The 144,179-nt window shown below is 32.5% G+C and overlaps 3 protein-coding genes and 2 long non-coding RNA genes across 6 annotated transcripts; 2 read left to right on the top strand and 3 right to left on the bottom strand.

The window, feature by feature from the left end:
* Nucleotides 1-70,324: 70,324 nt before the first annotated feature.
* On the bottom strand, nt 70,325-91,232 carry LOC146993802 (uncharacterized). 2 transcript variants are annotated; one of them, XM_085826545.1, is made up of 3 exons: nt 86,893-91,232; nt 72,089-72,234; nt 70,325-70,511 (listed from the first exon to the last, which is right to left on the bottom strand). In XM_085826545.1, the coding sequence occupies exon 1, from the start codon at nt 89,660-89,662 to the stop codon at nt 88,145-88,147; it is 1,518 nt and encodes a 505-aa protein (XP_085682671.1). In that variant the 5' UTR covers nt 89,663-91,232; the 3' UTR covers nt 70,325-70,511; nt 72,089-72,234; nt 86,893-88,144. The 2 variants fall into 2 exon arrangements, with proteins under 2 accessions (XP_085682671.1, XP_085682670.1); XM_085826544.1 differs by lacking the exon at nt 72,089-72,234.
* Nucleotides 91,233-106,066: 14,834 nt separating this feature from the next.
* LOC146993801 (zinc finger BED domain-containing protein 5-like) lies at nt 106,067-107,831 on the top strand. The gene is made up of 3 exons (XM_085826243.1): nt 106,067-106,735; nt 106,788-107,487; nt 107,551-107,831. Exons 1-3 carry the CDS (start codon nt 106,067-106,069, stop codon nt 107,829-107,831), a joined length of 1,650 nt encoding a protein of 549 aa, XP_085682369.1.
* Nucleotides 107,832-111,272: 3,441 nt separating this feature from the next.
* Nucleotides 111,273-112,112, top strand: LOC146993800 (SCAN domain-containing protein 3-like). Its single transcript, XM_085826242.1, has one exon. The coding sequence runs from the start codon at nt 111,273-111,275 to the stop codon at nt 112,110-112,112; it is 840 nt and encodes a 279-aa protein (XP_085682368.1).
* A 5,159-nt stretch (nt 112,113-117,271) lies between these two features.
* Nucleotides 117,272-121,106, bottom strand: LOC146993799 (uncharacterized). Its single transcript, XR_015043809.1, has 2 exons — nt 120,989-121,106; nt 117,272-117,492 (listed from the first exon to the last, which is right to left on the bottom strand). It is a non-coding gene; the product is annotated as an uncharacterized LOC146993799 (long non-coding RNA).
* Nucleotides 121,107-125,603: 4,497 nt separating this feature from the next.
* Nucleotides 125,604-129,440, bottom strand: LOC146993798 (uncharacterized). The gene is made up of 2 exons (XR_015043808.1): nt 129,323-129,440; nt 125,604-125,824 (listed from the first exon to the last, which is right to left on the bottom strand). It is a non-coding gene; the product is annotated as an uncharacterized LOC146993798 (long non-coding RNA).
* Between the last annotated feature and the right edge of the window lie 14,739 nt (nt 129,441-144,179).

The following is a 144,179-nucleotide window of genomic DNA, read 5'->3' as shown; positions in this document are numbered from 1 at the left end:
AAGTGGAAATATGGAAGGTCGTCATCGCCTGAGATCTGCTTTGGTCTTTTGTCTCCAGTTTGGACCTCCTTCTCTTATCTTCAGTGGAACTTCGAAAACGGGAAGTTGATTGAGTGAAAGTGCTGCTTAACGGAGAAATTTGAAAACTTTAAACTGGAACTATGAAAAGGCTCCGGTTCCGGAAAACAACGATGAAGATTTGGCAGTTATTGTTTCGGGATTTGTAATTTAGATCGGGGCAGCCCCCTGAGTCTCTCAAAGGTGGTACGCCGATTTCGTGAGTGACTTTTTAATTTTCATTGGTGTTTTATTTTGATGCATAATCCTTTTAAATTTGGAAATGTTTAATACTAAAGCAAGAGTTGACATGTTAAGTAGATAAAAATTGAATATTTTTACCAAATTTCTAGCTGAGAAAGTAATTTTTTATTTAATGTTTAATAGTCAGAAGTCAATTGAACTAATTGGAGGAAGTGAATCTTTGTTTTAATGTTTAAGTGCTATGTTCAATATGATTTATTCTAAATTAGTCTTTTTAAATAAATTTAATCTTCTGGGTTTCCTGCTTAAAATTATTAAGACCTGTGACGTGTTTCACGATGATTTTTGTATTAATGGAATAATGTTAAATATGAGATTGATATGAAAAAAAAACTATGAGTAACTTTAAAAGATTTTGTAAAGGTAGTCTGGCCAGCTATCTTAAGTTATAATGTGTGGGAATTTTCAATAAATGTGTTTATTATCTTTAATATTGTATGTTTTTTTTTTTTTGTGTGTGTATTAATTGGGGTCTACTGTAGGTCACCCATGTGATCCTAACGGAAACATGGTTTTTCAACCGAACCTGGGTAATTATATTGCGGTAGTAGAAAAATCAGTTTTGTGTTGGTGACTATACGATCCGTTTACTGATTTTAATTTGATTTATTGTGTAGACTTCTTAATTGGGAGATTGTATCTTTCCCCGGTGTTTTGGAGAGTTCTGTGTGGTATTTGAAATGTTAAAGGTTGACGCTATCTCTAGATTTAGTATGTTTTTTTTTTTTTATGTCACGGTACCAAGAGAAAAGATAGTTAAATGTAAAGAGATAAAAGTTAAGCGTAGAAATTTTATTTTTTTTTCTACGGAACACCAACAATAACAGGAGCTATTTAAAAAACTAGCAATAACAGTAACTAAGCAACTGAACTCGGATGCTCTCTCTCCGGCATTTATAGCTTTCAAGCGGGAGATATTTTTAGCGAAATTTAAATGTGTTATTGAAATTATTCAGTGATGTAGGAAATTCCCTCTACACTGCAATGAGAGACATATCAAAACGAATTATATGACATTTCCTGTTGCCACGTTGTCTTGTAAACTTGGCATTGGGCCTCTGAATAGGAATAGAAAGTATACAGTCTAGACATGATTGACAGAAACCTGGACAGATGCCACGGCTGACAGAACCAATTCAGATTCATTAATATAGAAAAAAAATCTGATGCTAACATTTAAAATTTCAAATTCATTTACGCAAGCCTTTCATTATCCTGATTATTTCAACTACTCTAACTCGACGTAAATAAAATATTACATTAAATGTTTAAGAAGTATTTCTACATCGATTTGCGTGTGCAGTCAACAGTATGTAAGAATTAAAGTTTGGAGGTATTAAAATATTTTCTTAATAGGAATAAACTAGTTTTATTTACTAATGTTTGCTCTTCGATCAGAAAAACGAAAACCGATTTCATATACCTTGATAGCGTCATACCTTGAGAAAAGAAAATCAGTTATTTATGAATGAACAAATCTTCTTCATCCGCTTTCTGCGAATGATTCCTCATTCTGTAATTAGGATTTTGTTAGGCTATGGTTTAGTAGCTTATTGTGATGAATTAATCGTGGACACCAATTAGATTTGATCAATTAAATAAAACTTGTTTCTGTCTGCGCGTATTATCCGTAAGTCTCCTCCAACTGGTGAATATGATTTCGTTAAAACGTTTTATATTTATGAATATTCCTCTCGTTTAATTCATACAATTATTACAGCCATTTGTTTGCAACGGTTTCAAAATATTGAACTTCTTAAAATTTTAACAATTTCATTACAGTTTTCTTTCATCGATTGCACTGTATTGTTCTCTACTGTTCATCGATTACCCTAAAATCGTGATTTTTGCACCTCCCACCACGTTCAATTCCTGACGAAAGGTTTCACTGAATTAAGGTACTTGTGAAATTTTACTTTGGTATAACACCAACAACAGCCAATTTCCAAACCCACATACACAAAAAAATTGTTCTCTTGAAGACATTAACGGCCTCCTCTTTGCCAAGCAAATCCGTACGTTGCTTCAGAAAGAGGACATATAAATGTTCGTTGTTCTTGAGTTCAACAAACCCTTACGCAAATACGTATATTTAGTTTTAAGTACAAAACAGTGACTATTAATAACTTATTAGAGACATGATTATAGATGGAAATAACTAATTATTCAACGCATTCCTTGAAGTTTAGTAAACCTGAGTGACTATATTATTCTGAGTCACCTCACCAGTATTAGATTGCGTAAAACCGTGTAACACTGGCAATTCGAACTGGGTTTTAATTTCGGCAAAGAGTGTGGCTGCATGCGTAGTTTCCTGGATTGTTTCCATGTTTATCGCGTTTGTGAGCCAGTTTCCATTAAACAAATCTTCCATAAAAGTATTCTTTCGCAAATACAGGTAATCCTCGTGTGCTTACCATATTAAAATAACCATACTTATTTTAAATTGAATAAGATAACGACTTTTCATTCTTCTAAATCATTTACTCATAGAATTCAAATTTTAAATTAAATTTAAGCTAAAAAGATGAGTCATTCGGAACAATTAATTATAAACTTTCCACTATTCTTTTAGATGTTAAAAAATAAACCAAATAAATTCTCAAATTTCAGTTATATCTCTCGTTATTTACTTTAATTTTGTATCACAAAAATTGTGCTAAATTGTTAAATGAACTCCATAGTTTTATACATACTTCGACATTTGTCAAAGTCCATATTGTGCGACCCATTATTTTCTCGAAGTAACGCAGTTTAAGCAGAACGATTATTTCGGTTGCCTGCGAGTGAAGTCTGCTAGAAGCGGTATCTATTCATTTGTTGACGAATTTAGCAAATTAAATATGTAACTCTTGGCATTTGGATAAAAGTTTTTAAGCTTATTTTGAATAATTTAAGTCCTTGATGTTTTAAATAACAAAACATTCGTTTTTTTTCTGCAACATCTGCAACCTCGGATTCAAAAATTGAAACGAATTCTGTGTTTCTGACGAGCATAAAATCATTCCGCGTTTAGGAAGTTTGTGACAACTATTCGTAAGTTTCACTAACTCTTACATTTTGATGTGTGCAATCTTTTATTCCTTATGCCGCAATTTTTGATCGGGTCAGAAAGTAACACAAATTTAAGCTCAGACTGACAGAGCTGAAAAGTAGGAATATGGCTCCTATAGTGGAATGCTCCCCACTATCTCAGTAAAAGATAGTTCCTGTTAAATCAAATTTTAGGGTCAACATTAGACAGTGGGATGTGCTACTGGAAAGCTACGCAGAAATTAACAATAGTATAAATCTATAATAATTCTAACTCTAAATTAAATTTGCTTTTATAAATATTTGAAATTTAAATACAAGAGAAAACAACCTCATTCTTGTGATACTACTTTTATTACAACAAGTCATCATTTTAGATTTGTGTTATATTTTCGGTCAAAAATCACAAAAAATGATTTGATAATTTTTTATTCAGATTTTCACCAAACTTACTTTGTGATTAGAGTCAAATAGTTGTTAACTTTACTAATTTTAAAAAAGGTTGAGATAATTTTGAATTTTAACACTTTAGCTTATGTATTCGCAGATTCACAGGTAATTTTGCGCTGTAATAAAGTTAACCCAACTCAAGCGACTACAGTTAGCAAATTAAGCTCCCTTACGGTTTACGCTATTCGAGGATAACAAAAACAAAAGCAGATGATATATCATATTAGACCAAAACTTTGTTAAGAATTACCTTTTCATACGACGCAAAAACACGATATCTAAAAGAAGCCCCTAGGGAAATTTTACACGACCAGTGATGACATTTTCCATTCAGTTAATTAGCATTATTATGACATTAAATTTTATTGCAAGAATTTTGACATATTTTAAGATGCAAATTGTTTTGAGTCCACTTTCACATTAGTTTGATTACCATTAAAACGAATAAGAGTAACGCCTCTGTAAATTTGAAGACTATGATATAAATGATATTTAAATATTTGAGCTACAGATTTAATTATTTATATGACTTATCACTATAATCATTGTTAGAATATTCAATTTTCATAATTATATTTTACTTTTACATATTTAACTTGTATAATGATGAGTGAAATTTCTAAGTTTATCAAGCATTAAATCGGTGCGCACATTGATGACAATCATGTTTAAAAAAATAAAATTGAGGGGCGGGGAGAAAATCTAGTATTAAAAATGCATATCAATTTTTTTCACAGTGTTAATCAATTTTCCATACCTATGTGAGTCAAGTATATTATGTCAGACATGTAAAGACAAATATTAAAATAATAATACTGAGACTTGGTCGTGCAGAAAATCTTACAAATACTTCGTCTCTCTTTCCAAAAAATTGTATGATATTCTCGTTCATCATTGATCAATATCTGCATCATTGATCAATATCTGCATTGATGAATATCATCATTGATCAATATCTGCATCTCTGACGACTTTTTAAGAATATCTTTGATAGCACTTTACTAGCATTTAACAAATGAATGAAGGTTATGCACGTTGGGCTGTCTAATTCTTCGGAAATTGTGTTCTGAAATTTTAAAAACATATCATATTTCTTAATGAAATACGTCTGGCATGAAAGCAAGTTTCCATTCCATTATGCCATCGATATTCAAAATTTTATTGATTCACGGTTTGAGATTATAATTATTACATGATAAAATTATAACGAGTTTGCTATTCACTAGTTTTTTCGTATAATCTTGCGCTTTATGTATTTCAAGCTTGCAAGTTGCTGTAATATTTATATGATATTTTTTTTTATGAAACTGCTTTGTGTATTTCAGGCAGAGCGGTGGTAATTTAGTAGTATGAACGTAGTGCTTTGAAGCGGGGTTTTTATTATTGATTTCGTTTATGGTGTTATGAATTATGTGAGTTATTTAGTCATATTAAGTAATTTTTAAATTTTGTCTAATGTTAGTTCCTCCTTGAAAACGTGCTACGTTTCGCAGAATTGGTTGTTTGTTTATAATAAAGCTTGATAAAATTAAAAAGAAAGTACAGGCAACTTTAGAGCACATACACTTCCTAATTCTATTGATGGAAGTTTGTTTTAAATGAATTTTTCATTTATTGAATTAATATTTAAAATGGTATCAGAAATCTACAGAATTTTCCATCTTTTCTTTCTGGTAAATGAAAGCTGGACCAAAAAACAAAATTGTTATCCTTAATATTTGATGGATTATCAGTTTGTCGACTTTTCGGAATAATTAAATCCTCTGACTAATAAATTATTAAATATTTCAGTACGTTATTAATCTTCTTTCTACTGTTATATGCAAGATAAATCTTCAAAAATATCTATTTTAGTTATCATTTTTTGGTATAAATTTCGAGTTGTACGTAATTATTATGCATGTTATTATTTATGGAAATTTATAACAAACTTGGAATTTTTTAATTCAAGGTGTCCACTTTTATTTATTAACTAAAAATAATCCTGTGTGTAAACTGGTACAAACCTATACCTGGCTACTGCATTTTTCTTAACCGAATCATAAATGATCTAGTTTGAATCACAACCAATCATGCACAAGAATTCGAAAATTCAATTGCTTATAACGACAAGCGCCCCATATAAATTACGGACAAAACATGAACCTCTTCTACCAGTACTAGTAGTGAGGTATCGCGGACAGGACTAGTGATACCAAATCGCACTATACCCCATTAAAGGTTCTGCTATGAAATGCACAGAATATAACAACAAAAATTCCGGAGGTTCATCACTTTGTAATCCAGAACTTTGTAATCATGCTAACCCCACTCATCGGCTTAAGGTTGCGAATTTCTCTCTCTATCGCTGCGACCGGCTCCATCACCGCGGGGGTGAAGCACTAATATATGTGAAACGAACTTTTGAACAATATTTCAAAAGTTCCAGTGATTCCTATGGAATTGAGGCCGTCAAAGCAGTTGTCAAGCTGCCCAAACTCGGTTCAGTGATATTTTGTGTCGCTTATAACAAACCCAATAACCGCCTAACTGCTAATAATTTTGATTATTTACTGTATATAGACGTTCCCACTATTTTAGGAGGCGGTCTCAATGCGCAGCACTACGATTGGGGTTGCAATAATACTAACTTAAATGGACAGACTATGCACGATTATATTAATAATCATCATCAGGTATATATGTATGCACCAGAAGAATCTACTTATCGGCCTAAATTTATACTTAATATGTTGAATGAAACTACTTAATATGCTGAATAGGAAGCCGAACATCCTGGACATCTTCATCTCTATGACCAGTGTACCTATGGCATTATCCATAATCAATGATATGACATGTGATCACGTGCCAGTTCTGGCTTATGTTGGAGTTAACAAATCCAAGGACCTTGCCCCCAGGAAATTTAATGGAATGGGATCTTTTTCATAATCTGCTTATGACTTACACTCTCAGTTTCTGTGCGCTTAAGGAAAATGCGAATATAGACTGTGCCATTAAGAAATTCACAAGTTTTCTCAAAATTGCAAAGACCTAAGCTTGAAAAACAGCGGACCGAAATTAGTTTGAACACCAACTCCCTATGCATATTAAGGAAAGCATCACTTTCCGCAATCGTTTACGAAAAGATTTTAATCGCACATGGGATCCTGCGATTAAGATAGAGATAAATAGACTTAATAGACTCATCAAACACCTGATTCAGACTTATAGGGCCAGTACGTGAAACGCTAAAATTTAAAAAAATTAACCTGGACGGTAACTCTATTTGGAAATACGCTAAGTCCATGAAATATACTAGTCATTTAATGTACCAGTCCCAATTAAAAGTGCTAGTGGCTCTGACCACGGAAAGTCTGAAATCTTTGCTGAGCATCTGACAACTAAATTCATCCTAAAAACCTCTCCAGCTGATATCGATTCGGACCAAGAGGTTGCGGAATATATCACCGAATATTTAAACTCGGCCAGTGTAATGAAAATTGCAGATATGGCTTCTCCGCACGAGGTGAATTCTATCATTAGATCGCTTAAACCTAGAAAGGCCACCGGTAAAGATGTCGTTAATAACCGGATGCTTAAAAACATGTCATTTAAAATTATTTGTAAACTCACAGGCATTCTTAATGCCTGCTTGCACAATAATTACTTTCCGAAGGCTTGGAGGCATGCAACTGTTTTTCTGATTCCCATGCCTGGGAAATCACATGAAAATACTGCTATTTAGAGGCGGATAAGCCTGTTGTCATCACCCAACAGGATTCTAGAACGTTTGATTTACAATCGCATGAAGTGCTTCACTTATCATCAGCACGGATTTAGAAAAGGACTTTCTACGTGTACGCAGCTCGTTCGGCTTACTGAGTTCATTGGTTCAGCCCTCCATAACAAGATGTGTGTTGCAATCTGGACGTGGCCAAGGCTTCTGACCGCGTCTGGCATCCAGGTCTCCTATATAAACTGATCAAGTTGGAAATGCCTCGCAGCCTAGTTCTGCTGATTAAATCTCTCTTGTAAAGTCGCATCTTCGATGTTAAACATGAAAATGAGATCTCCAGCGTTAAAAGCATACATGCGGGCGTTCCGCAAGGCTCTAACGTGGCGCCGATACTTTACATTTTGCATGTCAATGACTTCCCCAGTTTCAGAGACGACCACAACACGCTCCTGACTTGAATACTATTAAGATTTTTTTTGAAAATTTTCCAAAGTTTTAGCAGGCACCGTGTAGCGAGGGGGGGGGGGATTTCAGCCCTCACATCTCGGGAATATAACATGTGATTTATCAATACCAATCATGTGATATATACGCTTCTCCGCAAAAGCGTTCTATAGTACAAACACAAAAATGCACACCAAAATAATAACAACAATATTAATATTTATCTCGGTATGGTAAATTTGGAAAAATGTGTTCCTGATAGCTCTTTGATATTTTAAGAAACAAATTAGAGTGCAAAAGAGTAGGCATTAAAATATTAGCTGGCTATATTGTTTAAGATTATTTGCCAGTTTACTTATACGTTTCAGTTGTAAACATTCACAAACGTTTATATACTTCATTTGATAAATTTGTCAGAAATATTTCTGGAAATATTTTAATCGAAGAAACACAATAAAGTGAATAATATTTTTTTCAGTTGACTTAATTTAATTCGACATTATGTATTCCAGTTTATCATTTGGCAAAACGAGTAATAAACTTTTATTTTTAAAGAGAAACCAAACACTTATGTTATTACAGGGTGATCAGCGAATAAGCCCTGATTTCAAAATTAAATATCTCTACAACAAAGATCGATAGAATTATGCGGTAAACTGTACGTTTGTTAGAAAAACTGTAAAAATGGTGTATAAAAGTTTAGAATATTTAGTTACGAAAATCGTTAACAGATGGCCCTCTAATCGTAATGACCAATCAATAGCCTTTAAAAATGTGCTTTGAATCAGTAGGACTGTTGGCTAGTGAAAAAAGGCTAGCGTAGAAAGTGAAATAATATATTCAATTGAACAACGTTTTTTTTTTTGGTTCTAGAATTTCACCGATTAGAACACAACCCTACGGCAACAGGTCGCAGTTTCAAACCGATTCAATGTTCCAGTTGGACGCATCCTCTTCGCGAAATTGGAACGGACTGGCAGCGTGGCTGATGATCGAAAGAGAAAAGTTGAGCCTAGGCAACCTGCAGTCACTCCTGAAAATGCAGTCAAAGTTTCTGGAACTGTTCAGCAAAATCCTAGGAAAAGCATCCACGGATGGCATCAGAGACAGGTTTGAAATACACGAGCACGCAAAAAATATTAAAAAATAGTCTACGGCTGTTTCCATACAAAATTAAAAGTCATCAGGCCATACCCATGAAAGCTGTGCAACAAAGGGTTGATTTTGCGAATTAGATTCTAACAATGGTCGACAACGAGAGATTTGATGTGAGCTGCATCTGGTTCCCAGATGAGGCACATTTTCATTTGAATGGAATCGTTAATAAAAAAACTGGAGATTTTGGGGTTCCGAAAATCCTCATTCGTGTGAAGAAAAAGCACTACATTCGCCTAAAGTTATTGTATGGGCTGCGGTATGCGCCAGCGGCATTATCAGACCATTTTTCGTAGGAGAAACGATAACTACTGAACGTTACGTTACAATTTTGGAACAATTTGTCAGCACTCAACTAGGGTTGGAGGATCGACCAGGTATCGACTGGTTCATGCAAAATGAGGCTCGACCACATCGAACAGATAAAGTTTTTCGCTTTCTTCATTAATACTTGGGAAATAAAGTAATTGCGTTAGATTATCCGCAACTTACTGACACAGGAATAGCTTGGCCTCCATATTCTCCCGATCTGAGTCCTTGTGACTTCTTTCTGTGGGGCGCAATGAAAGACACTGTCTATCGAAACAATCCCGCTACTCTAGATGAGCTTGAATCGTTGATTGATGTTGCATGTGATTCCATTTCCGTTGAGACACTGCAAGACCTCATGTCAAATTTCATTGTTCGTTGACGCCACCTCATTGTTTCGAACGGTGAACATTTTCAAAAAATTGTATTTTGATTGCAAAGGCTGCTTCACTTTATTTTTTTTTTTATTTTTTTTTTTTACTTCTTTCAGAGAGTTTTCAGCGCAGAGCGCCATCTGTTAACGATTTTCGTAACTAAATTTTCTAAACATTTGTGCAACATTTTTACAGTTTTGCTAATGAACGTACAGTTTACCGCATAATTTTATCGATCTTTGTTGTAGATATATTTAATTTTGACATCAGGGTTATTCGCTGATTACCCTGTATTTGCATAACTCTACACTTCGTTTGATCACTTCGTTATCCTGCGAGTAAAGTCTTATACAAGGGAGATCTTTCCTCTTACTAGCAAATAAAAATTAAGCGTTCTTTTTGCAAATTAAAGGTGTAACTCTTGTCACGTAGATAAAAATTCTTTCTATGCATATCATGTTAATTCAAGTATTTCAGCTTTTTAAATAACAAAGAACATTTCTTTATTTCCAGCTGAAAGCTTGAGTTAAAATATTAAAACGAATTCTGAGTTCTTGACGAGAAAAAAGAATTTCACTTTTAGGAAATTTGTCACAACTATTCACAAGTTTTACAAACTTCGACATTTTCAGGTGCGTAAAACTTTTCTCGTGCCATAAGTTTTACTCAGATCAGAAACAAACTTAAACACAGTGCAGTAGGGATCAAACGTTGGAATTCGGCTCGGTTAGTGGAAGTCTTCGCCACTACCTCAGTAAAAGATAGGTAGATCCTGCAAAACCATATGAGGGTAAACGTTAGATATTACCTGGGCTAATGGCAAGCTGCATAAGATTAGTTTAACTGTAGTGTAGACCTATTAGATATTCAACTTTGAATTAATATTTTTGTTTTTCAGTATTTGAAATACAATTGGAAGAGGAAACAGACACGTTTTTATCATAATGGTTTTATTACAACAGGTCATTGTTTATGATTTATGCTGTATTTTCTGTTATGAACCACAAGATTGATTTAATCAGCTTCTTTTTTGTATTTGCACCAAACATGCTGTTTGATTGCATTTAAATAGTGGGTAAGGAAAATAATTCTTCAACAGGTTAAGCAGGTTCAACAGGTTACTAGGATATCTGCATATCCTGGTTTAACAAGCCGTCGCTTCCCTAATCGTCTGTAATCGTACTTTACATAAGAATATCTAAAATTTGTTCTTGAAAGTTTTAGTGTCATTCAGTAAACTCCTGCAATAAAACTCGTATGGTATTCCGTAATTAATGTGAAATGACATGTATGCTTTGAAAAAGATTAGGATATATTCTAAGAATCTACGAAATAGGTGAAATGTTTGGTATGAAACGATAAAAATCTTAGAAAACATAGAAAGTTCTTATAAGGCAAACGTATGCGTACAATTATAAGAAAATGTAACAATTATTTGGGTGTAATGTTGTAATGAAAATGGGTTATTCCTCATTAAATGTGTATTAGTAAGGAGTATTTAACTGATATGGTGAGTATTTTATGAAGAAATTTCTGTATTCGGGATGAAGAAAGTTAAAATGTTTAAACATATAGCGGAGATTTGGGTAAAGTGTCTCTTACTGTTTCTTTCTTTGGTTCCTTCTGTAAATATGTGTATATTGGTAATGATATATGTTGTGTAAATGTATGGCCGTGTTTCACAAAATTTCGTTAATAAGAAGATAAACTGGTAAATAAATTAATGAAAACTGACATTCAAGAGAGAACAAACATCCTAGTATAAGAAATTATAAAATAGACTAGGTATAAAATTCAGTTGTTAATTTGGAACTGAACTAAGTTCGAAACATGTTTTAATATTATGCGCTAGAAAAAAAAGTATATCAATAAAACACAATTTCAAGAGATGAAGTGACAACTAATGGGTAAAATCGATGGTAATTCATTTCCGATTCGATACTGGAAATGTTTATTTGTGGAATTTCTTTTGTACATGTAACAAAAATAATCGTTAATTCCACATGTAAGTTTTTCATGAAGGCAGAAATATCCGTATTTAGAGCAGGAAAAGGTAATAAAGTAAAAATTTACCTAGTCGGGACATTTAAAGTGATGTAGGATGTAGTCAATCAACAAAAAATATTGAATTAAAAAGTTTGAAACGTTCAAAATAATAAGAAATATTTCTGTATGTGTACATGAAACAGTGAATGTGGCTCTAAAATTATGGATGAAAGTGGTGAATTCATTCTAAAAATTCGGAATCTTTAAGTTAGCTTAATGAGAATCGATGTTCTAAACTGAACATTGGTAACACTGAAGAGCTTAAAATCATATATTCTGATATAAAGGATATCAAGAATTAAAACGAAATACCAGAACATGCTAGAAATATTAAAGTTTGAAAATTAAAATGAGGTTAATAATGACGTAAAATAGTAGAATCAGTCATGGTAAGAATTTTGCAGAATGATAAATTGCAGAATTGGCAAACTAAAATAGTACTATAAAATAGAGACTAAGTAAGGGCTATTCAACGAATTGCATAAGAATAATAGTTTTCGGTTGTAAAATAAAAATGCTTAATTTTAAATGATCTCTATCTTTAAGACATTTAAACATGTAAATTTAACTGCAATAGTAAAATCAAAAGCTTGATTACAATCGGAAATTATGCAAATGTGTTAAAATTTAGAGTATGTTGGTAACTAGAAAGAAATAAAGTGTCAGAAAAGTATCAAAATTACATATGGAATTAATTAAAATTCATGTGTATGGTAGGAAAATGTAATAAACAAGTTCAAAATTAGAGTACTTTTAAAATTACGAAGGTTTGAAATGTACAAAGCAAGTTAGAAGTAACATCGAAAGTTAAATAATATATGGTAAGAAAATAGAGAAATTAAGCTAAAATTAAAAGTATGCTTGAAATTACGAAGGTTAAAACGTATGAAAGTAGTTAAAAATTAAATAATGAAAGTCGTGTACATAGTGTTAAAATATAGCAAATTAGTTAAAATTCAGAGTATGTTGGAAACTAAAAACGTTAAAAAGTAGAAAAAAGTTAAAATTTACATCTAAAATTAAATAAAAGTTAGGTATATAGTAGGAAACTGTAATAAACAAGTTTGAAATAAAAGCACTTTAAAAATTAGAAAGATTTAAAATGGTGGTGTGTGTTGGTGTATTTAATTATGGTAAAGCTCACTAGGGCTATCTGCCTAAAAGGAGGGATGCCTTCGTGGAGGACTTTCTAAGGGAAACTGGCTCGTATACACGTTACACATGGGGAAAACCACGAAAACACCCATGCAGCCAGCCCGTTCGCGGGATTCGAACCTCGGACCGAACTACCAGTGTTCAGCGACTTTACCGCTCGGCCGCTGGTGGGCAAGATTTAAAATGTACGAAACATGTTAAAAATTCCATCTCAAATTAAGTTCAGAAAATATAGGAATTAAGCTAAAATTTAAAGTATGCTTGAAATTAGGATAGTCAAAATATATAAAAGTAGCTATAAATAAAATGAAAGTCATGTATATAGTGTTAAAATACAGCAAATTAGTTAAAATCCAGAGTATGTTGGAAAGTAAAAACGTTAAGATGTAGAAAAGAGGTTAAAATTTACATCTGAAAATAAATAAAAGTCAGGCATATGATCTGAAAATATTCAAATTATGTTAAAAATAGGACTATATTGGAAATGATCAAGGTTAAAACGTGTGAAAGAAATCAAATAAAAGTCATGTATATAGTGTGAAATTAGTTAAACATTAGAGTATATTGAATATTATGAAGGTTCTTACATCTAAAATATTACATCTAAACCAGCATCAGTAGTGAAAATATTACATCTAAACTTAAGTAAAAGTCATCTATATGATCAGAAAATACATGAAATAAGTTAAAATACAGAATATGTTGAAGATCACTAAAACCACAAAAAAAGTAAAAAATTACATCTAACCTTGAATAATATAATACACAAAAACGCGTAATTTAGGAATTGCACTCGTAAAATATAACAAATAAGTTAAAAGTATTGGTAAAAGGCATGAAAGAATTCTGAGTAGAATGAAATAAATAATAAAAAAATGAGTAATGTAATTCAGATTACGGAAAATAAATGTGGTACTATGAACAGAAGATTTAAGAAACAAAGTAAAATTCTGAGTATATAGGCACAAATATTCTGAGTATTCTGAATATAAGGCTTAAAATATATACGGAACCATAAAAACATTTACATCTAAAATTAAAGTCTCCTGAATCAGTCATTAAATTCAAAAATAAGAGCCGTTAAGGTTACCTAGAAAGTACCCATCATATACGTCGTAAAATAGCTGGAATACGAAGAAAAAATACAAAGGCTAAAAATTCATTAACAAAAATTTCGGAAAATCAAGAAAGGATCATATCTTATGTGTGACATCATCTTATCAACTAAATAAAGATTCCCGAAACACTCCTTCTTATCTGCTGCGCCTCCGCTTGCACCGCACACCGCCTGCGAGTTTGAGATCCTGGCGCTGAATTCGCATTTTCACACTACTATTGGCCATTACCAAGTTTTGCCACAGATTTGAATTATTCTCCAGTACTGCTGGTCGACACCAATTATATTTTTATTTTATTGGGCTATAGGTTGCCTAATTTAGGATTTTTCTTTCAAACCTTTTCAATAGCTTGAAGCTTGGGTTAGAGTTTATATGTAATCAAAATTTTTTCTCTTGTTACACACTTGCTATCCTTTCATTAACTACAGTTATTTTATCCCTTTCGTCGAAACAATATTCACGATTTTTCTTTTCTAATATCCTATCAGGCATTAAAGGGCTAGAAGCAGCTCTGTTGTTTCTAATTTTGCCCGTGGCTCTGAATGTGTTTTTAATTCAACCAGCATATAATACGAATTTAAAAAATTGTCAAAAAATATGATGAGGCCATTGAGACCAATTACTAGTTTTAGCACTTTTCTTCACCACTTGTGTTCCAAACGGTTGTTTCGAAGTTTTAGGAGTATTGTCAAATACTCCTAAAATAATTTAGAAATTAGATAAATAGAATTTTAGCTTTGCCTCAAAGGTGGCAAATCAAGGTAGAAGAATGTTGCGTAATGCCGTCAATAAACATCGGGACATATCCACAAGACTTTGTTTTATGAATAACTTTGTTGAATGAACGCGAGACTTTTAATGTATTAATGTTTTAATAACACGTGTTTTATGAATCCTTTTGTGTGGATGGCATCAGGTTTCGTCGTTGCCATGCACGTTCTGATCCGTCTTTGCTTAGTGATATAAGCCTTCTATGAATTTAATGTTGATTTGAATTGAACTGAGTTATGTATCGTATTTTTATCCTGTTTATTGAATAATATCCTAATAGAGAATTCCTGCTTTAATTCAAGGAAACTGTAAAACAGCTGATGTCAAGTGTTAATAAAACTGTTATTCGTCAAGAAGCATATGCAGAATCCAAGCAGATAAAATTTATTTCTTTTTCTATAAATATTGAAATTGTAAACAGATATTCTAATAGCAGACTCACTGTGTCTAATTATTATTAAGGTTTGTATACGTATATTAAGAGCCTGTGCAGAATAACCGTTGACGGGTAGTCTCGGCGTATTTCTGATATTTTTGGTATTTTGATATTTTCGTTACCGACGTGTTAGCGACTTGGTCTACACGACTTGGTCTACTAAAATCTAAGAATTTTTAATGTTAAGAATGAAAACTTTGCCAAGGCAGGAGTGGCTTCGCCACACCGAAGACTGGCATCCATCAAGTCTTATGCACATTTGCGAAATAGATGTCGAGCAGGTGATGAAATATAGATCGCGCAAGTCAAATTTCTGCCATCGAATCTATTCCATCGCGAGCTATTTTTTCCATCGAATCGACGTAAATTAAATCACATAATTTTTTTGAAGGAAAAGAGTACTTTATTCTGTCCTTACGTACAGATATCACGCGAAAACATCGTTAAATTGCATTCGATAGCGGTCAAAATGGATATTTTCGTTGAAATATGCTGCCTGAAACTTTTCGCGATTACAATACTTTACTTCGTAAAAAGGAAGTAAAAAGGAATTAGGTGTATTTTAATTGCCGAAGAAAAAATGAAAGAAGAGAAACCTGTTTGCCATTTTCTTTCTTTTTGTTTGCAATTTCATTTTTTCATTAACATAGATAGTCGGTATACAGCCTTTTATGTATAATTCAATATCTATCCTTATATAATTAGATATAAACAGTAATTGGATTTTATTGTTGCATTATTATGAAAACACGTAGGAAGAATTTCAAAGTTATTTTATTATTCCTCTATATGTATGGGGATATATACGTCAGAAATGAAAGTAAAGTAAAAGAAAATTTTTATTTATTTTTGTTTCTATAAAAAATTTAAAATAAATAATATTAGTAAATATTATTTAAAAATAAATAATATTTATTTATATTATTTATTTTTGTTTCTCTTGTTTCCTGTATTATACGTTTCGAAATTGTTTCAATAATTTTTAAACGGTTATGTTGAAAAATAAAAAATTTGATACATGCATTTAATATGTTTGTAAGAATATAATTAACGTATTTATAATCATTACTACGTAATGATCGATTACGTATCGATTGATTACGTATAAATCCGTTACGTATAAGTTAATTATATATAATATTATAAAATTATATTACATAATTTTATTATTATTTTTATTAAAATACATGATGTAATATTATTGGGCTAAACTTAATATATTCGTCAATAATTATTACCTATACACTTGAAAGTCCTGTAATAGGCAGACGATATAAACCTAACAACAGTAACGGGTGTCTCTGCTCCATATTCGGAGCTAGGTACACCCATCCTAAACAATTAACATAAACCAGAAAAAGTCAATGGCTTAAATTCATTATATCACTTAATGTAGTATGCGCATAATTCCAAAAATCGCACCAATTAATGCAATAATTCCACGAAAGTTTGCGGAAGACTGTGCAGTAAGTAACGCTTTCCGTCTGCTCAATAGACTTCGCCGTATAACATGTCATTAACTAACATGAATGAAACTATAGGATGTAAATCTCCAAAATTGAGAGATTCTTTTACATTTGTGAAACAAGAAGATGAAAACTATCGTGTTCTGACAAGAAATGTTATAATATAAATTAGGAACATGCCCAGGAGTGGGAACCGTGATCTGAACTTTACATAGACTTAGAAAACTAAGTAATAAATTACATTTAACGCTATAAACACTCTGCATCATAACACAAAAGGAAAAAGAACATCTTTAAACGTCAAGTGAGTGCTTCCCGAAAGTTCTTTAAGAAAATGCAGAACGATTTATCACATCAGAATTAACTATTCGGAACATTCGTATAATTTGCGGGTCAGAAATTTAGAGACATTAAAACTGAATTACGCAAGAACAGCAGAGAGAGTCTTTTAAAGATATTAAAACTGAATATATCAGCCTGCTAATTAATAAATGTTACAAATGTCGCGTTTCCTTTCCATAATTAATTTCCTTACGTAAGTGATACATAATACGTATTTCGATGATTAACGTTTATGAAATTAAGCATTTAGCTCTCATAAATTTAAAATACGTCTGTGATAATCTATAACAAACTTCTCAAGGATGTTCTAAAGCTTACACTCCAACAACTGACAAATTTATAGTGTTATTTGAAATCAAATTTTGCATTTCTGCTTGGGTTCACTATTTTGTGTAACAGGCATCAAATTAATGGCTACTGTTATCTTTAAAAAAAAAGATCCATTATTATGTTGAATTGTCTACCAGTTTCTTCTTGCAAAATTGTCATAAAAATTTTTAAGAAGGCTTTATACATAAAAATTATAATAACGCATTTTACTGTTTTTAATAAAACTATTCTGCCCGTTTCAGGCAAAGTGGTGGCTTTGAAATATACTGTAAATCCCTTTAGTGTTAAGGTTGCAACACGTCTCTGCGTTGTGAAATATCTGTAATCAATATTTAGAACATCTGATGCTCATATATATATTATGCTTCCTCCGTCCCAAATTAGTTGCTACACTCAGGTTGATAATTTTATCTCAAATTAGTTGTTACATTTCAAGTAGGTGGTGTCATAAATAACTTTCCATTCAGTTAGTAGATCAACAGCAGTAAAAATATACAATATGCTATAATGAATATAATACTGTAACTAAGTTTTCATTCTCGGTTTTTACTTTCCACAAATTCAGCACTTATCTTGGGACAATTTTTTCGAAGCAAATTCACAGGGTTCGCATGCTCTTAAAAGCCACGCCCAGTTTGTAAGAATCTACCGCCATGATTTCCGAAAGATCATGTTTATGTGATTAAGATAAAACTTGGGGGGCTTTCTAAGGCAAGTGGCTCGTATAGACCAGACAGATCATTGAATTCTCAATTCATTAGACAGAAGATAATTTTACGCAATTAATGATAGAAGAGTCCTTACAAAATGAGGCGTGCCTTAAGGGTAAGAGAACCCTGGATTTTATAAACTGATTTGGTACTGATTTAAAGAGGGAATACTTGGCAGGTAAATATTGTTAATTGATAACGTGGCGCTCTGAAATTTCTGAAAACTATTCAAACGAAATCATAAAATCTTTGGTAACAATAATCAGTACAAAAGTATTCAAATGTAGGAACTAATTTGGAACAAAGGGGAGTATGTGTATTTTCCTATATTATACTCGATAGAAATGCTTATTGACCGACTATGCTCATGGCACATAAAATGAGACTCTTTAGTCACCTTCACTTGTTTCGCAAAACTGTTATCATGGAATGCTTTTTTTACATCGGTCTACAACATCGCACATTGCACAAATAAAATATAATGCTTAGAAATAATTTTAAAATTGATAAACGCTGAAAATTTTAGTTCTTACTTCTTCTCTTTCATAGATACTCTTTCTGATGAAACGCTCTATCGCTGATATTGCCTGAACAATATTTCCCAATTTGCACAATAATAACATTAATTTAAGGCAATTTAATTTATTGGCATTTTTTATTTCACAAGTATCGTAACCCTCATTTTTTTATAACTGTCGTCTTCTAACCGATTCTTTAATTCCATTGAGTCTAACTATCTCTGCCTAAAATTGAGAGCTCTGTTTTTAGAACACTGTTTAGATATTTTTGTAACATTAGATACTTTTGTAACTCGCTGCCCGGCTGTTAACGCGATCGACTCCGCAGGGATTGACTCGCTAGACGAGACACCAACTCGATACTGACTATCTTGCACTCCAGACGAGACACACACACTGACTTGCGGACCAGCTGGGTTTATATAGCTTTCGGCTTGTATTCGAGGACATTCTGGGCTAAACCGGTAAGAATTCTTTCCAGAAGGTTCTCCATTCGTCCATGGCATATCGCTAATTTTGTCGCGAAATGTCGCCAAATGGACGATTTCTTGCCAAATGTGGCAACCCAGCCTTCCCTTGCCATCTTATGGCAACCCTAAACTGCTTTCTGGGGAAGCCACCTTGCCGCGCCTCTACATTTCGTAACACTGCTCCCTCCCAAGTACTGCATGTTCCGGGCAGTACAGCCCTTGGTCAGAAGCCAAATTTGATACAATCAAATCGCTTTAAAACATACAGATAACATAACTAAAGAAAAAAATATTTACACTATGTTCAAGTTATATACACAAATTAAACATAACAATTTTAAATCTTACAAATTAAAATTCATAATGAAATCAATTTCAGTCTTTACATTAATTTATACCCGGGTCAAATACTTTTTCACTGAAGTTCGCAGATGTATTTCTGTTTTGCATATCACAGTCTGGAGATGTAGTTCTTTCAGACTTTTCATCCACAGGAGAATCTAAAACAGTTTGTTCACAACTCTATAGATCGTTCACAGCATGCGTATAGCTCACCTCGGTATCTTTAGCACCAGAATCCCCTGTTTGCACCAGAATGGCGAAAAGAATCCGATCCTTTACTAGCCTAAGTATCCAGGTTTAGAATCAAGTCCTTGCCGAGTGGAATTTCTTCCAGTACTGGAGCACACTGCTTAAGCTGTACTTCAGCTTAAGCTACTGCATCACAATCACTTTCAGATGGTAGAACACTTGCTGACTGCGTTTTCATAACTTCACTATCAGTTTCTACAAACTTGACAGTCGCATTTTCACTTTTTTCTATCTCTACTTCAAGTACGTGAGAATCAAAAGCTTCTTTCCTGTCTTTTATTTCTTCATATTTTCGATCTCCGTCATAAATCTCGTTAGATATTTCGTCCTTCATTTCTGGATCTTTCTCAGATAGTTCATTAGCTATTTCCTCCTTTTCATCATTCTTTGATTCTTCAGATGCCGCTTCTGTCATTTCCACATGGTCTTTTATAGCTCCAGTTTCTTCTGCAAGCTCCACTTTCACCTGTCGGAGTTGCCCTCGCACCTTTTTCTTGGCCGACATTTATTTTTTCTCATCGGGCTTTCTTCTCTTCCAGCCCGGCATATCTCAGCATATCCGGATTTTATCTCAGCACATCCAGCTTTTATATCAGCATATCCGGCTTTTATCTCAGCACACCCAGCATTTATCTCAGCATATCCGGCTTTTATCTCGGCTAAGAAGTCCATCAAGGTCTTCGTTTCCTCCGCCATGGCTTTCCTCTGCAGGCGGGTCACTGGCATTCACTAGCAAATCCCACTTCTGACACCAGTTGTTACCTTTTTCTCATCTGACACAAGTTACTACGTTATTTCCTTCCTTCACGTTCGTACGGGGTTCGTACATTTGGAGTGAATAACTACGACACTTGATGAAGTATCGAAACTCACTTTATTTGCCAGTATTGTCAGGACAGCTCTAAAACATGTTTTACAGTCGTCGTCGGACCACTATAAAACACCTGGAATAATCAGTGACACAGCCTTCAGGTTATCAGGCTATCACGGTGGAGACAGCTTCACCAGAAAGCACCAGAGTAAAGCTTTCGACTCTCCTTGGTCGTTCTCGGAACTCCACGTACTATCGAGACTCTCTACGCTCCAACTCGCGATGCACTCGACGACACACAGAGCACGGCTCTCGACTCCTCAGTTCAGTCGTTCCCGGAGGTCAACACGCTCTCTCGACGATGCACTAATCGCGATACACTAAGAGACTCCTTCGGTGAACTCGACGACCCACTCGGCACTCACTGCCCAGCTGTCAACTCGATCGACTCCGCGGAGATTGACGCGCTAGACGAGACACCAACTCGATACTGACTATATCGCACTGCAGACGAGGCACACACACTAACTGACTGCGGATTAGCTGGGTTTATATAGCTTTCGGCTTGTGTTGGAGAACATTCTGGGCTAAGCCGGTAAGAATTCTTTCCAGAAAGTTCTCCATCCGTCCATGGCATATCGCCAATTTTGTCGCCAAATGTCGCCAAATGGATAATTTTTCGCCAAATGTGGCAATTTTGCCTTTCCTTGCCATTTTATGGCAACCCTAATCTGCTTTGCGGGTAAGCGATCTTACCCTGCCTGTACATTTCATAACAATATGCATTTTAAATATAAAAGAAAAATTTCAAACTGAATTTTTTCAATAATCTTTGATTCGAAGAAGTAACGGATTTTAATAGCAAATGTAATCCAGTCTGTACTTGATATGAATTATTGCCAAATTGGTATCCACCATTTTCTTTCGTCCCCTTCGTGGTGTAATATTGCGAATATTTGCTTTCGAAACACTATTTAGAACGAAACAAAATACAAGTTGAAACGTTAAAACACGTTAATATTTTTCACAAATATTTTAAACTAAAAAAAAATAAATAATTTTAAACTAATAAACACTAAATGAAAATGGAAATTAATTATTCATTTTCAATGCTTCAAATCGAAGTAAAGGGTTAATAATTAAAAACATTAAAATTCCAACTAAAAAAGAGTACTCTTTCACGTTGCGTTAAATTTGACGTTTTCAGCACGAACAAATTTAAAAATAAAAATTAATAAAATTGCGTCATATTGCAAAAGTATGGCAAATATAAACTTTAGAAAAATGAAAATGCAGGATAAATAAATACAAAAAATCTGAACGCTTTCAGATTTTAAATTACTCCCGAAGAGGCACTTTTTTTAACGTTTTGTGTGTTACTTTAATTATTAAATATCATGTTCTTCGAATTTCAACCATAAAATTCAATTTAACAGAAACATCACAAAATATTTAAAATTCTAAAGAGCATATCTTTAGAATTTCCGATATAGAGTCTCGCGAGGTTGAGATAAAAATTAATTCTCTTACCGTACAATGCTGCCATTGCTCGCTTGAAAACCGTTAACTTTTTAATGACAAACTCATTAATGCTTTACAAAATATTAAATAAATTTTTAAAAAAATTCAAAATTTGGGCTTTCAGATGCCGATATTAGGGTGGAGACGTACGTTATTTGAAATTTGATGGCTCTATGTACCGTTGTTTTATCAAAATGCGAGAAACACGCAGATTGCAGATAATTCAATATTTAATTTGTTTAAATATAATACAGGACTCTAATATTGGTGGCAAGTATTTAAAAAGTGATTCGCCGTTTATAGTTAATCAACGTAAAATGTCAAAACGAAATTAATAGCCCTTATGGGAAAAATTAAACCTTTGGGCTAATATCGAAATGAAATTAATGATATTAGTAATAAATTATAAAAATACACGCATATAGATAGATAGATACACAGACGACAATGCAGGCGTTAACCTAGTATGCATGCAAGAGTAGTTACAAGTGCAAATATTATGTACATGGAAGCTGAGTATTTTTTAAGATGGTGTGTGTGATGATGGCAAAGCCTCGAGGGCTATCTGCCTAAGAGGAGGGATGCCTTCGTGGAAGACTTTCTAAGGGAAACTGGCTCGTATACACGTTACACATGGGGAAAACCACGAAAACGCCCATGCAGCCAGCCCGTTCGCGGGATTCGAACCTCGGACCGAACTACCAGTGTTCAGCGACTTTACCGCTCGGCCGCTGGTGGGCCCGTATTTTTTAAGATTAAAATTCTGAATATCCGGAATTCAATTAAGAGACTAACTACGTCAAACACAAGGAAAATTTTACAATTTTAAAACATCTCCTTTTAAACATTTCTCTTGGAAATGTAAGCAAATAAAAAACTTATAAGTTTTCGTTAAGCTTGTTTCACACAAACAATTTTTGTCCTAGTAAATAAATTTTAAAACTCACTAAATTTAAATTTTTCTCCTCGCTTTTCTTAACAGATATATATGTAAGATGGTATCGTCCACAACATTTGGTGGTTCTGCAAGTTGTGTGAAATAAATCTCTTCTTCCGACGAGAGAAGACAGACGATTCGGCTATTACGACGATTCGGCGTGAAGATGTAAGACGATGTTCGTTCTATAAGACATTCATTCTATAAGACACTATATCTGTAAATAATCTCACGTACTTCCACCTGTCGCGTGTAATCATTTCCTAGTTTGTAATAACTAGTCAAGCTTCGATTAAATATTAGAGTTTTTTATAAATTGGACTAGTTTAATACTGGACAGCCATCTCTGTAGTAGATTCGCAGACATCATACCTCTGGATGGTGAGTAACGATATCATATAATAATAATAATAATAATATTAGGTTTCCTAGACGGTATAGTGGTTTGCGTAGCTAACTTCGGCACCAAATGGCTCAAGATCGAATGCCGCAGGAGTGTTATTGTAACTATCCGTTTCTTCGTAGGAGGCAACTATGGCCTCCTATATTAGGTGCATCCACAGTAAAATGGCCAGCATTTCTGGCATTGCATGTGGCCAATACTGAATAGGCAAAGGTCCGCCATTACATAAGAAAATATATTGTTTTTAAATATTATTATGTTTTTATTTCATATTTGGTGGTGCTTAAAAATTCCCATGGAACGAAACGTGAAGTATGTACTCCTTATTTGTTCGAATTACGGTGTTTTAAATTGTCACCACTTGGCTAGTCGATTATAAGCATAACAATATGAATAAATAATGTGCGTTTTAGTAGTTTTAATTTAAAATATTACTAAAAAATTTGAATATATTTTTATTTTAATTTAGATTTCACCTCGTTCTTCACTGTACAGTATTACTTTTTCCCACAGGCTTAAGATTTTTGTTTACACATTTGCGGTATCTGTTGAGGTTTACTATGTCACGGTTTCACGTGTCGGGGCTCATCTGAGGAGCTGGTATAAGAATCATAATGTTCATACAGAACCAGCCTAATGATCAGTATCCAAAGAATCAAAGCCGTTCTCTTAATCCTCGCATTTATTTGACCAGTCTCTTCATCAGGCCTCTCGGTCCTCTCGACGTCTATTTTTGCGAATTTCACCCACAAATGTAGTTTGTGACCCGACATTTTATGGTAATGTTTCATTCTTCTGATGCGTACTATCATCCGTTTGAATTTATGGGTCGAATTAGGAAACTCTCACTATATTTCTTTAGACAGTAAAGCGAAGTAATTTAAGATTTCCTAATAGAAATATATTCACTTTCAATATTTTTATTTTAATCATTACGAGTCAGACATAATTCATATATTCCAACTAGGTATGGCTAATTAATTCTGATGGGAAACATAAATCGGAACATTTTGAATCACTACGATAAGCGTTTGCGTGATATTTTACGACGTTCCTTTTGTGTTATGAGGCAAAATGATAATACCATGAAATATAATTTACACCCTTTGTTTCGGTAGGATATGCGATGGTTTCAATTCACATATGATTACACGTAAATCGTGAACTACATATTAGATAAAAAGTGTAGAGGAAATCTAGGTGGTGCTCCTGATAGATGGAAGAGCTAAACGCTGAAAAGTTACATAGTTTTTCTATGCCATGTCAAATCAGTTTTTTATAATATTCAGTGCGATGTAAAAGTATCTCTTCGCTCTTATTCTTACAAATTTAGGCTTAAAACCATTCATTAGCAGTAAACATGTGTCTGTACAAAATAGTAAAAACCAACAAAATTTGGCATAGATTAAAATTTAGATATTTTGGTCGTACAACCAGATGAGAATTAAAATTTACATTGTGACAAAACTGTTTATCTAATATGCTATTTAATGGCTACTCTTTATGAAGATTTCTTATACAGGAACATAATAATTGTTAATAACTCAGAAGCCTAGTTCTAATATAAGCAAGTACATTTCCGAATATTAATGTTACGGAATTTGTATTTAGTTTGCTACTTTTAGTGAATTAATTAAAATTATTTAATATCCCCGTGCAATGCAAGACGAGAGTTATTTGAAAAGAAAGCTACGCCGGAAGAGTTAAAATACAGGAGCACGCACATTCAAAGCGATGCTATCTTCACAAAAGTTTACCCGTGTACTCTTTCAGGACGGATCAGACTGCCTAACGTTTTCCTTTTTTTTTTTTTTTTTTTTTTTTTTGTCCATATTCCACCTTTAAAAGGTAGCGTACCGTAGAGGATTAATCATTTTCCTTATAACCAGTGCTAATCTATCTGTGTTAAAGTCCGATAGAATGTTACGAGTGGTTAAAAGGGTTAAAAGGTGTTACGAGTGGTTAAAAGGGTTAAAAGGTGTTACGAGTGGTTAAAAGGGTTAAAAGGGTTAAAGGTTAACACTGAAGTGTAATTTCTTAAATGAGGAAAGCCGCACCTGAAACTAAATTTACTCATTGCTTCATTCATCGTGAAGCCTTAATAGCCGAAACAACCCTAGGAAACCCTTTTGATTAAAGCTGTGAAAATTGTTAATTTTATAAAAAGCCCAGCTTTATATTGAAACATATTTGCCATTTTTATGCCAAGAGATGGGCAGTGAACATGAAACGGTTTTGTTTCATTCCGAAGTAAGGTGGTTCTCCAGAGGCAAAGTTTTAAAATCGTCTTTTTGAACTTCGATCAGAAATTCAAATTTTCCTCCGTGATCGAAAATTTGAATTGAAAAACTGTTTATTTAGTGAATTATAATTGGCGGGTTTAGCATATTTAGCTGATATTATTGTAAAATTAAATGAATTAAATTTAGGATTACAATGACAAAACGTTAATTTGTTTAACGTTAGAGATTAAATAAATGTAATGATAAATATACCGAGTTAATATTCAAAGAATTGGATAATAATATTTTAAGCTCTTTACCACTTTTACAAAGTTCATTAAACCGAAAATAATTTGAAAATAAAAGAAAAATTATCATACGACATAAAAATCTTTGTTTTTAATTGCTAAATAATTACAACATGTATTTTTTCGAGGATTAGGAAAACGAATATTCAATCCATTTTGTTCAAATATACCTGAAATTTTATCTCGTGACAGAAAAGAATAATTTATAGAAGTTTCCTGGGATCGAATTCTAACTGAAGATTTCGAAATAACACTTTTGTTGACCTTTGTCTGAAATGAAAAACAACTGAAAGGCATTTCAAATAAAGGTATTAAGTATTTATTTCCTTTTCTCACAACCTATTTGTGTGAACAAGGATTTTCTTCCATGTCATTTTTAAAAAATATATACAGAACAAAACTAAAAGTGTATCCTAATTTACGGTTAAAACTTAGTGAAGTGACACCAGACGGAAGGGAATTGATGTCTCTTAAACAGGCCAATTTCGCAATAAGTTCTAGAAGTAAAGTATTATAAATTAGATTTTGATAATTAAAATGGTAACCAATTTGTTATCTAATACTTTTTCATGTTTGCCTATTTAATCTTTCTTAAACAGGCCAATTTCGAAATAAGTTTTAGAAAAAGTATTATAAATTAAATTTTGATAATTAAAATGGTAACCAATTTGTTATCTATTATTTTTTCATTTTTGCCTATTTAATTCAAATAGCCAATGGGTTGTGCGAATGGCAAACATATATATATATTTAATATTTCTATTGAGAAATTTGAAAATAATCATTGTAAAATATGTTAGTGGTACTAAAGTTTTTTAACTTTTTTAGGTGGTAAGCGTTAGTCAAAAGGTTCAGAACCGATGATAACATAGTGAACAAGTGATGAAACTTTCAATTCAAATATTGAACTTTACTGAATGCTTCAACTGAAGAACCTATTTTAAATATGATAATGCCCATATTATGGGTATTAAAAAACAAGTATTATTATGTAAAATATTATATATATATATTATTATAATATTAATATTATATAAATATTTTGAGCAGATGCGGCAACACAGTAGAATTGGCTAAAAACTGTTTAGAGGTTTCGATGCATCTTTCGTTTTATCATCCCGTGTAATTTCTGATTTGTCCTTCTTAACGTTTGCTTTTTAACAAACCTTAGGGACAGCTTCGGTCTGTTCTTTATGTCTGGTAGAAGTTAAGCATTGCGAGAAATTGTTTTATACTCTCTACAGTCTTAGGTAGTCGGTATTCGGTTAGATATTTAACCTTTCCTGGTAATGGAAACATACCATCCCATGAAACTAGCAAATCTAGAAATCGGTTATCTTTTTCACAAAGAACATATTTAGCTAAATTAACATTTAAGTGTATAGCTCTTAATCTGCGGTTTAGGTCGCTTTCGAAAACTTCTATAGCTTGAAGCAATAACTTCTATTGCTTGAAGTTTCATATGAATTTTTCCCTGGTTTTAAGATCGTAATTATTATAAAATGCTTTCACTGTTGTGAATAATAGCAGCCTCTTATGCAGGCACTGAATTTGTTAGCTAACAGAACAAGATATCTTGGGGGAGAGCCTTTAGCGCTTGATTATTAATTCGTCGTAACAAGGGAGCTTTCTTAACTTTAAGTTTCTTGATGATTTTCCGAATTTCTCCGAGGAAGATGCAAGGAATAAAATTTGAAGTTTTTTTTATTTATTTATATATATATATATTTTTCTTTTTATTTTATAATATTTGCAGTATTTGTAACTTCTCCTTCGTGCTCTAAGTCATTCGGCGGATTGGTTTAAAAGTTTCTTCAAGCTGATTATGAGGATATTAATAATATAGCTTCCGAGTAGTAAGTCGTTTTCATGGAACATATTGGTGAAATGTGATGGGTCCTTTCTTTTCGGGATGATGTTCGCGATTCGCCGTACTGTATCAGTGTCTGTATCCATATTTTCCAATTAATTTTCCCAGCCTTCTGATCTATGATTATATATGTCCGTAGAAGTTCTCCTGTTTAGATAGGCTATTTTTCTTCTTACGGAGGGATCTTGGGTGCGATGATATCTTTTTCTTATCTGTTCCTTTTTTTGACAATATTTTTAATTGAGTCCGGCAGCTTGGACCCATTGAACTTCTTACAAACATATGAAGAAATTTTAACGGCTTTTGAATTCTTAGAGTAAGAGTGCAAATTGCATTTTCGATATTTATGTAATGTGGGAGAGTGGGGATTACAGGGTAAATTCCTTAATTTGCCAGTGAAACTATTCCAGTTTACTTTTGTATTGATTTTACGCGGTGACGGGTAAAACCCGTAAATGTCAAAATTTAAGGGGAAGTCATATTCAGAAGCTATTTCTTCATTTACATCCAGATAGGGAGACTGCGAGAGATTTTTTAGGAGTACTATGTCCAGAATATCACCCTGTTTTTGCTGATAAGTGTGTACAGGAATCAAGAGCTATGAGTCGAATGTTATTTGCTTGTACATGCTATTTGCTTGTCTGTTGTTTTTCTGGCATTCTAGGAGATATCTTTTGCATTTAAGTCGCCTGCTGATAATAGTGGTGTGATTTGTAGATGAGAGTAAGTCCAGTCTTATAAGTTCATATCATTCGGTGGTTATAAGAAGCGATTATAAAAAAATAGTTTCCATTAGTTACACAGTTTGCAAGAATAGCAGTATATACCATATTTGATGGTATAATAATGTTTTATATGATTTTTGATTAGGATCGCAGTGCCGCCTCCTCTATTTTGAAGGCTACCATAAGAGATTCTGAGAAAGCATTGATTTGCTGGAATCAGATTTGGAGTATTCGTATACGCGTTAAAAGGCATAGTTTAAATTAGAGAAATATTCCAAGGCTTCCATGTACACCTCAATTTTTGTCATTATTGATTTTGTCGCTTTGAAATTTTTAAAAAGTTTTTTAGCTTTTACTAGTTCTTTCTTTAACCAGTCAAAGAAATTTATTTCTGGGGGTTCTTCTTTTCTGCTATTTTCCCAATTTAGATTAATTTTCGGATTTCCTTCTGTTTCCGCACCGGGTAGTGCCTAAAATTCTTCCTGGGTAAGTTTAAAATTTTGATTTTGCTCATTCCCAGGGGACCGTAGTTCAATTTTTTTTATTTTTTTATTTTGGGGTATATTGAGTAACCTTTATAAGAGGAAACGTGATTTTCGTCGTGAACGGCGTGCTGGTAAATCTTCTTCTGTTTCCAATAGCGCTGGCACTGTGGTATTGGACGGGATCAAGGTTTCCCTATAATTTTTAACAATTGTGTAAAGACCTCTTAAGGGATAGATTCTTCTAAGCGATAGATTTTCTTTTCTTATAGATTTCTTTTAGTTTATAGTAAAAAGAGGGGTAGGTTTACCATCTGTCCAATTCGGTAACTAGTGATTTGACATACTTCAAGTACTGGGATTCCTAATTCTGCGATTTATGTTGTATAGATTCAATTTTTGTGGTAGAAGGAAGTCTTTTAATGACTACTTTTATCGGTTTATCCGAATTTACTAAATAAATATGGAATGACACTCCTTCTAACTAGAATATTTTTGTTATCGTGAGATAGTCATCGATCCCGTAAGCACGTATATTTAATGTATCACTTTTAATATTGGTTTTATATTTTTGATGCCTAATTGCTTTTTGAGTTTGTCTTTGAGCCGGTCCCAAACGCCGCTGAAATGAGCGAGAAAAATCGAGGTATATGTCCGACGGTTTTTCTTGGGTCTGATGTATTCTTCCATTTCATCATCGTCAGTCAGTTATGCGAATCTATTTCTTTTTTGCGAAGGTTCTGCAATATCAATATTAGAGCGTGTGTGCTTTAATGTATTTCTGAGTGTAACAAAACCAACTTCATCAGTGGCGACTTTCCTTTTCTTGGTTTTTGTTTTAGAGCTTCGTTTAATTTTTTGGTTATCCTGATTTTGTAACTGTAGCTAAATTGCGCTTAGTTGGTAAGTTAATTCGTGAATTCTCGCAGTTACTACTATAGATTTTAATCCTGAAGTCGTTAAATTTTTGCGTTCCTTAACTAGACTAGCGATAGTATCAAGACCAGTCTTTGATATTTGACTAAGGTCATAATCACCTAATTCAATCACCTGTTTCGTAATTTCCGCTTCATCCATCTTAATAGATCCCTCCTTGAATTTACAACTCAGCAGGTGCTGGCATCTCGGTATAAGAAAAAGCATACATTACCAAAAACTGAAACAAAAGCTTAAGGTCATGAAAACAGCTTCCAGTGAACCGCAGCTCCGAGAGCGCAACATCACCTTCACAGCCCGCAAATCCAAGTGATGATGGGCAATTATGACGAATGAATAAATGCTGTAAACACAGCCAGATCCTTACAGCTTTAGCTTAAAAACATAAAATGTTTCCGCATAAAATGTTTCGCTTAAATATATGACAATCAACTGATGCCAATTGACTCTCGTTTTGGCATTTTGCGTCGGGTCACTGTAAATGTCGGTTGACGATTGAAATTGTTGTTACCAAATATAAGAGCCCTGAAATATATTTAAAGAAATTAAATAAAGAAGCATTTGCATAAATGTATGTATGTTTCTCGCACTGTGAAAAACCAACAGTACCCAGAAACATCAAATTTTTAATAACGTAATCCTCTATTCGAATATGGGCATCTAGAAGCCCAAATTTGGAATTTTTTTATAACCTATTTCATATTTTGTCTAACATTAAATAATTTTTGATTAACAAACTCAACGACTTCACAGCGCGCAACTGTAGCACTGTTAAGAAAAAACTATGCTCCTGCACGCGAGATTGTGTACCGAAGACTCTAAAGATATGCTCTTTTAAATACTTTTTTATGCTGTAGTTCAACTGAATTTTATGGTGCAAAGTACATGATATTTAATAAGGTAACACATAAAACTTTAAAAAAACGCCACCTTGGACATAATATAAAATCGGAAGGCTTTCAGATACTTTTTTAACTTTTCATTATTTTTTTAAAAAATTCTTTTGATAGAATTTGTTTAAATTGCTTTGTTTTTTAAGGCAAACAGATTTTTTTTAACTTTATATACAGACATGACTTCTCTTTCATTTGCAAAATTCTGTTGTAAAGTCCAAAAGCGTCGTTTCTGGAATTCCCACTAACCTAGTAATCGAACTCTTTATTTTCAACAACCTCTTTTTCAATCTCTTTACTACCAATAGCGATAATTCCTGAATATAAAATTATAGATGAACTGCCAATTACTTAAATGATTTGTGGGTTTTTGGTCACTGAAGCAGAAATCTTCTCATATGTCATCTTCACTTATTATCACATTTCAACATTTCTTCAATTCAATTTAATTAGACCATTTTTGGAAAGGTCGCCAAATAGTGACTTTTATTGCTAGTAATGGTATTTTGACTTTTATTGCTAATAACTATTGCTAGTAAAAGTGTCGTCAGAATACACTCCTGCTTCCTCTTAAGTGGTTACAGGCCACCAGATACGGGTTTGGGACAGCGGATCCTATCCGAAGAACACAGTCATAAGAACTAAAGGTTCTACTAGAGCAGAAGCGGTGCTTTCCGCTATTTCTAAGCTTATAATCCGCATAATTACGCTAATTTTTACATTCCTTACAAGTTTCAGTATATGCTCTATCGAATTCCTCTAAATATTCAAATCGTGGTGCTCACAGCAAAGTACAATTCGGGCTGTAGAAGAATTTCGAAATAAAAGTAGATGTAGAAATAATTAGATATTTTAGTTCCTTTTCACAACAAAAAACATGCAAATTTAGTCTTTGCAAAAAATCAAGTACTGTTCGTGATATAAATTTTGCTAATGTGAAGTATTCTGACCAGTTATAGAAAGAGTAATACTGAATAATGTCTTCTCTATGTTCGTCCACATAGTTTAATGGAGAAGAAGAATCTTCAACCGTCGTTTTTCCAAGAAGTATTAATCCACTCTTTGTGAATGCGATTATAGAGTTAACGGTGCTGATTTGTCACGTAATCATTCTAACATCGGGGAAGCTAAATTCATTTTCGATTGTTGAGCAGCTATATGGAAGTGTTTGGCACGGCGATATAAAACCATTTATTTGTCTATAGTGAACAAGAACTAAAGCTTCGAATTCAAACAATAAACCTTGTTGAAAGCTAAATGAAAGACCTATTCCAATAATGCAAATATCCATGCCATGAGTTTTTAGCAACGTTATATCATGTCCTAAAGGTCTGTAATTAGTAATAACTTAAAATATTCGTTGAAAAGTGTTAACTTCTTTCAACGGCTCCCAAACGCAAGAAATTGATTGTTTATGTAAAATTATAGATCACAGAACCTAAGTTAGCAATTAGATGTAACAAATTAGTGTTACTTCGGCCATTCTTTATGGGATCGGAAAAATTCATAAATTTTCTTTGTGTTGGTTCTAGTATTTTTACAGTTATCTTTATTTCTAATCGTTACTAAACGTATTAAATTATTGACATTACATTATTGTCACTATTAAGTAAACTGAAACACATTGGTTTAATTAAGTTTTTATGCACATCATTAAAAAAACAGAACAGTGTCTTTCTTCAGTAAATGAAATGCTGAAGAAATATGCCCTTCATATTGATGATTCATGGCATTATTAATCATCAATCAAACAGCAACTGGTAGTGCTTAATTAAAATACCAAAATTTGCAGGCAAGGTAAATATAGAAAATTCTATTAGAAATCAAAATTTACATTTGGTAAAAGTGAATAACAATACCTACCTTTATTTAACAGGGTCGATTGATAAATCATTCCGTTAGCGTTTAGCTTTATAGAAATTCCTGCATGTAACGTAACTGGGTTTTATGTCTAGCCTAACTTTATTTTCCGCAAAAGTTATCAAAACTTTCAAATTGAAAAACCATGCTGGTTTAAGCATATGTTTTGAAAATGTGTGGGTGAGGATTTTTTAATTTGATTACAAATTCCGCCAGTTTTAAATTACCCGAATTGCCTTCACTCGCATTATAAATCAAAGTTCCGAAAAACATCGCGACCACAATTGGTAGACATCAGCGACAACCAAAATACTGAACAAACAATGATTTAACACAACCTTATAACCACCACTCCGCCCCAAAGAGATGCAATAATAAAATAAATTTTAAATTAAAAAAATGCGCATTTGGATTGCATTACAGTGCCCGTAAAACAATCTTTAATTACTTATACCAGGGAAGAGGACGACAAAACTGGTGGTCAGCAATTTCGCTATAATTCATGTTTATCGTAGATTGAATTATATGTATTTGAATTTAAATCGATTACTTCTTTGGAGCAAAGCTTGGTTAAAAAAATGGAAATGCGCATCTCGACTTAAAACTGAAAGAATAAATATTCCCAGTTTTGCGTTCACTAAACAGTGCGATATACTTTTTCTTTCATTAAATATTAACAAATCCTACGTCTTATAAGGTAAAATTTAAAATAAGAAAATGAAAAATATGGTATCCTAGAAAACGTGTTTAAAGGGAATACAAAAGTAAAACATTACGACTACTAAATTTCAGGAAGATGCAAAATGTAATCTGAAATGCATTTATTTAAAAATATTTGAAACTAAAACTAAGAAAGTTCCGATTAATTATTCATATTTTAATGCATCAAATCAACTCGTTAAGGGGTAATAATTTTAAAGAATAAAATTCAAACAAATAAGCAGAACTACCTAACGTTTCGTTCCACTTAACATTTTGAATGCCAACACATTAAAACAAAAATAAAAGATAGATTAAAAAAATCTGAAAGAATGCAGGTTTTATACTACGCTAAATAAGCGTTTTCTTCATTTACATACACATACAATTTACAAGCACATACCTTTGTGAAAAAGAAAACAAAAAAAAAAAAAAAAAAAAAAAAAAAAAAAAAAAAAACAGAATATTTTCAGAAATTCCAACAAACACTGTCGCGCAGTGGAGATAAGAATATTTCTTCCTTTTAGTGTTGCCATTGCTCGCTCTGAAATCTTTCAGTTTGTTAAACAAAATTTCGTTAAATGATACTTTTGTAAAAGAAAAAAAGGCTGAAAATTCGGGCTACGTACAAGAATGACACAAATACAACAAATTCACATATAACTGCATGAAAATCGTCTATCTAAGTACAAAATTCGTAACACTACCCTCAAATGAATGCAATACTTAAATTATTATTTATTTATAATTATATAATACTTAAATTATTATTTACTTATAATTATATAATACTTAAATTATTATTTATTTATAATTTAAGTATAATTATTATTACCATAAAATAAGTCAAATACTAAATCAATGAATGAGTGCAAAAGTTTAAAATTTTAGAACCAAAGGGTTTTACTACAATATTTACACTATGTACACTATGCGCACTACGTACCATGACCCCAGTAAGGGAATAGCCAATCGTAATCAACGACTTTAGGTTAGAATTCGATGCCTTACAGATTCGTACCCAGCATCATTCAACCTGTTTAGGAATGTATAAGGACCATCCTAAGGTGGCTGTATTTGACGGTATCTTAAAATAAGGACATACGCAGATAAATAAAAGACAAAATTCTAAAAAAAAAAAAAAAAATAACATGGAAAGTTATGGAAACTATATCAGATAAAATGTTTGCAGGCCTTTTCCTATTTTTGAAAACTGCAAAGCGTGAACTCCCACCCATGGGAAATAATTCAAAGACCATAGGAATATTTATAGCTGCGTTAAGCCGGCAGCAAACAACATCTGAAGCAATTCGTACATATTTTCTCGGATGGTAAATGTAGATGAGAAACTGAAATGGAACGAAAGCATCCAGTTAAAATCCTAGATTTAAACACGTATATATACCAATTCTTAACATATAATTCAAATCTATATGAGATATTTTAGTTTCTCTCTTATTTTGAGTTTTATTTTAGTATTTTAAGTGACCTTTTCACTTCCTACTGAAACTTTACAGTTCTCTAAATTAATTTAATATTACTTATAATTTTATATTTTCTTCCATCATTTACATTTTATTTTAAAAACTGTAAACAATGAATATTTTTCTAGGCAGGAAAAAAGAAACGCATGCGAAAGTGCAAGAAAGCTTCATGGGAAATTTGGAAGACTTTAACATACAATCAAGTACAGTTATTTATAATATATTCTAATAATCTAACTATCGTGCAAATTGCCATTACATGCGGGCGAAAAAATATTCAAACGTGTTTAATGTATGATATCTGTTGAAAATGATGTCCATCGCAAAAACCAGGGTGATGATGATCATTCAAAAATTTTAAGTAATCGTTTTCCATCACACGCAGTACTTCGATATCGAGGAGAAATGGACAACAAGACTTAAATACCAGAGAACATCTAAATCCAATGCACTAAATGGTATGCAAAGTGTCATTTCAAAGACCAATTTCTTCTGCATTTACTCGTAATTTCGCTTAGGACGTAGTTCTGTTTGAAGAATATTCTGCGTAAATTATATCACTGGAATTGTAAATTCAGTTTAATAACTGTTAATCCATTGCCTTCACGCTTTTCTCGAAACTTTTTTAAAACATGACGCGTTATGTTTAGCAATGCAAGGGATGAAAGGAAACTTCTTAATATATTATACGACAGGAAAATGTTAAATAATGAAAAAAAAAAACCTTCAGGTCATAAGAAATGCAATAATATGTTATAAAAAATGCTGACAATTGCATTTTAAAATTATTTTAAAACTTTTAGAATCTTAGAATTCTTTTGGACTCAAGTACCAGGATATAAAAAGAATGTTGTACAGACATTCCAGGACAGAACAATATCGGCATTTTCTTGCGATTTCGATAACTGGAAAGAAGTCGTCATTTTTCTCGAATCTTGCCAGTGGTATTCTGCAAAGATCTTTATTTTGAGTAAAATTCTCAGAAATGGTGGTAAAGGCATATCATTAACAACAGAAACTTGTTAGTGATCATAAACTACAGCACAGTTCTCGAGCTAAATTCTTTCCATTAATTATTATGGAAATCAGAGACAATTATTGAGTTTCTACACGTTCGGCTGCATTACTTCCATATTATTACTCATCAGATTTACTGTTTACCAGACACATGTATTCTTTTTTGATATTTTTTATTTTTTCCTTCTCTTTCGATGGTTTACTTTCTACCGGAAAATGCAGTGTCATGTGGTGTCTTTTCCCACAAACGGAACACGAAAACATTGATTTGCAGTTTTTGAAGGAATGGTTTAATGCTAGGCAATTAAAGCATAATTTATGACTTTTGATGATTTCAACCCGATCATTCACCGGTTGTTTCAAGAAATTTGGGCATTTTGCCAAAAAATGATTTTCCTCACAAAGAACACACTTTAAACCTTTTGCATCGGCAAGGAATACCTTTGAAACATTTTTCGACGTTTTGCAATTGCTGCGAGATTTTTGAAAACTGTGCACACTTGCGGCAAGGGACTTTCCGCGAGATGTGAAAAATAAATCTGCTTCCTTTGCCATTTGTTGAGGCGGAAACCAACTTTCAGCTTGCCTTATAGAAATACGGGCTGACGTTTCTCGATCTAATGTTTCAAACAATTTGTCTGATATTATTAACTGCTTCAGAGTTTCAAAATCAGACACTTTCCTCAATTTTAAGTAATATTCGAAATTTGTGGTTAATCGCGACACGAACTGCACATGGGACTCATTTAGGCGTTGAGCCTTTTTAAAATTTTCTAAAACAATTTGTGGTGTAGGTTCGAATTCTTTTAGAATAATAGCTTTTACTTTTTCATAGTCACTTAGCTCCTCATCTCTAATATACACGATAATGTTCGAAGCCCGTTCCCCTAACAAGTTTAAAACAATATTTCCGCTTTAGATTTCTCAGGCACATTTTTTGCGGCGAAAGCTCTTTCTAAAGACGAGAAAAAATAACTCCAGTTTTCAGGTTTACTCGGAACCTTCAATGTTAGTGTTCTTATACTTTTAATAAGAGAATCTAAGGAATCGGAACTCTCTCCTTTAGTTTCGTTTTGATCATTATTAACACTTTTGGTTTCAGCTCGCAATCGAGCAATTTCCAGTTCTGTTTTACATCTCTCTAATTTAATTTGTTCTAACTGTAATACTTTAGCTTCTTCAGATTTACGATGCTCTACTATGGAATTACCCAACTCTATTACCGAATTTGGATCCGATTTAAAAGCTTCACTACTTTTAATCGCTAAATTTAAATCTGTAACAGTTATCTTTTCACTTAATTCTATATTCAGTTCTAAAGCCAATAGCTTTAAATCCTCTTTAAGCGCACCTTTTATCAACATTGTACTTTTAATGAAATAACACAAGATAATAAGTAATCTTCTCAATTACTTAAACACAGTAACACAGTATATAAATTTTCTCAAAACTCTTACACAGTATCTCAAAATAACAAATGGCACTTTTTTTCTTAAATCGAAACTGCTGACTTGTTACTTGTATATAACTCATAATCCATAGATCTCTGGCCCATGACGGACCACGATGTTTTGCTCAGGCACTACACTGATTCAATAAACTCAGGAACAATGGACTGCATTATATCTCACTTTAATTCTCATTAATTTACATCGTTCATGGCCACTCGAAGCCATGAATTCTCTCACACGCTCTTAGCTCACAATCTCATGTCACAAACTCCAAGAGCTCAAGGCGCATGCGCCGACGCTAGTAATGAAATGCGCGCGCAGGCGCAACGCGCATAATGTAGTAATAAGTACTGTTAAATTTCTTGGTACCTCTTTGATAGCCCTGTTGGTAATTTCACAAAACCCTTAGATTTTTTAACATTTCATTTTTTGATACTTCAAGCAATTTCTTGAGGAGTCGTATGTGGGGTTATTGTATCTGTTTGTGTATATGAAATAAACTCGTTATGAGTCATATAATTGGGACAATTTTTGTTTTAAACCTAACGATAAAAGTATTCCACCCAAGAAGTTATATCCAGTAAAAATATTGATTCTACATTTGATCACCTAACCTGTACCTCAAACTAAACTACGAGGAATTTGACATGCAGAGTAAATTTTAAAATTCAATGTCTTATTTTCCAGAATGAGATCAAAACATCATGTGATCAGTTCTTGCAATCACAATATTCAGAACATATAAAGTCTCTAACGACGTCTTTGGCGTAACTCTGCCGGACCTTGCAAACAGAAAGTATTGATTGCGTTCTTTGCTATCGATAGAGTGGTAGCTCAGACAGACACGGAGAAAGTAGAGTTTATTGCTAACAGTCTCGAAACCAGATTCAGTAACTTCACTTTTTGAATTTAGCACTGTATATTGCTAAATATAAGCCTAAAAGTGTACGTGGACTGCACGCTTCCTCCGGTTGTATGATCAAAAACGTACCCTCTAAATTTGTTTTTCCCCTCCATAATAATGATAATTGCTAATTAACTTTATGTACATATTAGAAATTAGTATTATTTTTTTCCATAAAAATTTTAATTGCTTATTAAGTACATTGCTATTTTCCAGAAAGGCAGAAACGTAAATTAATTAAGCCTATTCCAAACCTGTCCAGTGCCATTCGAACACTCAAAATTACAGATCTAACAATCTCCTATCTTCGTTATCAAAGGTATATTAATTTATATTGCTTAAACACTTGAATGTTTTCCTCCAGAATCAAAATATCAATACTGGTGAAATGTTTGGGTTCCGAATTAAGAACCACTGGCTTCTACGAACTGTAGAGTATATTCATGGAAGCTTCCGCATATATATATAAATGATGTAAGGAATATAATTTATTTATTAATATATAACGAAAGAGAAGTCTGCTTATATTATTTGGTGAATAGAAAACTGGGCAAAAGTATTTTTTAAGTCAAGTTATGCGGTTTTACTTTGAGTGAAGAATGTAAAATTGAATTCTTCGACACAAGTTTTTATTCAAAAAAGACAATAATTTTACAATCAAATATAATCCAAGAAATTGCTGATCACCAGTTGTTTCGTAACCTCTTGTAATATAAGAAATAGAAAATTACTTTCGCTGCCGCCCGCTCTCTTTTCTTCAACATTTTTTTAAATGAAACCGCTTTGTTTTTTCGAAGCAAAGTGGTGGTCATGGAATGTAGATTTGCTCAATAATTGATTTGCACAATATTGCACGCCAGAGGATATTATCGCTGAACTCAGCAGCGCAGCAAACGTCTCACACAATGCGATTAGAGCACTCTTTAAGCTCAAGGAGAGAAGGTCTAACAGACTTAAGTGGATCTTTGAATGTGAGCCTTCCAGTTTTGCAGCCATCATTAGAGTCAAAAAGGTGTTCACGGGGTGGAATGTGCACACCATCTCAGAATACCTCGGAATACGACGCTGTTTCAAATGTCAACAGCTGGGACATACCCAAGATGTCTGTAAAAGCAAAAGTAGCTACTGCTCCTTCTGCGGAGACAACCATAGTGTACGAGAATGTCACTCACAGCACCCTATCTGCATCAACTGCAGTGACTCAGATCACAGACACAGCTCCAAATATGATTTCAGGCATCCTGCCTACTCACCGCAATGTCCGGAATACCAACGAGCTGCTAGTTACATCCGTAACATCACGGCATACTAATGGGCCAGGCCGAGTACCCACTCCTGATGAAGAAACCGTTTTACCTCAATCAAGTTATGATACGCTCCAAAACTCCCACCCTGCTGCACTGAGCAACGGGAACCTGAATGAGCTGATCACGGATATTGCTGGTGTCAAATTTGTGCAAATAAACTTGCAAAGAGCACGAGCAGCAACGGCCCAACTCACACAATTCGTAATGGAGCATGAAATTGACTGGTGTCCGCCGATAACATCGCTGCAAATACATCGCGGACGAAAACGTCGCGGAGAAAACAACGCAAGGCAAAAACGTCGTGCTGCAAAACATCGTGGGAGAAAACATCGCAAAGAGAAAACATCGCAGTTCTAAAACATCGTGGTACAAATATCGTCGTCGAAAATAAAGCTGTTCAAAAACTTCGCAGTTTAAAAACATCGTCGTCGAAAATATCGTGGTAAAAAATAAAGTATCTACAAATCATCGCATGACGATAACATCGCAGACATGCTTTTTTCAGGCTTTAATAACTGTAAATGGATATTCCCGTAATGATTTATGAGCGCAAGATGGAAAGAAGGATAATTTTTCTTTCATATTTTTTATTAACTAATAAATTTTTGCTCAAAAAGTAAGAAGGAGACTTAAGCATAGAAAATTAATGCAACTTACAGCACTTAATAGAATTTTAACTAACAAACTAACTAAACTAAGTAATATATATAGTAGTAACAAAGTAATATATATAGTAACAAAGTAATATTAATAGTTAACTATCAAAGGTCATTAATAAATCATTTTTATAAAGTTTTTACTGGTAATTTTTCATGAAAAGTATTATCTAAAAAAGATTAGAAAAAGGATGTTAAGTAACTGCATAACCTTATTTTTAAAAAAATTGCTAAGTTAATTTTGAGATTATTTTTTTCAATTTTGATAATCTAATACACTTATAGAGAAAATTATTTCTTGTTTTGTTTCAGTTTATTCTTAAAATGACATTAAAATTTTCATGCACAGCGTGCAGTCAGTTACTTGAATGCTGATTTTTTAGTTATGAAGAAAGTCAGCTATATAATATTTCAGTAAGTTTTATATTTATTAGATTATGCCAAAGCACACTACGGCTATCTGCTTAAGGGGTGGGATTCCTTTGTGGAGTACATTCTCAGGAACTGTTTCACATGCACATTATACTTCCCGAAAATCTTCTTGCAGCTTTTTTTTTTTTTTTTTTTTTTTTTTTTTTTTTTTTTTTTTCTTTTCTTTTTTTTGAAATAATGTATACTTGCAGTGAACCTTCTTGGTGACTATCTCCCTCTAAGATGAACAGTGTTTTTGAGAACAATAAACATTGGTTTTAATCATTACGCAAGTTCACCACATTCACTCAAGATTAAAAAGAATGGAATTTTGAGTAGTCGCTTTAAATAGGATTGCTTACATTTACATTTATATTTAGACCGCCTAGACGGTATAGCGGTTTGAGTCGCCGGGCTGCGATACCAAAGGTCCCGGGTTCGAACCTCGGAGAAGGCAGGATTGTAACTGTCCTTCAATAGGAGGCAAATGTGGCCCACCTATAATTAGGTGCCGCCGTAATAAAGTGACCATCACTTAGTAGTGATTAAACCAAAGTCCGCTGAGGGCCGCCATTAGTAGAAGAAAACTTTCATATTAAGACATTTCTTATAACTTAAGAGTATTTTATTTAAATTTTCATATACATTTTACTCGAGAATTTTGTAATTACTTATTGAACTTACAGTGACAAACTTCCTAAGACAATTTTAATGATTTTCTTTTGTGTTTCTTAATTTTCAGAATATCTAAATTTATGCACTCCAGAAATCTGTAGCGAAATTAAAATTAATATTTCTGAGAGAGAGTCTACTTTGTGGCGATTCTTTGTCCTAAGAATTCTTTACCTTTGAAGTATAGTATTTTTTAGTGTGCTGTAGTTTAGTACAACTTTTAGTGTGTTGATTGTGATTCATACTATGTATTAATACTTGTATATACTCAAAACATATGCCTTTTTTGGAGTAATGGATTGCACAAACTCTCTCTTTTTTGTTCATTTTATTGTTGCAACATGTTTAATTCTTATGTAGTGGTGATGATGTGGGAGTGTGAGGAGCTGTATATAGTCCTTATTTATTTTAAATATTGTCCTCATTCATTTCTGTAGTCTTTATTATGTTGCACATTATCCTTATTTATTTTGGTAATGACCATGGTTTCTTACTGATCCTGTGACTCAATTATTTTAATGCATGTTATATATTAGTGCACATTTCCCACTAAACATATATTATAAAACTCTATTAATATACGTTTTCAACGTATTAAACATGTTTTGGATATAAGAAACACAATTAATTCAAATAGACGCATGAATCTGTGAGTTTTTATGAGCAAAAATTTATAATTTTGCGTGTGGTATAGTGCAGAATATCAAAAGTAAGGATGTGCAAGTTGTCAAAATGTAAAATCTTTAATTGAAAGGAAAAATACTTTTTTTGAGGACTTAAATACATTTAACAAATGGCATTTGAAGAAGATGATTTTACTGGTTGAAATCTGAATAACTAAATACTGAAAATATATAAAACATCTTAAATTGCTTAACCCTTTCAATCCCAATTTATCTGTTTCAACTGACTTGATTTTTTTTATGCCTTCTTGGTAATTATCACAAATGACACAAATCACACTAACAGAAATTGACAGTCTGTCACTAAGCCTCTATAAGAAGATGCGCGCAACAATTTTGTAATGGGGATGTTAAAAATGATGCCTGCTACCAGTGGAACATCAACTATGTAGTAAATTAATGCGTTTAATTCTGTCTAGGTTTCTTTAAACATCTACTGGGACTTAACCCATTGGGACTGAAAGGGTTAAGGGAGAGACTTAAATGCTGTATTCCACCGCACTTAAAATTTTCAGAATATTGATTTATGAGTTTTTTACAAAAGTTCATTTTTTAATAAATGATTACATCTCATATTCAGTTATTCATAAAATGAAATTTTTTCTTTCATTAATAGTGGTAGTATATATTTGTTTCGAAAGAGAAGTGTGAATTAGGATTTGCCTGGGAATTGTAGCAATCTGTATGCAAGATGAAAGCAATTAAGAACTTTTCGGGAAACTAACGCTTGAAGGTCTTTAGTTTTGAGTATTGAGTTTAAAAACAAGCTAAGTGGCTGAACTCAGGGAAGGGCGGATGAATTACAGCTATTTATACTATTGGGGAAAGTAACCATTAGTTAACATCTGTGAGAACGGGTGTTTCGTTCAAGCCTTATTACTCCAGGGTCCTGTCCCCTCTGGCCGCTGAAGGCTATTTGGTTAATAAAAGACAGCTGAAAATTTCGGTCATTACTGATGATGGTCCATGTAGAGACAGAAATAGCATTTCTTAACTTAGTATTTGTGTGTTTTACATCTATCATGCAGTTTAAAAAGAGAACCCAGAAAAGTTTAGAGTTCAAAGTTGTTTAAATCGCCCTTCCTTGTTTGTTTTTGAAAAAAGGTCATTTGCCTCTTTTGCATATAAGTATTCATACATACAGATTTATTTAATTACTATATAATTTCATCAATGAATTATATTAAAAATATAGATTTAATTAACATTTTTCCTTCCTTTTTTGGCCAAAGTTCAACGATACGAATAATGAATAATCCAAAATTTTAAACTTTTTCCAATAAAATTACATATCTACGTAGTTCGATTAAGGAGGCGAAACTCTACGATTATACGTATGATGAAAACATCATAAATTCAAACTTTGTCGCTGAGAATGGAAAATATTTAAAATCTGAGGAACAAGATTTTCCAAAATTAAATAATTTTTTAATTATATATATTTTAAGCAGTGTCTTTTCAGAACTGTGCATTATGCATTTATTTATTTTTTTTTAATTTCTTTATTATTAAAAAGTTCTTCAGACCAATAAGAGAAATATACAAATTTTCCCGAAATATGTTTTAATCTGTCAAAACAACTTTAAAAATTTGGTGTCCGGTCTTTAAACACAAAAATTATAAAATTTCCTTTTACAATTTAATGTATTTAAGGAATAAAACTTTAGTTTATGTAAATAATGAGAACAATATAAATACGAAGAAATGAAAAAATATAAGTGCTTTACAAGTAAATGAAATTGGTATAATGCTTTTAAAAGTACTGTGGTTTTTTTCCAGTTCCGCTTTCCGAAATGTTTCATTAATTCCCCTTTGCTTCCGATCGCTCAACAAACGCACACACGACTGTCTTTCTTTATGTCTCGTGATCACAACGTCTGTTCCTGTACGATTAAATCTACATAATAACAGGACCGAGTAATTCTAAATTAAAATGTAATCTTAATTATCTAATTAATCTTAAATCTAAATTAAAATGTAACCTTTAAAAAAATTTATACAAAATGAAATTTAGAATTGTACACAGCCCCTTAAAGAATAAAATATCATATATTTCACATCTACGGCCTAGAAACAGCATCACAGCTTTACTGACTGGGAATATCATTTTACGGATTATTATTAACTAGGAGTATGATATACGACTTTAAGAATTGGGAATATGATTTGGCCTTTACGAGAGCTGTTAAAATAATAATCGACGTAACCTCTACATTGATAAGCATAATGCACAATGTTCCAAAGACCTAGTTTAAATTTATATGTGATTATCCACATAACACAATCGTATAATTAATTCTATTCACTTTAAGTATCTTTTATAGAATATTTCACATTTAGTACATTTGTATAACATATTTCATTGCCTTACGTTTAGTAAGGCAATTTTCTTATGTAAAAGCTAAATAATTTCATTAATTTTAAAAGTTATATAAACTTGTGGTGATATTTATAATATGACACTAAATAGTTTGCTATAAGATTTGGAAAAATAAGAAAATAGCCATACATTTTCTAGAAACATTTAATTTTTTCTGGAAACATGTTTACTGGAACATTTTTTCCAGGAAAAATTTTCAGGGACATTTTTTTAACACCGTGCGTAATAACAGTACCGTGTGCAATAAATTTTCGTAATGATAATTTTTTATGAAATAATACAGTTGTCCATTTATCCGCACTTCCTGTTATGTTCACTTCAAGTATACATTATTTCTAAAAAACAAACAAACAAAAAAAAAAAAAAAAAAAGGCTGCATGAAGATTTTCGTGATTTTTCTAAAGTATAATGTGCATATGAACCAGTTCCTGAGAATGTACTCCACAAAGGAATCCCACCCCCTTAAGCAGATAGCCGTAGTGTGCGTTGGTGGTGTGTGTTGGTGTATTTAATTATGGCAAAGCACACTAGGGCTATCTGCCTAAGGGGACAGATAGCCTTCGTGGAGGACTTTCTAATAGTGTACTTTGGTATAATCTAATCAATCCAAATCCTACTGAAATATTATGCATAGCTGACTTTCTTCATAACTAACAAATCGTCATTCAAGTAACTGACTGCACACTGTGCATGGAAATTTTAATGACATTTTAAGAATAAACTGAAACAAAACAAGAAATAATTTTCGCTATAAGAGTATAGGACTAACAAAAGTGAAGAAAATAATCTCAAAATTAACTTAGCAATTTTTTTTTTTATAAATAAGGTCATGCAGTTACTTACCTTCCTTTTTCTAATCTTTTTTTAGATAATACTTTTCATAAAAAGTTACCAGTAAAAACTTTATAAAAATGATTTATTAATGACCATTGTTAGTTAACTATGTCGGTTTAAAATTCTATTAAGTGCTATAAGTTTCGTTAATTTTCTATGCTTAAGTCTTCTTCTTACTTTCTCAGCTAAAATTTATTAGTTAATAAAAAAATATGAAAGTAAAAATTATCCTTCTTTCCATCTTGCGCTCATAAATCATTACGGGAATATCCATTTATAGTTATTAAAGCCTGAAGAAAGCATGTCTGCGATGTTATCGTCATGCGATGATTTGTATATACTTTATTTTTTACCACGATATTTTCGAAGACGATGTTTTTAAACTGCGAATTTTTTGAACCGCTTTATTTTCGACGACGATATTTTGTACGACGATGTTTTAGGACTGCGATGTTTTCTCTTTGCGATGTTTTCTCCCACGATGTTTTGTAGCACGACGTTTTCGCCTTGCGTTGTTTTCTCCGCGACGTTTTCGTCCGCGATGTTTTTGCCGCGATGTTTTCGGCTGTAACCAATTGACTTCATACTCATTCAGGAACCTTATCAGCATGGCAATAGAATCATCAACTTCCCACTTTCATGGACAGTAGTCAATGCTACTGACAAACCCAGAGTCGCCACCATTTGCTGCCGCCAAAGATGGTCTCCCAATGTAATCAGATGTTCAAGAGACATAATCGCTATAGCAATTGAAACAATAGGACTGAACCTACTAATTACTAACTTTTATATTCCTCCTACAGCAGACGTGCAAGCCTCACTTGATCAGCAAAAAGAAATCCTGAAAGCGTATCCAAAAGCACACCATCTACTAGCGGGCGATTTCAACGCCCACTCGGAACTGCAGGGTTACTCAGATACTGATGCTCGAGGGCGACAGGTAGAAGACTTCATTGCGTGTAACGATCTCGTCCTGCATAATGTTCCAGGCAGTCAACCCACATATGAAACAATTCACGGACAGGGTTGGCCAGATTTAACCTTAACAACAGCGGCCTTTGCATCAAAATTGCATTCCTGGATGGTTGATGATACCCCGTCTAACTCGGACCATAAATACATTACGTACAGCATAGGATACCATAATAAAAAATTCTCAATCAAGAGGTACAAACTCAAGCGAAGGACGCTAAAGCTCTTCAGCCAAAAGGCCCGCAGTACACTCACACGTGCAGAACGAGATTTAGAACACTGTCACAATACAGATGATGTTGATAACTTCACTAGTATCTTAATTACAGAGCTTCAGGCCATTTGTGATTCTACTTTCCAGATAAAATCTCCAAAGGTACACTATGTTGCCAACTGGTGGACTAAAAGCCTCAGGATACAAAGGAGTAAGACCCGAGCTCTTCGCAGAAAGATGAAGTCGGAGCATAAATCAGAACGCCGAGAAGAACTAAGTATTATCTACAAAAAAGCACAAGCCCAGTATAAAAAGGCCATTCCAGAAGCCAAGTTGTACAGCTGGAGGGCGTTTAGCACAAACAATAAAAATCCCTATGGGGTATTGCATAAAATCGCAACGAATAAGGTCTTTGCCCCTCCAATTCACAAGGTCTACATAGACGGCACCAATAATCCGCAACCGACAGAGGAACACAGGAGCACTATCGCGGCCACACTCACCAAGATTCTTGATGCAGTCTTTCAAGACGACAATACATTGGATGCTTCCAATCCAGAACATCCAGCTTATCTTCTACACTCCACAACAGAAGATGACGTGTCATTCACGCAGCCTGAAGTCTGCGCTGTTTTGCGAAATCTACTGAGAAACAAAGCCCCAGGGCCCGATTCGTTAGACTACAACATTGTCAAGGCGATGCATCAGGCAAAACCAACGTTTCTTAAAAATTTTTACAATAAATTGCTCCAACTGCGTTATTTTTCCCAAGCCCTTTAAGACAGGGCAAGTTATTCTTTTCCAAAAGAAGGAAACGGACCCGAACGATCCAGCCTCATTCCGGCCCATCTGTCTCCTGCCCGCCATAGGGAAAATTTATGAGAAACTTTTAGTTCAGAGAATAAAGCACTACTTGGAGATTAAGGGTGAGATCACGGACTCTCAGTATGGTTTTCGAGAGCAGCGCTCAACTATCCAAGCTCTTAGTGCCATACAAAAGGGAATCTATGACGCGTATGACTCTAACAACCATGTAGCCGTACTCAGTCTGGATCTGAAAAGTGCGTTCGATTCCCTGTGGTGGCTAGCAATCCTGGAAGCACTTCACGACGCTCAGATCCCTGATAATCTACTGCAGGTGTGCAAAAGTTATCTCTCTGATCGCACTCTTGTAGCAGTGCATGACGGAGGAGTTGTTGAGAGAAAGCAGACCAGGGGTTGCCCTCAGGGTTCATGTGCAGGTCCTGACCTATGGAATGCAACTTTTAATTCCATTCTCAAAGCACTGTGGCCAACCCACACAAAGATGATTGCTTTTGCTGATGATGCGACATTTATCATCAGAGGCAAATCGAGAGACAGCTGGAAAGTAACAGTAATGAGACCATAGCAAAATTTGTACGGCTCTGTGAAGGCAAGAAACTCACCATCTCGGAGCAAAAGTCAAAGTATTTGATCGTACACAAACCAGGTCAAACTCTTGCAAGAAATCCAGTTTTGAAACTAAAGGGCCGTACAATCAAACGAACTCGGGAACTAAAACTGCTGGGGCTTATAATCGATGAAAAGCTCTCCTGGCTGCCTCATCTCAGAGCAGTCCGCGCGAGGACACACGCAATTGCAAATACCTTAAAGAGGCTTCAAGGCTCAGACTGGGGTCTTAGACCACATATCCTAAAAATCCTCTATTAGTCCGTCGTGGAAAAAATGGCCCTCTATGGAGCGGCAATCTGGGCAACTCCAATGAACGAAAGGAAAAGGAAATTGCTTAGTAGTATACAACGCCCCTTGGCTCTGGCTATTACAAAAGGATACCGTACAACATCGACAGCGGCAGCCACAATACTGGCGGGACTTTTGCCATTACATATTAGAGCAGCACAAGAAGCAGCAGTAACGACTGTTCTCCAATTACATCTCTGCACTACTTTTGGACCGCTATGCTATGACCCAGAGGAGTATGAAACAAAACGTCTCATAAATGCAACCCATCCTTCACACCATAGAAAAGGGGTTGTAGCACACACCACCTCTCAGCACAGCCTCCATGAGAAAATAAGGCCAGTAAATGTCATCCATTCGTCTAACTACGGAAAAGGAGTCTCGGCCCACACATCATGGAAAGATGACTCTGACATAAAGGATCATTATTACGTTTATACGGATGGTTCAAAAGTTGACGGACAAGTAGGCTGTGGCCTTATAGTAACTAAGAACAAGGAAACGCTGATAACATGGAAAGGTCATATGGGACAGAATAATTCAGTTTTCCAGGCTGAAGCAATTGCGATTCGTAAAGCTATCGAGTTAACAAGCCCCCCCCAGTAGGATCCACTGTTAATATTCTTACAGACAGCCTCTCGGTCATATATGCCTTACGAAATCCCAGACATCCTTCTCCTATCATAGCGGAGATTCAGGACACGCTGAAGGAGCGTTCGTCGACAATGAATATCCTCATATCTTGGATAAAGGCACATGCCGGCATTAAAGGTAATGAGGAAGCCGACAGGCTACCAAAAGAAGCAGCTCACAATATAGATGCACAATGCGTAATTACCAAACTCCCGTGGTCTCACCTTAAAAAAGTGACAAGGACAGCAGCTCAGCACCAGTGGCAATGGGAATGGGACTCTACCGAACAAAGCAGGAAGACCTATGAATATTACCACAAAGTTTCGCTCGATCGTCTCGAGTCATCCCCACAAATAACGAGATTTGTGACGGGGCACGGGCCTTTCCCCTCCTATTACTAAGAGAGAAATTGCAAATAGAGGAAGTTGTGACTGTGGAGGCATTGGTAAACCAGACCATGCCCTCTAACCTCACAGTGGCATGTGCAGCTTCCGGAACAGGCAACTTCTCATAAGCGTTATCTGATCAAACAGCCAGCATTTCGCATCAAAATATGCAAGATAATGCAGAAACTGGAGGAACTGGGAACAGATTTGTGCAGTGTGGAGTAGTTCCCTGTCAATCTCTCTTCTCTCTCTCTCTTCTATCTTTTTATTTATTTATTTATTATTATTATTTTTATTTTTATTGTATATGTTATGAAACATGTATGTATTACGGCCCACTGTATATATTCTGAAACATGTATGTACTATGACCAATGAAAATTATTATGAACTACTATGTATGGATTATGTAACAGGCTCAATATATTATGAAACATGTATGTACTACGGCCAATGAAAATTATTATGAACTATATGTATGTATTATGTAACAGGCTCAATATATTATGAAACATGTATGTACTACGGCCAATGAAAATTATTATGAACTATATGTATGTATTATGTAACAGGCTCAATATATTATGTACTATGTAAGTATGTATATGTATGAACTACGTATGTAAGCATGTATATGTATGAACTATGTAAGCATGTATACAGGACCAATGTATGCCCTTATAGGCCCCATGAGGTGTTGCCCCGGATAGTTGCGGAACCTGGACTAGACCCGAATAGTCTCAGTAAGCCGCACGGGTGTCCAGATTCTGCTCTCAACTCAACTCAACTCAATAATTGCTGTTTAGTTAGATGGTCCTTATAGAGTGCTTTTAGCTTTCAAATGCATTTTTGCTACATTTCGGATTTTTGAATTAGAACGTGAGCGACGACAGTTCAACTAATTTAAAATTGAAGGATATTTTAACAAAAACAAATAACCTAGACATTTTCCCAAAGACGTATGCTTAAAGCAGCACGGTTTTTCATGTGACAAACAATAAGCAATTTGAGATTTTGGAAGCTTTAACGAAAAATGAAGTTAAGCCAGACACCGAGTTATGTTTTATTCTGGAATTTATAAAACGCTAAATGGAACGATTTATCATTCAACAGTCAAATAACAGTAGAGATTATTACTTATTTTCTGAAAATATAAATTGAAATTTCTAATAGTATTTGCTGTATTTAACTTGTAGGCTATGTTCGGCTTTTAATTAGGAAATACCGGTTATTATTGAAATGATGATTAATAATGCTAAGAATCATCAACAGGATTCAAACGCTCTAGAACAGCATTGCAAATAAAGCTATAATCGTCCATAAATAATTACACAAACTTTACTTGTCAACATCACTTTCAACACCAGTATTTTTTAAACCTTTATCCAATTAAGGTAACATACCATCCGTCGGCGCGTAAATCTGGTTTTAAATTTAGTATGTGTAAAATATTAAAAGGTTCACGAAACAGACTTACATTCTAAAATTCTTGAAATAACTTAAAGAGATAAACTAGCTGGTAAAAATTCAGAATGTCAAAGAATCCAAAATTTTCGAAAACTCGCAAATTTTTTATTTTGAATACACCCAACTCTTTTTTTTTCCACGGTCGTTTTTACACGATTTTCAAATAACGAGGTTCGCCAATAGGACTAAACACACTTTTTTATTCTAGACGAATCCCTTCCAAAATATTTCTTTAATTCTAATTTTGTCAGTGTGATCAGCAGTTAGTCGGTTTATGCCCACACATGTGTTAGCGACTTCGTCAACTAAATCAAGGGATTTATGATGTTAAGAATGAAACCTTCGCCTCACCGAAGAGGGGCATCTATCCAGTCTTAAGCGCATGCACGAAATAGCTGTCGAGCAGGTGACGAAGGTCGAAGGTAACGACAAACTTCGGTTCAGACGCGATGTCGACGCTCTCTTGGGTTCCCGCGATTTTCGCTATCCCAGTAGAACAAAAAATAAAAGATTTTCGAACATGTGTGAGTTTATAATAAACTAAGTAGTCGGTGAAGTTCAAAAACAGATAAAAACATGGAATAAGGGAAGAGTAGGAAATCAGAGTAATAATGAAGAGTACAACGTCATGATTCATCAAGCGATGTTTGCGAACACGAAGGAAACTTTGCTCTAGGCAACGAGTGCTGCAGGCTAAAGTTGACTGTAAAAATGCGTTTCTCCTCTCTGTCACGTGACTATTTACCTTCCTCGGCGAATTCTATGAGCTGCTGAGCAGCTGCAAAACCTGCTTTGAGTTTCTCCGCTGGAGTTTTCGCCTTCTGTATTTTCTCGAGTAAGTCGACAGTAGTTTCTAAGCGTTTCTGAATACTTTTATCCAAAATGCAGGTCATAAGGGTTTCAAAAATACTGGTGTTGAAAGTGATGTTGAGAAGTAAAGTTTGTGTAATTATTTACGGACGATTCTAGCTTTATTTGCAATGCTGTTCTAGAGCGTTTGAATCCTGTTGATGATTTTTAGCATTATTAATCATCATTTCAATAATAACCGGTATTTCCTAATTAAAAGCCGAACATAGCCTACAAGTTAAATACAGCAAATCCTGTTAGAAATCTCAATTTATATTTTCAGAAAATAAGTAATAATCTCTACTGTTATTTGACTGTGAGGTTGACTCAGGAGACGTCCTGGGAAGCACTGGTTAGGATCTGTACCTAGGCAGTCTCAACCACGGGGGGTACATAAACACTCTTCACAGGACTAGAACCCGAGTATTATACTCAGGTAGGTTCGGGTTTGGCAGGGACCGTACTGGTACTGTCGTGTCCGTTTCCTCGGTTGTTGTGGAGCTAATATGTAGATGGTAAGTGGGTCTCTTCGATGGGGGTTTGGCCCTCATAGTGACTGTGGCGGGGACTGACAAAATAAAGCAAGGCACCGATTCTGAATAACCCGTAGCCAAGGGAGTGGTGCCCCGAGGCGAAGGTGACTTCGTATCTTTTTGAATTCGTTTCTAGATTTTCACCTTGTTGAGGCTGTGTATAAAGCCGGGCCGGGACTGTGGGGTCTGCGCCGCCACTGATGAGTCCCGTACAGAGCCCGTTCAGCAACATTTCGTACGGAATATCCAGGTAGAAGGAGCGTCCTCTGGTGTGTGTGTGTGTGTATGTTATTTGACTGTTGAATGATAAATCGTTCCATTTAGCGTTTGATAAATTCCAGAATAAAACATAACTCGGTATCTGGCTTAACTTCATTTTTCGTTAAAGCTTCCAAAATCTCAAATTGCTTATTGTTTGTCACATGAAAAACCGTGCTGCTTTAAGCATACGTCTTTGGGAGAATGTCTAGGTTATTTGTTTTTGTTAAAATATCCTTCAATTTTAAATTAGTTGAACTGTCGTCACTCATGTTCCAATTCAAAAATTCGAAATATAGCAAAAATACATTTGAAAGCTAAAAGCACTCCATAAGGACCATCTAACTAAACAGCAATTATTGAGCAAATTTACATTCCATGACCACCACTTTGCTTCGAAAAAACAAAGCGGTTTCATTTAAAAAAAAAGTTGAAGAAAAGAGAGCGGGCGGCAGCGAAAGTAATCTTCTATCTTTTATATCACAAGAGGTTACGAAACAACTGGTGATCGGCAATTTCTTGGATTATATTTGATTGTAAAATTATTGTCTTTTTTGAATAAAAACTTATGTCGAAGAATTCAATTTTACATTCTTCACTCAAAGTAAAACCGCACAACTTGACTTAAAAAATACTTTTGCCCAGTTTTCTATTCACCAAATAATATAAGCAGACTTCTCTTTCGTTATATATTAATAAATAAATTATATTCCTTACATCATTTATATATATGCGGAAGCTTCCATGAATATACTCTACAGTTCGTAGAAGCCAGTGGTTCTTAATTCGGAACCCAAACATTTCACCAGTATTGATATTTTGATTCTGGAGGAAAACATTCAAGTGTTTAAGCAATATAAATTAATATACCTTTGATAAAGAAGATAGGAGATTATTAGATCTGTAATTTTGAGTGTTCGAATGGCACTGGAGCGTATTTCCGAACCCTACCCCACTTTTCAAATTTTTGACGTCACGGAAATATCGACTAGTTTCACCTGGCAAGACGCCTACCCCACTTTTGACTACTACGGCGCGCTTTCGAAAGAATTGTGCTGCTGAATAGTGTGTTTGGGTGCTAATTGTGAGATTTTCGCAATTTAAATTATTATGAGTGGGAATTTACGCAAAATATTTAGTGAATGGTTATTGTTTAACGGCGTAGTGTATTTGAAGAAAGAGGATAATAATTCACTGCTGATGTATACATTAACAGTATGAAAAATCTGGAAGGTGATTTTCGGCAACAAATGTGCTGCATTTCATCGCAAAATTCAGCGACGCCAGTAAAATAAACGAAAGTGTTCGAAAAACTTATCCACATCTGACCACATCCACACTATACAAAAATTGTATGTGTGTCAATACGACAATTTAAATAAAAAAAAAAATTGCAGAAAACTTCAGATCAAGGAATAAGAATTGCATTGCCTCTATGTGCTTAAAAACTACGAAGCATTCTGCAGACTTTCGAGCCAAAATCAAGTTTGACAAATAAATTAATGCATTTTATTGTTTCTTTTAGTGTATATATTTCAAAATTATTAAAATAACTTGAACAGTTGTTTAATTGCTTAAAACAGCAATAAAGTTCATTTATACAGATATACAAGGAACTTCATAATTCATTGCTTTGTTGAACAACTGAAATTTACTAAATTACCTAACTTTATAATATTAAATATCTTTGTAACTGTGTTATTATGCTCTGTTTTATAAAAGCTTAACTACTTCTAAAAGCTAACTACTAACTAAAAGTTTAGCTACTTACTATTCATTTGTTATACATTAAAATATTTTCTGATTTATTTACTAAATGCGTAATCAATTATCAGGATTACTAAATGTATTAAGAATTTCCATACATGCTTGTGCAGTGTGAATGCATGTTTGTGTAATGAACTTTGATTTTCATGAACGAAAAAGAAATACAATCTCCGAATAAGTACTTCTTTGTTTTCCAGTTCCTGTGTTTAGCTGTAAAAGTAAATTCACTTCAAGTATGTGTTTGTGCAATTTTGACGATGTAAATACTGAAATGTATGTATAGTAAAAACTCAACAAAAAAAATATCCGGAAAGCTCTTGAAATTTTGGATAGCCGAGCATATAAAAAAATGAAATATTGTAATAAGTGAATGGAAGAATAAACTACTAGTCTAAAATCATAAAAACAGTTCATCTTATTTGTATCAACTTGACTATCGAAAGCCAATACTTAATATTATGCACGATTTTGAAAAAAAAAATGTATGCTGCTGATCTTTGGAATATGATAATGGGTGATTTTTACAATGGTTGTTATGTGGATTAAGACTGCAAGTTGAGACTTTAAATATGAACAATAGTAATCTGAAAATTTGAAGTAGTAATTTTATATCCAAGAATCTCTGCCAAATAACTTCCATGTTTTAAGTAATTAAAAAATATATTTTTAACCACTTATTATTAATTTTATAAAGTACATTCAATAATTTAAATTTTATTTACTTTCATCTATTTTTAATGTTTGCCATTATAAATTTCATACTATGTACTTTTTTAAGATTTCACAGTTGCTAATTAAACTTCCTTTACAATTTATTTAGTTATTCTATACATACATTTATATTTTATGTAAGAAAGGGATTTATGTGCAACAGATATACAGTGAAAATCATTTAACACAAAACTGAGGGGACTGAAATATTTTTTCGTGTTAAAGAATATTGAAAAGAAAAAAAAAAGCATATATTCAACAAAATTAAGCTTATTAGAGTACATTTTATTTACATAGATATGTATATATGCATGTATTTAATAAAAACCAATGAAACAAAAGCATCCACAAGAACTTAATGGAATTTAATACAAAATTTTCAAGTTTTTGAAAAACAAAAGATTTATTGAGTTTTGGGAAAATAATCTGATATTTTTCTTTGCATTGTCTTTTTTAGCATCAAATTGTTCAATGTCAAACATTTTGTTATTCATTTTACCATTGGAATGTGCGTCTAAATAACTGTCCATACTTTTTATGATATTCTTCATTTCGGATGACATGGGAACAGGAACTGCATTCATTTTATTTTCGTCTCTGCATCAATGATATCTTTTTAGCTTTGAACAAACTCCAAAATAACTTTGTCTGCCATAATTGGGGCTGTACACGCATTATCATAAACTACTGCAACGAATTCTTCCGATAGTACAGTAGGACAGTTCATTAATACAGAAACTTTCTCAAACATTTCATTAAGTGTCAGCTCAGTTTCAATATCCTACTTCTCCATTTCTTTCGGAGCCAAAGAATCTGATACTTTTGAGAATCGTGTGTAATGAAAATAATTTTCATTCAACCTTGGAGTCGCTGAATTCTATGCAGTGCAACATATGAGCCAAACTCACTAAATTTTACTCACACTGCCATGTACTCGTCACTGAATTCCAAAGCTAACTGATGAGAGATGAGGCGTTTGTAGACGTGGAAGGCGAAAGTCCGTGGATAAACAAAACTGGCTCGTGTCACAGACTATTCCGAGAGTATTTCAAAGTCAAATTAGCCTCTTTTCTACGAAACGTGTGAAACCACCTCTCTTTCATTTCACACCCCACTTAAATCTCGCCAGCGATGCCAGAGTTTTCTGTATTTTGTTCATTTCCAGAAAGGATATCTTTTCGTGTTAAGAGAAACAAAATGCATGAAATTACATAGTACAGTCAAAAGTCGTTAATTCGGACACCCATAATCCGGAATGATCTATAATCCGAACTTCAAAGCTAAAAACTTTCTGCGCATGTGCCGCGTTGACACATTAGACGTTTACGCATGCGCGTAAGACCTTTTACGACTGCGCAAGCGCAGAATACGTTTTCGCGTGTGCGTTTTACATATAGCGGACGGTATAAGCTAAAACTATCTAATAATCTATTTCAGTTAATGGTGATGATTGCATTGTTCCTTAATCTTCGAATTGGATCTGGCTTATTATTTTTTGCAGACTGTAAGAGCAATTTTATAAAAGTAAACTTGAACTTTCGATTATGTCAAATAGAATTTCCGATTCTGGAGCTCCCAAAGGATCGTACAAAACGAAAGTATGTTTCGATGTCCATCAAACAAAATGTGGAATTGCTGCAAAAAATGGATAAAGACATGAAGAAGGTGACAGAGAGGTTAGTGAAAACGAAAAAAATTTCGATTGACAAATTAGTCGGTATTCTCGGCACAGCAATTATAGGACTTGGAATTTTGTAACTGAACAAGAAATTATGTCTGTTTATAGAATTAAAGAGAAAGTATTATCACATAAAACGAAGCAACTTAAACAACTTACAGTGAAAGAAATGTTTAATAAAGTAAACAAATAAATATTAACCTTTTTTTTTTGTAAATTTTGATACCCTTTAGATCATAATTGTTCTTTATTTCATAAATTACCGTTTCATATTTTTAATTTTAGAATTTCTGCATGCCATCTTACGAGATTTAAACTGTTGATCTATAATCCGAAATCGCCGAAGTCCCGACGAGTCCGGATTAACGACTTTTGACTGCAGTTTGTCGGGACCGTTGCATTATTTCGTGTTAACCGATATTTCGCGTTAAACGTATTCCACTGTATACAGATGTGTTTGGACTATGTATATACAAATAATTTTTTAAAAGGAAAATTTATAATCCTTCCAAAAATTTTTGTGCATTAAGGCTGCTAAAATTGATTAGTAAATATATAAAGAAAGAAATTTAGAACCAATTTTTCAGTAAGAATAAAAATTGAAATTGAAATTAACTTGATAAAATCCTGTTTAGACTTGTAAAATCTTTTTAATTTTGGAAGATATTTTTAATGATTTTACTTCCCTCCCCCCCCCATTTTCCTTTGCTACTGCTGTTTGATAAGAGGTTCTAGTAAAGTTTTGTGTTAAAATTATTTTGAACTTTCAAAGACTGCAGGATTTTTAATTTCTTTTTTTAGATTAGAAAAATATTTTTAAATCGGAAGATATTTTCAATGATTTTCCTTCGCTCTGAGGAGGACTAGAATTTTTTGGTGAACTATTAAGATAAAAAATATATTGAAATGGTTCATCAGCTGATTCTGGATACAGAGAAGCAAGGATTTTGTTTTAGAAGGGGAAATGTAATTAAATTCGACATACCTCCTCTTGACGATATTATGTTAAATTTGGTTGGATTCCTCATCTTTCTTGTTCTTTTATACTACTTTTTTGGTTTTTCTTGTGATGGTTTATTTTAACATGTTGACTGCCGTGGGGGTCACCGGTGACCTGCACTCGACTTGGCTACAGCGCCGTGGGTGCCACTGGCAACGCGACCAATAGTAAAATACATAATTAGAATAAATATTGATACTGATAAATATTTAAATAGTACCATTGTTACTATAATGGTTTGAAGAAGAATAAATCGTAAGAATTTAAAGTATAAATCACAAAAATGGTCTACAGATGTTTGGAGGTCGCTGGTGACCCCCAGCATGAAGCACGATTATATAACATTATGTTCTGTAGATAATATTTCGACATAATATATATCGCACAATAAAAATTTCAAGTTGGCGTCATGCGCAAATCACGTAAAATGCTCGCGGCAGTCAACGTGTTAATTTTTACATTTTAAATTATCCTTGTTCCACATTTATAGGATTTTATGATGATCATTTGAACTTCAATTTTTTAGTCTTTGTGAAAAGTTGTTTCTAAATTTCTTTATATACTATGTATAAGAACTCCTACACTCCTAGAAAAAACTGATTTATATATTTATTTATCCCAAATTTTCATTTTGAAACATTTTAGTACATGCTTTTCCTCAATATTTTAAAAGTTGATTTTTTGTTGAACTGAAATATGTAATATGGAAAAATTCTATCAAAAAACATAACTCAGAATCAAAACAGGAGATAAATAAAGATAATAATAATGTGGAATATTCGATTCTCTTCCCCTAATAGTCATTTGAAACATTTTAGCGTGTTTTCCCATTCAGCTGAAACAGTAAAAATATAGAAAAATTCCGACAGAAACATAATTCGGCTTAGAAACATAACAGGCAAAAAAATGGGTTGGTTTCAGGAAACTGATTGCTCTAAAACAGGGCTTCTTAAACTTTTTTTCAGTTGTGACCCTTTCTTATCATAGATTTTTTTCATGACCCCAAAATATTTATGAAAATTTTGTGGGACCTCATAAGCATTGCGAAAATCTGACACACGCGCGAGTGAAACTGTCAATTTTTTCACTTGTATTGTAAGAAAGTATTGCAGTTTTAGGTCATACCTTTAATTTCTCATTTTAAGACATAGAACAAAATTAAATTAATTAATTAACAGAAAATTTTAATTAATTAACAGACGAAATGAGACCGTCACGTGCAAAGCAAGTAAAGTGAACATTTATATTATAAACAGAATGCGTTGAAACATTTTTGTTTTTCTCTTTGTCTGTATTGTCTTATCTTTATCTATTTTCAGATACATTGTGTAAAAATATTGGGTAATTGTAAAATTATTATATTAAGTTTAAGAAATACCAAAACTACTAAAATTTTTTGTGACCCTCTGCTGTAGATGGGGGTTACGATCTACAGTTTAAGAAAGTCTGGTCTAAAATAACGTTACAATATTTGATTTTGTTGGAACATTGGATAACTGAGGCCACAGCCAGTGCAGTTATGGCAGGTGTGCAAATTTAATCTATTAATATCAAGTAGCAAAATTTTTGGAATTTAGGAGTAGAAAAGTTTTTAGAATTTAGGACCCACAGAGATTGCATAGCATAACAAAATGTACCTGCTGTAGCTAGGACTCCAGTGCATGGTTATATTCTTATAAAGAGTGTATGTCTGAATGCAAAGATGCATTTTGAGTCATCATCGCTAGGTCACTAGCCTACACAGCATTGTGTGATACATCATTCATGTAAATAAGAAATAAAATGACTGCATTTTAGTTAAAGAACCTAACTCATTCCTTGTAAGTATTATACAAGAGTATTGTAATTGTTTTTTTCGAAAACAACCTCATTTTCGAAACAAGTCGCAGCCATTTCTTATTAGATTGTTTCTTTCAATACTGGCATACAACTACATAGAATTTTTACAAGATAATTAAAATTTATGCCCCAAGACCATTCGCGGTAATTAAGACAATTAAACTGCAATCACACCACCCACCCGAAGGCAAAATCAAGGGTTAAATTCATCAATTCTAATGAGAATGCAGTAGCGAAGTAAAGCACTGCGGTTTTACATAATTTCTGAGTAAGCTATTTGTACGAATTGAAATAATTCTTGCATTTAAACTTGTATTCCAAATTAAGATTTAACTTGAAATTAATGTAGATAATTACTGAGAGAATTAGATTTTTGTAGCGTAGTTTACGTGAGATGAGATCACGTGGTGTTACGTGATACGAACTGGCGAATCAGGATGTTGAACCATGAAAACATAGTAAATTCTTAATGTCTTTTAACAAATTTATTATCTCTATTTATTGGCTTTTTACAAAATTTTAAAAGATATTAAAATGTTTGTGCCTTCAAAATAAAAAATTCTTAGAACTAACGTCTGTTAACATTTTTTTATTTGTATATTGTATGTTGTCGTCAACAAAGTCTGCTTGGCGAGATTTGCGCCAGTGAAACTGAAAAGTACCTCAGAAACTAAGCATAAAGATTAAGTAAATAAATCTGAAGAATTTTTTTAAAGAATGAGCTGAGAGCATTTAAAATTAAAATGTGTTTTTGAAAAAATATACAACAGTTCCTGAGAAGGATTCACAGGCATCCTTAAAAGTTTCATATTTAATTGCAAAAAATTTAAAACCTCATACAATTGGAGAATCGCCCATTCTTCCTTCAGCAATTAAAATGACATCATTTATGCATGCAGAAAAATATAGTAACGATTTAAAAACAATAGCATTAAAAAAAGATACTGTTTCTCACCACATTTTTATTATATCAGACACTATAGAATACAAAATCCAGTCTTTACTATAAAACTTGATGAAACTACCGACAGTACTAAAATGTTTCAATTTATCGTTTATGTGAGATATGTTTTTGAAAACGACGCAATAGAATATTTTTTATGTTGTAATATTTGGGAAGGAAAAGCAACTGGAGAGAAAATATTTGAAATTATTATCAGACATTTTGAAACATGAAACAATCTTACCTAGACACACTGTGTCACAGTTTGTACTAATGTAAGCTTTTAAAACTAAGCCAATACTTTGGCAAGAAGAATTGAACCAAAAAAAAAAAAAAAAAAAAAAAAAAAAAAACAGAAACATGATTTTCCACAATTTACTAAAGAAAATAATACAGATTTTTTGTTTAAAACGACATATGATAAAATTGACAGAAATTTTTTTGAAAAATTTCCAAATAAGGAATTAGATTGGATCTGTGACTCATTTTGCCATTGGTATTTTCAATTCCAATGTATCTCTAAATGAAAAAGACCAATTAATTGATATTTTAAATGACGGAATACTGTGTGTTAAGTCTCTAACTTGCCAAAAATTTTAGTTGATTGGAAACTAATATGCCGATTTAAAAGGAATGAAAGTAAATTATTACGTTTCTTACATAAAATTGCACAATAAACCTTTAGCTACTATTTAAAACTTCTAAAATGCTTATGTTACATTTTTCTGTTATGTAAGCATTGAAAGTGGATATCTCACTGAAATAGAAATAATTTTGCTATTGAATTAACATGGAGAACTTTTTTATTGAAATATTTTTTCTCTGTGACATTTGTTGCATCTACTACAAAATAAAGATTAAAGAACTGTTTTAAAACATTTTGAATTCATTGTCATATTGATCTATGAAGCACTAGATTAGTGAGTTTTTATTACATTATTGACAAATATAGTTTTTAAACAATCAAAAAATTTTCAGCGGAGATAATTATTTGTCAAATATGAATGTGTTTTCAAAGAGGAAATAAATAATAAGTGATAAAAAGAAAATTCAGTTAGAACATTCACATCTCTAACAAAGTAATTTGCTTTGATTTAATCTTTATAATACAATATATTTTAAAATGATAAGGCAAAATCCAATGTGAAAGGTTATGCGAAGATTACGATAGTACCTAGAGTATTCAGCATTTCGTATAATCCTATAACCAGATAATAATAATAATATTAAAATAAATTTTATCTGAATGAAGTTTCCTTATTACAGAAACAGTAAAATTATGCAATTATATAAACGAATACACTTTCAGACAATATATTTAATACTGTTTACAAGTGCAAGCCAAAGTTGTGTTTATGTTACTTCTCGCCCTTCAGCGCATGCTCAAGAATTACCATCCAGGCGAAACTAGTCGATTTGTCCATGACGTCAAAAATTCGAAAAGTGGGGTAGGGTTTGGAAATACGCCGCCGAGTTCCTGCCTCATCGAGAAATGGCGAATAATTAATCTGTTAGACGACATCTGGATGCTTTTACCCGAGGTCGAATTATTGGGAAGTTGGAGGAAGGCCGCAGCAGAAAAAGTGTGGCTGCAGAGTTCGGAATTGCTCACAGCATCGTTTCACGACTTTGGAGACAATTTCAAACTACAGGAACAGCTATCCGGGGGTTTAGTAGTGGTCGTCCACGAGGAACCACACCCGCAGATGACCGGTACATTGCCTTACAGGCCAGAAGAAACAGGCGGGAGAAATACGATACAGGCGACTGGACGACCGATATCGCGTTTTACCGTGGCCAGAAGACTGCACGGTGGTGGTCTGTTTGCACGACGCCCTGTACGGTGTGTACCTCTAACGCCTGCCCATCGGAGAAGGCGTTCTCTGTGGTGCCGGGAACACCCGAATTGGAGAGACAATAAATGGGGACGAGTACTCTTTACAGATGAGAGCAGATTCAGTCTGAGTAGCGATTGTCATCGCATACTCATCTGGAGAGAGCGGGAAAGCCGCAATCATCCCTCGAACAGCATTGAAAGGGACAGGTATGGAGGTGGCGGTGTTCTCGTTTGGGGAGGCATCTTGCTTGGTAGTCGTACAGACCTTCACATCTTCGACGCAGGTTCAGTCAACGGGACCTGTTATTGTAACGAGATTCTTCTTCCATATGTGCGTCTTTTTAGAGGCACTATGGGTCCGCAGTTCCTTTTCATAGACGACAATGCACCATGTCATCGCACAGTAGCTGCCGAACAGCTCTTAGAGAGTGAGGATATTAAACGTATGGATTGGCCGGTACGATCTGCGGATCTCAATCCCATCGAGCATGTATGGGATTTTCTAGGCAGACGCTTGGCAGCTCGTACCTTACCACCAGTAACGATTCCGGAGCTTCGATTGGCGCTGCAAGACGAATGGGCAGCAATGCCTCAACAACTCATTGACACCCTCATTCTCAGCATGGGCAGACGCTGTGAAACCTGCCTAGCAGTCAGGGGAGATCCTATCCGCTATTAAAGACCGGATGTTTCTTGCTGGACACCCATCACAGGGATGTTTCGGCCTTCAGTCGCATTGCGCTCCATGCTACTTTTTCAATAAAGCTTCTTTTTATCCCTTTGATTTCTCTTTTAGTAAGTGTTGCTTACATTACTCATGTCCTTACGTATTGGGAATCTTACGGTATTAAATGTGTTGATTTGGAAAGCTTTTGTACAAAGTTATATTGAAAAAACCGTCTCGTCCTTAATTTTTACACACCAGTGTATATAATATATATATAAACAGTGCATATACATATGTATATACAGTACAAATTCCGAGATCCAGACATCCAATATCTGGAATAATCTAAAATCCGGACCTCAAAGCCACCACGAACCAATTTTTTAGAGCTTTTTTGGAGGGAAGGGGTATGCTTTACGCATGCGCATTAGATTTTTTTCCTCATCATAAAAAAACATGCCGGAAATCCCGATTCTTAATCTCAGTCTGTCGCTAAATAAAATATCTCATTATTGAAGAAATAATTATTTTAGGATAAATTTGTGTGATTAGTAACTTGACTCCATAGCTTCGTATCTGCTTGGCATAATCTCAAACCGAAACATTTGTTAATTTTACAGCAACTAATATTTTATATCCTTGATGCCGAAATCGCGAATCATTATTTATTGTATTTTGCTTTCATCACCGCATGTTTATCAACGGATGACAACTTGAGTGATGACTCATGCAGCGACGCCAAATAACAGATTATTATCCGATTACAGATTTAAGTTTAATGCGCTAAAATGTTGACAAGGGGAGATTTAACAGAAATTTCTTTCCTTATGCTAAAAATAGATTTTGTTAATAATACTCATAGGACAAACGATTATATTTAGTGCTATTTGAATTAAGAATAACTGATTTGTTATTCACATAAACCAGAACCAGCGCCAGAGCTCGCATGGCCGCACCAGGCGGCAGAATTTAGGGAAGTTAAACAGAAGTTTTTCATTGCGATGACAATGCCCCAATCATCAATCAATTAACGGAGGGCGAAATCTGTAGTATGGTTCTAAATCCAGAAAATACAGCTACCGATAGTGAAGAAAGTAACAGAGAGGTTACTAAACGAGAAAAAATTTTGATTGACAAGTTATTCGGAATTCTGGACACAGCAATTACAGAACTTGAACAATGGAACTTAATAACTCAACAAGAAATTATACATTTATATTATTAGTCTAAAGTATTAGCAGAGAAAACAAATCAAACAACTCCCATTGAAAGAAATGTTTAATAAAGTAAACATATAAATATTAAGCTCTTTTCTTTTGTAAATTTTGATAGCCTTTAAATCATAAATGCTTCATTATTTCATAAATCACGATTTCATATTTTCAATTTTATAATTTCTACGTGCCATCTTAGTAGATTTAAAATGATCTGATACCCGGAAAAATCTCAAATCTGGGATCGCCGAAGTCCCGACCTCGGACTTTGTACTGTATAAATATATATATATATAATACGGAATGTATATTTTCAGTTAAACTTCTACGCAATAACTTTAGTAATTCATGAAAGTTAATTTTGCGTCTAGTTAATTCAGAAAAATTAGTTTCAATTAGTTGTTTTCAGCTTTAAAAATATTAAAAATTTTTTAATTAGTTAGTTGTTTTCAGCTTTAAAATTTTTTTAATTAGTTGTTTTCAACTAATAATTGTATCGCCATTAGCAAAAATAATGCATTACTATCAACAGCATAGGATTAAACCAAATACTTAATTGTCTATTGAAGCTTCAAAACGTATTTCCGAACTTCACTTTTTCTCGGCTAGCGTCACCGAATTTGCCCTTGGCAACCTAAAATCGAAATGGAGCCATCAGATTTCCCGCGAAATCGATAACAGACCCTCTGCAGAAATAAACTCATAATCCCGATATCCCATACATATAGTATGTGCAAAAGAGAATGAACTCTGTAGAAGGTGATAAAAAATTAATTTATGGCTTAATTGAAACAAAAACAGAAATTAAGCTAAGCAAAACCGTGTAAAAACAAATTGAAATGATAAAACGAAACTTCCATTTTCATGTGAATTTTCATCGCTGACTCTCCCATTATAGAAATTTCAATTTGTTTCAGACAAAGACCACATTTAGCTTTATAAGGATTGTCATCCATCAATATCCAGTCTTTGTAGTCAGCTTGATGAAGCCACAGTTTATTGAAAATGCACTTTCCAGGCATCTCGTTCCTATTGGCGTCGGAAGGGTTGTGGCCTTCCAGGTTGGGATTGCTCTAATTTTGGCAAATATTTTCAGAATCCCCTCCCCTTTTTTTTTTTTTTTTTTCTCGAGCACCTTTATCATCACTTTCGCCTCATAAAGAACTTCCGGCTTCACGCTTTCGTCACAATCTGCCTAAATTTATGGATAACACCTGTTTCGAAAGATTGGGTGAATAGCCAATCAGACACCGATACTTTCGTTCGGGTAGCTAATTGTTTTTTTTATCGTTTGCAACACAAATCCGCCAACAGATTGGTTAAGAGCCGTGCAATTTTAATTCCATATTCATGAGAAATCGCAATTCACACATAGAATGGCAATCATTAGAAATGATAAGAAATGTCAAATGAGCAAAATTAAGGACCGTTTATTCATTTTGGCCAAAATTAAGGACTTTTAAGGACCGTACGAACCCTGTAAATATATTTAAACCTGAAAATGAAAATATATAAGTTATTCCAACCATAAATGCCATAAGTTTGTTTATATCTTCATTATTTTATGAGCTATTAAACATAAAAATGGGTCCGGGACTTTATAAACAACCTGTAGAACAAAAGCTTTACGACTTGAAAGTGTCCTTTAACCTTCGAAGTATTTTCTCGCCACTTATTAGCTGAGGAAAGATTATTTTTCCTGATCGTATTTCTAAATGGAAAATCGTAGACTTTCCGCTCATTTTTTGTTAATCACATGAATATTTTGGGAAGCTGGAAAGCAATATTTTAAAAACCTAAGTCTTATCTATTGAAAATTAATTAGCGCTCTTTTTAATATAGGTAGTGGTGACGTGGGAGGGTGCTCGGGCACCCCACCCCTGGCTCCGTGCCTGAAATAGTAGATGTTAGAACATTTTTTATTGAGAAAAAGTAATCGATTTGCTAATTTCGATAAAAGTATGAAAGATGCTGCTTTAATCGAGACTTTGACAGTATTGCTATATATTTGCATTATTTCCATTCCATTACAATTTCTGTGATACATGGGCAAGTGACTCAATTGCAATAAATTGCCCTGCAGGAATTAAACAATCCTTTTCCATTGTTTTTTAACTAAAATTTTAATTTATAGATGAATTATTTCTTGTATATTTAAGTGTCATAGAATAAAATGAGAAATTTTAGCATTTTTACTATCAAAATGCTTCAATTTTTTTATTATTAATTTAAATATCACTACTACGTGTAACGCTAATTATACATCATTTGCTCTGATAAAAGCAAAAGAAAGTCCTGCATCAAAGTCTTAAAAATACAATCCTTATAACATCCAGGTAAAACGTATTTTGAGTCTTCTTAAATAAGATGGTTGCAATGGATGCGAAACCAGTTTCGGAATAAGCAATAGTGCATGGAAAGTTAAAGTATTTTATTTTTGGCCGCTTCTTGTGGAGAATATTAGAAAGGGTTCTAACGCCCTCCGGCGAAGTGTAAAAGAGCTTGGTGAGAACACTTCGTCAATAACTAGGGATATAATCGATGAATAGTGTTACCGTATGTTGTCAGCAATCGCAAGAACGCATGGAATATCTATTTATCCATGACGGACTGCATATAGAACATGTTATTGTGCAGTAAACATAAATACACTAATGGTAGTAGATTTCGATTAAAATTTTTAGCCATCTTATATTTCAGTAATACGAATATCAGAAATATGTATATTCTTATACAGTAAGCAAATACTTTTTATCAGGTGCTCCAACTGCATTTACTTATCAGATGTAGAATTTCTAATTGCAATTTCGAATAATGTCTACATCTGAAAAATATATTTTGCGGCCACATATGTATTGCAGGTGTCCTTGTCTATATTCTTTTTAATTTGTTTCAAATGGTCAGTTATTATGTTTTTCTAATATTTTCACATTTTTCAGTCGAGACACTTTTGCGAACAAAAAATAAAGAAACACTCAAAAATTAACATTTTAAACGCTTTTTGAATTAATTTTTAATTTTATTCACAAGAATTATTATTTTATTTTATGAACTGGCGCTACTTTCTTGTTATCATAACCATCTTAGTAGAAGATTTCTGAAGACTGATTCCCTGAAGATGGTTATGCCAAACACTGGCATAACCAGTCTTCAGGGAATCAGTTTTATGAGAACCCTTAAGTGATGCAACTGCGCAATTTTCGTATGGGATTCACTGTGAATTTCCAGAATCCACTTTTCTTTTACAAAGTGATGATTTGCAAGGAAATGAAACTGTTTTGCTCTAATACCAGTGTATTCTAAAAACGTTCCCCCCCCCTTTTATTTTTGCATTCCATCAGAGTTAGAGCGCCATACACAAGAAACTGCTAACTTTAACAGCATTGCAAATTAAATATTCAAGTCCAACCTACTCTTCAAAATCTTCCAGAATGGCTACACCGATGGCACTCTCTCTAACAGCTTTAACAGTGCCTAATAAAAAAATTGGTGAGCATAAGAAAAATTTCACAAGCAAGTTAAAAACAGAATATTAATCTTTGTGTATATAAAATTATGCAAAAGCTTTTGTAATAGAAACTGACATTTGTCTCATCGAAAAATACCCTTATGGCTCCTCTACTGCACAGCTTAAATTTGAATTCCCAGGAGAATCTAGTATACATTTTTATGCAAATTGCTGGTTTTCCAGCAAAATGTATACTATATTCTCTAGACAAACTTTTAAAATTTTCCCGCCTAAATTTAATCACAATATGAAGAATATTCATTTTCACAAAAACTGACTAATTTAATTAGTTTAAGAAATCAAGAAGTCAATAGAGATTAGTGTGATTTCAAATAATTTCTGTAATCTTTATATTAATTAATCTATGTGAAGATGCATAGTACACTATATCACTTATATTTAATTTATGAAAAATGTGAAAAAGCATGATCTTTATTTAATGAGTTCATATTTAATTCTGTGTGTGCATGTGAGTAATAAAATTTACTGTCATTCATACATTCATGCTCAATTTGCAATGCATAGACACATTTATGTTAACATGTAAAAAATAAAACATGAAGTTACTCGATCTTTTGATTATTATTATTTTTTTTTAAACTGAAATGTTTTAATAATTTATGACTGTTCTCTTTTTTGAATCTACAAAATAGCGATTTACATGCTTTTAAATAATGCCTATTTTTCTCAACTATGCATTAATATTTACATGTTTTTAAACTAAGCATGTGAAGCAAGAAGTAGCTGTATATATTTTATGTATTAAAAGCATTTATATTAAGAACGTATTAGATTTCTTTTAATGTATAGTATATCTTGGAAATAATTGTTTCCAATTAACAGAAATAATGAAATATAAATGCTAATTTTCACACTGCAGGCTAATACATAATAATTATTTATTAGAGATAAGATCAGTCAGGTTCAGATAAGTCAATCACATTCTTCAAAGAGACGTTGTTTTAACCCATCACACTGAACAATGCAATGACATTTTCGAATAAATGACATTTGATGATTCTCATATTTTGCCAAATTAGCAGACATTCTAAGAAGAACTAATCCCAAAACAGGCTGCCAGAGAGCTTCCTCATACCTTAGCCCAATATGGTGAAACCATTGTTTACTTCCTGTTTGATAATAAAGTTTTCTCCCACAAAACATCAAAATTTGTTTGTATGAAATGGTTCTCATGAAATTTAGCTGCGAAAGGGATAATAAATCATAACTTAGATCCAAAAACCTCATTCTGTAGTTCATGTAACCTTAAATTATGCACAGTTTTAGTTCAAAAGCATTCACGGTCTCTTTTTTTCATCTTTTGTAAACCTTTTAGATGATCAATAGAAAAATGTGCTAAATATAATGGTAAAAATCTTTATTTTTTGTTCTACAAATATTAAAATTTAATTCAAATGAAAATGTTCATGCGTTTTATGCTTTTGTGACCATTATATATGAGAAATAACACAAATAGTTCAACTGTACATGTTACATATTTTAGACTTGTAAAAATAAACACTTAACATATATACCATTTTTACAAAATTAGACCCATGAATGTATGCAAAGCAAATGATTAAAAAGTAAGGCAAGTTAGACAATTAAACTGCAATGAGGACATATAAAAATCCTAGAAAGAAAAAATATATATAACAATGAAAGTCCAAAACAGCCATTACAAATAATTTTTAAGACATAATTATCAGGAATTGCTTAAGTAAATATGATTATCATATGGATCAGTGCAACACACTTATGTGGAGTCCTGAAATACTAGAAACAGGAAATCAGGTAGTAATTAAAAGTGCAAGTTACAGGTATTGTTTTTTAGAACTAGCTCCAGCATTTTTGGTGCCGTACATTTGGCAACAAATTTGGCACTGCTCACAATTTATATACATTTATAATTCAACCTGAAATAACCTGTATACTAACATATTTCCCCTCTTCTCTTACAAATTTTACCACTCGAAAATTCAGAAAGGAAAATTATGCAATGTATACTATTTGTAAAGAGAAAAGGAAACTGATACACACACAGCACATTAAAAAGCACAACTGAAGGCATATTAATATAATACTCCTGCTCAAAAAATCAGCATAAAACACAGACTAAAACAAATATTATTTAATTGGATATATAAATGAAACTGATCCAAGAGGTTCATGTGGCACTACATAGAAAACATGTCGAACCTCGTTCATGTGGCACAACATAGAAAACAATAAAGCAAAGACATTGAAAAGCAAATGTATTACGACCATCGCATCGTGAAAGATCAAATGGCTTGAAAGAATGTGTAATATAAATATCGTGCTAATTATGAGTATGATATCCTCTAGCTGAAATGCATGCTTAACAACAGAGAGACAAGCTGGCAATAGTATCGTTGATCGCTTGTTGTGGCAGTAGCGCCCATTCCTGTAGTAATGCATGTCGAACCTTGTAGAGCGTACCTGGTGGCATGCTGGGACCTGCTATCTGTTATACTCAAAAATCACATAAAAACACACATCTTAATCATACTAAACAGACACCACATGAACAAGTTATATGTGATGGATCAGTTGCATGCCTGCATCATTTAAATAAACATGTCTACATACACTGGAAACAATCTATATGAATGCAATATTTGTAAATCATCTGCATTAAAAATAAAATTCTTACCCATTACAATGAGAAATGGCACGAATGTGAGACCTGTAACTAGTTATTCATAGTTAAATGAGTGTTTAAAACAAACATATTTTTATTCACACCAGTGAGAATCACAAACAGGTACTAAATATAGCAGTTCATTTGAATTCAAGGGTCATTTAGCAATACATATGCCTATTTAATCTCATACGAAATCACATTAAAATGTTATATGCAGTAAATTATGTGCATGAAGGAGTGACTTAGCTAAGGATTTTATTTTAAAATGTTGCCTTTGAAATAGGAGTTTTCAGATTTAATCATCAAATGTATCGAGTTACATGAGTTCAATATTTTATGTTACTTAGGCATCTGTTCTTGAGAAACTTCAGCTGATTTCCACAACACTTCATTATACTAATCATCGTGATGCCATTTCTTGCAAACTGTAAATACAAAAAAGAAAATATCCAGAATTACCAAATAACTTTACTTTTTAGAAAATTGATTAAAAATAAGATTTCTTAATATTCAAAATCGTAAAAACAACCTTGTATTTAGCGTAAGTATATTCAATATACTTACGCTAAATAGAAGGTTGTTTTTACGATTTTGATTGTCATATTAGCGTGTTTCTCTTCTTGTCTATTTCTTAATATGTTAAAAATAAGTAGAAAAGATGAATTAGAACATTTCAGAAAGACTGCTGAATAACATTTTGAATTATGCTCATTTAATAAATTAAATGAAATTTTTGAAGTAATATTTTTCAACATTTTCATTTGAAATCAAATTATACTGAATTATCTAAACTTATATATCCCATCCTATTATTTATTTAAATGTGATTTATAATGTAAAATGAAGTATCTCTTGGCCGCTGAATGCACATCAGTTATGTCAAAGTTAGTTGCCATAGTTACTATGGAATTATCATTCCATCAAACTACTGCAAATGCCATGTTTGTTATCAAATACACTGTCATATGTTCCACATTCTCTTCTTTTATGATTTGTTTACAAGTACGTTGAAATAATTTTTTAACTTGTTCTCGTGAGTTATTTGCATAGCATGAAATCATAGCTCTTTCAATTTTGAAAATGCAACAGTGAAAATTACTTATGCAATGCTACATAATTGTTGAAGTATATGTAATGATTTGGAAAAACTTCCACGACACTTAAAAGATGCATTACAGCATCTCCATCTAGTCTAAGATCAGTGAGTTTCATTGCAAATTTTCCTCAGTGCATATTAAAATGACACACATACCCTTCAGAAGAATACCAATTTTATACCTGAATGAACAGGTTTCAATTTGAAAAAACGTTTTCCACAAATACCCACAAAATAAGGTATTATTTGCTCATCGATAGAAAGATGTGTTAAAAAAGAGACCGAATGGTTGAGAAAATCTCTTACTGGATGAAATTGACATTCAAAATATACAATTAGACACGAATATTAGAAAAGCTTTTCTGTTTTATCTAATGTATCATTTTCAGATAAACGCAAATTCTGCTTGATATTAGTATATGTAGAATTTGCTATTGCTGCGCATACTAATGGACAATTGATATCTCAGCCAGAGACCGAATGGTTCATTCTTGAGGAAAGCCTTTATAACCATTGTAAAGCAGAAAGCCAGTACAGCACTTTGACATGGATACAGAAAGACAAAAATTTTGTCGATTTTTTTTATTATTATATTTTTATTTTCTTGGGTCATATTTTCCAAAAGATTCTGATTATTAATTGTAAAAACACATCTAAGAGCTCTAGATCATGTATTTTTTCCAAAATTACTACCTACTTTTCCTTTTTTATTGATTCTCTGTTGACAAACATCACAAAGTGTATAGGAGAACAACTTTTCCACGCAAATTTTTTAGATGACTCAGAATTTCTCTAAAAAATATTCTGATGATTTCGATACATTTTAATATTTGTTAGATAACAAAATCTCAATTTCACTTGATACATCTTTTGGCATTGTCAAATTAAAACTTAAAATGTCATTACCAAAGCATTCCTCATGGGTCACAATGACGAGGTTTTGGAGAATCATTGCTAAATCTGTTTCACCTTGAGCATTTTATTATCTAATGTTTCTAGAAGATTGGCATGTCTTCATAATATCATTTGATTGGTTGCAGCCTCTATGAGATCTGAAAATTTAAAAATGAACTTTGCAAAAAAAAAATAATACTACAGTACAAAGTCTCTAATCCGGACGTCCATTATCCAAAATGATCTATAATACAGACCTCAAAGCCACAAACTTACACATGCACATAAAGCCAGTAAAGCGTTTACCCATGCGCGCTTCCGATAGTGAAGAAAGTAACAGAGAACATTATTGATCACGAAAAAATTTCGATTTCGACACAGCAATTACAGGACTTGTACAGTGGAACTTTGTAACTGGATAAGAAACTATGTCTGTTTATAGAATTAAAAAGAAAGTATTAGCACAAAAAACGATGAAATTTAAATAACTTACATTTATAGAAATGTTTACTAAAGTAAACAAATAAATATTAAGCTTTTTTTTTTTTTTTTTTTTTGTAAATTTTGATACCCTTTAGATCATAATTGCTCTTTATTTCATAAATTATGGTTTCATATTTTTAATTGTATAATTTCTGCATGCCATCTTACCGGATTTAAATTGTGATCTATAATCCAGAAAAACCCCTAATCCGGAGTCGCCGAATTCCCGACGAGTCCAGATTACGGACTTTGTACTGTATATGTTTGTATATTTCTATGAAAATTTTTAATGTGAGAGAAACAATTTTTTCTTCCTCAGAAACACTGAAGCTTTAGTTAGAATTTACAAATATGTTTAAGCAAAAAATAACAGAAGATTAAAAAATATGTTTTGAAAAATAATGCAAGTCATTTATGGGTTAAAAAATAAAAAAATTTCATTTCTTGAGGTTTACACCAGCTCATTCGAGGGTTGAAATCATTCAGATTACATTAGCAGAGCCATCAATTTTATGCATGTTTCTGGAGTTCAGATTTTTGGTAATGTAAACCAGCATTTTGAGTAAGTTAATTGCTGTAGAAAAAGTTAAACACTGCTGTTGAATAAATGGTGAAAAAATTCCTCCCAATCATCTATATACATAATATCTTAGATGAATAAAAATTTAGCTATTATTTAAACTAGTAATTTTTCACAGTATAAATATTGATAAATAATTTTCATGATTAGGTTTTATAATTGTTATACTGAGTATATAATTTAAATTACAATAAAATGAATATGTTTACAGATAAGGCAAACCAAAATAAATGCGAGTTTTGAAATCAGTTTGATCATTTTTCTTGTCAGTCTTGTTAATTAGACAGTATCCATTTCCTAGACAATATGTATTCAAAGTAACCAAATTTCATTCATACTTGGAAAATGATGGCAATATTCATTAAACAACTTTTACAATAAATTAATGCAGAAATTTATAATTTTTTCTAAAATTCTGGATTCTAAAATTCATATGAACAATGACAGAAATTTTAATTACTCAAACCAGTGTTAACTTGCTTAGTTCAGTTGTAGGTTTCCCCCTTCAAATGTCCAAATAAATTAATGTAGTTTTAGTGATGGTAGTTTAATATTTAGATTTGCTTTGAATGAGCATACTCTTGTTTGAATATATAATTAAAAAGTCATGTACATATTCAAGCATATTCTTGTTTGAATATGCACACAAGTTCTTAATTATATTAAAGAAGCAACTTTAAAAATAAGCCATTTTTTGTATAACTCTAATCTATTTGAACAGAGGCCGGTATCTTGTGATATAATGCCAATACTACCACCCATGATTTTGCTTTTCTGAGAGTTCTTAAACCTTGGGTCGTACTCCCCAATTGAATCAGAAAATCATACTCCCCAGTTGAATCAGAAAGTAAAACCTTGAGGCTTTGAAAATTTATTTCAGATATATGCAATTAAAGTAACATTAACTGTATTCCCTTCATTTTAAAAGAAATGAAATATATTGCATTTTTTCTGCAGTACTATAACATTATTTTTTATTATTCTAAGATGAGTTGTAAATTAAATTTACATATTGAAAAATACCACCAAGAGCATCATAATAGTGATATCACATTACAGGTTTAGAAGTAATTCCAGAAACAAAATATGCCACAAACATACAGTACATAACATTTTGTGCCATACCGGCATTCCAAGGTGGGCAGTAGGAAATCATCAAAATTTAAATCTCGAATCTAAGCATCATATGTACCTCAAGAAACAAAAGCCTACATTAGGCTATATTTTAGGGTGCCTCTTGGATTATCAGCAAGTTGTTTCATTTATGGTAACCTGAGTAGTTGAATGTTATCGAAACCCGATTATATGATATGATTGGTTGCGTGACTGCAGTCAATTTTACTGATGGGGAAATATTGAGGGCTTATTGCTGCATTGCATATTGTGTGCTTTGCATCGTAAAATGTCTGCCAGTGATAAACTAAGTGTTTGGTGGTATAGAATGAGAGATGCGAAGGTGTATTTTTTGTTGTTGTTGTTGTTTTTTGAAGTGGTTGAGGGCAGAAGAAAACAAACATTGTTGGATGTAATTCAACAGAACTATATGTTCTGTTTGTATGAAGAAAATGCGTATGCTCGACGCCAAAGGTCATTGAGATGGCTTTATGGGTTTGTCGCAAGAAAGGTTCAAATGCTCAACATATAAAGCATTCAGTTACAAAGGTAATATGGTTTGAGGAAAGTTTTTGGAGGCTGTTAAGGAATTTTGTGTGCCAAAGACTGAAGTCGCAGAAATTTCTAAATAAGTGGATATTTCCTTTGTGTAGTGAGTAGATGCAATAGTAGTGTGTAGTGCTTTATTATGTTATTTTGTTGTTTGATTTAAAATGCAGTTTATTGAGATTATATGCATGCTTTTTTTTTTACTCTAGTGTAGAGTTGGGTGCTCCTTCGCCTTTTAAGCGAAAATAGATTGATGCGTATGTGGGCAAAGTCAATGCTCAATGCCGAGTTTGTGCAATGCTCTGATTAAGTGAAAATAGATCAATGTGTACATAGTCTCTGCAATCCTTTAACTTGTTATTTTGGTTTTGTGTAGCGGCTATCTTAAAATTGTGCTTTGCTGCCCAATCATAACTTAGCAAGGCCACAATAGCTATGTCTAAGAGGTGGTATACTTTAGTGGAGGACTTGTTACAGAGAACTGGTCCATATTCATGTTAACATGGAAAAAAACCACAAAGCATTCCTTTGGGATCAAACCCAAACCAGGTCAAACAACAAGTATTCAGAGGTCTAAACCACTTGCCACTGGTGGGGCACACCACTGGAGAGAAGATCCTGTATTATTTGCTATATTAAAATGGTAAATTTGGCAAAGAACGTTTGAAGATTTCTTTGACAAACTGCCAATAAAATTTCTAAAATAAGCAAAGGCCAATACAAGCAATGGAACAGCTTTAGTATTAGTCATTTTGGCGATTTTTTGATTTGGCTAGAAAGTTTTGTTGCCAAGGCCAACCCGGCTTTGATGCGTGAACAAAACCCGTTCCCATTCATGATAAATATATCTAGGCTAAATAAAAATGCTACAAAATAGGCTCTTTATTAGATTACTGCAAAAAAGTCTTTCTCCAAATTTTAGCACTTAGTACTGCTAAGATAAATTCCTGAGACACTGCCATATGTTATAAGTAATCGTATGTCATGAGTAATGAAATTTACAAGATTAATAAATGGATTTTAAAGCTAGTATATGATACTTTAGTTTCTTAGCTTCTGTTATTAAAAGTAAATAAAAAATGTTTTATGTTGAAATAAATTGAATTAAACTATACTAACAAGTAAATTTTGTACCAGTGTTAGAAATACTTTTATGACTTATATTATGTAAATGGTAATAATAATATTAAGAAGTGTGTGTTTTTTAATCGCTCAAGTTATTACAAGTAATTTCTGATTATAAGTTAAAAGCTACAATTAAACTATCATAACAAGCAAATTTTGTACCAATGGTAATAATACACTGCAACAATTGTCGTAACTCATGATCCACTAGTGGTGGAGTGATAAGCCACTCAACACTGGTCGTTCAGGCTGGCTGTATGGGGGTTTTTGTGGTTGTCCTTACATGCAACGTGAATCTGATCAATTGTCTCTTGAAAAGTCCTTTTTGAATTCTTCTGCTAGCCTGCATACATATTTATTTTCTATTCATAAAAACTGTTTTCTCTTTTTAAATGAATATCCTGATATTTTATTTGCCCTTTTACAATAACTATAGGGCAACAAAAATTAGCTAGAATAAAAGAAAAAAAGAAGAATGTTTTTCATTATGAGTTAAATGAAATATTTTGAAAAGTAATGTTAGTTTTTATTTTTCTACGCTTCACACTGCTGTAGCTATCCACATCATTTTTATAGGAAAGCTTTATATAGCAATAGTTTAAAACTATGATAATAATATTTGTAGTTACCTCACTTTTCTCATTCTGAAACAGTTTTTCCAACAGCAATTGAGTGATGTGTCTTAACATGAAATTAATTGATTTCTTAGAAAATAAATCTTATTTCTGAAGTGAATGTAATGTTCCTTTACTTTGTAGCCAGAGTTATTTTACGGTTGGGATCTTTACTGTCACTTTCCCCATCCCCTTTTCCCACCACAATGCAATTAGGTTTTCAGTTTGTAAAACGAAGCTTGCTTGGCCTTTCAAGGCCATGTAACTAGGTTGCTATGTAAGATAAGATTTGTATTCTTCAGTCTTGCATTATAATTGCCGATAGTTGAATTCCACGCCGCTGAAGTTTTGAGCCAACTTTGCATTAAACTGATTTCTGTAGTCGTTGGCTATTAGCTTATTTGAATTTCAATTTTACATTTGAACTTAATTATTATCATAGGTTATCTTGCCACAAATGGCTGGCTGAGTCGTACGCACAAAGTGTGCCTTCTGTTCTTATTTAGTAGTTTTAAAAAAGGATCTTTTACACCATTCTCCTGATCCATTTGTTACTTTAGACATAGCGATAATTTGCTTAATGTCTACCTAAATTTTAGTTACACTATATGACTGCAAAGAACATATCTAAACTTTATAGCAATTACATTTAAAGATGTTGGAATGAGTATTTAAGAACTTGCCGTGTAGTCAAATTTTCATATATATAAATTGTACTCTTACTTTTATTACAAAAGATTCAGATTTCTATTAGATCAAATGTCTAAGTAATGTACAAATTTTGCATAAAATTTAAAATAAAAGATTGACAGTTATGTCAATATACTACAGTACAAAGTCCGAAATCCGGATGTCCATTATCCAGACCTCAAAATCACCAACAAAAATTTTTTTGTAGGCTTTGTGCATGCGCATTTGATTACCTCCTCTGAAAATAATAAAGTATCTGGGCAGTCTGATTCTTAACTCCACTTCGATACTAAATAAAATACCTTGTTATTGAAGAAATCATGATTTTAGCATAAATTTGTATGATCAGTAGTTTGGCTTTGTTGCTGCATATCTGCATTGGCACACATATCAAACCGAAAAATTCCACATAGATACATCGTTGATCTCATGCCAACCTGGCAAATTATTATTTATTATACTTTCCTTTCATCACTGCATGTTTATCACAAAATGACAACTTCAATAATGACTCATGTAGCGATGTGTAAAGAATTTTTTTATGCTAGTAATTGAAAAATAAATGAGTAAGGTAACCTTTTATGTTGACATCACACTTAGAGATGATTACAGATTTAAGCTAAATGCGCTAAAAAATGTTGAAGAGGAAAAATTTCGCAAACATTTCTTTCCATATGCTAAAAATAGATTCTGTTAAAGATACCCATAGACCCAAAGATTACATTTAGTATATGTGGGAATTTATTTATTCAGAACTCTGATAAGTCTTAAGCATGTGCAAGAAATACACATTAGTATAATAAACAACTAATACAATTCAGGCTTAATTGTTTCAGTGTGCGAGTGAAGCAATATAAAATTTTACGGAACAACTTGTCGTTAGTCACCAAGCTCGTGATGCATAGCCAAATATGTATAGCGAAGGATAGCTAAATTTGATGATGATAGCCGCTAATTTCAAAGGTTTTCGGATATCACAAAAGAAAGGTGAAGTTTTCCAATTAATGGATTTTGTGGTTGGATCCTGGCAGAGCCCACATTCTTGGCACGGCCACTTATATCGATGTGTACATGAACAAAGACAAGGGAGTATGCAATGCCAAGTTTGTGCAATTTTCTGATGTTTTTTTAAGGGAAAATATGTTGATGTGTATATGGATACCAAATTTGTGCAATTCTTTGATTTGTTATTTTTAAGTTGGCGATTTTGAGAAATGTGCGAAGATCGCAAACCAGGAACCTGATTCTGCACATTCCAGGTTTGTTGCCAAGGGTGTGGGCTCTATTAGGATTTTACCGATTTTGTAAAGAAATGTGAAGAAGCGGTAATAAATAAAGATGATATAAAAGGAAGTTTTTCATTGTGATGACAATGCTTCACAATCATAAATCATTAATGAATGGCAAAATCTGTAGTATGGTTCAAGATCCAGAAAATACCGCTACTGATAGTGAAGAAAGTGACAGAGAAGTTACTGAAAATGAGAAAATTTCAATTAATAAGTTAGTCTGAATTCTCGAAACAGCAGTTACAGAACTTTAAGATTACGTCTGTCTACAGAACTAAGGAGAAAGTATTAGTGAAAAAAATGAAGCGACTTAAACAACTTACATTGAAAGAAATGCTTAATAAGGTAAACAAATTTGTAAATTTTAGCATAAGCATTTTTGTAAATTTTGATACCCTTTAGATCATAAATCATGATTTCATATTTTTAATTTTATAATTCTACAAACCATCTTACTAGATTTAAACTGATGATCTAATATCCAGAAAAATCCTAAATCACCGAAGTCCCGATGAGTCCGGATTTCGGACTTTGTACTATATTAATAAAAGTAATGATACTCAATCAATGTTATTCATATACAGCTATCAGATTGTAAGATTTACAAAATTTGAGAACTGTAAATGATGAGCAGTATATTCCATAATCTAGGCAACATTACATTTTTCATAGTCAGACAAATTATAAAAATGTTATAAAAGCCATAATGAAAACCTGATTTTGCTACAGGACTTCAGACAAGTACATATCCCTATAGTTCTAATTTACAAAATGAAGCAAAAAAGTATTTTTAGACCATGGTAATTTTGATCACGGCCCATTTTAAGAAACATGTAAAGAAGTCTAAATTTGCATGTCGTTCCTTAGCAAAGAAAACACCAAGAGTTTACCTCATTCTACTAAAAATCTGTTTACTTTGGGGGGGGGTGGAGTTTATAGCATGCAGAGTTGATGTTTAGAAAAGACTCAAGCATCACTGATGTAATATTAAAAGCATTAGTCTTGACTATCAAAGTTTGGCTTTTTTAAAAATGATATTAGCTCAGTATTCAGGGTTACCATCAATAATTGGGTTATCATAATTTTTCATTTATCGCTCCCAAAAGTCGCCAAAAGGACTAGTACCAAAGCTGTGCACAAGCAACACATACTAATCTTAAAGAAAGCCCAAATTTACAACTCACTTGGACACAACAACCGAGATTTCAGAACTAGCTGTTTGTAGATCAATGAAGAATTATTATTTTCTTGTCATTTGGAAGAACACACTAAAGGATTAGGGGAAGCCATATACTGCAAAGTTGAAGAAATGTTCTTAAACTTAAGTTTTGGAATAGAAAAACTGCTCTAGATTACACACAAAAGTGGTGAACGGCCAAAACACTGGCTTTTAATTACATGTTAAAGCTGCTGTAAATGAGCATGCAACGTTTACACATTGCCTGATCTATCAAGAGGAACAAAATTATAAACTTTATTAACCCTTTCAGGATGGGCGTCCCATATACGCATTCCCTAAGAACGTTTCTTACAGCCGGGCATCCCATCCATGCATCAGTAAAAATCGCATTCAGAGGACGGGTGATGTGTATACGCATTTTAAGGTGAAACATTTTTCTGAGGGCCACTAGATGGCATCCTGTGTCCACTACGTTTGAAATAAACACAGTTTTAGGTTCCTGACCTTGAGTTTGATATATTCTGCTTCACTTTGGCATTTTACTCATCAGCTGTTCGAGGGGGGGGCGGAGGGAATGCGTAAACAGAGGTGGGCTCTTTATATCGCTGCATGCTAATGAAAACATTCTTGTATCTGATTTATATCCAATTCCTTTTTTTTTAATCTATTTTTTCCTCTACTATGTACGGTCTTTTAGGGCTACTGTGCGGAGTTTTTTTACGTTTTGCATTGCTTTCAGATATATTTCCGTTCCTTCTTTTTTTATTTAGGAAAGCCTCACTTCCAGTCTATTATGGCGGGAAGGCGCTATTTATCAGAGGAAGAATACCCTCGTATGGTTAGTGAACCATCTAACACAAATGAGAGTACTGATTCATTTTCTAAAGAGTTAAAGAGTGATACTTTTTCTAAGAGTTACAAAATGATACATCTCTGTGCTTCGAGATTTACCACACTCACTTTCATTTTAAATTTTGTTACTTCTTACTGTAGATAGTCTTTATTGTGCTATTTTTATTAATTTTAAACTTTACTGACGGATTTTATCAATTAAAACTTTGGAATAATTTGAATAGCGCTTCCGAAAATTATATTAGAAGATAAGCAATTTTTTAAGTATATTTTCATGTATAATAAAGAAAAAAAATTTTAAGGGTTAATTTTAACATATATAACAGCTCAAGTAATAATCTAAAATAATACCCAAAATTATGATGCTAGAAGCGAAACTTTTGTTTTTCTGATTTTTATTGTAAAATTAGGCTTAGCGATGCAAAACCTCCGTCCTGTACGGTGACTGCCTTCGATACTCTTTCGTCCCACACGAGCGTCTTAAACAAAGGTGCGCCGTCGCAAAAAGGTTAAAAGCGGTGCCCTAAAGAAATGTTTATTTTTTAATACAGTACAAAGTCCGCAATCCGGACTCCTCAGGACTTCGGCGATTCTGGATTATAGATCATCAATTTAAATCTGGTAACATGGCATGCAGAAATCATAAAGTATGAAACCATAATTTATGAAATTACAAACTAAAGGTTTTTTTTTTTTTTAATTTACAAAAGAAAAGAGTTTAATGTTTACTTTATTAAACATTTCTTTCAATGTAAATTGTTTAAGTTGCTTCGTTTTATGTACTTATACTTTCTCTTTAATTCTATAAACAGACATAATTTCTTGTTCAGTTATAAAGTTCTGCTGTTCAAGTACTGTAATTGCTGTATCGAGAATACTGACTAATTTGTCAATCAAAATTTTTTCGTTTTCACTAACCTCTCTGTTACTTTCTTCACTATTGAAAGTGCGCATGAGTAAACGCTTTACTGTCTTTACACGCATGTGTAGTGGACGCACGCATCAAACGCGCATGCATAAGTTTGTGGCTTTTATGACTGGATTACGGACTTTGTACTGTATATGTAAAGACATGGAATACAAATAGAAAACTTGTTATTATATGCAAAGTAAGATGAATGTCAAGAAGCTGTAGCTTAAGATTATGATTACTAATAAAAGATATAATTATTGTATTTTTAACTAAACAATAATCTGAACTTGCTGCTTTTTTTAAAAATGACTCTTGAACCTGTGTTTTCTGTCAGATACTTTTGAGGGTACTTTTCCATTTCGCCGGCACAAATCTCACCAAGCAGACTTTATTGGCGATAACATACAATATACACAAATAAAAAATGTTAACGGATGTTAGTTCTAAGAAATTTTATTTTGAAGGCATAAACATTTTAATATTGTTTAAAATTTTGTAAAAAGCCAATAAAATTTGTAAAAAGATGTTAATTTAAAAATTTACTATGCTTTTACGGTTCAAAATCCTGATTCGCCGGTTCATATCACTTGACCCCAAGTGATCTCATCTCACGTAAACTACGTTACAAAAATGTAATTCTCTCAGTCAATCGACATTAATTTCAAGTTAAATCTTAATTTGGAATATACGTTTAAATGCAAGAATTAGAAGTGATGAATTTAACCCTTGACTTTGCCTTTTCTTGACTTCGGGTGAGCGGTGTGATTGCAACCTAATTGACTTAATTACTGAAAATGGTCTCAGTGCATAAAATTGAACTATCTGGTAAAAATTCTATGTAATTGTATGCCAGTATTGAAAGAAACAATCAATCTGATAAGAAATGGCTGTGACTTATTTTGAAAATGGACGCGTAATAGGTTACCTACGAGGATATTCTGTTAAGCATCAATTGTACCATTACTGGCGACTTTATCGCCTGCGCTGGCAAAACGGAAATGTACCCTTTTGAGATAATAAATAATTTTAACTTTTCTCTTTGAGGAAAAATTAGCAATGTAATTACTTCAAATGGTAAAACTAATCGGAAGAGTAAGATGAAAAATGATTCATTCAAAACTTTTTCAAATGTTGAAAATTTTATTATTGAAATGAAAGTAATTGCAAAAACTATTGCAGATAACTTAAAAATCATAGTAATATAGGTTTGGAAATATTTTTTATCAAAATTCAAAAACATAGCTTGGATTAAAAAAGAATATTTTGACTGACATGAATGAGATTAAACACCCACTATATAAAGACCAAAGGAAAATACGGTACAACTCTAATATACGCCCTAATTTCACCAAATGTGGCGATATGTGTTCTGCGCTGGTTTTTGGCACGATTGCGTGTTCTATGGCAACCCTGTTGACGTTGAAAAATCTTTCGCTGGAGCTCGTTGGTTCGCCTCTCTGTCTGAGAAGATGGGAGGGAAAGATAAAATGGTAGTTGTTGAATTGAAGTTCGGCAAAAGGAAATATGATTGTGGCTATCCTGTTGAAAGGTAGTGGGTATTTGGAACTGTGGAAAGAGGGTCTGGGAGATTATTTTTAATGGCAGTGCATGATAGAAGTAGGGATTTGTGATTTTATTTATTTGTAAACCATAGTATAAATTTTCTGGATAGTGTGTCTGGCTGTCATGTAAATACGATAGTGATTACGTGGCAGCATGTTAAAGGCGGTATGAAATTTATATTTCTGCTACTCAAAAATGCATTAATTCATGGTAAGTGCATTTGATTTTATCCTTGTTCTTATTTTGTAGAATGTTATGTTCATTGGTTCTTTAGTATGAATTTCTGTCGTTATTGTTGTTTTTTTTTAAATTGTTTGAAATTTATTTTAGTTTATTTTGTTGTTTAGTGTCTAGACTGTACAATTCGTAGATGTTTTTTAAAGTTGAAACAGAACGCTGTGTACATGGTATTATTTGAAATTTATTGTTGTTATGTTATTTTATTAAAGCGAGGAGTGCGTAGATCGTAGATTCCTTCCTTGCCTAAATTGTGCAATTCGTAGCATTTTTTTAAAGTTTAAACAGGATGCTGTGTACATGGTATTCTTTGAAATTTATTGTTGTTATGTTAATTTATTAAAGCAAGGTCTGCGTAGTTTGTAGATTCGTTCGTTGCCTACATTGTGCAATTCGTAGATGCTTTTTTAAGTTAAAACATGTTGCTGTGTACATGGATTCTTGTCAAATATTTTTGGTTAGAAACTTTACGTTTTTGCTATCTATATTTTTTGTTTTTGTTTCGGATTTTTAGCTAAATTGTGTGTTCAAAACGTAGTTTTTGCCATGTGCGAAAACCGCATTTTTGGAGACATTTTAGGCTAAAAGTTCAAAATGTAGACAAAAAATTTAGATAGTAATATGGCACAGCATGAAGTTTCTCTCCAAAAATATTTGGCGACTTGAGGGTGCATATCGGAGTAGTTCTGAAAATACTGAGCTCTTGAGCAACTAAAATTTAAATCTTTCATTTCCACAAAAATCCTTGACAGTATTCTGGACTAGAGATAGAAGTGAATTTTGGATAATTTATGAATGTTCCACCATTTAGCACCACAAACTTATGTAAAATGATTTTTCAGCTTTAATGAATATTAAATGCAAATATTATTAGATGTTGAAAAATGTTGAATGTGCTTTATGTCCAGCAGAGTCAAGTATTGCGTTAAGTTTTTTTTTTTTTTTTTTTAATTTTATTTATTTATTCTTTTCTTTTCTTTTTTTCTTTTTTTTTTTTTTTTTTTCTGCAAAAATTAAGCACATCCATCTTGTTAAAACATGATTTCCTTTCATATATTTTTTTATATCTGAAGCAAATCCTAAAACTACTTCTTTCTTATATTTCTAGTAATGAAATAAATTATCAATGAGAATATATTTATATTTATTTTTATTAGCTCAGAAGGAGTATTAGACATGAAATGACATTTTACATTTAATCACTAAAAGTGTTGTTTCAGATTGCTGCCACCAAATATTATTCCCCTGTTAATAGATTATTATTCCCCTGTTGTAGAAATTAAATAATGAAGAATCTGCATGAAAGTATGCATGTTTCTCGCACTGTGAAAATAAAAGAGACTTGACAGTCTCTTTTATCAGGAGCCATCAAATGTTTCATAATATAGTCCTCCTGAATAATATCACTTGGAATAATATCACCTGAATAATATCACTTGGTAGCCCCAATTTTGGATTTGTTTTATTGTCTATTTTATATTTTGTAAAACTTAGGCATTTTTTATTAACAAACTCAATGATTTCAAAGCAAGCAGTTGCAGCACTGTACAGAATAAAACATTTTTATCTCTGCAAGAATTTTTGATTAACAAATCGAGCAATGGCAACACCGTACAGAACAAAACATTTTTATCTCCGAGCGATACTGTCTATCGGAAATTTGAAAGGTATTTTAAATATTTTTAGACCACAGGGGTGGCAGCCCAAATGTTTGCAAGGCACGTATGTAAATGGAAAACACCTCTTTACGTACAATATAAAATGAGTTTTCAGACTTTTTTATCTCTACATTATATTTAGTTCCAAGGCTAATCAAAAGGGGTCATCATAAATGAAAAAGGTTTAAGAAGTGCCACCTGAGAGCACTTCAGCAATCGTAAAAGTTATTTTAAATTCTTCCAGAAGAATGAAACTTTTAATTGATCTTTTTCCCAATAGGACCCTATTTGCTAAATATGTTTCCTCAAACAGATATACCCATTGCCAGGGTTAAAGTACATGTATTCTCCTTAGCTGCTATAACACATTTTCAAGAACTCATTTCATTGCTGTTCACATTTTCAAGAAAATTTCGTCAATAAAAGGATTTTAAAGAGAAACGAAATATTCCCAAAATGGAAAATAATTTCACCTTAAAATAAAAACAGATTACTTTAGTTTTATCTCACTATTACACAAAAAGGAAAAAAAAATATGGAATTACTCTGATATGCGCCCTCAAGTCGCCAAATTTATCGCCAAACATTTTTCGCGAGAATCTCCACGCTGCCATATTGCTATCTAAATTTTTTGTCTACATTTCGAACTTTAAGCCTAAAATGTCTCCCAAAACACGGTTTTCGCGAATGCAAAAACCACGTTCTGAACACACAATTTAAGCTAAAAATCCGAAACAAAAACAAAAAATTTAGATAGCAAAACCGTAAAGTTTCTAACCAAAATTATTTGACAAGAGTCCATGTACACAGTGATATGTTTTAACTTAAAAAAACATCTACGAATTCCACAATTTAGGCAACAAACGAATCTACGAACTACGCACAACTCAATTTAATAAAATAATAACAACAATAAATTTCAAAGAACACCACGTACACAGCATCCTGTTTCAACTTAAAAAAACATCTACGAATTGCACAATTTAGGAAAAAAATGAATCTACGAACTACGCACAACTCACTTTAATAAATTAACATAACAACAATAAATTTCAAAGAATACCATGTATACAGCATCCTGTTTCAACTTTAAAAAAAAATCTAGGAATTGCACAATTTAAACGGTACGCACTAATCAACAAAATAACTAAAATAAATTTCAAACAATTAAAAAAAACAGCAATAACAACAGAAATTCATACTAAAAAAACAATGAATATAACATTCTACAAAATAAGAACAAGAATAAAATGCACTTACCATGAATTAATGCTTCAGCAGAAATACCAATTTCATACCGCCTTTAACATGCCGCCACGTAATCACTATCGTATTTATATGACAGCCAGACACACTATCCAGAAAATTCATACTATGGTTCACAAATAAATAAAATCACAAATCCCTACTTCTATCATGCACAGCCAATCTCCCAGACCCAGGGACGTAGCTAGAGGGAGGCAAGGGGGGCATCTGTCCCCAGGCGTAGAATCCAAGAGGTGCCAAACTGATGTTACGACATTTTAGAATTAAATGTTTTCCATCCTTGGCAAGCAGTAGGGGGCGCAAAATCTTCAGTTATCCCTGGGCACTGAAAACCCTAGCTACGACTCTGCCCAGACCCTCTTTCCACACCTCCAAATACCCACTACCCCTCAACAGGATGGCCAGGACAATATTTCCTTTTGCCAAACTTCAATTCAACTACTTCCACCATTTTATCTTTCTTCCCTAGCTTCTCAGACACAGAGCATAATGCAAACCAATGAAGTTCACCGAAAGAGTTTTCAACGTCAACAGGGTTGCCATACAACACGAAATCGCGCCAAAAACCAGCACAGAATACATATCGCCACATTTGGTGAAATTAAGGCGTATATCAGAGTTGTACCAAAAATATATATATATATATATATACAAACATACATAAAACAGTTTTAATAAATATCTAGTATATATAGATTTCTTACCCAAACAGAAATGATGTTTCCCAATTTTTTTTTTTTTTATATGCATTAGACACATGGGATTGCTCTACTTGGTAGGTTCAGGGTTTGACTGAAAATATTTGATGTTTCATATCACCTTCCTAACAATGCTGTCGAATCTTGCGCTGGTTTCAGTTGTATACTCGCACATTTGATACTAGACTCGCATAGGATGGTCAACATTGGTTCACGACGAGTGAGAAATACTAATACATTCTTCATGACAGAAACAAGAAAGACATTTCTGTCAAACATACAATTTTAACATACATATAATTTACAGTATATATATCGGAAAAAACATTAGACATCTTTCACAGTTTCAGTTTTTGAAGTTCTATCTAGATAACACATGTTGTTATGCAGCAGATATAAAAATTGAACACCATTATCAGGTAAAAATATCCTAAAAAATATTTCATCTTGAGGAAAAAAATTAATGGTTTATAATTCATTTTCATCAAATAAGAATTTATGTTTCTCCCACAGGATCATACGTCATCTTTATGCCATTCGGATTTGCATTTCTAAATTGTAAGAAATTTGCTGTACCTAAATTCTCTAATTCAATGAGAAAAATACAGACTTGATTTCACATAATGAAGTTTCCTAACTGTACAGACAAATGCTTATTGCAAAGTTCACTAAATGTTTTTTCCAGTTTGGGCTTAAAAGACAGGAGGTTTCTGTTCTGTGTAGATAAGACATTCTCTTTCGCCCTAACCAACTTGTTACATTCTTAACTGGTAATATTGGTCAATTACGTTGATATCCATATTTAAATCCCTTTTATGAAAAAGAATGTTTATGTCCCTCACACACAAATTTCCTCTCCAATGTAAATAAGCATAAGCTTGTTTAAACTATCCATTTGAGTAAACATCTTCTTACATACTTCACAAACATGAGGTTTCTCTGCTGTGTGATATCGAATATGCATGTTTAAATCACTTTTTCTATTAAACGATTTTTTACATACTTAACACATATTGTGGTTTCTCTGTTGTGTGATTGCGCATATGCACGTTTAAATCACTTTTTCAATTAAATGATTTTTTACATACTTAACACATATGGTGGTTTCTCTCCTGTGTGAATAAACATATGCACGTTCAAATTACTTGTTAGACTACATGATTTCTTCCAAACTTCACACATATGATGTTTCTCTCCTGTGCGAATATGCATATGCGTGTTTAAATTTCTTTTTAGATCAAACGATTTCTTACATACTTCACACATGAGGTTTCTCTCCTCTGTGAATACACATATGCACATTTAAAGCACTTTTTTGATTAAATGATTTCTTACATACTTCACACATATAAGGTTTCTCTCCTGTGTGAATGCGCATATGCACCTTTAAAGCACCTCTTTGATTAAATGATTTCTTACATACTTCACACATATGAGGTTTCTCTCCTGTGTGAACACGCATGTGCACATTTAAAGACCTTTTTAGATTAAATGATTTCTTACATACTTCACACATATGAGGTTTCTCTCCTGTGTGAATAAGCATATGCGTGCTTAAATTTCTTTTTAGATTAAATGATTTCTTACATACTTCACACATATGAGGTTTCTCTCCTGTGTGAATAAGCATATGCGTGCTTAAATTTCTTTTTAGATTAAATGATTTCTTACATACTTCACACATATGAGGTTTCTCTCCTGTGTGAACGTACATGTGCACATTTAAAGCACTTTTTTGATTAAATGACATCTTACATACTTCACACATATGAGGTTTTTCTCTTGTGTGAACGTGCATGTGCACATTTAAAGAACTTTTTAGATTAAATGATTTCTTACATACTTCACACATATGAGGTTTCTCTCCAGTGTGAACGCGCATATGCAGATTTAAAGAACTTTTTCGATTAAATGATTTCTTACATACTTCACACATATGAGGTTTCTCTCCTGTGTGAACGTCCATGTGCACATTTAAAGCACTTTTTTGATTAAATGACTTCTTACATACTTCACACATATGAGGTTTTTCTCCTGTGTGAATGCGCATATGCACATTTAAAGAACTTTTTAGATTAAATGATTTCTTACATACTTCACACATATGAGGTTTCTCTCCAGTGTGAATGCGCATATGCAGATTTAAAGAACTTTTTCGATTAAATGATTTCTTACATACTTCACACATATGAGGTTTCTCTCCTGTGTGAATGTCCATGTGCACATTTAAAGCACTTTTTTGATTAAATGACTTCTTACATACTTCACACATATGAGGTTTCTCTCCTGTGTGAATAAGCATATGCCTGCTTAAATTTCTTTTTATATTAAATGATTTCTTACATACTTCACACATGTGAGGTTTTTCTCCTGTGTGAATGCGCATATGCACAGTTAAATTACTTTTTAGATTAAATGATTTCTTACATACTTCACACATATAAGGTTTTTCTCCTGTGTGAATATGCATATGCGTATTTAAATTATCTTTTCGTTTAAATGATTTCTTACATACTTCACACATATGAGGTTTCTCTCCTGTGTGAATACGCATATGCACATTTAAAGCACTTTTTTGATTAAATGATTTCTTACATACTTCACACATATGAGGTTTCTCTCCAGTGTGAACGTCCATGTGCACATTTAAAGCACTTTTTTGATTAAATGACTTCTTACATACTTCAAACATATGAGGTTTCTCTCCTGTGTGAATAAGCATATGCCTGCTTAAATTTCTTTTTATATTAAATGATTTCTTACATACTTCACACATATGAGGTTTTCTCCTGTGTGATTACGCATATGCACATTTAAAACACTTTTTCGATTAAATGATTTCTTACATACATCACACATATGAGGTTTCTCTCCTGTGTGAACGGCGCATGTGAACATTTAAAGCACTTTTTTGATTAAATGACTTCTTACATACTTCACACATATGAGGTTTCTCTCCTCTGTGAATAAGCATATGCCTGCTTAAATTTCTTTTTATATTAAATGATTTCTTACATACTTCACACATATGAGGTTTTTCTCCTGTGTGAATACGCATATGCACATTTAAAGCACTTTTTCGATTAAATGATTTTTACATACTTCGCACATATGAGGTTTCTCTCCTGTGTGAATGCGCATATGAACATTTAAAGCACTTTTTCGATTAAATGATTTCTTACATACTTCACACATATGAGGTTTTTCTCCTGTGTGAATACGCATATGCACATTTAAAGCACTTTTTTGATTAAATGATTTCTTACATACTTCACACATATGAGGTTTCTCTCCAGTGTGAACGTCCATGTGCACATTTAAAGCACTTTTTTGATTAAATGACTTCTTACATACTTCACACATATGAGGTTTCTCTCCTGTGTGAATAAGCATATGCCTGCTTAAATTTCTTTTTATATTAAATGATTTCTTACATACTTCACACATATGAGGTTTTCTCCTGTGTGATTACGCATATGCACATTTAAAACACTTTTTCGATTAAATGATTTCTTACATACATCACACATATGAGGTTTCTCTCCTGTGTGAACGGCGCATGTGAACATTTAAAGCACTTTTTTGATTAAATGACTTCTTACATACTTCACACATATGAGGTTTCTCTCCTCTGTGAATAAGCATATGCCTGCTTAAATTTCTTTTTATATTAAATGATTTCTTACATACTTCACACATATGAGGTTTTTCTCCTGTGTGAATACGCATATGCACATTTAAAGCACTTTTTCGATTAAATGATTTTTACATACTTCGCACATATGAGGTTTCTCTCCTGTGTGAATGCGCATATGAACATTTAAAGCACTTTTTCGATTAAATGATTTCTTACATACTTCACACATATGAGGTTTTTCTCCTGTGTGAATGCGCATATGCACATTTACAGAACTTTTTTGATTAAATGATTTCTTACTTCTTCACAAATATGAGGTTTCTCTCCTGTGTGAATGCGCATATGCATGTTTAAAGCACTTTTTTGATTAAATGATTTCTTGCATACTCACATATATGAGGGTGCATTCTGTGTGAATACGCATATGCCTCTTTAAATGACTTTCTATATTAAATGATTTCTTTCCTGCTTCATATATAAGAGATCTCTCTCCTGTTTCAATGCTTATGTTCCAAAGAATAAGGGGAAATAATATAGAACACTCCAATTACAAATATTTGACTGCCCGGAAGAGGCTTGTGTCAAACTCTAGAAGATTCTAATCTTAAATTCAGATTTATTAATTTTTACGTCTTAAAGCAAATCAAAGCTACATCTTGAAATACAGATAACATTGCCACATACAAACACTAAATCATAAAGTCTCTAAAATTACTTCTCATTTAAGAGTGACGTCATATTTCATGGACTCTGTTTTGACTCGAAAAATCCAACTTAGTTTAAAATATCCAATTTATTTGACTTTACAAACACTTACAGACGACTACTTGCACATAGACTTTAGTATAACAATAAATTGTTTCGTACATCTTAATGACGAAAAACATTTAGTACTTCAGCATCAGCAACGCAACACTGCTTGCTCAAAGTCCGTTACAATTATGCGACTACAAACGCTGACGGTTTACGGAAGTGAGCGGGTCCCACGTGACTGGTGGCAACATTATGTCACAAACTATTTGTCTGGGTTACTATAATTGGCTGTTTTGCACTTTTTTATGTGAATTTCGAGAAGTTTAGTTTATAGAAAATCCTTAATATCATGATGTAAACAAACACCGATGGCAAAAAATTATTTGGTAAATACATCCATTACGTATTGATAAATGTTTCGACATGATTACATATAACATGATTACATATAGCATTAATAACCAAATAAAACAAACTTAGATTACAAGTGCGTTATGTAATGGAGCATGTAACTAAAACTTCAGAATTGTAGAATCCGGAAGATTTTTTTTTTTCCCGAGTTAGAAGTATAACAAAATACGAGCAGTGTTCTAATAATTTTTAAATATGAATAGAATTTTAAAGAATATGAAGATTTAAAAATTATTAGATCTTCATATTCTTTAATAGGTACTTTTCCGTTTTGCCGGCGCAAAGGATAAAGTCGCCAATAATGGTACAACTGATGCTAAACAGAATATCTTCGCTGGTAACTTTTACGCCTCATTTTCAAAATAAGTCGCAGCCATGTCTTATCAGATTGATTGTCTTTCAATACTGGCATACAATTACATAGAATTTTTACAAAGATAATTAAATTTTATCCTCAAAGACGATTCGCGGTAATTAAGTCAGTTAGGATGCAATCAAATCGCTCACCCGAAGGCGAAATGAAGAAAAGGCAAAATCAAGGGTTAAATTCATCAATTCTAATAAGCATACACTAGCGAAGTAAAGCATTGCGGTTTTACATAATTTCTGAGTAAGCTATTCGTACGAATTGAAATAATTCTTGCATTTAAATATGTTTAAACTTGTATTCCAAATTAATATTTAACTTGAAATTAATGTAGATAATTACTGAAAGAATTAGATTTTTGTAGCGTAGTTTACGTGAGATGAGATCACTTGGGGTCACGTGATACGAGCCGGCGAATCAGGATATTGAACCATGAAAGCATAGTAAATTCTTAAATTAATGCCTTTTTAAAAATCTATTTCCTTTATTTCATGGATTTTTTGAAAATTTTAAACCATATTAAAATATTTACGCCTTCAAAATAAAAAAATTCTTGCACCTAACATTTGTTAACATTTTTTTATGTGTATACTGTAATGTTGTTGCCAACAAAGTCTGCTTAGCGAGATTTGCGCCGGCGAAACGGAAAAGTACCCTTTAATATTACTGCTGTTTTTGATAACATGATCATAACATAACTGATGATCATAACATCATTTAAAATAAAATCTAGTAATTCTGCTGAATACTGCTGGCTAAATCGCAGAATAGGCTGCATCAGTCGATGCTGTGTTTACTTCTCTTATGCTTGGACACGCCTTTTTATGACGTAATATTGGTTACGCCTCTCCTTAAAAACAAGTTATAAGTATGCTATAGCTTCGTATTTAAAGAAAACTTAAATGAAGTTTTAACTGAGTTGAAATAGTAGGTTTATAATGTTCTGCGCGAGATTTTTTTTAATTATAAATCTACTTTTGTGTGGTGTGTGGTAGTGTTAGCATTTAACGCAACGAATTATCTCTGACAAATATGTTATTAAGATACTAAACGATTGAAAACGATCATTACCAAATGATTGAAAATATTGAATGCATGAGTTAAAAATTATAACCGTAACTTCTGAAAATACAGAAAAGAATTCTTTTGCTTAAAGGGAGGGCTGTGTGATCACCGAGGCAAGCGGCAGCACGATCGCTGCGCTCCGTAAAAAAGTGAAAATTTTTCCTTTCCTCTTGGTGATTATCAATTAAATTTCTTTGAAAAATGTTTATTTTTCCCCTACAAAACCTATATCATTCCAATGAATTTCGGCTCCGATGTTGACGAGAATAAAACAGCGGACAATGTAAGGATATACTCCAAAAGCCTGGAATTTTAAGATAAGTACTTTTCTTTCATCTAAACTAAATCAAATTTCTATAAATAAGTGCCTTTAAATCAATAAATCTTAATTTTTCATCAGTTTAAAGCATTAAAAAATACTTGAAATTGCCATTGCTTGTGGCTTCCTTTGTGTATCAACTCGAAACAGACGCCAGCGTAATCAGTTCACGTCTGTCAACACTTACAAAGCCCATAAGGAATCTCGAGAGAGGGAAAATTTGGGGATGAGAGGGATAATTTGGGCATCGCGCTATTTCCCTCTCGGATCTTCTGGATTCTCCTTTCTTTCTAGATCGCTTGAATATAGTTTCGCCTTTAAATAATATTATACCTCACCGATTTTTTCTCATACTGTTCTTTGCTATCTGTTAAATGTCCATATGTAAGGGATGGTTTATTCTTCACCGCCTTAAATGAATTTTTAGAACTATGAGCTTATATAAATAACAGTGTGCCTCATTGTGTTATATTAACATTATTTAACTAGTAATAAATTATGATAGTAAAATAATTAATCTTGTAATAAATTATGATAGTTAAATTAATAAATACTGTTTAATTTGTGTTTTTAATACATATACTCAGTAATTTACACACACACACACACACACACACACACACATATATATATATATATATATTATATTATTTATTTATTTATTTATTTATTTATTTGGGTGTATGCGGTTGTGGTCTTGTATTGTATATGGTTCTATGTTGTTAGTCTGCTGCTGCTTTTTGAAAAATGTATGAAAATGTTGAGAATGAAAGTAGCATAAGTTACTTTGGTTAAATTAATATATACTTTTGTTTGATGACCTTTGTTGATATCTCAGGATGCAAGCGTACATATTACTTTATATTCCATGCTAAATACCTTGATACGAAGCATTTTAACACCGTCAATATTTGTTTTTTCCCCAGTAACACATCTATTCACCATTACCAAACACACTCACTACACAAACACACCTGTGAGACACTATTTATTGTAAATGAAGACAGTTTCTTCTCCTTTTAACTACACTCATGGACACAATCGTATTTTAGGATATTTTCTACTTCTTTTCCTGTTCTTTCTATAGGCCCCTTTTTTTTTTTTTTTTTTCCCCTCTATTATTTTTGGGCCATTTATTTTAAATTTTATTTTGTCCCATCTTTTCTTCCTGGCCTTTTGAACTCGTACAAGATGTACGAAGTTCCCTTTTACTCTCCTCAAATACGAAATTGCCCCTCTTTCTATATACCTTTCCTTCGCACCTATGCTCGATTTTCCGCCCATCGGTGCAGAAAGACTTAGCGGGTGCAAAACAAGACATCTGTCTACTTTGTCTGTCTGTCTGTCTTTTTTGCTTAAAGAATGTTTTGATTATTGATGAGTGTGTCAAAATCGGTTCTTACTGCAGAATGGATGAGTATTTGAATCTGGATTTTTTTAATCAGTTGGAACGAAGAGGCAAAAGGAGCGTTATTGAGTGGTGTATGGAGAAAAGTTTGATTGCAATATCGTATAAATGCCCAATTTGTGGAACAAATATGAAACTACTAGAGAGACGGTTTTGAGACGTATAGACGATTTTGAGTGGTGCGCAATGCCGAGCTTGTGCAACTCTGAGATTTTTTTTAAAGTGAAAATTGATCGATGTGCACATGGTCAAAGCCAATGCTGTGCGCGATGCCGAGTTTGTGCAATTCTGGGATGTTTTTTTAAGTGAAAATAGATCGATGTGCACATGGGCAAAGCCAATGTGGTGCGCAATGCCGAGGTTGTGCGCGATGCCGATTTTGTGCAACTCTGGGATTTTTTTAAAGTGAAAATAGATCGATGTGCACATAGGCAAAGTCAATGTGGTGCGAAATGCCGAGTTTGAGCAATTCTCTGATTTTTCGTTAAGTGAAACTAGATGGATGAGCATATGGATAAGGCTCCTATATACCAGGCTGAATCATCCGGCATTCGCGCTCCCAAGTGGGAGATTTAATGGCGGCTGAGTGGTTACGATGCAACAATTTTTTTTTTTTTTTTTTTTTTTTTTTTTTTTTTTTTTGTGTAAAATGGGCGGATGTAGAGCTATTAATTGTTCAAATCATTCACGGAAAGGTCATACATTGGTAAAATTTCCTAAAAATGAAGAAAGAAGAAAAATATGGGTAAATAATTGCCGAAGAGACAATTGGAAACCTGGTCCAGCGCTGAACTTTGCTTAGTAAGTATAATGTTAATTACGCCTTCATTTAGAGTTTATATCTTCTCTGATGTTTATAATGTGCAAGTAAAGTGAAATTCTTGTGTGCAATAACCTGAGTATCTGCTAATTTCTGTAATAATAGCTATAATTAAATTAGTCTAGGGTTAATGTACCCGTCGCCAAACATCGCCAATGTAGATGTTTTGAATATGGAAAAGAAATTTCTCTTCTAATATAAAGCGCGGATTTTGTTTTCCTGTGCTAATTGTGGAATTTATACTAATGTAACTTGAAAATCATTAGCATATTGAAATTTATTAAAAAATAAATAATAATTTGGAAAGTCAAGATAAAATCTGAATGTTTGCTAAAGATATATGTAACATTATACTATAGTTGCAATATCGTTGGAATGATATATAATTTTTTCTTTATTTTATAATCACTATTGTTAAAAAGTTAGATGAGTTGTTTATGCACGGTGCCCACTACTGTTTCTTGGTTAAAATAACTTCCAGAATTTTGACATTGACATCTGAAGTCAATAGAATAAATTGAATAGTGTGAGACAAAATATATATAATCTGACTTCAATAATTGCAATGATTGTGCAAGTTTATTTATAATCACAGTATTATACAATTTGGCAATGGAGTAAAGATTTAGAAATGAATGCAGAACATTCAAATTAGTATTTTCTTGTTTCTAATATATAGAAATATAGTCTATTTTCCAGTATAAAAGTTTTGCTTAAAAGTATGGGAAAGCAGATTTGTTTCATACATGATCTTTATAATACTGGTATGAAATGAATGAATTTTAATCTGTAAACAATTTTTTGTTAATATTGAAATGCGTTTCTTTGGGTACATTTTTAGGCACTTGTGGATCATGTCAGACAACATGCAATAGAAAAAAGATGTCCGTGTGCATAAATTTTCCCATTGTGTTACTTCATTTTATCTAAATTTCAAGGATAATTCTTTTCATTTTTATATGGCATGTTATCAGTATAAAAGCTAGTGAAAATAAATTGGTATGTGTATCTGTTTTTGAAGTATAATGCTTAAATAAAAAGATGGTGTGTGTTTCTTCATTTAAACAAAATTTCAAGGATAGTATTTTTCAGTGTTGTACGGTTTGTTATTTCTCAATGTAAAGTGTAACAAGGGAAAAAAAACTGGTATGGTATATCTGTTTTTTAAGCATGATAATTTCTTTAGTGATGCATATATATAGAGAGAAGGTGTTTGGTCCAACTGAAGTTATAATAAATCTAATTTTACTAGATCTCTCCCTCCCCTCAGGTGTAGAAAATTTTCAAGTGCAGAAAGTTTATTTGCAGAATTAATTCATTTCTGATAAACTTATTATCATTAATTTTTTATATAACATGTTATTAAGTTACACATTTGACTACTGTGTAATAAAATTGTATTTAGGGCAAAAAATTAACTATAATTTTGCATCTGGTGACTAATATCATATGCTTCTAAGAATATTACTTTAACTTTTTCCATAATTTTTGTATTTCAGGAACATGAAACTGTTATTTTGACATACTTAAATAATAAAAGTGTGTATCTGAATCAATTAATGGATACAAATATTTTACAGTTATTTTTAGAAGATATTTGCCATATCGCTTCTAATAATTCATAAAGTATGTTAAAATATAGGTAAATAATTTGGTGCAGAATTCAAATTTAGGGTTTAAAATATAGTCAATCATAAGACTAAATGATTTTTATTGTCATGATTTGCCTGGGCTTAATTAAGAATGTACTTTTCGCCCGGTGGAAATTGTCATCAAACTGTCCTGAACAGGCTTTTTGTTGATAATAACTTCCAGGCTTATCAGTACCTCCTTTTGAGTGGAGGGTATGCAAATATAGTACCCAATTTAAATTGCATTGTGATTGTAATAATATTGTGGTATTAAATAAGTGATTATAATTACAATTTAGGTAATTGCATTGTAATTATATTACATTGTATCTGTGAACTCTTAATTTCATTACTTTATGCAATTATGTTGTAAGTGCATAATCTAATTGCAGTAATATAATCTATTTGCAATTACAAAATAATTATAAATGCAGTTACATCTTAAATAGAGGCCATTTTAATACTTTTAAATTTTCGCAAGATAACTTCCCATTAAGGTTCATTTGGAGGAAACTATGCAAATACTAAAAAAGAAGTTATGCTAAATTTACATATTTTGTACAGTACTTTCTTGTTATAATGCTGTTCAATATATCTTCAATACTTTTGTAAATTTAACGACATTCTTTGCAATCACTGTGGTGCTTTAAAAAGAAGTTTCTTAGTTATGCTTTCTAATAAAAATGGGTTTAAAATTAAGTATTATGTATAATAACTAGCAGTTAAAAAAACTTGACTGCATGAAAATGCTGTTGCTGTGTAAAATAAAAAATAAGCTTTCTTTTATGCTTTGAAATGAATTACATGTGGTTAAGTCGTCCTTTTACAATTTAAGAATGTGGTTAACACACATTCTTAAATTGGACAGGTTTTATCTAAATTATTAGTATAAAATATATAAACTATGAATTACTTTGTAACATAACCCAAATTACAAAATTCATTCTATATACGTTCAAAGTTATTATCTTTTATGGAATAACTGTTTTTTAATTTAGGTAAAAATTGGATTTTTAGAAGTATTACAAATACAATGCAACACAAAGGTGATCTGATTGAAGAGGAAGGACTTTTTATTACGGTTTCTAGTTCGTATTTATATTACATTTGATGAAAAGCATCCAAAACACAGAATGCTGTACTTTCTTCTTCCATATATGTTATGAAATATTTCACACATTTAAAAGAAAGTGTTTCTTCAGAATCTTGCACAATTATTTCCATATACCTCAGACTTAAATGACAACATATTCTTAAGTTTTTTTTTAGTATGAATTTACAGTGTTTTTATTGAAATTTTTGTTAAAATGTCATTAAGATAAATTTATTTGCACGCTCTACGCTTTAACTATTTCCCCATTTGACACTATTGAAAGTTTTTATTCATATCTTATTTATTTTAGTCTGCTAACGAAACTGAAACATCTAAAGAATAAGTTATTTTGAATATGTTTACAATATATACGCGAAATTTTTACTTAAGTGAAAACGTCTATATACTATTCGACAATTAATAAATTATCCGAAAAGTTTATATGCTCTGAATGCCGCGCGTCTATAAAATAAAACTTAAAAAAAACAGCATACATTCAGCCAGCGTGTGCGATAAACGCGCCAAAATTGGCAGCGCGTTCACTCCCTCGCCAAGAGAGAAACGTTGGTGATTCAGCCTGGTTTAGAGGAGCCTTACATATGGACACCGAGTTTGTGGAATTCTTTGATGTTTTTCAAGCGAATACGGATCGTTGTGTAAAAGGGAAAACGAGGTTGTGTGTGATGCCGAGCAGTAATGTAACTTTATTTATGTGCAATGTTTAACATGTCGTTTGTGTATTTAAAATTTGTATTGTTGTTTTAATTGTGAATTATATTTAAGACGTCATTTTTCATTTAAATTGTATTTTTAATTTTTTGGTTTTGATATGTTTATAACGCTTTCCGACTTACGATATATATCGATAGCACGACGATCTATTCAACAGTAGCAAAACTGTAAACTTTAACCCTTGAAGTAACGTTTACCTCATATTTTAATACGTACTGTTTGGTATGGTAATTGCACTTGATAATATGACTTCATTGATAATATGTGGTGTGTGCGTATGTGAAGCATTGCTTTGTGTTCCAAGATTGTAGTATTTATTTTAGTGTATTATTTTCTTTCATTCTGAGAAATTAGATTTTTTTATTTATTAACGCGTAGAATTCTAGTATGCCTACACAGAATATGGCGTGATTTAGGAATTTTAGAAACTGATATGAAAGCTGTGTAATGATGTTCATATGCAATAAAAAATATTCTTTTTTTTATTAAATGTAAAGTTTGAAATTCTTAGAAAATAATGAAAAATTGTCTAATTATTGGTATGTAAGAAATTATGTCGTTACGTAGCAAGAAGGTAATTTGTAAAAATGAGAAAATTGAAATGTTCCACAATATGAATTTAATTTCTTTTTTTTTTTTTTTTTATTTGTATAAATGTTTTAATAAAAATCTTTGAAAACATTGAAGCTCTACAAGTATTAGAAACTGCGACTTTGTTTATCGTTTTAATAATTGGTAGAATTCGCTCACTGTATCATGGTAATTTTAAATATCAACAATTTATTATACTTATTATGAGTAACGCCTAAGCTTAAATGTTATAAACGTAAATCAAAAGTAAAGAATTTGATATTAATTTACAATAATAAACAATTTATTATTGTTATTTTTAAGAGAAAATAGAAAGTACACGTAGTGTAAATGCGAGACTACCATGACTACATTGTGACGTCATAAGCTTAGTCCCACCCATTTATGGACGTCACACAGCTCCTCCTACTGAACTTTGTTGATGCAGCCTATTCTGATTGCTTTTCATGAAAGCACGAGAATATTTTAATGGGATTATTAAAGTATCTGTAATAAAGAAAAAAAAAAAGTAGGTTAGAAATAAACAGTAAGTAAAAGGAAGATTACTAATAATGTATATTAACTATTGTATATATGTGTAATTTTGTGAATTGTGAAATAATGATATTTGTTCATTTTATAATTTAATAAATAAAAATTGTAAAAAAATTATATTTGTTCATTTTATAATTTAATAAATATTATGAAAAAGCTACGTACTTTTTAAAAAATTATTTGCACATTATTGCATTTAAGTTTTATTCATTATTTGAATCAATATATATAAGAATATAAAAGAATCGTATACATTTTACGAGTAAAATATTATACGCAGTATGAATGGAGATATGTTACTGTAAGATCCTAAAGTCTGGTAAATCCTAGGTTTTACCGGTAAAACCTAGCTTTTACCAAAGTAGCTTGTTAAAAGCTCGAAGTATGCTTTATTATGATTTTACTTCAGCCTTTGAGGTAAAACCGAGGAATTACCAATGCCTTCTGGTAAAATCCTGAAACGAGGGATTTAAATCAACCTTGAATAAGCCTCCGCACACAAATTCCGTCATGACACTTTTCTGTTCCTGCCTCTCCTTATTTGCACCATTCGCAGTCTAACTTGGACATAATTTAAACAAGTGTAAGCAGCTACGATCTAAAAAAGAAGAAGTTTGGGCGCACGTGCAGAATCGCCCACTTATCGATGTTCACATGGACAAAGTCAAGGGAGTGCGTAGTGCCAAGTTTGTGTAATTCTCTGATGTTATTTTAAGCAAAAATAGGTCGTTGTGTACATGGACACTGTGTTTGTGCAATTCTTAGACTTGTTATTTTCAAGTTGGCGATTTTGAGAAATGCACTAAGCAGGGGTGATTCTGCACTTTCCCTGAAGTTTGTGTCCATTTTTACATACTTTGCTTTTTTTATTTTGCTGATGGGAAATGAGTGATGTTATGCAGAAAAAGATTATGACATTTTGTCTGAATTTGTAAAAAATAAGCCTGATAACTGCTTTTATTTAACAAGTGAGAAATATGTGATGGAGAAACAAACAGTTCATTACAGAAGGTTGAAACGCTGTCGTATTCTAATTGGAGGAAAGGACAAACTTATAATATCACTATTTGCAAAAATCCTATATTATGTTACAACTGATGAAGTCTTCAACACAGCGCTCATATTGCAATTGGCCATGGTGAAAGAACTTGCATGAACTGAATCGTAAGTACAAGAATGTAACAGTAGAACCTATTTTCACATATTTAAGACTATGCGAACCATGTCAGAAGAAACAAAAAACTGTGAAAGATGGGATTGTAATTAAATCAGTTGTGCATAGTGAAATGAATTCTCGATGCCAAGTCAACCTAATAGATATGCAGTCCAATACTGATCATGATATGAAATTCATTTGAGTGCATCAAGATCATCTTACACAATTTGTCCTACTCCGATGTTTACACAGTAAAAGAATTGTTGAAGTAGCATATCACTTTCTGGATATTTTCATAGCTTTTGGAGCCCTGAGCATTCTTCACTCTGATAATAGGAGGGAATTTTGCAACCAAATCAAATCATAAACAGTTTATGTGAAATGTGGAGTGATATAAAAATAGCTCACTGAAAACCGAGACACAGTCAGTCACAAAGTTCTGTCAAATGGGTGAACCAAGATGTTAAGAACATGTTGGAAACAAATAAGATAGGAAATTGGTCAGAAGGATTAAAATTTGTTCAAAAATAAAAAACAAAGCATATCAGGAAGGATTCAAATGTTCATCTTAATGAAGCTATCCTGTGATGTCCTGCAAAGTTGTCTTATGAAGCTAGGACTTGCTAACTCAGTTTTGCCACATAATTTGATTAGTAACATGACCACTGAACAGGATTTAGAAAAAAGTTATAAGTATGTATTACTAATGAATGTGTGATTAATACAGAAAATGGGAAAACTAATCTCGAATCAACAGTTGATTTAGAATTGCAAGATAATAATAATGCATATGAAAAATAATCAGACATAACAATGGAAGCAGATACTAAACTTTGAATTGAAATGAAAGAACCAGATATATGCTCTGACACAACGGGTGCAATTATCAAGAAAACTCAAAATGTGAAAGTGTTTCGAGAGACAGTTAAGGAAGGACTTCAGAAGCAGGCAAAGAAGATGAAGACTGTGTCTACTAAAAACTTTCCGAAACCTACATTTGGACAAATACTTTTGGAAAAATGTTAAAATAAAAGTACCTGATATTGATAGATCAAAAATGGATCCAAAATCAATAATAGCCGTTATTAGAGATATTTAAGATGATGAGGTTTTATGTTTTTGATAGTAAGTTCGGTAAATTAAAATCGTTGTAAACAGGAAAGCAGTTTATTTTTTGTAAAGAAAAATTTTTTGAACATTGAAGAAGTTGGTATAGAAGAAGTAAGTGTTTGTGAAATAGTAAAAAAAAAAAAAAAAAAAAAAAAAAAAAATTCTTTAGTTGGGGTACAAGGACTTAGAAAATGCAGCTGTTAAAACAGGTGTACTACGAACATCTGTTTGTGCAAATCAGCTGATCTACTTTGTAAATCCAAATGCCATAACAATCAAACTTGTTGTAATAGGTAGTAAAGTGTATTAAAGTAGTAGTACTAAAGAAAAACATGCTACAGTTTTCTTATTTTTTTAGTTACGTGCTTATTTAACTCTACCTTATATGTTGTGGTATTTCAATTCCTAGGTTTTTAATCTTTTTTTTTTTTTTTCCTCGTTTTCAATCTTAGAACTTTGTATTTATCAAGTAATAAAACAGAAGCTGCTTACAGTATCATCTGTATTCAGGCTTACAGTACTGGATATTAAGATCTTTCAAGATTCAGTGTTATTCAAGTTTGGCATATTTGATAGTGAATACAAGTAAAATATGTTACGAATAAGAAATATTTGAATTTCAGTTATTATACTTGATACTCAAGTCATAAAAATGTTATTTATTCCTTGTTAGTTGAAATCATATTTTAGGATATTATGAGTTAAATTTCGTAAACTATATACTTAAAAAGAAAAACCTTTGAAAATTTGTCCTTAGGTGATAAAACAATATTAAAATATAGCATACAAGCATAAAATTAGAATTCAATATCCAAGCCAGAATTTAAATTACTAAAGTTTAAAATGCTAAATTTAAATTATTAAAGTTTAAAATAGTGTGAAAAAATTCTCATGTTATTTCGAGCTTCCCAATTATGTTTAAGTAGAGAATTCTTTGTTAGAGCAGGACAAAGAAGGAAGTGATCACTATCCATAAAGCCAGAATGGCAGAGATAATCAAGACTATTAAAAATTCCAGTCTTACTCATGTGGACAGCCCAGCAATGATATTCCACTGCTAATCAAAACACAACTATTGTATCTTCACAAGGGCACCAGTCTAGTAAATCATCAAAATCCTTGAGTTTTTCCCTCAATGTAAATTAAACAAAACCCTGCTGAATTTTAAGCTTTGTGGCTCAAAGTTTATCTGAGACATCTATGAAAGTCTAAGAATGTTGTTGAAACTTGAGTTGGAAATTTGTATCTCATGAGACATGCACAGTTGTCCAGTTCAGTATAAAAGTAACTCTTAGGGTTGTTTTTTTCAATGCCAGTCAAGGTGAAGAATCTGATTTTGCATTTGTTCCAATTTGTTCTTCAAATCCTCAAAGGCAGTTATTAATTGAGTGCTGGAATATTTCATAACAGTAAGTAGGTTTGTAAGTTGTAAATAAAGTGGAAGTCGCATATCCCCACCTTACTCCTGTTGTTTAATGACATTGAAAAAATTATTTATCTTTAACGTTAATTAAATACGGTCATACAGGTATAATTCCACTGATCATACAGGTATACAGGTATAATTCCTGTACATACAGGTATAATTCCACTGCGTTAATGCTGCAGCCATCCAAATTTTGATAGAGAACACCCCTGGGGATACATCTGAGTGTCTTCCGTTCCTTCTTTCCAACAAGCTACTCTAATAATTTTGTGGTTCAAATGTTCGTTAAGTTCGTAAAAACGTTATTGATGCTTCTTCTAGCTTTTCCACCAAAATTTGCATTAGTGTTATCCTCACAATAGGCAATGATTTTATAGTTCAAATTATTATTTTTTAAAATAGTATTTATTGAATCAAAAATTATTTCTGAAGTTTCACCCTGCAGTGAAATAAAATCTAATATTCTAATTTTAATTTCTGTTTCTAGATCAAAAAGTTTAACAATTGTGGAAAATAATTTTAAATTTTTGTGGTAGGAAGCATCTTAATATACGGATATAAATGTGCATTTAAAATCTAATTGTTTCTGCAATTGTGAAAACGAATATAGTCAAAAAACATTACAAATAATTGCTTCAGTTTTTGTCGTTGCTTCTGCAAATTTTTTGTCGTACAATGTTTTGATCATTTACGATGTACAATCAATTGATCTGAAACTTTGATTGTGGTTTATAGTGTGGAAAGCAAATAGCCCTTGAGCTAATGCTAGCTGTTCCTCCATTAACAATAGATATTCCTTGACGAGACGTAACGACGATGATCGAACACCACCGAGTAAATCTAACTCGTTACATCGCCTATTTTAGTGTACTCTGCATACATTTTATGTGTTTTTTTTATTTATGTATTTTTTATTTCTTTTTATTTACTATAATAATTAATAAATAATAGGTAATATATTTTAATGGTACATTTAAAATAAGAAATGCAGATGTTTTCTAAAAAAGCGGGACATTTTTAAAAATCTGTGGGTCACGGGATAGTCCTCCAAAAAGCAGGATTGTCCCACCAAAATCAGGACGTGTTATCCTAGTAATTTTGACATTAGTAATAATGAGAGCAATAATTGCATTGCTTTAGCATTTTTCTCTTCATAAAAGAAATTGAGTAATGTACTTCAACATTGATGTGATAAGATAGAATCCTTCTGTAAGTGATGCCAAAGAACTGAAAGATCTGCTAGAGAAAGGGGATAATTATTTTATTTTAGAAAATATTCACCAAATCATTGCATCAGGGACTTGCACTATGGAGATCATAATTAATTAATCATAGTGAAGAAAAAGACCATGCATTTTGCTTCTGTTTTAGCTGTTTTTCAGTAATAAAAAATCACTCTCTTATGATGCATATAAGGACTTGGAGCATTTACATCTGCCTCTGAAAGGAAATAAAAGACGTCTAAAAACCACCTGAAACCTCATGAGAGCTGGCACTAGAATCTGTACGGTCACACCAGATGACATTATTTAGAAATAGGGGCCCACCAGCGGCCGAGCGGTAAAGTCGCTGAACACTGGTAGTTCGGTCCAAGGTTTGAATCCCGCAAATGGGTTGGCTGCATGGCCGTTTTCGTGGTTTTACCCATGTGTAACGTGTATACGAGCCAGTTTACCTTAGAAAGTCCTCCACAAAGGCATCCCTCCCCTTAGGCAGATAGCCCTCAAGGCTTTGCCATAGTTAATTAACCTAACCTAACATTTAGAAATAGTTGAGATTACAACAAGTGGAAAAAAAATCTAGTGTTGAAAAGGCCTAATCGTGAATCCCATAAGACAGCGGTTCCCAACCGCTGTTCCGCGGCACACCAGTGTGCCGTCTGAAGCACTGTGGTGTGCCGCCGGGTCTGGGTGTCACGGTGCTGTTCGCCCGCTATAACTCCTTCCCGTCACTCCCCCCGCCAGTGTCATAGGTGGTCACGGCGCTGTGCAGTGCTATAACTCCTCCCCCTGCCAATCTTGACAAGTGTCCGCCGTGTCCCCGCCCCCATGAGACGCAGGCAGACGCCTCACACAGTGTCAGAGACACAACGGCTGCTGTGAGGAGAGAGACACTGATACTGCAGTGATGGACAAGTGTTTAAAAAGGAAAGAACTGGACTCTGAACAAAATCTGGAGCCAGATGAGAGCCCGAGTATGAGTGGGGGTCAAAAGAAAGCAAAGATAGTTAAATTCTCTGGCGCAAGGCAATATAGCGAAAGCTATATTTCAGTTGGATTTACTTTCACTGGAGATGAACACAAACCAACTCCACTGTGCGTGGTGTGTGGTGAAAAGCTAGCTAACAGTGCTATGGTCCCAAGCAAACTTAAACGCCCTCTCCAAACGAAACACCCTTTGCTTCAAAACAAGAATGTGGACTATTTTGTTCGCCTGCGTGACAACATGGAGAAACAGGCAACTTTTATGAGAAAAACAACAAAGGTAAATGAAAGAGCTCTTAAAGCTAGCTATCAAGTTGCTGAACTTATAGCCAAGACAAAAAAGTCGCACACTGTGGCAGAGACATTAATACTTCCTGCCTGCAAAGCTATTGTAGAGGAGATGCTCGGACCTGAAGCAGCAAAGGAAATAGCCAAAGTCCCTCTCTCAAACAACACAATTTCCAGGCGTATTAATGACATGTCTGCAGACATCGAAAGTGTGATTTTGGAAAAGATCCGTATCAGTGAGAAATTTGCATTGCAACTTGACGAGTCTACTGATATCAGTGGACATGCTCAACTCTTAGCTAATGTGCGTTTTGTTGATGGTGATGCAATTACAGAAAACTTCTTTTTTTTTCAAGGTATTGCCAGAAAAAACAACAGAAGAAGAAATTTTTCGGGTCACATCAGAATACCTTGAACAAGGAGGACTTAAGTGGGAAAACTGCACAAGTGTCTGCACCGATGGAGCTGCAGCCATGGTCGGGCGCACCAAAGGCTTTGTAAGCAGAGTGAAGGAAAGAAATCCAGATGTGATTATTACGCATTGTTTTTTACACCGCGAGGCCCTCGTAGCCAAGACTTTACCATCAGCCTTAGTTCATGTGTTGGATGATGTTGTGCGCATGGTAAACATTGTAAAGTCACGACCCATGAAAAGTCGCATATTTACAGCTTTGTGTGAGGAGATGGGAGCAAAGCATAAAACCTTGCTGTTTCATACGGAGGTCCGGTGGTTGTCGCGTGGCAAGGTCTTGGTTCGTGTGTATGAGCTGCGGGAGGAACTTAAAGTGTTTCTGACAAATGAGGGGTCAGATTACGCAAAGCAGCTTGCAAGTGATGAGTGGTGTGCAAGGCTGGCATACCTGGCAGATATATTTCATCATCTGAATGAATTGAACACCCGAATGCAAGGCCGAAATCAAAACCTGCTTACAAGTACAGATAAAATAAATGGATTCCGTTCAAAGGTGCAACTCTGGCATCAACACGTGAAAAGTGGCAATCTTGAAATGTTCCCACTCACCATGCAATGGCAAGGTGTTCACACTGCTGCACTGTGTGAGATAATAGTTAAGCATTTAAAAACTCTTGAGGAGAAGTTGTCATTTTATTTCTCTTCAGTCTCCACTGAATGCCTTGACTGGGTTAGGGACCCTTATAGCTCAGCATCAGTCGTTGGAAAGGAAATGACTTTACAGAAGCAGGAGGAACTAATTGAACTGAGACAAAATCGTGGTTGCAAGCTAAGATTTGCTGATCTACCTTTGGACAGTTTTTGGTTGGATACTGCCAAGGAGTTCCCCCTTCTGGCAAACAAAGCTATTTTGACATTGCTCCCTTTTACCACTACATATCTGTGTGAGATTAGCTTTTCAAGCATGATTGCTATGAAAACCAAATAGAGAAAGAGACTGAGAACTGTTGACGAAGAGCTACGTGTGTGTCTTTCTTCGATTCCAGCCAGAATATCAGCTTTGTGTTCGGCCAAACAGGCCCAGGTTTCGCACTAAAAGTATTTTATAATTTTCACTATTCTGTTTACTTAATATTTCATAATAAAGTAATTATAAAATAATTTTTTGTGCTTATTTGATTCCTATTCAAGAGAATTACTTTATTATAGTCAATATAGGCACAGAGTTAATTTTTTAACATTTTCTAATGGTGGTGTGCCTCGTGATTTTTTTCCCCGCGACAAGTGTGCCTTGGCCAAAAAAGGTTGGGAAACGCTGCCATAAGAAATGATTCACTTGTAATCTAAAATAAGAGACAGTAGATTCGATGCAATAAAATTATTAAATGTAGGCTTTAGTGTACAAAAGCATAGCAAAACATGTAATGGCCACTTCCCAAAGTTCAGCTGAACTTTTATATCCAAATTGTTACTGAAAATATCTAAAAGACTACTTTAAATAATTTCAGAAATAAACATTAAAGTAAGTTGGTTTATTTTATTTCTGGGACTAAATAAAAGAAAATAATTTATGCAGAAAAGCATTAAAATATAATGATTTATTTTGTTTCTGAGAAGATAAAACAGAAGAAAAGTTATGCAGTCAGGAATGCTAAGTAATGCGACATATTTTTAGATAATAGTCATTAAATGATATAAGCAAAATACATTATAAGGTTTCTTAATGTGGATGAAGGTATGTTCCATGTATAAAAATTTCTGAAAATTTCACATATGAAAATATATTCTGAAAATTCAATTTAAACTGAATATTTATATTAACAAACATTTATCAGATGCAAATATTCTTGTCGCAAACATGTGTGCTCAAAGTCATGACAATAGATACCACATGAAAAGAATACATTTAGGAGTTCCATAAATAATGTATTAGGGATTTGAAGCACAGAGCTGATTTTTATATTATCTCTTTACGATCTCTGAATCATAAGAACTGATTGAATTGGAAATAATGCCTCAACGTTTTCTGGTGAAAGGTCTAGAAATTATGTGTTTTTATAATTATAAATATCAATACATATTTTTGAGGTTACACTGAGGAATTTTTAAAACATATATTGCAATGCTGACTCTAACTAAGTAGAGCATTACGTAGATATTTTTTTTGCCTTAAGCAGAGGCATACCCCTATGTTTATTGAAATTAATGATATTTATACGCTTTCATATTCATTGAAGATAAATATTTCAAATCACAACATTCTAACACTTATAATATGTTCAATCATAGCTTTATATATTCAGAAAAATTATGTTACAATTAATGATCTATATTTATAAACTGAGAAATGTTTAAAAAATAGCAAATATCAAAGAAGCAGAATAGATAGCAATGTAAAAAATGCTGTACTAATTATGTAATTTTATATACAGTCAAAAGTCGTTAGTTTGGACACCCATAATCCGGAATGATCTATAATCCGGACCTCAAATCTACAAACTTTCTGCGCATGCGTCGCTTTGACGCATGCGCATAAGACCTTTACGGCTGCGAATATGCGTGTGCGCATGCGCATAATACGTTTACGCAAGCGCGTTTAATGTATAACGGACGGTATAAGCTAAGCTGAAATTATCTAATTCAGGTAATGTTGCAGATTGCGTTGTTCCTTAACCTTCGAATTGGATCCGGCTTATTATTTTTTGCAGACTGTTACAGCAATTTTATAAAAGTAAGCTTGAACTTTCGATTATGTCAAATAGAATTTCCGATATATATTTACTAATATGTAAAGGATCTACGAAGCGAAAGTATGTTTCGAAGTCCATTAAACCAAAAGTGGAATTGCTGCAAAAAACGGATAAAGGCATATCCTTTGATTATCTAATCATTCCGAAATATGTTTATCAATTTCACGCTGCTCTGCCGGGGAAGGGAAACGACACGGCGCGCAATGAATTGGAAGTTAATCTGTCAGCACTATCCTTATCTTCAGGGCAGATGTTTTTATTTTATTTGTCTTATAATTCCTTACTAAATGTAGTATTTTATCTCAATGTACTCCGTCTTTGATATGATTTAAATCAAATTCCTCCTCATTATAATTCGCTTCTGATAGTGAAGAAAGTGACACAGAGGTTATTGAAAACGAAAAAATTTCGATTGACAAATTAGTCGGTATTCTTGACACAGCAATTATAGGACTTGACCAGAGGAACTTTGTAACTGAAGAAGAAATTATGTCTATTTATAGAATTAAAGAGAAAGTATTATTACATAAAACGAAGCAACTTAAACAACTTACATTGAAAGAAATGTTTAATGTTTAATAAAAAAAACAAATAAATATTAAGCTTTTTTTTTGTCAATTTTGATATCCTTTAGATCATAATTGTTCTTTATTTCATAAATTACGGTTTCATATTTTTAATTTTATAACTTCTGCATGCCATCTTACCAGATTTGGGGGCGAATTCAAGTGCAACGCTTGTCATGGTAATAGTACTTGCATTGCAAAATCGGATTCAAGTGCAACGCTTTTCGGACACGCCTACTGAAAATACGTCACTACCATAGAGGAATTTTGCGGCTACTCCTGACCTGCCGCAACTCTTAACAGCGACTGTAAACAAGATGGCTGAAGTGATTTTGCTCAGACGTTTTGGGATTTAAGAGACAGTCGTAATGCTTTTGAAATGTCGGAGCGTGAATTCATCAGTTAATTCAGATTAAATCGGTTTGCTTCAATGAATTGAAACCTTTTCTGAAGGCAACTGCCAATGGATATTCTCTGCAAAGCAGGTTTGTTTTTACTTTAGATCAGCGGTTCCCAACCGCTGTTCCGCGGCACACCAGTGTGCCGTCTGAAGCACTGTGGTGTGCCGCCGGGTCTGGGTGTCACGGTGCTGTTCGCCCGCTATAACTCCTTCCCGTCACTCCCCCCGCCAGTGTCATAGGTGGTCACGGCGCTGTGCAGTGCTATAACTCCTCCCCCTGCCAATCTTGACAAGTGTCCGCCGTGTCCCCGCCCCCATGAGACGCAGGCAGACGCCTCACACAGTGTCAGAGAGACAACGGCTGCTGTGAGGAGAGAGACACTGATACTGCAGTGATGGACAAGTTTTTGAAAAGGAAAGAACTGGACTCTGAACAAAATCTGGAGCCAGATGAGAGCCCGAGTATGAGTGGGGGTCAAAAGAAAGCAAAGATGGTTAAATTCTCTGGCGCAAGGCAATATAGCGAAAGCTATATTTCAGTTGGATTTACTTTCACTGGAGATGAACACAAACCAACTCCACTGTGCGTGGTGTGTGGTGAATAGCTAGCTAACTGTGCTATGGTCCCAAGCAAACTTAAACGCCATCTCCAAACGAAACACCCTTTGCTTCAAAACAAGAATGTGGACTATTTTGTTCGCCTGCGTGACAACATGGAGAAACAGGCAACTTTTATGAGAAAAACAACAAAGGTAAATGAAAGAGCTCTTAAAGCTAGCTATCAAGTTGCTGAACTTATAGCAAAGACAAAAAAGTCGCACACTGTGGCAGAGACATTAATACTTCCTGCCTGCAAAGCTATTGTAGAGGAGATGCTCGGACCTGAAGCAGCAAAGGAAATAGCCAAAGTCCCTCTCTCAAACAACACAATTTCCAGGCGTATTAATGACATGTCTGCAGACATCGAAAGTGTGATTTTGGAAAAGATCCGTATCAGTGAGAAATTTGCATTGCAACTTGACGAGTCTACTGATATCAGTGGACATGCTCAACTCTTAGCTAATGTGCGTTTTGTTGATGGTGATGCAATTACAGAAAACTTCTTTTTTTTCAAGGTATTGCCAGAAAAAACAACAGAAGAAGAAATTTTTCGGGTCACATCAGAATACCTTGAACAAGGAGGACTTAAGTGGGAAAACTGCACAAGTGTCTGCACCGATGGAGCTGCAGCCATGGTCGGGCGCACCAAAGGCTTTGTAAGCAGAGTGAAGGAAAGAAATCCAGATGTGATTATTACGCATTGTTTTTTACACCGCGAGGCCCTCGTAGCCAAGACTTTACCATCAGCCTTAGTTCATGTGTTGGATGATGTTGTGCGCATGGTAAACATTGTAAAGTCACGACCCATGAAAAGTCGCATATTTGCAGCTTTGATGAGGAGATGGGAGCAAAGCATAAAACCTTGCTGTTTCATACGGAGGTCCGGTGGTTGTCGCGTGGCAAGGTCTTGGTTCGTGTGTATGAGCTGCGGGAGGAACTTAAAGTGTTTCTGACAAATGAGGGGTCAGATTACGCAAAGCAGCTTGCAAGTGATGAGTGGTGTGCAAGGCTGGCATACCTGGCAGATATATTTCATCATCTGAATGAATTGAACACCCGAATGCAAGGTCGAAATGAAAACCTGCTTACAAGTACAGATAAAATAAATGGATTCCGTTCAAAGGTGCAACTCTGGCATCAACACGTGAAAAGTGGCAATCTTGAAATGTTCCCACTCACCATGCAATGGCAAGGTGTTCACACTGCTGCACTGTGTGAGATAATAGTTAAGCATTTAAAAACTCTTGAGGAGAAGTTGTCATTTTATTTCTCTTCAGTCTCCACTGAATGCCTTGACTGGGTTAGGGACCCTTATAGCTCAGCATCAGTTGTTGGAAAGGAAATGACTTTAGAGGAGCAGGAGGAACTAATTGAACTGAGACAAAATCGTGGTTGCAAGCTAAGATTTGCTGATCTACCTTTGGACAGTGTTTGGTTGGATACTGCCAAGGAGTTCCCCCTTCTGGCAAACAAAGCTATTTTGACATTGCTCGCTTTTACTACTATATATCTGTGTGAGATTAGCTTTTCAAGCATGATTGCTATGAAAACCAAATACAGAGAGAGACTGAGAACTGTTAACGAAGAGCTACGTGTGTGTCTTTCTTCGATTCCAGCCAGAATATCAGCTTTGTGTTCGGCCAAACAGGCCCAGGTTTCGCACTGAAAGTATTTTATAATTTTTCACTATTCTGTTTACTTAATATTTCATAATAAAGTAATTATAAAATACTTTCTTTGTGCTTATTTGATTCCTATTCAAGAGAATTACTTTATTATAGTCAATATAGGCACAGAGTTAATTTTTTAACATTTTCTAATGGTGGTGTGCCTCGTGATTTTTTTCCCCGCGACTAGTGTGCCTTGGCCAAAAAAGGTTGGGAAACGCTGCTTTAGATTATGAAAACTGAAATACTTCTGGAAATGTTTCCGAATCAAAGACTATGCTTAAATGACCTATTTGAGAATATTATATATTTTTATACGTAAACACACAAATTTTTAATGTTATTGTATCAGGATTCTTTCTTTTTCATCCCGTTTTTTTTTCGTAGTAATGATCGAAATCGTTAATTACTGCGAATTTTGGAATGCAGTAATAATATCACCATTAATTTATCGTTTTAATTACTCTAAAACGTAATCTCGGAGAAACTGTTTCTCTAACAGAAATTATGCATATGCCTGTCTTTGAGATATATATATATATATGTATATATTAGGGATTAGTTTTTTGGAATATTATATATTTTTTCATGGTTTCATGGTCAATATTATATATTTTTTCATGGATACGTGCATTTAATTTACATATGCTCTCAGAATTTCAATGATATAGTAAATTAATTCGCAGCAATAATTAATCTTTGATATGTATGCAATTAAAATTTCATAATTTAAATTAACTTTATATGAAGAGAGAATATTTGTTAAATTCAAATTTAATTCTTTGCAGCAATGGCGCATGAGAATTATTTAAATTTAACTTTACTTTTTATTCTTATGAAACAATGTATATATATATTCTGTAACTGTAGGGAGAAAAGCATGAATTTTTCTCATCTGTTTAAACAGTTCCCATGTGTAAAATAGTATTTCATCCCCCAAAATATTAGTTAATTTTCTCCTAATGTATAATGTCTTGCCTGTTCGTACAGTGTGATTAATGTCATGGTAATTTTGGATACTTTCTATAGATCTTGCATAATAACTACACATGTAAGTTATATACACATTTGTAAATCTCTTATGATATGAAAAGTTATTGCAGACTTTCACATAAATATTAATAACTTGATATTCTCATAACAGGTGACTTACCTTACTTCCGTAGACCATGAGCAGAATTAAATAAACTTATAAGGTTATCATACTAAATTACATGAAAAGCAGCATGACATAAATAAATGCAAAGAAATTAAATGTATTTACTGTACTAATAGATTATTATATTACACGACATTGGCTTTGCCCATGTATAATGGGAATGAAAGCCAGTTTTCCATAGAAAGTCCTCTACAGAGGCATCTGTTTTCTTAAGCAGATTGCTTTTACCACATTTCAGTGACCTTGATTTAAGAATGAAACTGGATAATATTTTCTTTCTGCATGAAATGTGTTAACTGAGTTTTAGAAATGTAAGCCATCTTGCAGTTACTGTGATAATACTAATTTTTGGTACCTCCATATTATACCATCAACCATGAAAGTTGTGCCAATTGCTGCTGTGGAATTCCGAGCCAGACATTTGTATACAGCAGTTACAACAAACCATACATCCGTCTCTCTGCAGAATACATGAAATAGCCCTGCTGTGAAAGTATTGGACCCACTTCATGAAAAAACATTCGTTCATTACTACTGTTTTATTTGCGGTCAAATTTTACCAAAAGCTCATTTTAGAATGCTATGAATACAAGTTGTCTACAGGTAATTGTTCCAATTTCTTACTGTTTTGTTCGCTATTTCCACATACAGTAGATGTTAATTCTCTCGACCAGCTGTAAAAGAACTGGAGTGCAATCACAAATGTGATTCTACCTAGCTTACCAAGAATTATTTTGGGTTACATTCAAATGAAACCGCAGATGTTGCGAGTGTGGTGTGATATTAATTTTTGTTTTGTCTTCATTAACCGGAAAAATAATTTTTCCATTAATGGTCAAAAGGTAAGAAATATATGATAATAAGTATAATGTTATAGTCATTTCAAATTGCTACGAGAATGTTTTATTATTATTATTATTCAAATAATAATAACAAAAAGCTATCTATACTATAATTATAGTGAAGTATTGATTTTAAATAATACAAAAGCTTTTAGAATCACCTATTTACTACAATTTAATGAAAAAAGGGTAGCTATAATGTTTTTTTTTTTTTTGTTTGTTTGTTTTAACGTTTTATTGCATATTTTTAATAATGAAAAAACAGTGACATATTTTTGTTAAAAATGGAAAGTAAACTCCTTCAAGAGACTGATTTATTATATCAACTATATTTAATGTTAAAAATCTGTGTATTAAAATTTCAGATGAAACTTTCTTTTGACATAGGATTTATGTTTTTCTAGGTATGGGATGCTGGTCTGAGAGTTCTCTATGCTGTAGGACAATGGCCAGGCAATACTCATGATGCATTTATATGGAGTTTGAGTGGAATCGAACAAAATGTAGATAGTATTTTGTCGCATCGTGCATATCTTTGGGAGATAGTGGATTATAATCCCATTTTATCACGGGAATATCTCTATAATGAGAAGCACAGAAAAGTTCCTGCAGCTATAGAGATCAAATCAAGATTTAGGGTACTGTACGTTACTGGTGGAACACTATTGTATTCACAAAGCAAAATATGTAAAATGGTCATATCTGGTGGCTATTTTACATAATATATGCTTAACGTATTGTGTTGAAAATCCTGAGATTGATGTGTTTGAAGATGAGTTGGTACCTTCAGAAAGTTTTCAGTCAGTGCATGTTGAAATTGCATTGCACAATGAATTAATTTTAAATTTTGAAACTCGATAATAAAAACCCAAAGTGGGCAACAATGAACCTCTGGCAAAGGTGAAACCCCTTCACCGATAATAAAGAATATATTATGAAAAAATTACTTTCATAATATATTCTTGGGGACCCACAAGCCATGGTTTATATTTGAACCTGTAACTAAATTCACAACCCTAACTGATTTTAATTGATTATAATAATCCTAAATAATTTTTTTTGTCCTTGTTTCAAATGCATACTGACAACTTTTATCATTACTGTTCTTCCCTCTGAATTTCTGTTTCCATCATTTATGTTTAAAAACTCTTGACTACCAGAAATAACTTAATAGACTCGATATATATATATTTGAGTGTTGGTATGCCAGTCATGATTTACAATAGTAAGTTACTATGAATTAGCATTGCACTTAATTTATCTCAAACTTAGCAATAAGATTTACTGCATCAAAATTCAGTTTATTCCAAAACGTTAAATGTTTCCCTTCCGTGAGACAAGATAGAAAATTTCCATGTGACAATACACATTTAATAGCATAAGAACTTCATGCTTATTTATTATAGTACAAGTTAAAACTGACATATTCTGTCAAAGATATTTAAATGTATTTCCTAAAAACAATTATTTCACTCTATACTGTTTATGTATACCCAGGCTTCTTGGTGGTGGGCAAAACAAATATTGGACAGTTCAATTTTCCTTCACCATTCCTGTGAGCGTATTCTTCGATTAAGCAGGGTTTTGCTGCAATTCCTGATTAGCATAATATGTAAAGAATAAACAGCCTATGATTTATGCCTCCATATCCTCTTGTATTATTTAAAGAACATACATTTTTCCTTTAACTCTAGATTTTAAAACATTAAAGTAAGGGAAAGATTGTTTGCTCAATTTAGATTTATATCATAATTACGCATTCACTATAATAACTTACTGCATACTTACCTCAGTGGGTTTGCCATTAGAAGAAATACATTTAAGTAAAATCATGAGCGTATAATAAATTGTTTTTCAGCCAAAAAAAGAGAAGGGGAAAATAAATACAGTCTGATTCACTTAATTTTGTAGTAGGCGACTCAACATTGTTATTGTAAACTAGACATTAGCCATACTTTAATAGTTGTCATCTTTCAGTTACTCTTATTTTAGAACTTCGAAATTAGAATGCCAATTTTATCTGCCATTGTTATGGAGCTCTAGGATATCGAATGTTATTTCTTCAATGATAAAAAGAAATGAAATTTTTAACACCACATCTCATTCATATAACTTATTAACATAATTGAAAAACAATTTAATTCATTTCATGTTATATCTGAAAATTAAAATTTGTAATACATTGACTAGATTCTTACAGGTCTTATTCCCATTTCCTCCAGGAAAAAGATAATTGCTGTTAAAATGCATAAATATTTTCACGAGACTTATAATAGTGGTATTAAAATTATTATAATGTTTATGTCATATAATGGATCTGTGAATTTCTTTTAAATAATTTTCATAATCACAAATTTAATAAAATTAAGAAAGTAGTAAATTTTACAATTAAAATATGAATCCCGCACTGCAGAAATCTATACAAGAATGAAAACACTGTAATATTTGAAATGCATGATATATTTTTTTAATAACTTAATAATTATATTTTGATTTTCTATGACAGCAGTCTGATTTGCATCTGATTGCTTATACAAGTCACATATTTCACACAGTACATTAATATATTCTTCTGCGTTTTAATTATTTCCTTTTCTGCAGCTGTAATATCATCTCTCTTCCTTTTTTCTCTTCGGTCTCCTGCTTCGAATAGTTGAGCTTCTATCTGAGGGAAAATTTTAAAATATTCATTCAAATTCAAATATTCTTAATTTTTATATTTCATAATATAAAACACTTTTTATAATTAATTAAACAATGAAATTTCTCTAAAAAGGAACAATTCATAATAGTGATTTCTTTAACTTTCAATTTTTTTCCCTTTATAATTTTTAATACTGTTTATAGATCAAGAGGATTTAATGATTATTATTTTAAATTCTTAAAATCTTGTTCTTAATAATAGACATACTCTGTATGTAATGTTCACAATAAAGAATTGAAATAACTCTTTTGTATGAGAAATATTAATTTACATCTGTTATAATTAATTTATACCAGCGGTTCTCAGCCGGTGGTACGCAAAGAAACAAAGTATTTTTAACTTTTAAATTCAAAAATCTCATAAAGAAAAGAATAGTTAATAGAAATTTCCTTTGATTGAAATTGACTCGAAAATTTGGAAAATGACACACTTGTTAACATTTGGCTGAACCGAAAAAACGAATTTAAAGTCATTTCAAATAAAGCTATCAAATTTGTATTGTCTTTTCGCACAACCTGTTTGTGTGAAAAATGATTTTTTCCATGTTAAATTTGAAATATAAATACTCACCAAAATAAAAAGTGGATCCTAATTTACCATTAAATGAAATAAGAGCAGACATAAAGAAATTAAATATTAAAGTATTATAACTGAAATTTTGATAATCAAGTGAATAATTAATTTAATTTTGATAATTAAGTAATCATCAGTTTTTAATCTAATAGTTTTTTATGTGTACATATCTAATACAAAGAGTGTGCAAATAGCAATATATATATATGATTTTAATATTTCTATTGAGGAATTGAAAAATAATCATTGTAAAATTAGTGGTGGTATTAATGTTTTTCAGTTTTTGCTTAGATGGTACACTATAAGTCAAAAGGTTGAAAACCGCTGATTTATACCATTAAAGTTTTTCTGTTGGGAGGAAAAAGAAAAGAAGAATCCAGAAAACATTAGATTTTATGTAATAGATACAAACTTGTCATTCCTAAATGTCATCCTCGTGATAAAAGTGTGGCATTTTCTAATGTAAAAAAGAAAAAAGCATAAAATAAGCACAATTTACTCAACAATCTTGACTGAAATATACATGCTTTCAGAGATAGCATAAAGTAAGAAAAGTTTACTCAACAATCTTGATTGAAATATACATGCTTTCAGAAATAGCATAAAGTCAGAAAACGTTTACTCAACAATCTTGATTGAAATATGCATGCTTTCAGAGATAGCATAAAAGAAGCACAATTAACCTCAACAATCTTGATTGAAATATACATGCTTTCAGAAATAATATACAAAGCATACTGCATAATCAAAGTTATGAGTATACATACTACGAGATACTATACATGTTTATAGTATACCATGTTCCTGTACACCTAACACCTTGTCCACAATTTTCTATACAATTCATTAAAGATAGTTCCTGAAACATAACTGACTTAAGAGAAACATGCATACTTCTAATTTATGCACGATAATTTGACAAACATTGATTTCAGGTAAAGAGCTACATGTATTATATGAAAGAAAGAATGAATAAGTGTAATTTGCCTTTATCCTACAAATACTTAAAAACATTTACATTAAAAAAAATGAATTATACATAATCGTAGCAAATTTTTAATGAAAAACAAAACAAGAGTTGAAAACTTAATGCAGTTTTCGTCAACATTTTACTCTCTTAAAATTTATATAAATGTATAGAAACTTGAAATGCATACCGCATTTGGCTGGAAAACTTGTGGTATTGTACTACACTCTAGGGAAAGGGAAAAAGTATACAATGAAGCAATCATAAGAATAAAAGATATTTGCATATTATTGAAACCACCTTAATAAAAGTTACCAAATTTTCAAAAATGTGCCAAACTCTGGCAATGTTTATGCATCAAAATTTTTCAGGTAACATGCTCATGACAATTTTTCATTCAAGCAATGTCACCATTTTCATATGTGTTCCTTATGTTGTATTTCAAGTTCCAATGGTTTTTAGATACGAATAGTTGTTTTAGATTAATTTCAGATTTAAAATACTGCTTGTGGAGCTTACCATCAAAAGAAGAAGCTGTGTTAAAAGTTCTGCAGGAATAGAATATTTTAGTACAAAAATTTCTAATGGAAACAACTATGAGATGAATTTGGTACATAGACAAGGCATGCAGTATCAAGTTTATGTAATTCTCAGAATTTTTTTTTTTTTTTAGTGATAACTGATCACTTGGCACAAGCAATGAAGAACAGTGCTAAAAAATTAGACAAAAAATTTGTGGAAAATGTATTTTTTTTAAACTATCATATAATTTTTATTTAATAATTCAAATTAGTATTTTAAAATTTGTTAAATGTTTTTTCCCTTTGCTATGTTATAACGTTTTGCCAACTTAGATAAATATTGATAGTTTGGTTATGCTAAAAGCAAGCTGCAAAAACAACGTACTTCTTCTGATAAGTATTTTTCTCTTTTCATTTATAAAGACAACCAAACTGATCCAGGTATTTGTGTTAATATGTAAGTACCAAAAAATATTGAAGAATGCACAATGAAAGATGGCAACCAGTACGGTAAAAGATATAATTAATATATGAAATGAAAGAAATCTTATTAAAAGACGACTTTCATTATCAGCAGAGAAGCATGACACAGTTACAGTAAAGAAATTAAGCTTTTGTTTCTGCACTTGTAGCTTTTAATAGCAAAAAATTGTTTTTTGAAATTTTATGAAATAAATAAATTTGAACATAACTGATATCAAACGAGAATGGGTCCAAACTTTCACTTAAGAAGCAGAAGTGTACAGTAAATGCACAATATAATAAGCAGAACACAAAGCATAATTTATAAATTAAACCTTTACTCTGGATGCATATATTACATTAATATCATATTAGAATTAGCACTTACTACAATTCAGAGTTTCATATAATTTTTATTTATTGTATTATATTGAAATACCTTTAATTTCATTTTTATATTTTCCCAACGATGTACAATATAAACCTTAAAACTGCTCTTAACCGCTGCATCACATAATGAATGTCTAAGGGAAGGAATGTCTGCATGGAAAACTAAGGAAAACTTAGTATTCATGTTATACATTGAAAAAATGAAGAGAACACTCAGGCAGCTAGCTTTTTCACCTAGATTTAAAAAGAGAGAATGAGATAGCGGTGTTCAGCAGGCTTATCTGCTTGCACATAGATGGGCTTATTAATTACTATATAATTCAAGAACTAGTTAAATTTCATATGGTAAACATGCCTACTGTCACTGAAGAATCATGCATTTGCATTGAACAATAAAAATATAACACAAATTTGAATTTTAAACTGAACTTACTATTAGAAGAATAAAAACAAATGCTGTAATTTGAAAATGGGAAAAAATTGTGGTTTATATTTAAAAAAGCAAGTATTTTTGTCTGAAAAGTAAAATATATTTTACACACACCTGTTGCTCTAGATTACTTTGGAGGGAATCTATAGGATAAAGTAAATAAAGTTGTACACATTACATTACATGTCTGTATATTTCCTTCGTTTTCAGGACTGGAACACTTCGTTACACCACACTACAACGCAGTAAACACTTGACCATAAGCTCAGAGGAATCATGGGAACTGATGTTTTTTGTTTACATCGACACGCAGTCTCATTGGATACTGATGTAGTTTATCGGACAAGCTCTCCTGGCACGAGAGCAAACCAGCTCCCCAGTGCAATTTTGACGTCATCAGTTACCAGAGCGGTAAAGCGTTGCACTTGAATTCGACTTTAGCAGCCGATAGCAGGAACGCCTCTTGCGAGCTAACATTTGCAATTTATCAGAGCGTTGCACTTGAATTCGCCCCTTAATGACATGTCTGCAGACATCGAAAGTGTGATTTTGGAAAAGATCCGTATCAGTGAGAAATTTGCATTGCAACTTGACTAGTCTACTGATATCAGTGGACATGCTCAACTCTTAGCTAATGTGCGTTTTGTTGATGGTGATGCAATTACAGAAAACTTCTTTTTTTTTCAAGGTATTGCCAGAAAAAACAACAGAAGAAGAAATTTTTCGGGTCACATCAGAATACCTTGAACAAGGAAGACTTAAGTGGGAAAACTGCACAAGTGTCTGCACCGATGGAGCTGCAGCCATGATCGGGCGCACCAAAGGCTTTGTAAGCAGAGTGAAGGAAAGAAATCCAGATGTGATTATTACGCATTGTTTTTTACACCGCGAGGCCCTCGTAGCCAAGACTTTACCATCAGCCTTAGTTCATGTGTTGGATGATGTTGTGCGCATGGTAAACATTGTAAAGTCACGACCCATGAAAAGTCGCATATTTGCAGCTTTGATGAGGAGATCATAGCTTGCTGTTTCATATGGAGGTCCGGTGGTTGTCGCGTGGCAAGGTCTTGGTTCGTGTGTATGAGCTGCGGGAGGAACTTAAAGTGTTTCTGACAAATGAGGGGTCAGATTACGCAAAGCAGCTTGCAAGTGATGAGTGATGTGCAAGGCTGGCATACCTGGCAGATATATTTCATCATCTGAATGAATTGAACACCCGAATGCAAGGCCGAAATGAAAACCTGCTTACAAGTACAGATAAAATAAATGGATTCCGTTCAAAGGTGCAACTCTGGCATCAACACGTGAAAAGTGGCAATCTTGAAATGTTCACACTCACCATGCAATGGCAAGGTGTTCACACTGCTGCACTGTGTGAGATAATAGTTAAGCATTTAAAAACTCTTGAGGAGAAGTTGTCATTTTATTTCTCTTCAGTCTCCACTGAATGCCTTGACTGGGTTAGGGACCCTTATAGCTCAGCATCAGTTGTTGGAAAGGAAATGACTTTACAGGAGCAGGAGGAACTAATTGAACTGAGACAAAATCGTGGTTGCAAGCTAAGATTTGCTGATCTACCTTTGGACAGTGTTTGGTTGGATACTGCCAAGGAGTTCCCCCTTCTGGCAAACAAAGCTATTTTGACATTGCTCCCTTTTACCACTACATATCTGTGTGAGATTAGCTTTTCAAGCATGATTGCTATGAAAACCAAATACAGAGAGAGACTGAGAACTGTTAACGAAGAGCTACGTGTGTGTCTTTCTTCGATTCCAGCCAGAATATCAGCTTTGTGTTCGGCCAAACAGGCCCAGGTTTCGCACTGAAAGTATTTTATAATTTTTCACTATTCTGTTTACTTAATATTTCATAATAAAGTAATTATAAAATACTTTCTTTGTGCTTATTTGATTCCTATTCAAGAGAATTACTTTATTATAGTCAATATAGGCACAGAGTTAATTTTTTAACATTTTCTAATGGTGGTGTGCCTCGTGATTTTTTTCCCCGCGACTAGTGTGTCTTGGCCAAAAAAGGTTGGGAAACGCTGCTTTAGATTATGAAAACTGAAATACTTCTGGAAATGTTTCCGAATCAAAGACTATGCTTAAATGACCTATTTGAGAATATTATATATTTTTATACGTAAACACACAAATTTTTAATGTTATTGTATCAGGATTCTTTCTTTTTCATCCCGTTTTTTTTTCGTAGTAATGATCGAAATCGTTAATTACTGCGAATTTTGGAATGCAGTAATAATATCACCATTAATTTATCGTTTTAATTACTCTAAAACGTAATCTCGGAGAAACTGTTTCTCTAACAGAAATTATGCATATGCCTGTCTTTGAGATATATATATATATATGTATATATTAGGGATTAGTTTACTATAATTATTGTGAAGTATTGATATTAAATAATACAAAAGCTTTTAGAATCACCTATTTACTACAATTTAATGAAAAAAGGGTAGCTATAATGTTTTTTTTTTTTTGTTTGTTTGTTTTAACGTTTTATTGCATATTTTTAATAATGAAAAAACAGTGACATATTTTTGTTAAAAATGGAAAGTAAACTCCTTCAAGAGACTGATTTATTATATCAACTATATTTAATGTTAAAAATCTGTGTATTAAAATTTCAGATGAAACTTTCTTTTGACATAGGATTTATGTTTTTCTAGGTATGGGATGCTGGTCTGAGAGTTCTCTATGCTGTAGGACAATGGCCAGGCAATACTCATGATGCATTTATATGGAGTTTGAGTGGAATCGAACAAAATGTAGATAGTATTTTGTCGCATCGTGCATATCTTTGGGAGATAGTGGATTATAATCCCATTTTATCACGGGAATATCTCTATAATGAGAAGCACAGAAAAGTTCCTGCAGCTATAGAGATCAAATCAAGATTTAGGGTACTGTACGTTACTGGTGGAACACTATTGTATTCACAAAGCAAAATATGTAAAATGGTCATATCTGGTGGCTATTTTACATAATATATGCTTAACGTATTGTGTTGAAAATCCTGAGATTGATGTGTTTGAAGATGAGTTGGTACCTTCAGAAAGTTTTCAGTCAGTGCATGTTGAAATTGCATTGCACAATGAATTAATTTTAAATTTTGAAACTCGATAATAAAAACCCAAAGTGGGCAACAATGAACCTCTGGCAAAGGTGAAACCCCTTCACCGATAATAAAGAATATATTATGAAAAAATTACTTTCATAATATATTCTTGGGGACCCACAAGCCATGGTTTATATTTGAACCTGTAACTAAATTCACAACCCTAACTGATTTTAATTGATTATAATAATCCTAAATAATTTTTTTTGTCCTTGTTTCAAATGCATACTGACAACTTTTATCATTACTGTTCTTCCCTCTGAATTTCTGTTTCCATCATTTATGTTTAAAAGCTCTTGACTACCAGAAATAACTTAATAGACTCGATATATATATATTTGAGTGTTGGTATGCCAGTCATGATTTACAATAGTAAGTCACTATGAATTAGCATTGCACTTAATTTATCTCAAACTTAGCAATAAGATTTACTGCATCAAAATTCAGTTTATTCCAAAACGTCAAATGTTTCCCTTCCGTGAGACAAGATAGAAAATTTCCATGTGACAATACACATTTAATAGCATAAGAACTTCATGCTTATTTATTATAGTACAAGTTAAAACTGACATATTCTGTCAAAGATATTTAAATGTATTTCCTAAAAACAATTATTTCACTCTATACTGTTTATGTATACCCAGGCTTCTTGGTGGTGGGCAAAACAAATATTGGACAGTTCAATTTTCCTTCACCATTCCTGTGAGCGTATTCTTCGATTAAGCAGGGTTTTGCTGCAATTCCTGATTAGCATAATATGTAAAGAATAAACAGCCTATGATTTATGCCTCCATATCCTCTTGTATTATTTAAAGAACATACACTTTTCCTTTAACTCTAGATTTTAAAACATTAAAGTAAGGGAAAGATTGTTTGCTCAATTTAGATTTATATCATAATTACGCATTCACTATAATAACTTACTGCATACTTACCTCAGTGGGTTTGCCATTAGAAGAAATACATTTAAGTAAAATCATGAGCGTATAATAAATTGTTTTTCAGCCAAAAAAAGAGAAGGGGAAAATAAATACAGTCTGATTCACTTAATTTTGTAGTAGGCGACTCAACATTGTTATTGTAAACTAGACATTAGCCATACTTTAATAGTTGTCATCTTTCAGTTACTCTTATTTTAGAACTTCGAAATTAGAATGCCAATTTTATCTGCCATTGTTATGGAGCTCTAGGATATCGAATGTTATTTCTTCAATGATAAAAAGAAATGAAATTTTTAACACCACATCTCATTCATATAACTTATTAACATAATTGAAAAACAATTTAATTCATTTCATGTTATATCTGAAAATTAAAATTTGTAATACATTGACTAGATTCTTACAGGTCTTATTCCCATTTCCTCCAGGAAAAAGATAATTGCTGTTAAAATGCATAAATATTTTCACGAGACTTATAATAGTGGTATTAAAATTATTATAATGTTTATGTCATATAATGGATCTGTGAATTTCTTTTAAATAATTTTCATAATCACAAATTTAATAAAATTAAGAAAGTAGTAAATTTTACAATTAAAATATGAATCCCGCACTGCAGAAATCTATACAAGAATGAAAACACTGTAATATTTGAAATGCATGATATATTTTTTTAATAACTTAATAATTATATTTTGATTTTCTATGACAGCAGTCTGATTTGCATCTGATTGCTTATACAAGTCACATATTTCACACAGTACATTAATATATTCTTCTGCGTTTTAATTATTTCCTTTTCTGCAGCTGTAATATCATCTCTCTTCCTTTTTTCTCTTCGGTCTCCTGCTTCGAATAGTTGAGCTTCTATCTGAGGGAAAATTTTAAAATATTCATTCAAATTCAAATATTCTTAATTTTTATATTTCATAATATAAAACACTTTTTATAATTAATTAAACAATGAAACTTCTCTAAAAAGGAACAATTCATAATAGTGATTTCTTTAACTTTCAATTTTTTTCCCTTTATAATTTTTAATACTGTTTATAGATCAAGAGGATTTAATGATTATTATTTTAAATTCTTAAAATCTTGTTCTTAATAATAGACATACTCTGTATGTAATGTTCACAATAAAGAATTGAAATAACTCTTTTGTATGAGAAATATTAATTTACATCTGTTATAATTAATTTATACCAGCGGTTCTCAGCCGGTGGTACGCAAAGAAACAAAGTATTTTTAACTTTTAAATTCAAAAATCTCATAAAGAAAAGAATAGTTAATAGAAATTTCCTTTGATTGAAATTGACTCGAAAATTTGGAAAATGACACACTTGTTAACATTTGGCTGAACCGAAAAAACGAATTTAAAGTCATTTCAAATAAAGCTATCAAATTTGTATTGTCTTTTCGCACAACCTGTTTGTGTGAAAAATGATTTTTTCCATGTTAAATTTGAAATATAAATACTCACCAAAATAAAAAGTGGATCCTAATTTACCATTAAATGAAATAAGAGCAGACATAAAGAAATTAAATATTAAAGTATTATAACTGAAATTTTGATAATCAAGTGAATAATTAATTTAATTTTGATAATTAAGTAATCATCAGTTTTTAATCTAATAGTTTTTTATGTGTACATATCTAATACAAAGAGTGTGCAAATAGCAATATATATATATATGTTTTTAATATTTCTATTGAGGAATTGAAAAATAATCATTGTAAAATTAGTGGTGGTATTAATGTTTTTCAGTTTTTGCTTAGATGGTACACTATAAGTCAAAAGGTTGAAAACCGCTGATTTATACCATTAAAGTTTTTCTGTTGGGAGGAAAAAGAAAAGAAGAATCCAGAAAACATTAGATTTTATGTAATAGATACAAACTTGTCATTCCTAAATGTCATCCTCGTGATAAAAGTGTGGCATTTTCTAATGTAAAAAAGAAAAAAGCATAAAATAAGCACAATTTACTCAACAATCTTGACTGAAATATACATGCTTTCAGAGATAGCATAAAGTAAGAAAAGTTTACTCAACAATCTTGATTGAAATATACATGCTTTCAGAAATAGCATAAAGTCAGAAAACGTTTACTCAACAATCTTGATTGAAATATGCATGCTTTCAGAGATAGCATAAAAGAAGCACAATTAACCTCAACAATCTTGATTGAAATATACATGCTTTCAGAAATAATATACAAAGCATACTGCATAATCAAAGTTATGAGTATACATACTACGAGATACTATACATGTTTATAGTATACCATGTTCCTGTACACCTAACACCTTGTCCACAATTTTCTATACAATTCATTAAAGATAGTTCCTGAAACATAACTGACTTAAGAGAAACATGCATACTTCTAATTTATGCACGATAATTTGACAAACATTGATTTCAGGTAAAGAGCTACATGTATTATATGAAAGAAAGAATGAATAAGTGTAATTTGCCTTTATCCTACAAATACTTAAAAACATTTACATTAAAAAAAATGAATTATACATAATCGTAGCAAATTTTTAATGAAAAACAAAACAAGAGTTGAAAACTTAATGCAGTTTTCGTCAACATTTTACTCTCTTAAAATTTATATAAATGTATAGAAACTTGAAATGCATACCGCATTTGGCTGGAAAACTTGTGGTATTGTACTACACTCTAGGGAAAGGGAAAAAGTATACAATGAAGCAATCATAAGAATAAAAGATATTTGCATATTATTGAAACCACCTTAATAAAAGTTACCAAATTTTCAAAAATGTGCCAAACTCTGGCAATGTTTATGCATCAAAATTTTTCAGGTAACATGCTCATGACAATTTTTCATTCAAGCAATGTCACCATTTTCATATGTGTTCCTTATGTTGTATTTCAAGTTCCAATGGTTTTTAGATACGAATAGTTGTTTTAGATTAATTTCAGATTTAAAATACTGCTTGTGGAGCTTACCATCAAAAGAAGAAGCTGTGTTAAAAGTTCTGCAGGAATAGAATATTTTAGTACAAAAATTTCTAATGGAAACAACTATGAGATGAATTTGGTACATAGACAAGGCATGCAGTATCAAGTTTATGTAATTCTCAGAATTTTTTTTTTTTTTTAGTGATAACTGATCACTTGGCACAAGCAATGAAGAACAGTGCTAAAAAATTAGACAAAAAATTTGTGGAAAATGTATTTTTTTTAAACTATCATATAATTTTTATTTAATAATTCAAATTAGTATTTTAAAATTTGTTAAATGTTTTTTCCCTTTGCTATGTTATAACGTTTTGCCAACTTAGATAAATATTGATAGTTTGGTTATGCTAAAAGCAAGCTGCAAAAACAACGTACTTCTTCTGATAAGTATTTTTCTCTTTTCATTTATAAAGACAACCAAACTGATCCAGGTATTTGTGTTAATATGTAAGTACCAAAAAATATTGAAGAATGCACAATGAAAGATGGCAACCAGTACGGTAAAAGATATAATTAATATATGAAATGAAAGAAATCTTATTAAAAGACGACTTTCATTATCAGCAGAGAAGCATGACACAGTTACAGTAAAGAAATTAAGCTTTTGTTTCTGCACTTGTAGCTTTTAATAGCAAAAAATTGTTTTTTGAAATTTTATGAAATAAATAAATTTGAACATAACTGATATCAAACGAGAATGGGTCCAAACTTTCACTTAAGAAGCAGAAGTGTACAGTAAATGCACAATATAATAAGCAGAACACAAAGCATAATTTATAAATTAAACCTTTACTCTGGATGCATATATTACATTAATATCATATTAGAATTAGCACTTACTACAATTCAGAGTTTCATATAATTTTTATTTATTGTATTATATTGAAATACCTTTAATTTCATTTTTATATTTTCCCAACGATGTACAATATAAACCTTTAAACTGCTCTTAACCGCTGCATCACATAATGAATGTCTAAGGGAAGGAATGTCTGCATGGAAAACTAAGGAAAACTTAGTATTCATGTTATACATTGAAAAAATGAAGAGAACACTCAGGCAGCTAGCTTTTTCACCTAGATTTAAAAAGAGAGAATGAGATAGCGGTGTTCAGCAGGCTTATCTGCTTGCACATAGATGGGCTTATTAATTACTATATAATTCAAGAACTAGTTAAATTTCATATGGTAAACATGCCTACTGTCACTGAAGAATCATGCATTTGCATTGAACAATAAAAATATAACACAAATTTGAATTTTAAACTGAACTTACTATTAGAAGAATAAAAACAAATGCTGTAATTTGAAAATGGGAAAAAATTGTGGTTTATATTTAAAAAAGCAAGTATTTTTGTCTGAAAAGTAAAATATATTTTACACACACCTGTTGCTCTAGATTACTTTGGAGGGAATCTATAGGATAAAGTAAATAAAGTTGTACACATTACATTACATGTCTGTATATTTCCTTCGTTTTCAGGACTGGAACACTTCGTTACACCACACTACAACGCAGTAAACACTTGACCATAAGCTCAGAGGAATCATGGGAACTGATGTTTTTTGTTTACATCGACACGCAGTCTCATTGGATACTGATGTAGTTTATCGGACAAGCTCTCCTGGCACGAGAGCAAACCAGCTCCCCAGTGCAATTTTGACGTCATCAGTTACCAGAGCGGTAAAGCGTTGCACTTGAATTCGACTTTAGCAGCCGATAGCAGGAACGCCTCTTGCGAGCTAACATTTGCAATTTATCAGAGCGTTGCACTTGAATTCGCCCCTTAATGACATGTCTGCAGACATCGAAAGTGTGATTTTGGAAAAGATCCGTATCAGTGAGAAATTTGCATTGCAACTTGACTAGTCTACTGATATCAGTGGACATGCTCAACTCTTAGCTAATGTGCGTTTTGTTGATGGTGATGCAATTACAGAAAACTTCTTTTTTTTTCAAGGTATTGCCAGAAAAAACAACAGAAGAAGAAATTTTTCGGGTCACATCAGAATACCTTGAACAAGGAAGACTTAAGTGGGAAAACTGCACAAGTGTCTGCACCGATGGAGCTGCAGCCATGATCGGGCGCACCAAAGGCTTTGTAAGCAGAGTGAAGGAAAGAAATCCAGATGTGATTATTACGCATTGTTTTTTACACCGCGAGGCCCTCGTAGCCAAGACTTTACCATCAGCCTTAGTTCATGTGTTGGATGATGTTGTGCGCATGGTAAACATTGTAAAGTCACGACCCATGAAAAGTCGCATATTTGCAGCTTTGATGAGGAGATGGGAGCAAAGCATAAAACCTTGCTGTTTCATATGGAGGTCCGGTGGTTGTCGCGTGGCAAGGTCTTGGTTCGTGTGTATGAGCTGCGGGAGGAACTTAAAGTGTTTCTGACAAATGAGGGGTCAGATTACGCAAAGCAGCTTGCAAGTGATGAGTGATGTGCAAGGCTGGCATACCTGGCAGATATATTTCATCATCTGAATGAATTGAACACCCGAATGCAAGGCCGAAATGAAAACCTGCTTACAAGTACAGATAAAATAAATGGATTCCGTTCAAAGGTGCAACTCTGGCATCAACACGTGAAAAGTGGCAATCTTGAAATGTTCACACTCACCATGCAATGGCAAGGTGTTCACACTGCTGCACTGTGTGAGATAATAGTTAAGCATTTAAAAACTCTTGAGGAGAAGTTGTCATTTTATTTCTCTTCAGTCTCCACTGAATGCCTTGACTGGGTTAGGGACCCTTATAGCTCAGCATCAGTTGTTGGAAAGGAAATGACTTTACAGGAGCAGGAGGAACTAATTGAACTGAGACAAAATCGTGGTTGCAAGCTAAGATTTGCTGATCTACCTTTGGACAGTGTTTGGTTGGATACTGCCAAGGAGTTCCCCCTTCTGGCAAACAAAGCTATTTTGACATTGCTCCCTTTTACCACTACATATCTGTGTGAGATTAGCTTTTCAAGCATGATTGCTATGAAAACCAAATACAGAGAGAGACTGAGAACTGTTAACGAAGAGCTACGTGTGTGTCTTTCTTCGATTCCAGCCAGAATATCAGCTTTGTGTTCGGCCAAACAGGCCCAGGTTTCGCACTGAAAGTATTTTATAATTTTTCACTATTCTGTTTACTTAATATTTCATAATAAAGTAATTATAAAATACTTTCTTTGTGCTTATTTGATTCCTATTCAAGAGAATTACTTTATTATAGTCAATATAGGCACAGAGTTAATTTTTTAACATTTTCTAATGGTGGTGTGCCTCGTGATTTTTTTCCCCGCGACTAGTGTGTCTTGGCCAAAAAAGGTTGGGAAACGCTGCTTTAGATTATGAAAACTGAAATACTTCTGGAAATGTTTCCGAATCAAAGACTATGCTTAAATGACCTATTTGAGAATATTATATATTTTTATACGTAAACACACAAATTTTTAATGTTATTGTATCAGGATTCTTTCTTTTTCATCCCGTTTTTTTTTCGTAGTAATGATCGAAATCGTTAATTACTGCGAATTTTGGAATGCAGTAATAATATCACCATTAATTTATCGTTTTAATTACTCTAAAACGTAATCTCGGAGAAACTGTTTCTCTAACAGAAATTATGCATATGCCTGTCTTTGAGATATATATATATATATGTATATATTAGGGATTAGTTTTTTGGAATATTATATATTTTTTCATGGTTTCATGGTCAATATTATATATTTTTTCATGGATACGTGCATTTAATTTACATATGCTCTCAGAATTTCAATGATATAGTAAATTAATTCGCAGCAATAATTAATCTTTGATATGTATGCAATTAAAATTTCATAATTTAAATTAACTTTATATGAAGAGAGAATATTTGTTAAATTCAAATTTAATTCTTTGCAGCAATGGCGCATGAGAATTATTTAAATTTAACTTTACTTTTTATTCTTATGAAACAATGTATATATATATTCTGTAACTGTAGGGAGAAAAGCATGAATTTTTCTCATCTGTTTAAACAGTTCCCATGTGTAAAATAGTATTTCATCCCCCAAAATATTAGTTAATTTTCTCCTAATGTATAATGTCTTGCCTGTTCGTACAGTGTGATTAATGTCATGGTAATTTTGGATACTTTCTATAGATCTTGCATAATAACTACACATGTAAGTTATATACACATTTGTAAATCTCTTATGATATGAAAAGTTATTGCAGACTTTCACATAAATATTAATAACTTGATATTCTCATAACAGGTGACTTACCTTACTTCCGTAGACCATGAGCAGAATTAAATAAACTTATAAGGTTATCATACTAAATTACATGAAAAGCAGCATGACATAAATAAATGCAAAGAAATTAAATGTATTTACTGTACTAATAGATTATTATATTACACGACATTGGCTTTGCCCATGTATAATGGGAATGAAAGCCAGTTTTCCATAGAAAGTCCTCTACAGAGGCATCTGTTTTCTTAAGCAGATTGCTTTTACCACATTTCAGTGACCTTGATTTAAGAATGAAACTGGATAATATTTTCTTTCTGCATGAAATGTGTTAACTGAGTTTTAGAAATGTAAGCCATCTTGCAGTCACTGTGATAATACTAATTTTTGGTACCTCCATATTATACCATCAACAAAGTTGTGCCAATTGCTGCTGTGGAATTCCAAGCCAGACATTTGTATACAGCAGTTACAACAAACCATACATCCGTCTCTCTGCAGAATACATGAAATAGCCCTGCTGTGAAAGTATTGGACCCACTTCATGAAAAAACATTCGTTCATTACTACTGTTTTATTTGCGGTCAAATTTTACCAAAAGCTCATTTTAGAATGCTATGAATACAAGTTGTCTACAGGTAATTGTTCCAATTTCTTACTGTTTTGTTCGCTATTTCCACATACAGTAGATGTTAATTCTCTCGACCAGCTGTAAAAGAACTGGAGTGCAATCACAAATGTGATTCTGCCTAGCTTACCAAGAATTATTTTGGGTTACATTCAAATGAAACCGCAGATGTTGCGAGTGTGGTGTGATATTAATTTTTGTTTTGTCTTCATTAACCGGAAAAATAATTTTTCCATTAATGGTGAAAAGGTAAGAAATATATGATAATAAGTATAATGTTATAGTCATTTCAAATTGCTACGAGAATGTTTTATTATTATTATTATTCAAATAATAATAACAAAAAGCTATCTATACTATAATTATTGTGAAGTATTGATATTAAATAATACAAAAGCTTTTAGAATCACCTATTTACTACAATTTAATGAAAAAAGGGTAGCTATAATGTTTTTTTTTTTTTTTGTTTGTTTGTTTTAACGTTTTATTGCATATTTTTAATAATGAAAAAACAGTGACATATTTTTGTTAAAAATGGAAAGTAAACTCCTTCAAGAGACTGATTTATTATATCAACTATATTTAATGTTAAAAATCTGTGTATTAAAATTTCAGATGAAACTTTCTTTTGACATAGGATTTATGTTTTTCTAGGTATGGGATGCTGGTCTGAGAGTTCTCTATGCTGTAGGACAATGGCCAGGCAATACTCATGATGCATTTATATGGAGTTTGAGTGGAATCGAACAAAATGTAGATAGTATTTTGTCGCATCGTGCATATCTTTGGGAGATAGTGGATTATAATCCCATTTTATCACGGGAATATCTCTATAATGAGAAGCACAGAAAAGTTCCTGCAGCTATAGAGATCAAATCAAGATTTAGGGTACTGTACGTTACTGGTGGAACACTATTGTATTCACAAAGCAAAATATGTAAAATGGTCATATCTGGTGGCTATTTTACATAATATATGCTTAACGTATTGTGTTGAAAATCCTGAGATTGATGTGTTTGAAGATGAGTTGGTACCTTCAGAAAGTTTTCAGTCAGTGCATGTTGAAATTGCATTGCACAATGAATTAATTTTAAATTTTGAAACTCGATAATAAAAACCCAAAGTGGGCAACAATGAACCTCTGGCAAAGGTGAAACCCCTTCACCGATAATAAAGAATATATTATGAAAAAATTACTTTCATAATATATTCTTGGGGACCCACAAGCCATGGTTTATATTTGAACCTGTAACTAAATTCACAACCCTAACTGATTTTAATTGATTATAATAATCCTAAATAATTTTTTTTGTCCTTGTTTCAAATGCATACTGACAACTTTTATCATTACTGTTCTTCCCTCTGAATTTCTGTTTCCATCATTTATGTTTAAAAGCTCTTGACTACCAGAAATAACTTAATAGACTCGATATATATATATTTGAGTGTTGGTATGCCAGTCATGATTTACAATAGTAAGTCACTATGAATTAGCATTGCACTTAATTTATCTCAAACTTAGCAATAAGATTTACTGCATCAAAATTCAGTTTATTCCAAAACGTCAAATGTTTCCCTTCCGTGAGACAAGATAGAAAATTTCCATGTGACAATACACATTTAATAGCATAAGAACTTCATGCTTATTTATTATAGTACAAGTTAAAACTGACATATTCTGTCAAAGATATTTAAATGTATTTCCTAAAAACAATTATTTCACTCTATACTGTTTATGTATACCCAGGCTTCTTGGTGGTGGGCAAAACAAATATTGGACAGTTCAATTTTCCTTCACCATTCCTGTGAGCGTATTCTTCGATTAAGCAGGGTTTTGCTGCAATTCCTGATTAGCATAATATGTAAAGAATAAACAGCCTATGATTTATGCCTCCATATCCTCTTGTATTATTTAAAGAACATACACTTTTCCTTTAACTCTAGATTTTAAAACATTAAAGTAAGGGAAAGATTGTTTGCTCAATTTAGATTTATATCATAATTACGCATTCACTATAATAACTTACTGCATACTTACCTCAGTGGGTTTGCCATTAGAAGAAATACATTTAAGTAAAATCATGAGCGTATAATAAATTGTTTTTCAGCCAAAAAAAGAGAAGGGGAAAATAAATACAGTCTGATTCACTTAATTTTGTAGTAGGCGACTCAACATTGTTATTGTAAACTAGACATTAGCCATACTTTAATAGTTGTCATCTTTCAGTTACTCTTATTTTAGAACTTCGAAATTAGAATGCCAATTTTATCTGCCATTGTTATGGAGCTCTAGGATATCGAATGTTATTTCTTCAATGATAAAAAGAAATGAAATTTTTAACACCACATCTCATTCATATAACTTATTAACATAATTGAAAAACAATTTAATTCATTTCATGTTATATCTGAAAATTAAAATTTGTAATACATTGACTAGATTCTTACAGGTCTTATTCCCATTTCCTCCAGGAAAAAGATAATTGCTGTTAAAATGCATAAATATTTTCACGAGACTTATAATAGTGGTATTAAAATTATTATAATGTTTATGTCATATAATGGATCTGTGAATTTCTTTTAAATAACTTTCATAATCACAAAATTTGATAAAATTAAGAAAGTAGTAAATTTTACAATTAAAATATGAATCCCACACTGCAGAAATATATACAAGAATGAAAACACTGTAATATTTGAAATGCATGATTTATTTTTTTAATAAATTAATAATTATATTTTGATTTTCTATGACATCAGTCTGATTTGCAACTGATTGCTTATACAAGTCACATATTTCACACAGTACATTAATATATTCTTCTGCGTTTCAATTATTTCCTTTTCTGCAGCTGTAATATCATCTCTCTTCCTTTTTTCTCTTCTGTCTCCTGCTTCGAATAGTTGAGCTTCTATCTGAGGGAAAATTTTAAAATATTCATTCAAATTCAAATATTCTTAATTTTTATATTTCATAATATAAAACACTTTTTATAATTAATTAAACAATGAAACTTCTCTAAAAAGGAACAATTCATAATAGTGATTTCTTTAACTTTCAATTTTTTTCCCTTTATAATTTTTAATACTGTTTATAGATCAAGAGGATTTAATGATTATTATTTTAAATTCTTAAAATCTTGTTCTTAATAATAGACATACTCTGTATGTAATGTTCACAATAAAGAATTGAAATAACTCTTTTGTATGAGAAATATTAATTTACATCTGTTATAATTAATTTATACCAGCGGTTCTCAGCCGGTGGTACGCAAAGAAACAAAGTATTTTTAACTTTTAAATTCAAAAATCTCATAAAGAAAAGAATAGTTAATAGAAATTTCCTTTGATTGAAATTGACTCGAAAATTTGGAAAATGACACACTTGTTAACTTTTGGCTGAACCGAAAAAACGAATTTAAAGTCATTTCAAATAAAGCTATCAAATTTGTATTGTCTTTTCGCACAACCTGTTTGTGTGAAAAATGATTTTTTCCATGTTAAATTTGAAATATAAATACTCACCAAAATAAAAAGTGGATCCTAATTTACCATTAAATGAAATAAGAGCAGACATAAAGAAATTAAATATTAAAGTATTATAACTGAAATTTTGATAATCAAGTGAATAATTAATTTAATTTTGATAATTAAGTAATCATCAGTTTTTAATCTAATAGTTTTTTATGTGTACATATCTAATACAAAGAGTGTGCAAATAGCAATATATATATATATGTTTTTAATATTTCTATTGAGGAATTGAAAAATAATCATTGTAAAATTAGTGGTGGTATTAATGTTTTTCAGTTTTTGCTTAGATGGTACACTATAAGTCAAAAGGTTGAAAACCGCTGATTTATACCATTAAAGTTTTTCTGTTGGGAGGAAAAAGAAAAGAAGAATCCAGAAAACATTAGATTTTATGTAATAGATACAAACTTGTCATTCCTAAATGTCATCCTCGTGATAAAAGTGTGGCATTTTCTAATGTAAAAAAGAAAAAAGCATAAAATAAGCACAATTTACTCAACAATCTTGACTGAAATATACATGCTTTCAGAGATAGCATAAAGTAAGAAAAGTTTACTCAACAATCTTGATTGAAATATACATGCTTTCAGAAATAGCATAAAGTCAGAAAACGTTTACTCAACAATCTTGATTGAAATATGCATGCTTTCAGAGATAGCATAAAAGAAGCACAATTAACCTCAACAATCTTGATTGAAATATACATGCTTTCAGAAATAATATACAAAGCATACTGCATAATCAAAGTTATGAGTATACATACTACGAGATACTATACATGTTTATAGTATACCATGTTCCTGTACACCTAACACCTTGTCCACAATTTTCTATACAATTCATTAAAGATAGTTCCTGAAACATAACTGACTTAAGAGAAACATGCATACTTCTAATTTATGCACGATTATTTGACAAACATTGATTTCAGGTAAAGAGCTACATGTATTATATGAAAGAAAGAATGAATAAGTGTAATTTGCCTTTATCCTACAAATACTTAAAAACATTTACATTAAAAAAAATGAATTATACATAATCGTAGCAAATTTTTAATGAAAAACAAAACAAGAGTTGAAAACTTAATGCAGTTTTCGTCAACATTTTACTCTCTTAAAATTTATATAAATGTATAGAAACTTGAAATGCATACCGCATTTGGCTGGAAAACTTGTGGTATTGTACTACACTCTAGGGAAAGGGAAAAAGTATACAATGAAGCAATCATAAGAATAAAAGATATTTGCATATTATTGAAACCACCTTAATAAAAGTTACCAAATTTTCAAAAATGTGCCAAACTCTGGCAATGTTTATGCATCAAAATTTTTCAGGTAACATGCTCATGACAATTTTTCATTCAAGCAATGTCACCATTTTCATATGTGTTCCTTATGTTGTATTTCAAGTTCCAATGGTTTTTAGATACGAATAGTTGTTTTAGATTAATTTCAGATTTAAAATACTGCTTGTGGAGCTTACCATCAAAAGAAGAAGCTGTGTTAAAAGTTCTGCAGGAATAGAATATTTTAGTACAAAAATTTCTAATGGAAACAACTATGAGATGAATTTGGTACATAGACAAGGCATGCAGTATCAAGTTTATGTAATTCTCAGAATTTTTTTTTTTTTTTAGTGATAACTGATCACTTGGCACAAGCAATGAAGAACAGTGCTAAAAAATTAGACAAAAAATTTGTGGAAAATGTATTTTTTTTAAACTATCATATAATTTTTATTTAATAATTCAAATTAGTATTTTAAAATTTGTTAAATGTTTTTTCCCTTTGCTATGTTATAACGTTTTGCCAACTTAGATAAATATTGATAGTTTGGTTATGCTAAAAGCAAGCTGCAAAAACAACGTACTTCTTCTGATAAGTATTTTTCTCTTTTCATTTATAAAGACAACCAAACTGATCCAGGTATTTGTGTTAATATGTAAGTACCAAAAAATATTGAAGAATGCACAATGAAAGATGGCAACCAGTACGGTAAAAGATATAATTAATATATGAAATGAAAGAAATCTTATTAAAAGACGACTTTCATTATCAGCAGAGAAGCATGACACAGTTACAGTAAAGAAATTAAGCTTTTGTTTCTGCACTTGTAGCTTTTAATAGCAAAAAATTGTTTTTTGAAATTTTATGAAATAAATAAATTTGAACATAACTGATATCAAACGAGAATGGGTCCAAACTTTCACTTAAGAAGCAGAAGTGTACAGTAAATGCACAATATAATAAGCAGAACACAAAGCATAATTTATAAATTAAACCTTTACTCTGGATGCATATATTACATTAATATCATATTAGAATTAGCACTTACTACAATTCAGAGTTTCATATAATTTTTATTTATTGTATTATATTGAAATACCTTTAATTTCATTTTTATATTTTCCCAACGATGTACAATATAAACCTTAAAACTGCTCTTAACCGCTGCATCACATAATGAATGTCTAAGGGAAGGAATGTCTGCATGGAAAACTAAGGAAAACTTAGTATTCATGTTATACATTGAAAAAATGAAGAGAACACTCAGGCAGCTAGCTTTTTCACCTAGATTTAAAAAGAGAGAATGAGATAGCGGTGTTCAGCAGGCTTATCTGCTTGCACATAGATGGGCTTATTAATTACTATATAATTCAAGAACTAGTTAAATTTCATATGGTAAACATGCCTACTGTCACTGAAGAATCATGCATTTGCATTGAACAATAAAAATATAACACAAATTTGAATTTTAAACTGAACTTACTATTAGAAGAATAAAAACAAATGCTGTAATTTGAAAATGGGAAAAAATTGTGGTTTATATTTAAAAAAGCAAGTATTTTTGTCTGAAAAGTAAAATATATTTTACACACACCTGTTGCTCTAGATTACTTTGGAGGGAATCTATAGGATAAAGTAAATAAAGTTGTACACATTACATTACATGTCTGTATATTTCCTTCGTTTTCAGGACTGGAACACTTCGTTACACCACACTACAACGCAGTAAACACTTGACCATAAGCTCAGAGGAATCATGGGAACTGATGTTTTTTGTTTACATCGACACGCAGTCTCATTGGATACTGATGTAGTTTATCGGACAAGCTCTCCTGGCACGAGAGCAAACCAGCTCCCCAGTGCAATTTTGACGTCATCAGTTACCAGAGCGGTAAAGCGTTGCACTTGAATTCGACTTTAGCAGCCGATAGCAGGAACGCCTCTTGCGAGCTAACATTTGCAATTTATCAGAGCGTTGCACTTGAATTCGCCCCTTAATGACATGTCTGCAGACATCGAAAGTGTGATTTTGGAAAAGATCCGTATCAGTGAGAAATTTGCATTGCAACTTGACTAGTCTACTGATATCAGTGGACATGCTCAACTCTTAGCTAATGTGCGTTTTGTTGATGGTGATGCAATTACAGAAAACTTCTTTTTTTTTCAAGGTATTGCCAGAAAAAACAACAGAAGAAGAAATTTTTCGGGTCACATCAGAATACCTTGAACAAGGAAGACTTAAGTGGGAAAACTGCACAAGTGTCTGCACCGATGGAGCTGCAGCCATGATCGGGCGCACCAAAGGCTTTGTAAGCAGAGTGAAGGAAAGAAATCCAGATGTGATTATTACTCATTGTTTTTTACACCGCGAGGCCCTCGTAGCCAAGACTTTACCATCAGCCTTAGTTCATGTGTTGGATGATGTTGTGCGCATGGTAAACATTGTAAAGTCACGACCCATGAAAAGTCGCATATTTGCAGCTTTGATGAGGAGATGGGAGCAAAGCATAAAACCTTGCTGTTTCATATGGAGGTCCGGTGGTTGTCGCGTGGCAAGGTCTTGGTTCGTGTGTATGAGCTGCGGGAGGAACTTAAAGTGTTTCTGACAAATGAGGGGTCAGATTACGCAAAGCAGCTTGCAAGTGATGAGTGATGTGCAAGGCTGGCATACCTGGCAGATATATTTCATCATCTGAATGAATTGAACACCCGAATGCAAGGCCGAAATGAAAACCTGCTTACAAGTACAGATAAAATAAATGGATTCCGTTCAAAGGTGCAACTCTGGCATCAACACGTGAAAAGTGGCAATCTTGAAATGTTCACACTCACCATGCAATGGCAAGGTGTTCACACTGCTGCACTGTGTGAGATAATAGTTAAGCATTTAAAAACTCTTGAGGAGAAGTTGTCATTTTATTTCTCTTCAGTCTCCACTGAATGCCTTGACTGGGTTAGGGACCCTTATAGCTCAGCATCAGTTGTTGGAAAGGAAATGACTTTACAGGAGCAGGAGGAACTAATTGAACTGAGACAAAATCGTGGTTGCAAGCTAAGATTTGCTGATCTACCTTTGGACAGTGTTTGGTTGGATACTGCCAAGGAGTTCCCCCTTCTGGCAAACAAAGCTATTTTGACATTGCTCCCTTTTACCACTACATATCTGTGTGAGATTAGCTTTTCAAGCATGATTGCTATGAAAACCAAATACAGAGAGAGACTGAGAACTGTTAACGAAGAGCTACGTGTGTGTCTTTCTTCGATTCCAGCCAGAATATCAGCTTTGTGTTCGGCCAAACAGGCCCAGGTTTCGCACTGAAAGTATTTTATAATTTTTCACTATTCTGTTTACTTAATATTTCATAATAAAGTAATTATAAAATACTTTCTTTGTGCTTATTTGATTCCTATTCAAGAGAATTACTTTATTATAGTCAATATAGGCACAGAGTTAATTTTTTAACATTTTCTAATGGTGGTGTGCCTCGTGATTTTTTTCCCCGCGACTAGTGTGTCTTGGCCAAAAAAGGTTGGGAAACGCTGCTTTAGATTATGAAAACTGAAATACTTCTGGAAATGTTTCCGAATCAAAGACTATGCTTAAATGACCTATTTGAGAATATTATATATTTTTATACGTAAACACACAAATTTTTAATGTTATTGTATCAGGATTCTTTCTTTTTCATCCCGTTTTTTTTTCGTAGTAATGATCGAAATCGTTAATTACTGCGAATTTTGGAATGCAGTAATAATATCACCATTAATTTATCGTTTTAATTACTCTAAAACGTAATCTCGGAGAAACTGTTTCTCTAACAGAAATTATGCATATGCCTGTCTTTGAGATATATATATATATATGTATATATTAGGGATTAGTTTTTTGGAATATTATATATTTTTTCATGGTTTCATGGTCAATATTATATATTTTTTCATGGATACGTGCATTTAATTTACATATGCTCTCAGAATTTCAATGATATAGTAAATTAATTCGCAGCAATAATTAATCTTTGATATGTATGCAATTAAAATTTCATAATTTAAATTAACTTTATATGAAGAGAGAATATTTGTTAAATTCAAATTTAATTCTTTGCAGCAATGGCGCATGAGAATTATTTAAATTTAACTTTACTTTTTATTCTTATGAAACAATGTATATATATATTCTGTAACTGTAGGGAGAAAAGCATGAATTTTTCTCATCTGTTTAAACAGTTCCCATGTGTAAAATAGTATTTCATCCCCCAAAATATTAGTTAATTTTCTCCTAATGTATAATGTCTTGCCTGTTCGTACAGTGTGATTAATGTCATGGTAATTTTGGATACTTTCTATAGATCTTGCATAATAACTACACATGTAAGTTATATACACATTTGTAAATCTCTTATGATATGAAAAGTTATTGCAGACTTTCACATAAATATTAATAACTTGATATTCTCATAACAGGTGACTTACCTTACTTCCGTAGACCATGAGCAGAATTAAATAAACTTATAAGGTTATCATACTAAATTACATGAAAAGCAGCATGACATAAATAAATGCAAAGAAATTAAATGTATTTACTGTACTAATAGATTATTATATTACACGACATTGGCTTTGCCCATGTATAATGGGAATGAAAGCCAGTTTTCCATAGAAAGTCCTCTACAGAGGCATCTGTTTTCTTAAGCAGATTGCTTTTACCACATTTCAGTGACCTTGATTTAAGAATGAAACTGGATAATATTTTCTTTCTGCATGAAATGTGTTAACTGAGTTTTAGAAATGTAAGCCATCTTGCAGTTACTGTGATAATACTAATTTTTGGTACCTCCATATTATACCATCAACAAAGTTGTGCCAATTGCTGCTGTGGAATTCCAAGCCAGACATTTGTATACAGCAGTTACAACAAACCATACATCCGTCTCTCTGCAGAATACATGAAATAGCCCTGCTGTGAAAGTATTGGACCCACTTCATGAAAAAACATTCGTTCATTACTACTGTTTTATTTGCGGTCAAATTTTACCAAAAGCTCATTTTAGAATGCTATGAATACAAGTTGTCTACAGGTAATTGTTCCAATTTCTTACTGTTTTGTTCGCTATTTCCACATACAGTAGATGTTAATTCTCTCGACCAGCTGTAAAAGAACTGGAGTGCAATCACAAATGTGATTCTGCCTAGCTTACCAAGAATTATTTTGGGTTACATTCAAATGAAACCGCAGATGTTGCGAGTGTGGTGTGATATTAATTTTTGTTTTGTCTTCATTAACCGGAAAAATAATTTTTCCATTAATGGTGAAAAGGTAAGAAATATATGATAATAAGTATAATGTTATAGTCATTTCAAATTGCTACGAGAATGTTTTATTATTATTATTATTCAAATAATAATAACAAAAAGCTATCTATACTATAATTATTGTGAAGTATTGATATTAAATAATACAAAAGCTTTTAGAATCACCTATTTACTACAATTTAATGAAAAAAGGGTAGCTATAATGTTTTTTTTTTTTGTTTGTTTGTTTGTTTTAACGTTTTATTGCATATTTTTAATAATGAAAAAACAGTGACATATTTTTGTTAAAAATGGAAAGTAAACTCCTTCAAGAGACTGATTTATTATATCAACTATATTTAATGTTAAAAATCTGTGTATTAAAATTTCAGATGAAACTTTCTTTTGACATAGGATTTATGTTTTTCTAGGTATGGGATGCTGGTCTGAGAGTTCTCTATGCTGTAGGACAATGGCCAGGCAATACTCATGATGCATTTATATGGAGTTTGAGTGGAATCGAACAAAATGTAGATAGTATTTTGTCGCATCGTGCATATCTTTGGGAGATAGTGGATTATAATCCCATTTTATCACGGGAATATCTCTATAATGAGAAGCACAGAAAAGTTCCTGCAGCTATAGAGATCAAATCAAGATTTAGGGTACTGTACGTTACTGGTGGAACACTATTGTATTCACAAAGCAAAATATGTAAAATGGTCATATCTGGTGGCTATTTTACATAATATATGCTTAAGGTATTGTGTTGAAAATCCTGAGATTGATGTGTTTGAAGATGAGTTGGTACCTTCAGAAAGTTTTCAGTCAGTGCATGTTGAAATTGCATTGCACAATGAATTAATTTTAAATTTTGAAACTCGATAATAAAAACCCAAAGTGGGCAACAATGAACCTCTGGCAAAGGTGAAACCCCTTCACCGATAATAAAGAATATATTATGAAAAAATTACTTTCATAATATATTCTTGGGGACCCACAAGCCATGGTTTATATTTGAACCTGTAACTAAATTCACAACCCTAACTGATTTTAATTGATTATAATAATCCTAAATAATTTTTTTTGTCCTTGTTTCAAATGCATACTGACAACTTTTATCATTACTGTTCTTCCCTCTGAATTTCTGTTTCCATCATTTATGTTTAAAAGCTCTTGACTACCAGAAATAACTTAATAGACTCGATATATATATATTTGAGTGTTGGTATGCCAGTCATGATTTACAATAGTAAGTCACTATGAATTAG

This window comes from Stegodyphus dumicola, chromosome 11 (assembly GCF_044657685.1).
Source record: "Stegodyphus dumicola isolate Sdum_Otavi_A_Nest chromosome 11, ASM4465768v1".
In the NCBI taxonomy this organism is placed as follows: Eukaryota; Metazoa; Arthropoda; class Arachnida; order Araneae; family Eresidae; genus Stegodyphus; species Stegodyphus dumicola.
This window is presented reverse-complemented; position numbering and strand designations above follow the sequence as displayed.

Bases quoted from the DNA above. Each gene is read 5' to 3' on its own strand.
- LOC146993802 (XM_085826545.1), bottom strand. From the start codon at position 89,662: ATGTGTGAAGTATGTAAGAAATCATTTAATATAAAAAGAAATTTAAGC.
- LOC146993800 (XM_085826242.1), top strand. From the start codon at position 111,273: ATGGAGAAACAGGCAACTTTTATGAGAAAAACAACAAAGGTAAATGAA.
- LOC146993801 (XM_085826243.1), top strand. From the start codon at position 106,067: ATGGACAAGTGTTTAAAAAGGAAAGAACTGGACTCTGAACAAAATCTG. The intron at 106,736-106,787 runs GTGCGTTTTGTT...TTTTTTTTCAAG, and splicing joins ATGCTCAACTCTTAGCTAAT to GTATTGCCAGAAAAAACAAC. The intron at 107,488-107,550 runs GTGAGATAATAG...ATTTCTCTTCAG, and splicing joins TGTTCACACTGCTGCACTGT to TCTCCACTGAATGCCTTGAC.